Here is a 142,138-nt window from a genome sequence, read left to right on the forward strand (position 1 = left end):
TGATCACCTAATTATTTATTACAAAAATAGGTTTTTACAATTATTTCAAAACTGTACTAATGAATGATGCTCTTAAATATGGTAATAAAAACATGAAACAATGCTATACAAAACGAATAAAAACAAAAAGTGGCTGTGTATCAACAAAAGACCAAAGCTGGTTTAGGGATGGAACAAATATTTATTCTTAAGCTTTCTATATTCTGTTAGGGTTCTGCTTACTTAAAAGTTAAATTTTCTTCCAATTGATGTAGATTGGTGCAATATATATATAGACCATGGGATTTTAGCGTACATGAATTTTATTCTATTCTTGAAAACAAACTTGACATGTTGAATGAGCTGAACAAGAAATGCTGGATTTTGGATGATATTATTGTCGACTATTCGTCGACTACGCTTCTAAACGTTCACGACTTTTTCTCTGTAAATGATGACCCCAACATTTTATGTGATGAATTAATTAGAACCTTCCAAAGAAACCTTGTACAAGTTACACTAAAGAATCGTTCTCGGAAAAATAGTGCCCCCTGGTTCTTTGTTGACATACTAAAATTAGTACAAGAAAGATACTACCACTACAAACGGTCTAAGCTGTACCCCACTAGTAGCAATATACTTCAGCTTTATAAAACATTTATCTTTTAAAAATCATTTAAAAATAATCCAAAAAAATTGGGGTATACTAAATACCATAATACATAATAAGAAACTAACCAAAAAAAAACCAACAACTATTTTCAAACTTAATACAGACGGTTTAGTTATTAATGAACCTAACCGCATGTCTAACAAGCTCAATTTAAATACTTTGCTACAGTTAGTTCAGAACTTGCTCAGGCCATTCAACTCTCTGGATATGTTACACCAGGACCACCATTAACAAAAACATATTTTTTCGGAGCTTCACAACATAGGAGGAAATTGAAGATGTATGCCGATGATACCTGCACCGTATACTGCAGCAAAAACCACAACGAGGCAAAAAATGATGTTAAATTTGACTTACATATGGTAAAGGGCTGGGAAGCCCTTTACTTTAGGCTCCATACTAAAGGTTGGAATCCCGTGGGACTCTGCCGGTCTGAATTATGTTTGTAATAACCATTATGTAATAAAATGTGATAGCCAGGTTTTTGTGTATTTCCCGCAACTGATTATAAATTTGGGGTGGATGCCGTCGAAACCTGGAGCTTTGACCGGGGAAACGCCTTTAAGGGCGATATCTATTTCTTCAACTGTGAAAGAGTAAGAGTGTTTGGTCTTGATTAATTGCGATTTCAAGGCTTTTAAATGTTTCTATATGTCTCATGTTTGAGTTTTATCTCTGGCAGCACTTGATGTCGAAACAATATGAGATGCCACTAAGTTTGGGTTTATACCTTCTTTCCGTTGTTGAAAGCTTTTATCATCTCCAAGTTTTCTTATTAGAGCCCAGGCTTTCCGACTTGATTTTTAAAAGTTTAGGTTTTTTACTATCTCAGTCCATTTTTGCTAGCGTTTTGCATTCAGACTATGAATAAGTTCATCTGCAATCTCTTGGTCTCCAGTTTTAAGAAAGTTCTGTTATAATATATCACTATTTTAACACCTTTTTAGCTGTGCTTATCACAGCCACGACAAAACGACCATAGCTCTTACTGATAGGAGGTATCCAGCCCAGGCACTTATCAAGATCAGAAGCGAGCTTCCTCCAGTCTGGTCGTGAAAAGTTCCATCTTGGTTTTGGAATTGACTTAATTAGGGAAATTTGTATGCCCAGCTCTACAATGACTGGGCGATGCTGGCTGTGTAAAAAATCTGGAAGAATACTTCTTGTGGCTGCCAAAGAGGCGTTGTTACAGTCGCTTGATACGAAACATAAGTCGGGGTTGTACTCCCTGTTCCATGCGGCTAATTTAAATGTGCCTTTGCCTTTAGCATCAAAAGTGAGATATAAATGCTTACCTTCACTCCATTTTACTAAAGTATCCCTATTTATGTCATCGTTACTGTATTTCCACTGCTCGTGATGACTATTGAAATCTCCTACATACACCGCTGGATGGGAATAAATTTTTAGAACGTTCGTTGGCCATTGCTTGCTTGGAGGTTTATAGACATTGGTGATAGTAATGCTGCCGACTTTTGTAACAACGGTTTGTATGTGAAGAAGAAGAAGAACCAATTACCACATATGGTGCCGAATGTTGGACGATGACAAAGAATGAACGAGATAAAGTAGACGTTGTGGAAATGGATTATCTTAGAAGGTCATGTCGAGTATCGAGAATGGAAAGAATCAGGAATGAGGAAATACGAAACCGTACAGGAATTAGAGATACTCTTTCAGACAGAATACAAGGAAGGCAATTACAATGGTATGGTCACGTGATGAGAATGGAGGAGGAGCGGTGGCCAAAGAAAGCCTTAATGTATGTTCCGCCAGAAAGAAGGAAAAGGGGAAGACCACCAAATTCCTGGAGAAGAGAAATTACAAAAACAATGCAATCTAGAGGCTTAGAAGAGGAAGATTGGAGAGATAGGAAAAGATGGAGGCTGAAATGCGGGAAGCGGCAATCGCCGTAGGACCCCCGTTATATGATGATGATGGTTTGTATGTTGTCCTCAGAAGAGGTGGTAACAAGGGATGCGTTTTCTATATTTGTTTTTATGTATCTGGCTGTGCCGTGTGTTTGATGTTAGGTAGCACCCAGCAGTTCGTAGCCTGGTATTTTTCCCCTTTTCCAGAGATTATGTTCTGTTATACAATGGGTTTCCTGTATGGCACATACGTCGATATCGTTATCTTTAAGTATCCTTGAGAGATACTGGCTTTTGGCCTAGCTTATGTTTTCTATATTAATGTGACAAATTCGAACTAAAGACCCGATTTGTATAGTAGAATAGCTCTGAAAAGAGCTTGTTAGTAGGTTTTGAGTCATACTTCTGTGTGTTGTGATTAGGAGATACTAAGATTGTCTGACCGCCAGTATTTGCTAGTTCATTTAGTGTTACCCAGGGTGCACGTGTAGTATTGTACTACGGACGAGAACTAGCTCTACACCTCGATTAAGTGTGATGTGAGTTGTGTGCCAAAAAGATTCCAATGAAACTCAACGGAGGCTCTGTTTGCTTTCAGATGATTTTACCTCAGCAGAGGCCTCCACTTCAGTATACTGTTTGTTATCTGCCAGAAACTGCTACGGTCTGAAAGGATTTTAGGATATTTGAATATCATTTTTATTATCATCATGTCTAGTACCATTTGACCAATACACTACCAATTCACAGAAAGTTCAGCATTACCCTGCACCCACTTATATTTTTTCCACGGTCAAGATCGCCACTGTAAGTATTGTCATGTCAGCTTATGTCTTGTTACTCATATAGGAAGTAGGTTCTTTATAAATGATTTAGGGACATTTATAATACTTTTTATACTTGTTTATAAGATTTTATTTTAAAACAGTAAGTAAAGTAGGCAGTGGCAATAATAAAAAATTTAAAACTTTTTACAAAATACTATCACAATTTATTAATCTTACTATGGCAGCTATAAATTAGTAAGATAAATAACTATCTTCTAGGTATAAACTTGATATTAATCCCAGCTTCTGGTCTTAATACAAAATCTTGCTTGTGGATAAGAGTTTTCTGTGTTGTTACTGCTTCAAGTTTAAACCGCCTTAATATCCCACACAGAGCCGCTTTAATCTCCAGAATGGCAAATTTTTGACCTATGAATTAAATAATAAAATTTAGTCATTAACGTATATATGCGAAATCATTCAAATAAACAGGCCAACAAAAAAAGATTTATAAAACTTTTCTTACAAATATTATGTATCACCCATAGTTTTCCCACAATATACTACTGGTTTATTCTACATTATAATAGTTTGAAAAAGACAAAATATCGAAATACATTAAAATGATACATGACACATTATTAGAATAATACCCTTTATTTAATTCTTATATTGTAATAGTATAGGTCTGTACAATCATTTCAGTAGTCAATGCTTTTGTATTTTCTTTCTTTTTTTCTGTAAAACTTCTCAAGTAGCTTTTTCTCCCATGCGAGACACAATTGCGATTGTTGTGCTAAAAATTACAATTTTCTTTGAAATTCTATTTTTCACCTGAACTTGAAGTCTTGCTATAGAAAAAAATGTATTGCACACGACGATAAAATCGCATTATCTTCTCGAGCATAATTAGCGTCTCGACTGACGTCTCGAAGCTAAAAAACACTCTCGAAGATAAAGTACGATTTTATCGTCTTGTACAATAAATAACTATTATTTAAAAATCCTTCATAAAAAGTATATTATTAAAACTACCCTTTCGAGCTACATCAGAATGATTTCGAATTAAAAAGTCCATCATCAGTGTAATATAACCTGGAATAAGTATTACCACTTTAGTGAAAGCAAACATAAAGGTAAAACTTTGACTAATGTTGAAAAGGCAATGTGATTAAATACTAATCAGGTATACAGGTAACCAGGTATACATGAGTCAAGCCACTAAATATCTGGGTAAAAACCCTTAAAAAGTTACAGAATATGTTGTTGTGTGTTACATTATTGTTAAAAACAAATAACCTGCATGACAACGTGAGATTCCCAATAGGAGTTGCTGCTGACCCCCAGACCTTGTCTGAATGGGTTCTAGATGACAACTAACTAAAATGACCCTTTTTAAACGGATGCATGAACAAAGAAGTCAATGTAACTTGCAGTATGTGTCTTAATGTGACACCAGCCAACAATGTGTTAAATGAATATGTTAAGAGGTTTTCTTTAAATACTTAAAATCAAGAGAAACTAAAGTCTAAACAAATTGTACACTTGGCTGAAAGCACCACTATTGGTTAAATGATAATCTAGGTACTTACTAAGACTTCTAAGAGGAACTTAAATGACAAAATAAAAAGGATTTACTTAATTTTTTTTGATTGATACAATGAAGTATAAACGGATTCCATGTAACTTTAATTATTGAAATATATGTTGAGCGATGAGGCTATCTGAAAATATAAGAAAGACTAAAGTCTGGTTCTCCAGATGGGGACTTGAATGTTGGGCAAACTCCTCTTTATTTAAACAAAAAAATAAAATGTTAAAAAACCTAACTAAAGTCTTAAGAAAGAATTGATTAAAATACAAATAAAATGGCAAAGACATATTGCACTTAGAAGATACGAGGTCTATAAAAAAAATAATAAAGTTATGCATGAAATAAAAGAACCAAATATGAACATAGCTGTAATAATTAAAACAAAAAAAGGACAGGAATCTAAAAACCTAGGGATATAATGATCGTTTCTTTACTAGTATGCTTCTTGCTATGAAACTTTCTTTTCTTGCAAACATTCGAACATTCTTATAGAAATGACCGGCAAGTTATCGCAGGTCCCTCCTATAAAAACGGCTTGACAGATAGTGCGAATTACAGATTTTGTCAGGCTGAAACGAGACATTTGAACATTATTAAAACGAGTCATAAGTTTTCGTAGAAGTATCACCAAAGGCCATAATAGACCTTGTTAAAAAGTCTCGGCTAAAAGAACAACTTTAACCTTGAGATGAACCACAAGGTTAAAGTTGTCCTTTCACATTGAAGTGAAAGTTGACTTGTCCTTTCCTTATCCTTTCAAGTTGATTTTTTCGTCCAGGTCGAGTGAAAGGGTAATTAGACGCTTACTTATATTGAACCTAGTCTACCATAATCTAATGTTTTAATTGGCAGGTTTTAATTGCTACTATTCCCAAAGAGTATGCCACCTGCATACTAGATATGTAAAATTCGGAAAGATCAAAACCAACATGTGTGAACTGCAACAACTTACAGGAGGTGTCCAAAAGCTCAAAACAGAAGAACGTACGTCCAGGCCACTAAAAAAGAAGCGACAGTACAAGACAGTGTACCACGAGCGAAAATTGTCGCAGGAATTGTACAACAACTCTGCATTAGAGCACTAGTGAGATAAACAGAACAGTATCAGGAAAAGCACACTAAAATGAACCAGGTTTTAAAAAGCCGTATTCGACCCAACTAATTAAAATAAGAAATGTGAATGACGTAAGACACGGCTAGTGAGGTGAAGTAGAAGATAGAAGGCGTTGGGTTATGGAGAAAAAAATAGAAACACTCTTTATATTTTGTAGTACTAATAATTCGTGGTGATCACAAGCTTCAAATGATTTAAAAGAAGACAGCAAACTCACTAATTATCTAATGTTTTAGTTACTACAAATGAGTATTGAGGCCATGCAGCGCCAGACATAGGCTCGTTGCCGAGATCTTTTGGATAATAAGCAAGCGAGGAAAGCAAATACGTTTTGCTAAATCGACAGCTGACCGTTTAATAAAAGATATATAATAATATATTTGGCTAGAGAAGTTATAACAACAAACGCCTTCCGAAAAAAAGCCGAATTAAGTTTTGTAAATAACAAAATAATTACTTTGAATTTATAAGACTGTCTCTCATTATATAAAAATAAGATTGTCAAAATGATATGTTAAATGATATATGTATTTTTTACCTATACAGTTCCTGCTTCCAGCACTGAACGGAATATAGGCATAAGGATGCCTATCTTTACAATTCTCAGGAAGAAACCTATCTGGATTAAACTTGTCGGGATCTTCGTAAATTTCAGGTCTTCTGTGTAAATCGTGTATCATTATATGTATAAAACAGCCCTTTGGAATTATATAACCTGTTTTTGTGTGTATTTCTTCACCTGCAACTCTTCCTATTAACGTCACACTTGGATAGAGTCGCAAGCTTTCTTTAACACATCTGTCCAAGAATGGCATATCTTTTAGATCCTGAAATGTAGGTGGCTGTGATTCGCCTAGTACTGACACCATTTCTTCGTAGAGTTCTTCCTAAAACAAATTTCACAAACATTTCAAATTACAGGTTATATGGAAATAGTGAAACAGAATCAGAATAAAACGGTTATGTTGCAAAAAAATATTTGTAAGTTACGTTTATGTAAGATTGCTGTGTGACTTGTGATTGCTGTGTGAAAGTTTAAATGTGACTTTCTAACAATCAAAAATTTAGTTATTGTCGACAACTCAAAGAATTACCTCCTTTCAAATGTAGTTACATTGGGTTTTTCGATTAACCTTGGGTAAATACTACATACATACTATCATACATTTCCAACGTTAAAAAAACTGTTTTTTGCACATAGTAACAAAAAACACCATTGTGTTGTTACTAGCAGAGTTTTTTTTTATAATATTCTAACTCTACAATTCTAAGTTACGGTAAGATCAATAATGTTTTTAATAGATAATATATGGTAGCTAATTATAATTTATTCTCTTTCAGCCCTGAAGAAGCCAAATTAATTCTCTTTGGCGAAAACGTTCGGCGAAACATAGATTCTACAGTATTCACTGCTTTCCCTCGCTCAACGGTTTCCATCTCTTTCTGTTGTCCTATTCTCCATCGTTTAGGCCTCTCTTACTCATGGCGTCGTCTACTTCATTCCTCCAGGATTTTCGGGGTCGTCCTCTTTTCCTTTTCCTATGGGGCCCATTCGGTTATTCTCTTTATCCATCTGCTGCCGCTAGTTTTTCTTACATGTCCATACCACTTTAGTCTTTTTTGTTCTATATATGTTAGTATGTCTGTTTCTATTGATGTTCTTTGCTTTATTTCGTCATTACTTCTCCTATCTATTCTTGTTACTCTGCAGCATCTTCGCAGGCATTCCATCTCTGTTGCTACTATCTTACTGCTGTTTTTCTTGTTTATGATCCAATTTTCAGCCCCATATGTTATAATACTTCGCACTGATGTTTTATAAATCTGTGTTTTTGTCTTCATATTTAGGTGTCTATTCCACCATACTGAGTTAAGTTGCCGGATTGCTGTTCTTGTTTGTCCTAATCTTTGTGTAATTTCTTCTTCTGTTGTTGCCTTTTTCGTGATTATAAACCCCAAGTATTTGAATTTATCCTTTCCTTTGATTGTTACGTTGTCATCAATCTGTAGATCTTCTATGTCTTCTTCACTTATAGATAGGTACTTTGTTTTCGCGAGGTTAACATCTAGGCCAGCCTTGGTATATTCTTCTTGTAGGTTCTTCATCATGTAGCTGAGGTCATCTTGGTCTTGTGCAATCAATACTTGATCGTCTGCAAAGCTTAACGTATATAGGTATTCGTTCCGTACCGGTACTACCATGCCTTCTCATTTTCTTTTCCATGTAGTCAAGGCTTTCTCTAAGTATATTTTGAATAGGGTTGGAGATGTGAAACAACCCTGCAGGAGCCCTTTTGTTGTGGCGAAGTCTCCTATGATTCTTGTTCCCATTTTAATGAACACTTTATTTTCTTTATATAGAGCTTTTGTCGCTTCTATGAGTTCCGTCTGTATTTCTAATTTGTACATTGCCTCCCATAGTTCTGACCTTGCTACAGAGTCATACGCATTTCTCAGGTCCACAAATGCCAAATGTATATCTCTATTTTTTGTTTTTTTGTTTTCCAACAGTTGTTTCAGTGTGTATATGTGGTCTATGCATGATCTTTCTGCCGTGAAGCCCGCCAGATTAGAACAAAATGCCTTAATTATGTATTCGATTTATATGTATTTCTTGTCTACAGATAATATCACAAGAACAATAAGTGTTACTCAAAAATTTATCAAACTTAAATTAAAAAAATTGTACTAAATGTAAAATAATTATTCTTACCTGTATTGCAGATTCTTCAGCTAGTGCCATTAAAGTGTGAAATAAAGACACAGATGTCGTGTCGTGTCCCTAAAAATAAAGTAAATATTTAACTTTCTGTATCTACTAATTATTTATATAGATATATCAGCTATACATAAAAATTATTTAAACTTTGATCAAATAAAAGGCAGATATCGAGCACAGTTTAATAATTAAATCTTGCCCAAGTACTTTCGCTTCCTAGAGCATCTTCAAAGGCATTTCGTCAATTTTGGCCTATCCAGCAATCAAAGAATGTCATAAACATAAAATTGTACATTACACTACAATTACACTACTACTTGTTGGATAGGCCAAAATTGACGAAATGCCCCTGAAAATGCTCGAGGAAGCGAAAGTACTTGGACAAGATTTAATTATTAAACTGTGCTCTTTATCTGCCTTTTATTTGATCAAAGTTCATTTATTTCCATTGATATTTACCGCAAACATAAAGGTATCCAATTCTTCACTAATTCCAGCTGCATCAATATCGGCGCCATCATACTTTTGCTGCAAAAGAATGTCCAAGAAAGCCATTCTCTTTTGTTTAGAACCACTTGGAATAAAATCTGCCTCGCGCTTCTTCACTACACTAGAAGAAAATGTGTGTAAGATGTTTATGATTTTCTGGTTTCTTTTCCATACAAAACTAAGTTTATAAAGGAAAGGGACAAACAGCCAAGGTCGGCTTATTCTGAGTGCGAATGATTCTCCGTAATCCACAACGGCTTGTTTATATTCCATAAATTGAGGATTATCGCGAAGTCTAACACCGAGGGAGGTTTCTGAAAATAAATAAAAAATATAAGTAGAAAAACCTCATTCGTGTGTAAAGTTGTTAAATTTATATATTTAATATTACATTTGTTGTAGTGTAACGATATATTTTGCCTACCATAGGGGTATTACTATTAGGGGTAGAAGATGGGGGATAGAAATTCTTGGGGCGAAGATAGGGCAAGCAAAATAAACGCTACTTGTGCGAACGGCACTCAGGGTTTGGTAGGAGAGCTGGGGTCGTGGATAAGTAAAAGACAAGGGGGTTTGGATTGGGGCAACTACAGAAAAAAGAAATAAAGGGTCATAAATCTCTTGGGACAAACAGAATGAAAATAAACCGGAAACACCTCAAGAAATTTAATATAGGGCGCCACTTGAGGTGCCTAATTATACCTATTAAAACCAGCTAGTTGTAACTGGAGATATAATTATTAAACATAAAAAAACATATCTTTTCCAAATGGAAACTCAAAAAAAAGGGTTAGTTAAAAAAAATAAACAAATGTTAAGAAACAAAATTTAACATTTATTTTTGTGTCACCACAAACAGTTACAAAACATAGAGAACACAAGAATGCTCAAAATAAAAATACAAAATATTACCACAATAGTCGCAAAATACAAAAATACAAAAAAGACTTACATGTGTCATCTGTTTACAATTTCCAGGAGTTGGAGATACTACAAAAACTTACAAAATTTAAATGTAAGCTAACCTTTCTTTTAAAGAAAACAAAACAAATCAAAAATGCTAAAACGGGCTGTCATAAATTAACTTTCAATTTAAAACAAAACTGAATAAATACAATGACAGCTAAAAGCCAAACCATAAAATTTACTACTTTAAATATTACAATTACTTTTTTGTTATGAAAGCAATTATTATGTTTATTTAAAAAATGTCTGCTTTACTTTAAATTTACACAAAAAAATGTTACCTGGATTTCACAATAACACGAAAACAAGTTCCTGGGGTTGGAAACTGGAGTTGAATTCTGGACAGGAACACACGAACAAAAGGAACTGGATCTCACACTGCAAATTGGATCGACCATTTGAGGCCGAAGCCGGCACTGAGCACAAAACTTATGACTCTGCCTCTTTAACAACCGGAACAGGTAGAATTAGACGATTAACTGCTACTAAAATTGATTTCCATTACGTAAGACGAAGATTTCCCTGAAAAGGGACAAAAACAGAAAACTACAAATTCGACGTGAATTTGGACATGACGCTGGACCACTGGAGATCACCGCTCTTCACCGCGGCTCCAACGAAAGTGACGAAATTATCTTTAAAAATTGCTCGCATAAGTTAGAACAAACAAAGCACTTAGGGTATAAACTAAACACAACGGAAATTAAGTCGTAAATTAATTTGAAAACGCAATATCGGGCGGTTTGAACAAAGGAATATCAAAGAATTTGCGCCTGTGTCATAAATAAACAATAAAATGATTTATTATCAACGTCGGCGACCTAAAAGGAACGAAAGATTATAAATTGAAGGATACGAACTAAGAAACATTGAAAAAATTCTTCGTTATTATATTGCATATATAAGAGGATTTCAATTAACATATATACGAGGGGATTCCAATAAATTTCAAATGCTACAGTAGTTTCGCAACAACTATTAAACCAAATATTAAATGAAGATTATTTCTGCGACATTAGTCCAGCAGTCAGAGAATTGACCCCTAAAAATCATACGAACAAACTGAATTTTGCCAAGAATATTAATTTTAGGACCCAAAAAAATATGCAAAAAAGTTTATTACTTTTGCCCCCAGGCTTCCCCTTGAAACCTCCTCCAGAGAGGGGTAAATCGATTTACCAAGAATCTGTACGTCGCAAAAAAAAATGTTTTAAATAAAAATTGTAGCTAAAATAATGTTCAACAAAAATGTTAATTACCACTTTTTAAGTAGAATGAACCGTTCTCTCAGAAAAAACGCTTGAAGAGACCGATCATTCTACACAAAAAGTGCTAATGAACATTTTTGTTTAAAATTATCTCAGCTACATCTTTTATTTAAAACATTTTTTCTGTGGCGTACAGATTATTGGTAAATCGATTTTTTTTTCGTTTTTGCCCCTTACTGGGGGGGGGGGGTTAGGGGGTAGCCCGGCGGTAAAAGTGGTAACCTTTATTGCATCTATTTGGAGTCTCAAAATTAATATTCTCGGCAAAATTCAGCTTCTTTATATGGTTCTTAGAGGTTCAGTGGCATTTTCGGCTCTGACGACTGGAGTAGACACCGGCAACCCCATCTAAATGGGGGAGATACGGATCACAGGCGAAGGTATCACCACTCGTTTTGAGAATTCAGCAACATTGGCGCTAATAGTCGCTCCCATCTAAATTTCTGGTATGCAGTCACCCGCAGGTGAACTATCCACGATCTCAACTCTTTAGTGTTGTTCCTGAATCTCACCCAAGCAGAATGCAATCAGTTGTAAAAGTCGTTACATTATTATTCAACTATTCATTAATTTTTTTATTAACTTACAGTAAGTTGCAAGTATACAATTGTTTGTGCTGATGTATATTTCATATTGTGTCGCAAGTATTAACTTTATTGTATCTACGAAATTTCATTGATTCTATTTTTAATTTGCTTGTATAAATAATTATATTAATTATAACGAAATTTGCATTATAATAAGGTATTGCATTTTGTATGCCATAACTAACAAGGTTTATTGATTTTAGTATTAATTAATTGAGCTCTTATTGATAATTTACTTTATTATTATATGTATTCAAATTTTTCACCTATGTATTACATGTATTACATTAATTACATATTGATTGCATTATGATTTTTGCATATTAGCCCAGTCTGGTTAAAAAAAAGGCGGAAAAATGTTTCGCAGATATCTGAAGCTTTTAAGACATAGGTGGGGGATACTTGATGATGAATAGATGAAAAGATACTCCTAGTTTTACCTTGTGTTTTTTTAAGCAATAATTTATGGTCACAATTTGATTTTTTGTCTATAAATTTTTTCCCTTATATTTTAAATAAACAATATTTATGTCATTTTTTATGTCAAGAATATCTTTATTTTCCCGTTTTTTTAATTAAAATTGATAAATAATTTACAGAGATATTTGCAAAAAAGCAGTTTTTTTTCACTAATTTATAAATTTCATTAATTTTTTTATTAACAAAATAAAATGGTAATAATACATTTAAACATCAAGGAATTACCATATTTTAGATTTGTGTGAAATTTCCCCCCAATCAGTCAAATATTTTATAAGTTATTTAATTTGTTTATCCCTGAGGCTAATTATTTAAACTATTGAGCTTGCCCTATGCATGTTGCTAGACACATTCAGCAAATTTCATAGGATTCTTTAAGACTTAGACTAACTCAGAAGTTAAATGCATATTGAGTTTTCATCAAAATTATTTACAAAATAAACGTTTGAAAAAGGGGTATGTTTTTTACTTATAAACAATTTTAATAACTTCTATATTTTTTAAGCTACAGACTTGTACGTACAACCATTGGATAGCTGGAAAAAAGCTCACATTAAAAAGTTGGTGACTATTTTTTAAAAAATCATATCTCCATTGTTTATAAACATTAAGAAGTAAAATTTGCACAAATTTTAAATGAAAATCTAAACTTTATATTGAAACTTATAGCTATAAAATTTATCTAATTTTTCGAAACGACGGTACTTTCGACAGATCGACATAGGAAAGTGGAGAGGATATCTGTTTCAGCTCCATTTTTTTTTTCGGCATCGGAACTTCAAATTGCAACACGTAGGAAAAATTTACATTATCTCGGCTTCCTTTGCAGCTGCAAGCCTCTTTTTTTTAATTCTGGGGTAGCTCGTTGAAATATGAATAACTACATAGTTTTCACTCGCCGGAAAATATGGGAAAACTCGGAAAAATTGAGTCCATTTGAAATTCACCCTAAATACTTACTTTTTTTTAATTTGCTCGAAGAATAGTCTGTCGCAGTATTAATAATGATGACATAATTTTCACCCCCCCATAAATCTCGGAAAATCCCGGAAAATCAACATATGTTTTTTCATTTTATATTAATGATGTAATAATACTTATATATTTTATAAATTAAATTTCAGGTAATTTTTTACACACTATATTATTATAATACTTATATTAATTATAATTGTTTGTATTTTTATAATTAACAATATTGATTTTTATTCTATTTTTCTTACAAATATGATATAAAAATATTAATCTAATCTGCCTTACTGCTTTGATAAAATAAGTCGATTTTTCCATCACTTGCCTTATTAAATTTTGCAATGTTTATTAAACTTTACTTTTTTTATTTTTCTTTGCATACATTGGTTTAAAAGTTAAAATTTGGTTCATTTATTCGACTTCACTGTCACGTCTGAACCTTTTTGTTGCAGGTTGTTTCTCTTCACTTATTAAGTCAGTCTTTCCATACATTAACATAATAATGGGCGATCTTAATGCCAAGGTGGGTCAAGGTAAGGTAGGGGAACAAGTAGGAAAATATGGGCTTGGAAACAGAAATGACAGAGGAGATCGATTGATTCAATTTTGCCAAAGTGAAGACTTCGTAATAACAAATACCTTTTTCAAATTACCTCCTCGACGGTTATATACATGGACATCTCCACAACATACCAAAGAAAAAAAAGTGAGAAATCAAATAGACTATATTATGATAGCAAGGAGGTATCATAATGCTGTTAAATGTACTAAGACGTACCCAGGAGCTGATATAGGCTCAGATCATAACCCAGTAGTTACTGTGATAGAGGCGAGGAAAAAAAAGATTAGAAGACCACACAGAAAGGTACTAGATTTAAATAAACTTAGAAACAAAAATATACGACAAGAAACAGGAGAAGAAATCAATGAAAACCTCCGTTTAGTGCAGCAACAAATTAACGATACAAACAACGTTAACCAAAAATTAAAGTACATAAATACAGCTATACAAACAGCAGGAAAGAAACATTTTACAAAAACAACAACAAAGAATAAGGGGTGGATGACACAAGATATACTAGACTTGATGGAACAAAGAAGAAAGATGAAGAATTACCCAGACAAATACAAAAAAATAAATAAACACATAAAAAAGGGAATAAAAGAAGCCAAAGAGGAGTGGATTAAAGAACAATGTGAAGAAATGGAAACCTATGAGAAAGAGTACGATGCGTTCAATATACACAAAAAAGTAAAAGAGATAACAGGAAGCATAAAGAAATGCCAAATAGGTTAACTTAAAGACAAAGATGGAAATCTTATTGTAGATCAAGAGAGTAAAATAAAAATATGGACAGAATACCTGAATGAATTATTTGAAGACGATAGAAACAACTTAACTCAGATAATCAATGCAACTGGGCCAGACATATTGAAAGAAGAAGTAGAATACGCAATAACAAACGCTAAAAATGGAAAAGCAAATGGACCTGATGAAATTTCTACAGAACTGTTGAAGCTTTTAAATGATAAATCCGTAACCATAATATTAAATTTTGCAGCGAGGAGCTAAAACAGTTTCCCCTCTACTTTCCTATGTCGATCTTTCGAAAGTAACTTCATTTCGAAAGGTTTTAAGTTTCGAAAAATTGGATGAATTTTATAGCTATAAAATTTCTTAATGTTTATAAACAATGGAAATATAATTAACAAAAAAATTGTCTCTAACTTCGTTCCTATTGTTTATAGAAGGTTTATTTTTTTTTAAAATGTGAGTTTTTTTACCAGCTATCTAATGGTTGTACGTAAAAGTCTGTAGCTTGAAAAATATAGAAGGTATTACAATTGTTTATAAGTAAAAAACATACCCCTTTTTCAAACGTTTATTTTGTAAATAATTTCGATGAAAACTTAATATTCATTTAACTTCTGTGATAGTATAAGTCTTAAAGAATCCTATGAAATTTGTTAAATGTGTCTAGCATCATTCATAGGGCAAGTTCAATGGTTTAAATAATTAGTCCCAGGGATAAACAAATTGAATAACTTTTAAACTATTTGACCGATCGGAGTGAAATTTCGCACAAATTTAAAGGACGATAATTCCTCAATGTTGAAATGTACTAATAACATTTTGTTTTATTAATAAAAACATTATTTAAATTTATAAATTATTCCAAAAAGCTGCTTTTTTGCAAATATCTCCGTAAATTATTTATCAATTTTAATTGAAAAAACGGGAAAATAAAGATATTTTTGATATAAAAAAATGGTATAAATATTGTTTATTTAAATTATAAGAAAAAAAATTATAAATAAAAAATCAAATTCTGACCATAAATTATTTAAAAAAAAAACGCAAGGTAAAAATAGGAGTATCTTTTTATTTATTCTTCATCTAGTAACCCCCACCTATGTCTTAAAAGCTTCAGATATCTGCGAAACATTTTGCCGTGAAATCGATGATTTTTGTATAACCAGACTGGGCTATATACACTATGCCAGCTTTTCCCAAACTTATTTTTTAGTGGCCTGGTTATTTCTGTGCTTATCTTTTTTGCCACTAATTTTTTGCATACCCTGGTGTATGTGTGTGTGCAATAAAACATATTTAAATATTTAATATTGTTTTATATATTTTAATAAACAATCATTAGCTTAAACAAAAATGTAATAAAACAAAATGAAAATCGAATACTTTATTAATGAGAAGTATACAGTTGTTCCTGGTTAACTAAAAATTTCATGTTTAAAGGAAAATATGTTAATTTTATCCTCAGGTCCGATTCGACTTCCAAACGGTTCCTATATATTTATTTTTTAGGAAAACCGATGTTGAAAACCATGCCTCATACCTACAGTTCGTAACAAAAGGAATTAGAAACTTTATCGCTTTTTCTGCTAAAACTGGGTACTCCTTAAGTCAACACAATGTCCAGTCAAATCGTTGACTGAGCGAACGAGCACACACAAACACTTCCGATCAGAGAACCGCTAGTCACGGCTGGGGACTCTCTGATCGGAACACACGAATTTTTTAGGGACTTCAGTCCCCACGTCAAGTCAAGACAAACAAATAGAATCAGTAAAGTAAATAGGGAGAAAAGCCGACATTTAGGCTACCCCTACAGTCAGGTGGCATAACCACAACTACTAAAAACGGAAGGAACTTCATTACCCAAAGTACCTTAGTAAATTCTAAGATCATAAGCCTCGTCACGTTAGTCATACGCTGAGGAGGGGTGGAGGAAAATCCTGGGGGTCAGATAGGTACCATCTCGACTAGCGAGATGAAAACGGTTTAATCTTCGAGCATGTGGATCCCACTCTTATATTGGTATACACATGGTCCTAGGGGTAGGGTTGATCACCTCGTGTGTTAATGTGTGTGTGTGGGTACTCCTCGCGACAAGACAACCAAAAATCTATCATTAGTTTTTTGTCAAATATGTCTTTGAGTGCCCTATCACACAGTAGTTCAATTAGTTACTCAACATCTAAATCCGGAAGTCCTGTCTCGAATTCTACAACCATTGTAAATGGATCCGGTATCCATGCTGTGTTGCTGTGGATGGGGACAAAATATTCCTTAATGTCATATTTAAATTGTTCAAGAAGTCTAAAATATCACAAAGATAGACTACCTTGATTAACCAATTGACATCATGAAAACTGTCTTAAAATTAAAATATTGCATTCCTCGCCGTTGGTGAATGTTGTTCTAAGAATATTGAAATTTCTTCCTTCAATTCAATAAGTCTTTTTAAGAAATTCCCTTTTGATAGCCAACGCACTTTGCTGTTTATTTCTATTTATGTTCACCTCCCAGTTTTTTGAACAAAGCAGATAATTCTTGTTGAGTGGGTGAGATTTTATGAAGTTTATAAATTTTTCACACTCTTGCATATCTTCGGTTAGAAGCAGTGGCATTTTGTACAGCTAATGCTTCTCTATGGATGCTACAAAAACACATTCTGGTGCTACGGCTTTGATCCTCGAAAAAAGCCCAGTACGAGCGTCTGCCATTGCCCATGCTCCATCGCTACTTAGTTTTTACACATTTATTCCATTCAATTCCATTGTCATTAATGTAGCTATCAATCAGATTAAATAATTCTTCAGCTATTGTTGTTGTTTACAGAGATTTACAAACTAGAAATTCTTCTTGAATAGTATTTTCAAAATCGTTTCTTACAAAACACATTAGATTCGCATTATCTTTCTGTACTTTCATCAATTTTGCAAGCAAAAATCGTTACACTCCTTTAAGTAACCTATAATAGTTTCTTCAATACTATCTGTCATCTCCACAATCCTACGCTTCACTGTGTTACTTGGCATAGCCACCAAATTCACTTGCTTTTCCTGCTTTTTATAACTTATCTGAGATGCTACCATTTTCATTGCTGGAACTATTAATTTCTCGGCAATTGTGTGAATATAACCGATTTCAGCAATTAATTTTGATATTTTATAAGAAGCCAGTACAAGGTTTTCAGATTGAGCGTCCTGAGAAAAATTCAAAGATATAGACTTTTTGGTAGCTATTAATTCTCTTTTTATTTATATAAAAATCTAGTGGCTTAAAATACCACTGTATTCTCCTTGTGCTTCAATTCCAAGTGCTTTAATTTTGAAGGTTTCATAGACTCATTTGAAAGACTTCACAAAACCGAACTGTAGGTAATCTTCAGAATATTGCCTGGTCCATGACTCCCTCTTCTTTTTTGTGACAGTTGTAGATTGCGCATCGAGGGGCCGTTTGTAATTACCACTCGTACCTGCCTCTGGATGGACGTTACTCGACTGTCTATTATTATTGACGCTCTTAGAACTTGTACCCGGCCGCAGATCACTCGACGGTCTGTTTATGCAAGTCTTAGAACTTGTACTTTGTTTTATAACAAATTTATCCATCGTCAAATTCAACGTAATCAATCTGCACGAAAAATACACACTCTCTGGCTTGACACCAAGCTTAAACTGAATGGAATAAAAGAAGCAGATTAAATAAAAGCGGTGGCGTTAGTCAGAGCGCGGTCTTAAAAAGCAAGATGTAAAACGGAGAGTCGAGGCGACCGAGCATTTTGCTTTCGGGGCCCGGTACCAGGTCGCTACACACCATTTGGGAAACGCAGCGCTAAACGAAACAATAAACTAGCAATTGCATTCGTAAATTCTATTGTTAATAGTATGTTTTGTCACATGGCATATTTTAGTTTTGTAGAAATGGATCAGTTAGAATTAAATATGTATATGAGATTTGTTCCTTTATTTTTCTTGCTGTATATTTCACTATAGTCTACTTGCTTATTTCTTTTGTATTTCTTAATTACATATTTAAATCGAAGGAGTGAAACCAGCGTGTTGTATACTGAACGTATATACCTAGACTCACTTTCTGATGTCCTCATATTTTATATAAAGTCCATCATATGTGCAGAAAGTAACAACAGTTACTAAAATTGTATATAACTATAAAATAACGTGATTAAGATGAACTTCATCATGGAATCACATATTTATATGGCTTGTCGGTACTTCAGTCATCATTCTGAATGACGTGAACTACAGATTAAAATTGTCAATATAGTTTGTTTATAATCCTATAGATTTTTTTTACAGGTAATTTGTTTAAGGTTTTTTAAAATTAAATTAAAATATTGGTGTTTAACATAGAAAAACACATAAAACTTATTCACTCTTACTTCCGAAAAGGCGTGAAAGTGACTTGTTCAGCCCATGATTGCAATACTTTTTACAATGTTTTGATAAAATTCAGCAATTATTCAGAGGTACCGGTATTTTATAGTGGGTGGAGGGCAGACCTACATCAGAGATGCGACACTGTCATACGCAAGCCTTGATTCTCTCTTAAATACCCACCATATCCTACCAAGTTTTCCAAACCTACTCACCTACCCGTCTTATCCTGAGGAAGTCCAATTACCCATTTGTCATAAGAGATCCGAAAAAAATTATTTAGGTAAGAGTTGGAACACAAGTTTTGCAGTTATACGAGGCAATTTAAAAGATAATTAGGGAAAATTAGCCGAAATTGTACCGGCGCCAATATTGTACCAACGCTGTATTTATCTTTTATGAAGAAGCCAGAGCGCTCTTATGTCGTTTAGTGGAACTAGGTAGTTACTACGTAGAGTTGAGTGCTAAAGTTTTACAAGGTTCACATTTGTAAATTTTGTTTTATTGAATTTTTTGTATTTCATGGTGTTTCAGTATAGTTTTCTAGTTCCACATGTAAGGTTACAGCATCTGTAAAGTTATGTGCAAACCATTTTTATTCATAAATACAAGAAAAGTATGTATTTAGGTGTATAAAACTGAGTTGTTTTCTTTTGTCGGACAATTTTTAGGTTAGGAATCGTAGTTTATTCACATAAAGTGCAAGTTTCCCATATTGTACTACGCCGAGTTGCTTATATTGTACCTGTACAATTTTAGATAGCATTGGGTATTTAAGACCTACTTATTTTCAAAAATAAATAAATAACACACACCGTCCCTGTGTATTTTAGATTCCCAAAAGAAAATATGGGACTTGTGGAATACGTGGGCGGGGCTCTTCAAACATTACTTAATGGAGACATGGGATTAAATGAATGCTGCAGGTAGTATGGAGTCCATAAGCCTACCTTGCTTCGTCACCTTAAGGGGTCTAATGTCAAGGCACATGAAGAAACGAAGGCTTTTGGCCGAGGCAGTGTGTTACCAAAAAAAATGGAAACGTTGATGTCTGGTCTTAAGATCAATGATGTTCAACGGCTTGCATTTCAAATCTTTGAGAGAAATCAAATACCACATAATTTTAATAAAGAATCCCAAATGGCAGAAAAAAAGTGGTTTTATGCTTTCAAAGCTGGTCATAAGAACATAATCTCACTGAGAGAACCTCAAGCAACGTCCATGACGCGCGCAAAAGGATTTAATAAAAGGAATGTTTACGTCTTTTTCAACCTTCTAATAAATTTTATTTAGTTACATCTCTGATATTTGTCCATTTCTCATATATATTTGCAAAATCTATGTGCTATTATTTAACATAAATTAAAAAATATCTACTCAAACGGATTCTAAAAGAACGCATAACTAAGGCGATGGACAAAATATATTTTTCTCCTTATTATTCTCTCTAATGGCCTGTATGCCTATTCATTCATCGAATTATTCTTCAACTTTAGATTTCTCGGTTTCAGAGACAGTCGTTTTCTCAGTCTCCTCGTTGAAATCTCCTCATTTGGTATTTTAAATTGTGATATTAAAGTTTATATAAGCATACCGCTATAGTTATTGGCTAGATAATTATGGAAATAACTATTGTAAATTATTTTCGACATATTACAAAATATTAGTCTTATTACCTTCCAACTTACCTCCAATAGAATTTAACGCAAACTCCGTTAGAGGTTGTACGACATCAACGTATGCCTGATGACACAATTTATTTAAATTGTTAACGAGACTTTCCGTCTCGTTATTAAAAAGTTCCACAAATTCTTGTAGTATACTGAAATGGAACGCTGGTGTTATAATCTTTCTTCTTTTGAACCATTTCTCTCCTTAAACAAACATATAATAAATAACAAAGTATATAAAAATATAATGTCAACCTACCATCAGCAGTTAAGAGGCCTGTACCTAACCATTCGTGAATAAAATTGTATACAAAACTTTTAGTAGAGTGTTTTGGATTGCTAAGTACCAACTGAAATAAAACAATAAATTTAATATTTTTATTAAAATGTTAAAAAATTTAATTACTGCAGTTAAACAAAGATATAAAAAAGAGAAAAATCAATTCCGAAAAGGCTACAGAATTCAATGTCATAATTTGATATATCAAAATAACTCTACATCCTATAGGTGTAGAAATCCATTGTAATACCTTCCCATGCTCAAATACCAACGTGACTTTTACATGGTACCATCGAGTTAGAATTTATGGAGAGGACATCACGTGACTAAAAACAACCTCACTTCGGCCACTGTGTGGCATTGTTATGATCGTTGTGTCAGATCGTGTATGATTGTTTACGTTTGTTGTTTTTAGAATATTTTTTAGTTTTAATACCTTTATAGTAACTGTAATATTATATTGTGATAGTGCATAATAATAGTTTCTTGTTCTCAACGTAGCTGCAGTAGCAGTAGCAATGTTGATAAAAAATCTTCAGGAATAACGTTTCTTAGGTTAGTATACAAATATGTAAACAAAGTAATGGCTCGTACTTCAGAGAAAAAATTAATAGTATCAATAAAAAAGTCATTATTGAATATTTTGAAAAATTTACAAAATAGCAATTAAAACATCCACTTCCAATAAAATGGAACTATTGAATACACAGAATATAAAGATATTAATGAACAATTTCTATGCTTTTTATAATATTTTTGAGTTCATTAATCATATTTGTTATTTAAAATATAAATTTGTTATTAACGCTTAGTGATGCATATCATTGTATTTTTAGGTTTCATCTCAAATCAACCAAAAACCGGAAGTTTTATGATCGGAGATACCACCGACTCCAGTTTAGTGGTTTATCGTCTTATCATTCTAAATTTGTCACTTTGACGATGGACAATTGATAACATAAAAAGCCGAAGAATAATTCTTAATAATATTTACTTGTATAAGTATATACGAGTATGTATTTTTGTCTTATTTATTAGTAATTGTATATAATTAAACCTTAACAGAATCAAATTCCAAGATATTTTTTGCATGATATTCTTGAGAGTATTCAAATATCTTAAATCTAAATATCTTAAAGTTCAATATTAAATTCGGTAACATAATTTTGTTATTTCTACACAATATTACGATTGTGATATTCGGCAGATATTCATTATTGTTTGTTTAATAATAATTTTTCGAACTTTGTTAATTGAACTTTTTTTTGGCCAACTTTGTAACGAATTTTGAACAGCGTTCAGTTAATTTGAAGTTATCAAATACATAAGTTGTAAAACGAACGTATTTCTTTTATTTCATACCGTATATTTATTTTACCCTTTAAAATATTATTTATATTATTATCTCTTTCAGGTACAAATTGTTATTTGATTGTATTAATTATTCTTTATATATTATGTATATATGTCGTACTTTTAGTGTTTACAGCGGGATATATCTTTCCTACTCTTTTTGTTCCCGTCTGGGAATCATCTGTATCTTTCTCGTATTGTTTTTGTCTTATTTTCTTTCCGTTCCCGTCACTTTATATCTTTAACGTTATTGCTCTTATCCAATTTTCTATCCATTCTCGTATTTACAAGGTTTCTTTATTCCTTCAAAAATAGGGTGGTGCCCAAAACATTCTTCTCTTTCGTGTATTTATCTCACTCGCGAATCTCTTGTAGTCTAGCTCTGTCGAACACCAACCCAGATACCTCTACCAGACTGAAGCCCATAGCGTAGTACCCTTATTTGTGTAACCGTGCTGCCAATGGTCAGAGCATTTTCCATCTTCCATTAAGCACACTTCTCCACAGCCTAACAGTGTCATTTATTACGCTACACTTTTAATCAATTTGTTTCCTACATTTTTTATACTCGTGCAGTTAGTGAATATAGTTTATATCATGATTGTTACATGATTTTTTAATAGCTACCCAAAGGCAACCCTTTAATTTTGATTTAATAAGTCATAGTTTATTACTAATACTAATTGTATAGTAGTAATAATAACAACTAATAATAATTGTATAGTAGTTTTAATACTATTGAGTCCGGCCTTGATCCCACCGCCATATTGGTATGATCGCTAACCACACCTTCTGACGCCGTTTTAATATACACGTTAATATGCTCATAGCTTCTCCATAGATTCTAACTCGATGCATGGTACGTACCTATTTCCTGACCCCTAACGAGTCTACGATGATCGAGCAGTTATTGAAAAATTAGTCTCCCATTAATTTTTCAGTCAACAGTTTTAAGTGAAAATCCCCAAAATATCTCTTTTATAGACATCATCATGAGAGCAAAGTTGATTGGTTATGTTAGTATGAGGTCAAGATTTTGGATGAAAAGTTACATTGCATTTTATGCTGCCACTAGCGAAAACTATATCAAAATATTACCAATCGATTATTACAAATATCAACATGGAATGTTAACTTCTGCGCATAAGGGAAAATTATGGGCCATGAAATAAAGGATTTTCTTTTCTTCTGCTCTTATTGCGCTTTCTCCGTTCGAAGGTTGGCGATCCAAATGGAAATTGTAGCTTTGGAAACTGCTGCACGAAAGATTTGTGTGGATGAGCGGTAAAAGCATCTCCTCAGGTCTGTCAGCCACGAGTTCTAGCGTCTTCCAACTGATCTTTTGTCCGGCACTTTACCTTCCAATATGATTTGGAGTAATTCATATCTTTTACCTCTCAACACATGACCCAAATACTGTATTTTTCTGTCTTTGATTATTCTTAGTAATTCTTTTTGTTTACATGTGCGACGAAGTACCTCAACATTAGTAACTTTTTGTACCCATGGAATTCTCAACATTCGTCTGTATACAGTGATGAGTGTCTTACCACCCGGCTTTTTAACGTAAGAGATAGAAAACACAGTTACCTTGTGAAATAAAAAGAGGTGAAACTCGTAGAGGTGAGAAATAATCGGTAGAAACCTATAATTTACATTACATTACATTACCACTATCGATAGTCTCACACCTTTAGACGTTAGCTTCGAGCTAAATCACCTCGGTTATAATTCGTATGTGTGACGTATTTCCATTTTTAATTTGGCATAAAGTAAAAACTGATTGACCACAATAAAGCAAAAATGTGAATAAAATAATTTAATTAATAGTGATTATTTAATCTAAAGTTTTAAATTATTAACCAAGAATAATTTCTACTATGATTTGAGGAGTTTTATACACTCTTGTCACAGAATAATTATCAATCCTTCGTGGCTTAGTGGTAAAAATTTGATACTGCGACACAGACGTCGCAGACGTTTAGAGAATGATTTGAAATTATGCAGAGATCGTTTTGCTTTGAATCACTAAACATTTATGTCACTCGTTACTAGTATTAGAAGTGTTTAAAGTTAAACATAAATATCTTATTGAAAAAACAGTATCGTTGTACTTCGAAAATAAAGTAAAAATTCTTCAAAATTAAAAGAACGTTTAAAGAATGTTTAAATAAGTAAAAATTCTACAAAAATAAACTGTACAGAGGACAGAGAACTGTAAATCTACCTGTACAGAGGAATTGATATTAATGCTGAGATTCGCCGGATTATTTTGAATTAACAACTGAAGACTGTAAAACTGGAATTGAATTTGAATTATTTTGTATTTCTATTTTATAACATTGGAATAAGAATAAATTGTAAATAATGAGTTTTTCGAGAACTTGTTACCCAATATGTAACATATTTTCTATTATTTTTTGATTGAGTCAAACAAAAATTTTATCCTTGGTGTGAATTAAACCCCAATCTTCTTGTCAATAGACCACGTCTCTAACTATTACACCAAGTCCACATACAATAATTGTTTTCGGACAGAACATAATTACCTTTAATTTAGTCAAATATTTCAGTTGAGTTATTTTTATTATTAAATAAACTTAAAGATTTATAATTTAAAATCGCTACTAATTAATGTTTTTTACTATAATATATCTTAATTTATTCAATCATTTATTCTAACATCAAAAATTATTAAAATAAAATATTTTCGAGGTCATCCGTATAATTATGACTAAAGTAAAATAGCCACGTCTAAAAATTAGCTTTATCACGTACTATCTCACAACTTAATCTGTCTTCTATCCTTTCCGCTATTTTGCCGGGTGGTAAGACACTCATCACTGTATATATACATCTCAAAGGCATCTATTATTTTTTCTATTTCAGAGTCCATTGTCCAACTTTCACAGCCATACAGCAAAACAGAGAAAACGTAACATCTGATCATTTGAATTCTAAGCTGTAGACCAAGGTCTGATCTTGTAAAAACTATTTTCATGTTCATGAGTGTTTTCCTCGCTTGTTCGATTCTTGACAGGATTTCTTTTTTTGGGTGACAGGATTTTTTTTTTTGGTTTTGGGTTTAGAAACCATCTAATATACTACTCAGCTAATTAAGAATCTGAATATCAAAACAAAGTCGTCATAATGATGCAAAATTGTTTTCCGATGTACTTAATTTGAATTTTCTCTCTATATCCTATTTACTCCTATAGCGAAAACAGAATTTAAAATTATTCTATACATTATATTTGAAGAATATTTTTGGTTGAAACATCTCATTTTTTGTGGTAAAAAATATCTTAATTTATCTGGACTAAAGGTGGTAATTGTTTAAATTTGCCGACGGACCATAGATATATGGAGGCAACTTTACATTTTCACTATTCGGACAACCTTGAGTCAGTTATAATTTGCTGTAGACCGGTTTTTTTTTATTAACGGTTTAGTCAATTTTAGATATGGAGTATCTTTATATTATAAGTAGTAAATTGTTCTTCCCAAATTCAAAGATTTGTGAAAATAATACCTTAATGAATCATATCCTCAGTTTTATCAAAACTGATTAAATACGGAAATAGTAATAGCTAAATTATAAAATATATACCCACCACAATAAATGTTTTTACAGAGATTGTGTGTAAACAACTTTATTTTATTTTTATTTTATTTTGTAATAACAGATTTGAACAGATTGTAATTTTGTTAATAACTACCACAATAAATGGTAAATAAATTTTTAATAGCCTGTGTAAATAACAAGCAAGGCGAGTATATATATATAAATATATATATATATATATATATATATATATATATATATATATATATATATATATATATATATATATATAAATTCTCGCCATTCATCTCTGTTGTTTGTAAAACGTCATTGGCCCTGCAGTTGTTTTAATACCTTTTATATGTCTTTTGGCTTCATTTGGCCGCCAATTCCCGATTTCTTTATTCCATCGGCCATCCTTAAGACGTTCGTTATGTCCAGCCCTTTTCCATTTCAGTTTAGCTGCCTATTCGACAGCTTTTACTTTTGTTCTATTACGAATGTCTTCATTGGTTTTATGATCTTTGAGTGAGATACCCAGCATCTGTCGTTCTATAGCTCTCTGAGTTTTTCTGATCTTCGCCATGTTTATATTAGTGAATGTTCATGTTTGAGCTCCATATGTAAGTACAGGTAGGATACAGGAATTAAACACTTTGGTTCACAGTCTTTGAGGTATATTTTTATTTTTAAGTATATATGAGAGTCTTCCAAATGCTGTCCGTCCCATTTTTATACGTCTGCTTATTTCGGTAGTCTGATTTTCTATGCTTACTTTGACATTTTGACACAGATATGTATATTCATCTACGTGTTCTATCTCTGTCCCTTGTAAGTTTAGCATAGGTTTGTCATCTTTTTTTGACTTTTGACATTAAATTAGTTTTGCTAAATTTCATTTTCAGTCCCTTTTTTGGGGATTCTGTCTGTAGCTCCTCAATCATCGTATTCAGTGCATTCCACGTGTCAGCTATTAGTACTACATCCTTGTTCCATCCTATTAGTCCTTGTTCATTTTTAAAGGTTATTATCTTTTTCTTTTCTAGTTTCGGTTTGGTACATTTGAGACAGTTTTTCTCTATGACTTGTTCTATACGGTCTTCTTGATGTTTTTTAATAACTTAAATATATATATATATATATATATATACATATATATATATATATATATATATATATATATATATATATATATTCTAAAAGTTTTATTAGGACCAACTCTATTGAAGATGGCGTGACGAATCTTAACTGTTGATCGCGCAAAGACTTGCATTGTTCTATTCAAGCAGATTAATCTTAACTACTGTAATTTGTTACGCCTTCAATAAAGCAATTCCATAGGGTACAAGACGCTATTGCCAAAACACAGATACGGCCAGTGGCGTATTTCGTTGTATATTGAAGAAAATAAAAAAATAAAGAGTAAACTAAAAAAAATAGCTTATATTATAATAAATACTTAATGAAACATGCACATTACAAAACAAAATGTTTAGTTTTTTGTAAGAAAAACGGTTTTGAATTATAAATAAAATGTTACAACAGTTGAACAGAGTTGTAAAAAATTAAAGTCTAAGAGTTTTATTTCCCATTGCCTACGCATTTTCTTGACTTTTAACCTTTACTTCTTGCATAATGGAGGCAAAAATTCCTATAACGTTCTACAAATGGGTCGGTGGCGTTGCGAAAATGTTCAGAAATTTATTAATCTCCGCGCAGTGTACGCGAAACATCAATTTCTTTACTATCACCATCATTATCATCATCAACAACATGTAGGCGTCCATTGCTGGACATAGGTCTCTTTCAGCTCTTTTCATCCGTCTCTGTCTTGTGCGGTCTTAGGTATAGCTAATACGCTTCAGGTCAATCTGATGGTGAGCATCCTTTGCTCCGTAGTGCTTCTTGTCTTGGCCTTCACTCGACATTACGTTTTGTCTATCCGTTGGAGATGTGCACTGACCAATTCCATTGTAGCGACGCGATTTCTTCGATAATGCCTGTTGTTTTTATTTTGCGATATATATTTATTAATTTGGGATTCGTCTTTCAGAGAGATACTGATTTTCTGTTATACATATGGGTGGGTTCGATTTAAAGATATTGTTCAATTAACCAAAGGCTGTCCAGGCTAATCCTATGCGTCGTGGGATAGCTCACATGTCTGGTTATTTCTGCCCTACCGAATTTCATGTCCTAAGTACTTATACGATACAGTCTGCTCAATATCCCTTCCATCGCCAGCAACATTACGATTTAGAACTAGAGTAGTAATTTGGCCTACTATGGGTACAGCAAAAATGCATTCCGACAGTTTCTATAACTATAATTGGAACAATAAAGAGTAACTCTTTATTTAAATAAATTCTTGGTACTGAAAATTGTGTTAAGTTGTGCCAATGGGCTGTTCGGGTATCGTTACTCCCACATACATTTCATTTTTCTTTACATTTTTAATTAATTAACCAGCTAACTATATTTCCTACGTAAACAGTGCTACAGTACTACAGTAAACAGTCAATTATACTTAAAAATATAAATAAATGTAAAATAAACAAAAAGTTACAGTGACAACTACATTATGCCTATGCATAGACTTTATCCCAAAGATATTGTTCTGAAGCTATTTTCTTGTGTCATCTTAAAGCAATATTACTGGTAGAGAAGTAAAGAAACAGATGGTAAAAAAAGAAAAATCAAAGAAACGGCTCTAATTATGCTAAATGAGACCAATCGTGTCGCAAATTCTTCGGCAGAATGCAGTAGGATCTGGTTACATATAATAAAAGAGCAAGTTAATAAAAGGATAATATTTCTTTTAGTAAGTTAGCAACATATCGAGGATACATAATTTACGTTTTTTAAAAAATGCAAATAAAATCAGAGTTTGGTGTTTACTGAGAATAAACTAAATGTAACACCAAATAGTTACCATGTCGGAATAGTATTATGAGGTTTTTTTCCTGGGTTTCTCTTCATGATTTACTATGAAATCACTAACACGAGGATTTTACTGTTATCATGGCATGTGGTTGTCTTTTTAAAGACGAATCACATGCTACGATTTTTCTGACGGATATTTTCAAGTTAAAGTTAATTTCATGTAATCGAATGAACTGTCTTACAATAAAGTCGTCTCAGGAACGCAGCTCAGCAATATTGCCAATGTTTTTTAATGCCGTCTGCTTTAAAATGTATAATATATGTCTGAATGTCTGAATTGTCAACATGAGTTAGATAAAATTAAATTATTAGAAGAATTTTTCATCAAGTAACAAAAAACAAAATTGATTTACTTTATTAATGTTTGTATTTTGAGAACGATTTCCAAAGTGGAAATTGAAGCGTCAATAAACTTATTTTAAATTTCAATTGTGACTTATTTCCATTAAAATAGTAATTGCAATGTATGTGTGCATTTAAAACAATTTTCGATAACAAACATGAACCACATTTGGCATTAAATACCTTATGAGATAGTTTAGACCTTCACATTTTTTTATTGTTTACTCAAAAAAATATATAATCGTAAAGTTTTTCAAACATTAATTTGTATCTACTTTTTTTATTTTAATAAGGTGTTTTATAACTAATTATGTACCATAAATAAGCATTAATTATTAACATTTTATAATTTTTCTTGTATTTGTGTCGGACACTGTTTACTTTAATCATTAATTTAAATTATTTATTGTATCCTTATGGTTCTTGTAAATAAAAATATTTCATATTCTATTTTATTTCAAGGTCTACTTAAAAATTAAAAAGAAAATAATTCGAAACACGATCAGAGTATCCGAATTACATAAAAGAAATATGCTTAAATTCCACATATTACTACTATTGTTTAAAACAATGTTACAACTATACTCCAGAGAAATAGTCAAAATTTAAACGTGTTCAGGAAATCTCAATAGCCAAGTTTTTCCGTTAATATAAATAAATATATTAAGAAAATTTATACGTTTTCATCAGAAATTTTGGCGTTGTATTTTAATAATTAACAATTTAGTGCAGCTTTTTGTGTAATTTTCGCTTATTATTAAAAAGATATCTATTTATAGGGTAAAGTCTCAATGACTAGCATTAGAACGGTAACGCTAGACAATCGCATTTTAGAAGTGGCAACACGCCTTTTGGTTTGACTGGAATGCGTTGGTTATTTGTGAACACGCTTTTAGCAAGTGAAAGTTTTTGTTGTTGGTCACATCTTCGACGTGAAATCTGTTTGGCAGTTTTATTTAAATTTTAAAAATTGTGGTAACAGTTATAATCTTCCGAACATAAACATCCGTCTAGAATAAGTATTATTAAAACTTTTTTTTTTTAATTGTTATAAAAAATACTTGCAAAAGGGTATTTATAGATAGTTATAAAAAGCTAGCCGTTTTGATTGTGTGTTAATAATTGTCTAATTTATGGAGTCTCCTGATGCTAATGTCTTGACCGACGAGAATTCTGGTGATAAAGATGGTGGCGGATTTCTGGATAATTTAAGCGGTCGACAGTTGACCAGTAGCTGAATTAGTCCCTCTTCGTGCTACCAGAGCTTTTATCGACGTACCTGAATTGAGCCAGTTTCAAATATCGTCCACTCTGGGTCAGAAAAATATTCTGGATTGGAAATGACTTTGAAAATGTGAGCAGAGATTTTCTTAAAGGAGATTATAGTAAATATAGTGATTTGGAATATTTAGATATATTCGAGATGTTTGTTGATAGAGAAATAATTGAACTACTTGTGGAGGAAACAACGAAAATACGCACTTTTCTGCAATAAATTGGATCCAAAAATTTCTGACGAAGAAATAAAATGTGTAATTGCGATTATGATTGTTACAGGATATACTGAGTTACCTGGAAGGCAGTTTTACTGGGATTCCAAACAAGATATGGAAAATATTGTAGTCACTGAATCTATGAATAGAGATCGATTTCGCCAAATTTTAAAATATTTACACTGCGCCGACAACACACAGCCTGTACATGGTGATAAAATGTAGAAGCTACGACCACTGATGGGCCTTTTCCAACGCCCCTTTATGGACAACTGGATACCTGAACAGAAGTTGAATTATGATGTGGCTATTATCAATTACTTTGGCAAGAATTCATGTAAACAGTTTATTCGGAAAAAAACCACCAGATTTGGGTATAAAATGTGGTTTCTGAATTTTGCTTTTAGGTATTTGGTGAACTTTGATATATATCAAGGAAAAAACCCAAAGTCAAACACTACTTACGAAATCGATTTTAAAAAATGAATTCATGTAAATAGTTTATTCGGAACAAAACCACCAGATTTGGGTATAAAATGTGGTCTCTGAATTTTGCTTTTAGTTATTTGGTGAACTTTGATATATATCAAGGAAAAAACCCAAAGTCAAACACTACTTACGAAATCGATTTTAAAAAATGTGCTGTTCCTTTACCTTGAGTGTTTAATAAGTTTTAGGATAAAATAAATAAGCTCCCGTTCACATTTTACTCTACTATCTTTCAAACGGAAATTTAAGCTATAGAGATGTGCCTGAACAACTGCAGGGACATATCTATAAAAATTATATCAAGCGACTAGAGGGTATGAAAGGCAATCAGAAAAAGTAATAAAGTAAGTTTAGTCTGGGTGCCCGAACATACTGGTACTAAAAAAGATGAAACAAGGACAATTCAAGAGCTAATGAACTTGCCAGAAGAGCGTCAATTACAAAATACTCCGTTTCAGAGTTGACAAAGTCAAAAAGCGACCGGCAAAAAACCTGGATCCGAAGGCAACATGACTCTCTGTGGGAAAATATACCACATTAAACATATGGCAAAATGTATAGTAAAAGGACCCATGCTAATAGGGAAATACTGCGAACAAAAAGCAAAAAATAGCTCAGAGTCATAACTCGACATGCGCATATTAAGCGATATCTGCATACAATTAGAGTATTTCATAGAAACTTAAGCTGCATACTCTAGAAAAGAATAGTCAACTACAGCTTGCATGACAGCGAGTTTTTGGAGACTACCAAGTGACGCTAAAAACATATCGCACCCCCGGAAGAAACGTGACACAACTCCAAATTCTGAAAATTTCATTTTATGCCCGCATTATTTTCCAAATAGAGTAATCTTCAATCCCGAAAATTATTACAAGTTGATTTTTTATAATTCTCCCGAGATATCGCTAGTGTCGTTATGTGCTTTTCCGTTATTCACCTCATTTGAATCAAGAATAGTGACACGTTGCAGTTGCGTCCTGGTAGCCGACGAATAAGGTCGCTCTGCTTCTTAGGAAAACCGAATATTTCGAATTGTGACGTTTTTCCTGTTTTATGCTGTGAGAATTCAAAGTGACAAATAAACATATTTTGGTTTAGGATATTTTTCCTGTTTAATGTTCATTTATGGACATTCATTTATTTCTGTTTATTTGGCAATATGTGACTTTTCCTGTTAGGGTCTGATTTAATTTACAGCTGTGATAGGAGTCGTACATAAAAATATTACGTTTGATGTCGCAATGATAAAGCACTATAATATAGACATTCTCGCCCCCTATTTTGTGGCCGGGGATAGAACGTTTTTTTAAGAATGTGTTAAGTTTAGGTGTGTATTTTGTAATTAAAAGTTATTATATGGATAAAATATGAACAATATATTAACTTCTACCACATAACTTCCCGATAGTTCTTTTTTTAGGTCTAAAGCATTCAGAAATTAGCTACGGACAGGCTACTAAATGGCCGATGTTAATATTCCCTTTTATATTGCCTTAGAAGAGATAGGAAATGACAATATACTGTGCTTTTTGAAATACACAGTAACATAACCATAAGTGTGTCAAATGGACACACCTTTTCCAGATAAGAGTTTAAATTAAAATTGGTATCTAATTAAAAATGTTAAATTAATGATTTTGACTTGTGTCACTTTTCTTGCAGGAGTGCGATATGGTATCCATCCTCTTGGATACAGGCTGGTACAGAGTTCCAAAATCCTAGTTTGGGTATCATAAATAAATGAAAAATGTACAGTAAGCCGTACGATCTTTTTACAACTGACGGCTTCTGTGAACCGAGTAAGATCTAATGCTATAGATAAAGTCACGTTGAGATGGCAGTGTACGGATATAGGATAACAGCGTTGCCAATTCTACTGCTATTGTAAGTTTTGCTACTTTTGTAAAATAAGCAGGGCCAAACTCACGGTAAACTAAGATATGTTTAGGTAAGCTAAAGTTGTTAATAGAAAATTCGTGAATGAAATAAATGGTAATAATTCCTAAAATGCTTTTACACATAATACCGCAGTTAATAGGGAAAAAAATATGAAAAATATTCTACAGGTTTTTTAATGTTCTAAACGGTAGATAAGGGATAACTGATGATAATTCCTTGAAGAATTACAGCCAATTTTGCTTTGTTTATTTTTTAAAGAAAGATGAAGTTTGGAAAAAATCATTTTTTTGCCTATTTTGTTCCTCGTGCATTTTAGGGAAAAATGTTTCAAATAAATGTTGCAGATCTTAAACAGTTTTTTAATTTTTTAGTTTGTAAATTAAAATACATAAACAAATGACTGAGATAATTGCAAAAAACCCTTAATTGAGGCCCCTAGAACACAAGGGTGTAAGTGCAGTTGCTTATCACTTAGCAACTGATATCTAACAACAGGCACGTACTTTTGGCTTCAAACTTTCTACATTAACAACAATAACACCATTAAAAATTACATGTCATTGAAAACATGCTGAAAACTGAAAAAGTGCTACCTAGGTTTTTAAATTTATATCGAACTTTGAACAAAGATTTTTCAAAACTTTGTTTTTGGCCGTTACACCCCTTGTGTTCTAGGGGCCTCAATTGTGCACTAATTTATTAAATGTTCATAACTTTATTTTTTGCATAATGACGTCTAATATAACTACTTGAAATTATGTCGATTAATGAGTTATTTAAGTGTGCTACATTTCAACCAGATCAACTAAATATTTTATTACCTTTACTGAGAAAAGAATACCCCCGAAAAACAATTTTCAATCATCTTCATTTTCATAATCTAGTTCATCTTCAGAGTCATCGTTTAATGAAATTCTAATAGGTTCAATGTCATCTTGAATGTTGTCTACTGTCCAAAAATTATTCTCCAATTTTATAACATGGTTGACGTAATTTTTCCAATGTCCATTGTTCTGTACTTTATCATAACCTTCATAAATCAATGTTTTAACGTCGTTTTGTTTGAAACTTGAATTCTTAGAGGACACGTATCGTTTCAGTTCACTCCACACCATTTCTATTGGGTTCAGTTCACAGTGATAAGGCGGAAGTCTTAAGATATGTACATCTACGCGGCATTGTTCGTCACTGTGATTCCTGTATTTTTCACCAATACAATCAATTTTGTATTTGTCATAAATATTTTTAAATACATTAGCAGTTTCCAGAAGTTCATTTTTTAAGTAATCTTCTTCAAAATAAATGTCCTTTTCATAGAGCCACTCCTTAATTTGACGTTTCACCCAATATTGTTTGGGAAAATTTAATTTCCTAGAGTGATAAGATGCATTGTCCAAGATAATGACATTCTTTTTATTTTTTGGGAGATTCGGTATTAACATCTCTTCAAACCATTTTTCAAATAGATCTCCGTCCATCTCTTCATGGTAATCTTCAGCACCTTTTTTGGCAAGAAAAGTGATGTCAGCACCTTCAACAGATCCGTCTTTGTTTCCTGCATGGACTAAAACAAATCTTGGTCCTTTTCGGGTCGGAGTTTTTAAACCTGTGGTAAGTCCATTTACGAAAGCCTGTCGGCTATTTTTTATTGTTGTATCTTGCCATACTTGCCCATTGGTTATTCCAGTATTAACCCATGATTCGTCCATATAAATGATATTGGCTCCTTCGTTCCTCAGTTTCTTTATTTCCCGGAGATAGTGACGCCTCCAAGCGACTATTTCTTGTTTTTCTATTAATATTGAATTTCTACCTTGTTTGCCATATATAAAACCCATGTCGTGCAATAGTCTTCTCAACGTACTCTTGGAAAAATTCGGAAGATGCTCCATTTGCTTAATTTTTTCTAGTACTACGTCAAGGGTTGGAGGAATATTGTCCATAAAAAAACCGTGCACTACTTGTCTTATTCTAGACCGAGTTGCTTCATCATATCTATTCTCACGACTATTCAAATAACCGGTTCTTTTTTTTCTTATAGGAGTTACGAGTGGACCATTTTTACTTTCACTTCTATATCGGAATATCGTTCGCTCAGAGACTCCAGTCATAGCAGAAACTTCCCGCACTATTGTTGATACACTTTTATCATTATTACTGTTTGATAAATACTTAAAAACATTTAACACTATTTTTTTGCATTCACTATTTACCAAATTACCGTTTTTGAATTTTATTACACTCGCGGCCATTTTGACACTGACACGACACAAACGTCTGATATCAACTGAAAATTCTTTTAATGACTCTCAAGTATTTACCTGAATTTATAATTGCTGGCATTAGACAATAATTTTGAATTTATAAATAGGTATATTTTTTTAATTCTAAATTATTTTTTAATGTCTGTAACTGTAAATGCAGGTAGAGAAAGTGTGTCATTAAAAGGACATTAAGATCAAAAACGGATTATACAAATAATTATTTCATTTCCACGAATTGTAAACAATTTTGAACAGAAGATATAATTCCGAAAAGACCAGATTTCCGAAATATAACTTTCTATTTTTAAAATACCAACAGAAAAATTATATAATTAAAAAAATGTAGTATTTTTCCGTTTCACATTCATAAATATTTCCGAAATTATAATTCTTTTATAGGAGCCGGCCCATAACGTACGATTGTAGGTACGATTAAAAACTGACAACAATGTAGTTATTTCTGGCATATAGAAAGTACAGGCCTATCTCTGGAACGCTGCCATCTGAATGTGAATTTATCTATAGATACTTAAGCAGGACATATCTGTAAAGCGGATTGTATTGGTGTTTTCCAAAATCAAAATTTATGAAGAAATTTAATTATAGAAGTTGGCCATGCATACAGGTTGTAATGAATATTTGAAAGTGCTATTTCTACCTACAATTTTTATAATTTATTTTATATTTACCTCAATATCCTCTGGGTTCACCAAGCAAACAATTGACATATTAAAAGTCCATAGTCTGTAGATAGGAGCATAGTTATTGCTGTTTTCCCTTTCATTCTTAAAGAGCGATTCTGAAAATACAGTTTTTTATAATAATTAAATTTATTAAAATGGAAGGAGAAATATATTTTTATTATTATTTTTATAAAACATTTACTTTTAACTTTCGTTCTTTTTCCTTTATTTTTCGCTTTTTTATCGTTGGCAATTTTAAATTAAAAATTATTATGGCTCTCTCTCTTCTGCTTCATCTCCTACTCGCTAGATGTGACCTAGACATCTAGTTCTACATTGTTTTATTTTGGTCACGATATCTTCTTTCAATACTTTGTTAATCTCTGCATTTGTTCTGCTTATAGATTCATTTTGATTTGTTTTGTATGGTCCCATTGTGGTTCTAATGATCTTAATTTGCACTATTTGTAGGACAAACAGAACACATTCAAAAGACAAAACAGACATTTAACTTTTTAAATGTCTGTTTAAATTAAATGTCTGTTTTGTCTTTTGAATGTGTTCTGTTTGTCCTTAAATGATTTTGATCTTTAATTTTTTTTTAACTTTTAATTTTAATTTTTGAAATAAACATCAAAATAATTTCTTTTCTGTCCAAATATAGACCAAAAATGTTAGAGTAATTGCACACTCAAACTTACATCGAAAATAGAACATCCATTTTATTTTCACTTGTTACAGTGCTGTCTGTTCTAGATAAATAATTTTAATTGATAACACAGATTTCAAAATATACTTTTTCAATCACTATAAATAACTTTTAAATAATAATAACATCACATTTCATTTTCAACAAACAATTTATATAATACATATATTCCTAGCTTAGTTGTTAATATCTTTTCCCCTCAAGAACTATCCGTTTATTCGTTAAATAATTGCAGTAAAACCGATGATCACCTGTCACCAGTTTATCATGACAGGTTTTTTAACTATGTTTTCTTAAAGATATAATAATAATGCCTTGTATCGGCATCACTTAGTTTACCATGTACCGTTGACCTGAAGATCCATAGCAAATTATAGTATAGTAGCGGTCGTACAAGAAACATATCCACAAGAGTAGCCTATTTAATCGCAAAGCTAAACCGAAGGTATAAAATAAAGATTATTCAAGTATATGCTTCAATAACGGACCATCCGGATGAGCAGATTGAAGAATTCTACGATGATATCTCAACGGAACTGAAAGAAACACCAACACACTACACGAGTATATGCGGCGACTTTAATGCAAAGATCGGTTTGAAGCAACATGAACATGAAACAGCACTAGGTAAATTTGGAGCCAGAGGCAGTAACGAGCGTGGACAAACACTACTAGAATTTCTATTACAACAAAATCTATACCAGATGAAAAGTTTCTTCTCTAAAAAAGACCACAGATGATGAACGTGGCAAAGCCCAGATATCAAGATCATAAACGAGATAATCGGTGACAAAAAACATATATTCAACTATATCACATGTAATAGCTTTACCACAGGTAGCGATCATAGAATGGTAAGAGCCAAACTAAAATTAGACTTATTAACAGAAAGATCCAAAATGATTAGGAAGAAAGCCAACGCGATATGGAACGACCCAACAAATTTAAATGAATACCAAGACAATATCAATAAAAGCCTACAACAAAATTAATGCATAAATAATGTAAATACCCTAAACGAAAACATCGTAGAAGCTATTTGAGAGGCTCAAGTAAAATGCTACCCTAAAAGACGCCAAGACGAAACAATAACCATTGAAACAAAGCAACTAATGGAAACTAGAAGAGAAACCAAAGAAAACTAAAGCATTGCCGAAGAAAAAAAAAGTGACTTAAGAACAAAGAAGGAGTCCCCATATCAAATAGAGAAGAACTACTACACATAGTTGAAGACTTATATCAAGAACTATACACAAGTCAAAGAAAAGATCAAACCAGGGTTTAGAGCTCAAGCCAGAGATCATTAAGCCAAATTCAAGACACAATGAGAAGGATGAAAAACAACAAAGCACCAGGAGAAGCTGGAGTCGTTATAGAAGCTGTAATGATGGGCGGATGTGCCCTTCTCAACCAAATAAAAATTTTATTTAACCTTTGCCTAACAGATTGTTGCATACCGGAAACATGGAACAATGCAGTAACAATTTTAGTACACAAGAAAGGAGACAAGGCGCAACTAGAAAACTATAGACCAATCAGCTTATTGAACCACATCTATAAAATGTTTACCCGAATAATTACCACAAGACTAGGAAAAAGTTGGATTTCTACTAGCCCCGAGGACAGGATGGCTTCCGCTTAAAATTCGGAACAAATGATCACCTACAAACAGTAAAAACCTCAATAGAAAAATTTATAGAATATAACAGATCACTGGTACTTATCTTTGTAGACTTTCACAAAGCATTCGATACCGTAACCGTGGAATTAGACAGCATTATAATTGCTCTGAACAATAGTAGAATAGACTACCGGCTTACAAAGTTAGTACAAATATTGTACGAAAATGCCACAATGCGTGTAAAACTACATATTACCACCAGAGAAATTTATATAAAGTGAGGGGTGAGATAGTAAATTATTTATAACGGTCCTGGAATACGTCTTTAAAATGCTAAAGTGGAAAAATAGAGGAATACGGAGAAATGTTCAATCATCTGCGTTTTGTCGATGATATAGTACTTATTACCGAAGATCTACGTAAAGCACAACAAATGCTACAAGAATTAGAAAACGTATCTTCGTTATTACCGCTATACGTTATTAAAATGTATTAATATGTCTAAAAATGAACATCAATAAGACCAAATTTATGACAACTTTGATTCCCAGCGAACACTTAACCATCCAAAATTAAGTGGTAGAATATATATATATATATATATATATATATATATATATATATATATATATATATATATATATAGGTCATGAAATATGGATAATCAGATCTGTGAATTTCAACGACGAATAACACTTGTTTGGTCAGCGTATGGTTCACTAAGAGATATCTTTAAGAGCAACATCCCGATAGCTATGAAACGGAAGACATTTGACCAATGCATTCTTCCTATTAAGACATACGGAGCATGCCAATACCTAAGGAAAAGAACAGGTGTCACTGATGTCGTCGAACGTATGAGCCAAGCTGAAATGAAATTGGACAGGTCACATAGCGAGACTAAAAGACTCACGATGGACCGGAAAACTAATTGATTGGCGCCCAAGAGAAGACAAACGCAGCAGAGGACGACCACCAACACTCTGGATGGACGACATTAAACGAATCCCCAAGAAATGGCCACAAGACGCACAGAAAAGGGAAGAGTGGCAAAAAATGGGAGAGATATATGTCCAGCAGTGGACAGAAGAGTGTGCATGATGATGATGATGATGATCGGTGGTTGGTGGTAGAATATATTGATTGTGAGTAAGTCTTATTCTTATTTCATTTTACCTGTTTATTTATTTCTTTGTATAGATACTCCACTAAAGACATACATAGTTGTTATGAAATTGTTTATCGAAAATACACACCCAAATTAATGATAACCTTCCATATATATATATATATATATATATATATATATATATATATATATATATATATATATATATATATATATATATATATATCCATCCGGCAATGAACAAATATAATTATTTATAAAGGGGAAGAAGAAAAGGAAAAAGGACAATACACAATACACTTAATACACTTATTAAATTAGAAACTGAATCTTCTCCAAAAATATTGTAGTTTCTCATATAAATATTGTGCTAAAATTTGGTGTATGTTGATGTATTTATATTTTGCTATATTTATGTTAAAATTAGTGTTTTATTAGTGTTATCATTCATTATATGTTTACTAATTGTTTATATTTATACAATTATATACGGAAAAAATTTATTTATAAATAAATCTTGAAGATGTTTACCTAAACAAACTATAGAGATATTTAAAAACCACGTAAAGATATCGAGTAATCGGAAAGAATACTACACTGTAGAAGTTTCGAATCTTGACCTCGATATATAATAAATAATTTAGTTCATTTATACCGAAGACATGAGAACAAATAATATACAAATCTGCTGAAATACCAACAAAATGACTACTAATTGCTACCAAAAACCAAGAACCCCAAACACGGTGATGATCATAGATTGATCAGTTTAGTATCACAATTATTAAAAAACTTTTTCAAAGATGAAACATACAAGAATATTCAGAAAATATGAAGCGGATATAATTAATAGACAGTTTGGCTTTCGTACCGGCTTCGGAACAAGGGAGGTCTATCTATATGGTTTCACAGCTCTTATAAAAAGATCTTTACCTCGCTTTTATAGACTGTGAAAAAGCTTTTGACACGGTTAAGCATAACATTCTCATAGAATGTCAAAAGCGAAAAGGACTCGACAGAAACGATATAAACATAGTGAGATATCTCTATTGGAACCAACAGACTGTGGTAGCATTAAATTGAAATATAACGCATGGGTAACAGATTATCAGATATTATAAGATAAGGCTGTTACTATTTAATATATATTCCAAAGAATTATTCTCACAAGCATTTAAAAAATATACAGAAGGGATCAAGATATATGGTGAAACTTTAAATACCACTCGTTACGCCGACGATAAAGTCATTGTTGATGAAAATGAGACAGAGTGTAGACGATACTAAACACAACTTACGATACTGAGGAATAGTTTGGTTCAATAATAAACATAAAGAAAACAAAAGCCATGTTTATCAGTAAGGATTTAGATAAAGAATAAAGATATTGAACAAGTGGACTACAATAGCGTATCAGCAAACGAATAGGAAAGATACCTGACGGAACTGCTTAAAAGAAAGGAAAATAATAATCAACACAATAACGTACCTGAATTAAGACACAAAATAGAAATCACTTTTCATGAAGTAGAGATAGCCATAAATTCACTCAAAAATAGAAAGGTACCAGGACCAGACGGAATAACCAACGAGCTTCTAAAACACGGAGGAGAAAGTATAACTCTAGAGATGACAAAACTTATACAAAAACTAATATTGAAAGATACCAGAGGTATGGAGAAACAGCATAATGATACCAATGTTCAAGAAAGGAGATAAAGAAGACCTCAACAATTATAGAGGTATGAATCTACTGAAAACCTTACTTAAGATTACCACAAAAGTCCTAACCAACAAAATCAATAAACTAACAACTTTATCAGATGAACAACAAGGATTCAGATCCGGAAGATCTTGCGGAGACACCGTATTTGTACTAAGACAAATCACAGAAAAGGCCATCGAGTACAATAAACCAGCATATCTATGTTTTATGGACCTGACAAAGGCTTTCGATCACATCCAAATCAAAGACATCTTACACTTACTGTATAAAAGAAACATATCAATCAATATTATACAAACCACCGAAAACATCAACTTCCTTAATCGAATAAAGGCAAAGTTAAATGGAAAACTAATACAGTGTATACCAGTACAAAGCGGGGTAGGGTAACTCGTTAAGCCCACTTCTTTTTAATATAATAATGGACGAAATAATACAAGCAGTACGTAAAGGTCATGGATACAGAATGGGAACCAAAGAAATCTAAATATTATGTTACGCAGACGACGCCGCATTAATCGCCGAGACAGAAGAAGAGCTCCAAAGATTATCACACATCTTCAATACAACAGCCAAGAAATACAATATGATAATATCAGTAGAAAAAACCAAATGTATGACAATATCTAAATACCCACTACGAAGTAAAATTTAAAGTGATGGGAAAATAATAAACAGGAAGCAAGTTTTAGATATCTAGGAATAGATATAACTAGTTACGGAGGTGTTGAAGAAGAAGTACAAAAAGAAAGCTTAAAAGCAAGTAAAGCGGCGGCATCTCTTACTGACACAATCTGGAAGAACAAACAAGACAAGACAAAAAAATAAGAATTTATAAATTAGCAATTAGACCTATTTTAACATACACGGCGAAGACAAGACCTGACAAATCTAAAACACCTGACTACTAGAAACAACAAAGATGAAAACACTCCGACGGACATCAGAGACAAGTAGGTTGGATAGAAAAAGAAGCGAAAACATAAGAAGAGCATGCAATATAGACGACATACATGGATGGGTGACAAAACGAAAACAGGAGTAGAACGAACACATTAGTAGAATGGCAGAGGATAGACTAGTACGAATAGCACGAGATAAGTCACCAAATGGACGAAGAAGTATTGGCAGCACAAAAAAAAGATGGTGCGATAATTTAAACAATTTAAACGGCTAATATTGAAGAAGAAACGGACTTTAAAGCCTACATACAAAAAGGAAGAAGAAGAAGAAGAAGAAGAAGAAGAAAAAGTAGACAAAATAAAATCTCAAAGATCTACCAAGAAAAGAGCAATCAGAGGAGCAGCGTTTTTAAAGATGAATATATTTATGAGTAACCAAACATTCAGGCCCCAACAAATCAGATATCTGATGGTAAAATGTTATACCCACTTTATTCTTCTTTATGTCGCCAAAGCCTGGATTATTAATGTTGACTTAATGAGAAAGCTGGAAGCTTTTGGGATGTGGCTTTTTTGGAGACTTTTTAAAATATCATGGACAGATCATATTGCGAACGAAATGCAAAGAGACAAATATCTTTTGATCGCCATTAAAAGGAGAAAGACAGCATATTTGGGCACACACTTGTAAAATGATAAGTACGAGTTCGTGCAGCTGATTTTAAAGTGCAAAGTCGAAGAAAACTGGGTCCTAGTTGAAGACAAATATCCTCGCTGAAAAACATTCGCGACTAAAACGGTTCAATAAAGACTCACTTTTAAGAAAAGCCAAAGATAGAAATGAATTTGCGATGGCTATATCCAATCTTAATGGAGTCTGCACTAAAAAAAGATATGAAATACCGAAATCAGAAATACCGTTTAATAAATACTGCAGTAAAAAATATATCCATTTAAAGTTATACACAAATTATTTACTAATAAATAAAACGAATAACATGCTAAACTATTACTTTCTAAAAAATATACCAAATCTGTTAAATCACTTCAAAAAACGATGTTAGTCAAACAATCAATTACAATAATTTTCATTTGTATTGTGACATCGTTAAATAGAACAGTTTTTCAAAATTCAATGAACACTTGAATTAAATAAACTTTGAAATTTTATTCTTAAAACGTTTCTCTGATCAAATGCCAACTCACTCAAAAACAAATCAAGGCCGGACAATGACATTTAATTGTTACGTCTCAATCAAAGTAGGATTTTTTAGATTGCTTCGTTCATATCAACGTTGGGGTTTAAACAAACCAAGAAAAAGAAAACCTAGAAACTGAAAAGTGGATTGCAGCTAATTTTCACCCCAGTCTGCCTATTTCCCTTAATATTTTTGTTTTTAGCGTACTTGTGAGGTTGTTATCATAGCACATTGTTTTTATAAGCTTAAAAAGCAACAACCACAAATCTGTTAATTATTTCTAAAAATTAAGAACTTACTGTAAAAAAAGTAAGAGCATGTGGAGCGAAAATTCACCCCACTTGGTATTTGGTGTCGGTTGTCTGTAATATATTTATTGATCAGAACTTTTTTCATCAGATCAGAACGGAGGAGTTTTATTTGTGCCCGTGAAAAGAGTGCGTGGGAATTCAGAAAGTATTTAAAGTGCATTTTGATAATGGCGACATCTTTTTCTTCGAGATCAAGAAAAATTTTGCAGTTGGAAGAAGCTGCTTATATTTCTGGTTAGCAGAATGAACAAACTATTACTGAGTTAAACTGTGTAATTATTTAGACCTAATAAATGTTATCACTTATAAAAGAATATGAAAACCCCGTGGATGACTACTTAAATACAGAACCTATTTATGATACCTCAGAACATAAAACCCATCATAGAAGAAAGAGATGCGATTACCAGCGATGCCAATGACGATAAGAAGATGATGGAGATTAACGACCTGCAAGACGTATGGTTCGTTTTGGATAAAAAAACCTGTTCCAAGAAAAAGAATTCGGTCAAAAAATATAATCAGAACTGCCGTTTGTGTTTATCATAGTGTACCAACATCCATAAGTATGACTAAGTTGTTCAAATTATTTATTTCTGAATATATTGTACGAGATGTGGTGACTTTCACAAATCAACGAAGCCTGTTCGAGGTAGAAAGTCGCAATCGAGTTAGAAAGACATTAACGAAATTGAAATTTACGCATATATTGGGCTTTTATCTACGCTATTGCCCTAAAAAGTAATCGAGAGACTGTAGGAATCATATCGTATGTACCGTATGTACCGTATATCAGATGACTATGGTTTCAAGACGCCGCTATATTCTGCAAATCAATTTTCTGGATGTAACTTTACATAGAGAAAATAGTACTATAACTAGTTCATGGTACACCAAAAAAACTTGGTCGTCGAGATAACTGAATTTCAACTCTCATCATCCCTTGTCTCAAAAAAAATCTGTAGATATTGGCCTCACCGACAGAGCTATCAGATTAACCGATCATATCAATAGACCTCAGGCCATAAAAAAAGCCAAAACTGCACTAGCACTTTATTCATACCCACACTACCTTATCTAAAACACTTTCAAATCGCGACTGCATAATTTTACAATAACAAAAATAACAACAAAACTAACATGGCAAAGAAAAACTATATTTCTCTCCTATATAAAAGGTTTATCATAACAGCTTGCAAATCTTAACATTACAGTTGCTTATAAACAAGATAATCTATTGAAAAAGAATTTTACAAAACAAAAAACAAAAAATCCCCAATTAAAAAAATAGCATGTTGTATATGAAATTCTCTGCTCGAGTTGCGATGGGGTATATATTGGACAAATCAGTCAACTACTTAACACAAAAACACGTTCTCACAAATATGACAAATAAACTCAACCACCCTCACAAAACATGAAAACAAAAAAAAACATAAATTTGATTTTGACAATACTGATATCTAAAAAAGTGAAAACAACAGGAAAAAGAGTGAGCTTGTGGAGTCTAAAAAAAAATAATAATACAATAAATGGTGAAACAGAGTCAAAATTCAGTGCTCGAATTGCAATGGGGTATATATTGGACAAATCACTCAACTATTTAACTCAAGAATAGGTTTTCACAAATATGACAAAATAACTTAACCGTACTCCCAAAACATGAAAACAAAAAGAAAAAAAAATAAGATTTTGACAATACTAAGATCCTAAACAGTGAACATAACAGGAAAAATATGGAGCTTCTAGAGTCTATAGAAATAAAATATAATAATGCAATAAATGGTAAAAAAGATGTCAATCAGTGCTCGAATTGCAATGGGGTATATATTGGACAAATCATCATCATCAGCATTGGTGCTACAGGACAGTTGTTCTGCTGTGATCTTGCCAGATATCCTGCCCATCTTAGTCTTCATATTTTTATAAGGGATACTACGTCTTTACCACCAAATATATCTTTATATCTGTGATATATCTCGTAGTTGTACCTCCTTCTCCAAACACCATTTTCACAGATGCCACCGAATATTCTTCTCAGGATCCTTCGTTCAAATATGTGCAGGAGGTTTTCATCTGCCTTTGAAATGGTCCATGTCTCCGCATATGTCAACACTGGTTGTATAGGGGTTTTGTATATGGTTATTTTTGTTTTTTTTTTTTTTGGCTTAAGTGTCTGCTTCTCATATGTCTACTCAGTTCAAAATAGCATTTGTTTGCTAGGATTATTCTTCGCTTGATTTCTTCCGTCATAACGTTCTCCTTGGTTATCAACCGTGAATTGGTGTTAGATGTTTCTGGCTCTATTGTTGGGTGTTAATGCTATTATCTTAGTTTTCTTCTCATTTACTTTTAGCAGGCCCATATTTTTTGAGGCATTTGACAAGGTGGTATACATTTCTTCTAGCTTGCGTGTTGTGCGGGCAACTAGGTCAACATCATCTGCATCTGCTAAAATTTGGGATGATTTATTAAAAAATGTTTCCTCTGTTGTCCATTTGGGCATCCCCGACCGCCTTTTCTAGAGCTATGTTGAAACGGATACACGCCAGCGCATCTCCCTGTCGCAGCCCAACATGCGTTTCAAATTCCTGAGATTGTTCGCCCCGTATTTCGACTTTGCAAACAACTTTACGCATTGTAGCCTTAACCAATCTTACCAGTTTATCGGGGATGTGGAATTCATCCATGGCTTCATACAATTTATTTCTTAGGACACTATCATAGGCCGATTTAAAATCTACGAAAAGATGATATGTGTCGATATTGAATTCATTGGTTTTTTCCAGTATTTGCCTTAGCACAAAGATCTGGTCTGTTGTTGATCGACCAGGCCTAAAACCACTTTGATATTCGCCAAGAAGCTCCTCTGAATATTCACTCAGGCGACCATATAAAATACTCGAAAATATTTTGTATGCTGTATTAAGGAGGTTTATTCCACTATATTTTCTGGATTTCAATTGATCACCCTTTTTGTGTAGCAGGCAAACGATTCCAGTACATCACTCTTCCGTAATTTGTTCCTCATTCCAGGCTCTCAGTATGATTTTATATATATGATTAGTCAGAGTAGCACCTCCACATTTAAGAAATTCCGCCGATATACCATCACTTTCTGGAGATTTATTATTTTTTAGGCGTTTTATTGCACCCGTACTTTTTGAATTGATGGAGGCTCCAATGGTGTATTGTTGCTTGCTCCTGGGGGTGGTTGATTTGAATCTTCTACTTCGATAGTAAGTAGTTCTTTATAGTGTTCCACCCACCTTTTCAATACTTCTTCTTTTGTATTGAGTATATGCCCCTCCTTATCCTTACATAGTTCGATCCTTGGTTTAAATTCTTTTCTTGCTTTATTTAGATTTTTATAGAATTTTCTTGTTTGATTATTCTTTTTTAATGCCTCAAGTTCTTCCAATATTCTATTTTCATAAGTTCGCTTTTTTCTTCGATGGATGTACTTCTCTTCTCTTCTTAGATCTTTATAATTTTGTTCTTTTTCTCGGGTTCTTTTTTGCTGCATTAGTTTATATGCATTGTTCTTTCTTCTTGCAATGTCTTTGCACTCAGCATCGAACCACTCATTGCGTGGTGGTGGTCTTTGGACATCTATTGGACAAATCACTCAACTATTTAACTCAAGAATAGGTTTTCACAAATATGACAAAAAAAACTCAACCGCCCTCACAAAACATGAAAACAAAAAAAAAGATCCTAAAAAGTGAACATAACAGGAACAAGAGCCTTTTACAGTCTAATTTAAAATAGGTAATCTCAGAACTCCTACGATGTTAAAACAACTGATTGTTTAAATGATAAACCAACATCAACAAACACCATATTAAATTTTAAAATACATTTTACTTGTAGTGACTTAATGGGTCTGTCCTATGCTTTTATTATTTATTATTATTTTAATTGCCTTTTAATAAAATGTTTTTTAGTCAATATTATTTCTTGAAAAAGGCAATATCCATGCTGAAATGTCGAAAAAAGTCAATAAAAATGTCTTAGTAGCATGGACAATGTTTTTTTTATGAACTTAAGCCAAAAAAAATGTACTAATATATAGATATATAGATATATATATATATATATATATATATATATATATATATATATATATATAACTTTCTCCTTTGCTATTTCCACTGTGTGTTGTTATACGTATATCCAAATATTAAATGAATGAAACTCGTTTAAATTAATTCAATTGTTGAGTTACGTTTTGTTGCCTCTAAATCGTTGTGTTATTGATTAAATTAGATTGACAATAATTTTTGTAGAGCTTCGTCACACAGCCCAATATTATTACTTAATTACCTGGCGTATGAATTTTATAGTGCGTCCCAAGGATAGGCACTGCTTTTGGTCCAGGAATAGCTAAAACATGTTTCCAAAACTCCTCGTATCTACGTTTGCGTTTCACATAGTAAACAATGAAAAGCGGAACAAAAATCGCGAACAACAACAACGACACCATACTTTGCACAATATTTTTCAGCACTGGACGTACTCCTACCTTAAGATCTTATATATGGTCTGCTAATTGATGACAAACATTCAGGACCGAAGTAAGGTTGAACAATTGATAAAGTAGATTCGTAATATTTATCTTAACGTTTTGTTATTAGTAAATAAAGATTAAATAGTTTTTTGTTTATTTCAAATCTATAAAGTAACATTGTTTATGATGAAAGTGTAAACAATTGTACAAATATTATTTTTTAATTTATAAATTCACCTTCCGTGTTTGGATGTAGATCTATTTATGGAAATTACTATAAATTAAATTTGTGCAAAAACAATTGTAAATTACTTGTTATGAACGTAAAAGCACACACTTCTTGTTCTTCAGGTTTCGTCTCCTCGTCGCTAATTGGAAATCAATATTGTGATTTTAACTTTATTCACTGTTGTTGTGGATTCCACATTAAATGTGGAACCACATTCACACACACGCTTTTCCACATTCGACAACTCAGGGCGTAAATGTATTTCATTAACCCTCCGTCGGTCACAAATGTATCAAAATGATACAAGCTCGCCAATTTTCAATGATATTATTGAACCCTAAAGTAAGGAGAACCCACCTTCATAGTACCTTCCTAGACCGGTTTAGTCTACCGCTCAGTCGTATAAGTAACGTCCTAGTGATTGAGTGTGTTTACATACAAGCGAGCGTATTGTATCATATTGATACATTGCGACATAACGTGTAAGTGTTGTTTTATTTTGGTCGTATTTTAGGATATTTTCGATCTACTTATTATAGGTGAGTGTTATTTAATATTTTTATTTTTAGTATATTGGCTGCAAAGCAGATTTACAACCTAAATTATCCGAATAATGTAGAATATCTTCGAAAATTTATGTTAGAAGAGGACGAAAATGAAGACACAGATGCCGAAGATTAGCCAACGGAAAAGTTAGTAACTCTGATACTGAAGAGAGTTGGACAAAAGAAGAACCAGATTTACAACTTATTTTACATTGGAAAAGATAAAACCACTAGATGGATGAAAACACTACGCGCGAAGAAGCGACGCAGTGAGCCACATGACCTGGTTACACTTCTCCCAGGAGTAATACATGAAGCACGACTAGCTAAGTTACATATAGAATGTTTGAGTCAGATATTTTCTGATAAAATCCTATAAACAATAGTCAGGTTCAGTACATTCATCTTAAAGTATGATGACAGACATGACGGAACTTAAAGCTTTTATATGCCTTTTATATCTAAAAAAAAATGATGTTAGAGGATCTCTGGAGTACAGATGGACAAGGCGTGGTAATATTTCGATTGGTTATGAGTTTCAGAAGGTTTAACTTTCTTATGAGATGCCTGCGTTTCGATGACCACATCACAAGACCTTAATGGAAAGCTGTTGACAACATTGCGCAGATTCGTGAACTTTTCGACGATTTTGTTCATAATGGTAAATATAGCTATTCACTAGGACAGTGTGTGACTATTGACGAAAAACTGGAGGCTTTTAGAGAATGTTGCAGGTTCCAACAATATATCTCTTCAAAGTCATCCAAATACGGAGTAAAAATTTATGCTATGTGTGATGCAGTTACCTTTTATAGTTAAAGTCTGAAATATAGAACTGGGCACAATATAACGGCAGATAATTGGCTTGCAGATGTGCAACTTTTACTGAAATAAAAAGTAATAGATTGTGGTATCTTGGCGCAATAAAAAAAATTAAAGGGAACTTTTAGTAGATCTGCTAAATGTAAAAGGACGACCACCACAGTCAACTATGTTTAATTTTGGAGAACCGCCCACTATTGTTTCCTACGTACCAAAAACGAATCGAAATGTTCTTGTTATATCTTTTTAGCATTACGATGATTTCATAGATCAGACGTCAGGACAAGCTACGAAACCAGACATGATCACCTATTATAATAAAACCAAGTCAGGTGTCAGGTGTTCCTACGACGTTGCTAGAAATATACGTTGTTGGACCATGGCCGTTTTTTTTCATACTGAACATTGCAGGCATTATTGTCCCAGTGATTTCAATCGACAATGGACAGGGAATATACGGCGTCGCCTTTTTCATCGGAAACTAGGCCATGACTTAGCCTTACCACAATTCCAAAAAAGAAGTCTTATGACACAAGGTATACCACGTTCTCTTTCTGAAGCACTCAGCAGATTAAGACCAACGGAAGAGCCCGATGCAGAAGCTGGACTAGTAGCTGCAGAAGATGTAGTTCAAACACAACGTCGTCGCTGTGCTTTATGTTACACATCACGAAGGACCAGGTTGACCAAAATCATTTGCAAGAATTGTAAACGATATATTTGTGACGAGCATATAACCCCAGTGTGCACATCATGTCACTCAAGGTTACAAGAACAAGAAGACTCAAGTGATACATAAGTGATAGATCGCCACCGCAATGAACTGAAATAAAGATTTTCTTGGTTTGAAATGTTTGTAAGAAAATAATATATTTTAATGATCAACTTACCTCAGCAAGGTTTCATTCAGCAAACAATTAAAAAAATATATTAGGTATTTTGAATAAACTTTTGTGCACTTCACTTGTAATTTCACAGCATCCTTACTCATCTAAAAATATTAACTTTTAAAGAATGTTTATCATATTTATTTTATATATATTTATTTATCATAACAGTTGGAAAACTTTAACTATCCATAATAATAAAATTCAAAAGAGAACTAATAAATTAACTAAATAGAACTAACAAAGAATTAAACAAAAATAATAGAACAATAAAACTATAGTAACTAAAAAAAAAATCAACGCGAATAATACAAATGTTTACTACACAATATGTTAAATTGTTACAACTCAAATATTAAATTTTAAATATACAGGGAAAATTTTATGGGTTTAGTATACACTTCCATATTTATAGAATAATTCTTCTTTTTTCAATGGAAGAAGTCTGCAATAGTAAGTATATTTGAGCTCTTAATACTGAGAGATATAAATTTTTGTGTTGTAGGTTTTCGACTATGAATCTGTCAAAATATGACCGAGCTAAGCGAATGGACAATGAACCTTAACTGTTTTTTGTGTCTCCTGTAAAATTAGGATATTTTTACATTGGAGATATTTCATTCCTAACGACGATTTAATGCAGACTCTTAAAATAAAAATAGGTTCTGCTTATTGATATAATATTAAACAATAAATCATATCAACTTATCGTTAAGAGACCGCCTTATTCAGGTTATTTAAACGCGAATACGAGAATTTTGAAGATGGCAAAATAATGAAAGTTAGTATTTCAGCAGACGAAGAAAGTGTGACCCAATTTTTAAAAGAAAATGTACCTATGCAAAAATACATTAAACATTTATTTCTCATTTCAAGAATCACGAGAAATTTTTCAGAATGTATGGCGTAAATATTTTATAAAATTAAATTGATTGAGTGAGAAGACAAGACTTTTACTATTTTTAAAGGTATTTTTAAAAAAGCAGCAATATATGTTTCCATTTTGCCAAATTCTTTAATGAATGTCCTTTAGGAAGTGTGTTTAACGTTCTAAAAGTTGTATTTTTTGCATATTTCATAATTATTATTAGTAACTAAATTTTCGAAGCGGTTTTGTTTTGGTTTTAGGCACATTTAATAAATGAGATAATCCAAGGTCGTGTAAATTATTAATTTTCATGCAATATGTCCAATTACTCTGACAATCACTCATTATTACCAATATTAGTGCAACCTTGAAAAAAAATATGTTCATCAAAAATCATAAATTTTTTCTCTAGACGAATTATTAGCTTTAATAGGATGTAAATATTCAATGTTTCGCTTACTTCTCATTTCATATGAATTTCTATTTTATTCCTTGCATATTCCAAGCATTAAATAATGGATCATTCGATTAGAGGATTTATATTTTGTAGCTACTTTTGTAAAATACGACGATTTAATATTTTTGCTTTGTTCAGTGTAAAACAAATTCCATCATGTAATTTCAGCAGTTTATTTCACTTGCTAAGATACGCAAGACAATCCACATGTAAGTTCTAGAAGTTTATTCCACAGCTTTATTGCAGAATTCAAGCGAAGTTTGGTTTATTTCGAATTGGAAATCCGAAGATTTCTTAGTTTTTGAAAACAAAATTAGAAAAATTGAGACAAGCTTCTGTATAGTCGCGCTGAGGAGTCCTGATAGGACGAAAAACGTATAAGCAAATTGTGTAACCGATATACTGAAATCAAATGTTAACTCATCTCAATGATTTCAATCAATTAACTTTCTTGATCTTACCATTACCAGATTAAATGAGCACTTCGACTTCAGTATCTATAGGAAATTCTAGCTAATTCTAAAGACCTCATCAATTATATGAATAGTGGTGTTTAATGTTCAGGTTGTGATGCTACCTATATAGGAAGAACCTGTAGATCACTAACTTCACGTTCTCTAGAGCACACAAAAAGAGAAAACACTTCCACTTTCTTTTAAAATTTGAAAGAACATAACCACAGTCTGCCAATTACCGGTTCCAATTACCACTTCCACCTTAATGGAGGTAAATTGTTCTCTTTTATGAACACTAATGGGTGTTCCGCAACTTCAACGTTGGTAGTAGTCCATTTGGTACGTTTTTGTAGTTCGGATATGTATTCTTTGTTCCATCGTTCCACTGGCATATGACGCAAGATAAAGACAGACAATGGTATCATTACTCGTTCTTTTTCCAAGGCGTATCCGTTACCCATTTCGGCTTAAGTGCATTTTAAACATTCTAACAGTTAGCGTTAGCAGTCGAGTTTGTTGGCAGTGTTTGCTAAGGTGGGGAACATGTTCACGCCATTATATGTTTTAAGTTAACTTCATACATTTTTCTGATACGACAAAGTAGCAGTGTCCACGCAGATATGTCATATGAGAAGATTAAAACGAGTCCAATAAAGCTAGTCAAGAAACGAGTCGAAGAGCGAAAGCAAATCCACAATCAGAATTTGAAGACCACGCCGGCGAATAGCGAAGCACAGTTGTTAGTGGACGGACACCTACCCGTCAAATATGTATGTGTTAATTCAAATAAAGTCCTTTTTCACACAGGGTTTTTGATTTTTTTACCAGAGGCACATATCGAAGTGTAAATCAAGTAAAATTCAGACAGTCTTGACAGAAATGAAAAATGACTATGTAAGGGAGGCTGCACCATAATATGTAGAATGATGATGATGATGATAGTATACTATGAATATCTTTTCTACTTTCTCAAAATAAAACACTTATCGATTGTCTATTAATTTAAATAAAATAAACTAGGGTTAACATTTTTGGGTTTCTTGCTTGGACTTGGAAAACAATAAAATACGTATATAATTTAATTTCTTGGTATAAACTTAATTCTCATTGCACAAGCAGGTCTTAATACGATATCCCCTTTGTGCCGCATATCAGCTGGTTTGGTAATTGCTTCCATTCTGAAGCTTCTTAAAATTCCATGAAGTGCAGCCTTCATTTCCAATTTGTCATATTTCTGTCCTGTAAAATAAAAAATTGGTAGATGGTTTAAATAATAATAAATGATTAGAGGCATTTGAAATGTAGCGCTATCGATGTATGTTAAGTGTCTCATATATACACCATTAAATATTAGTAGGTTCGTTATCACAGTTCCCAAATATGTTATTTTTGGATATATGTTCATATGTCAACTTGGACTCCATTTAATTGAAGCTTTGCATCGCGATGTGGGTCACGACTAAACACTAAAAATTTGTTTGAGTTTATTTTTATGCTCATTTCCTCTCCTACCTCGTGAATACGATCAAGCAGAATTTGGAGACCTTCAATATTATCTGAAAGAATTACTGTACCGTCTGCATATCTAATCACATTAAGTAGTTCCCTGTTGATTTTTATTCCATATGGTTGTCTCTCAAGTGCCCTTTTAAATAACTGGTCCCAGTAAACATTGAACAATGTTGGCGATAAAATGCAACCTTGTCTGACTTCTCGTTGTATGGAGATTTCATCGCTGTAGTTATCTCTAATTTTTACCATAGCAGTTTAATTCCAGTCTTCTTCTTCTTCAGCCTTCAGTAATCCAACTTTGGACATAGGCCTTCCCCAAATAAATCCAGTGTCTTCTATTTTACGCCACTTGCTTCCAGGTGTGTCCTCCGATCTTCTTAATATCATCAGCCCATCTCATTTGTGGTCTGCCTCTGCTTCTCTTTCGTAACCATGGCCTCCATTGTTGTATTTCGTGGTTCCACCTCTTATCATGCAGTCGGGCATTGTGTCCTGCGAAGCTCCATTTTAATTTGGCAGCATGTTCTCCTGCGTCTTTTACTTTGGTTTTGCTTCTAATCCATTTGTTTGTTTTTTTATCTCACCCCGAGCATTGATCTTTCCATCGCTCTTTGTGCTTTTACTATTTTATCCATATTGGACTTGGTGAGTGTCCACGTCTGCATAGCAGATTATTTTAAGTTGGTTTTCTCCCATTTGGTATCCTCTTTTAGTCGTTACTTGTTTTATTATATTGTCCATAATAAGGTTGAACAATAGAGGACTCAGAGAATTTCACTGTCTTATCCCATTGTTAGCTTCAATAGGGTCAGTTAGTTCTTCTGGTACTCTTACTTTTTTTGTGTTGTTTTTTTAAATATTTTCGATCATTTTGATTATTACCAAAGATACAATAAGTGAATAACGTACAATTACTTGCGTACAAGTGGATAAGGTCCTTTAACTTGTCAAATTCATCCTTGAAGTATTGTTGTATTCTAAGGATTTCTCTAGCACTTGCCTCATTATAAATGTAGCGTCGTTGAATGATCTTCCCGACCTGGAAACCTTGTTATTCTTCTGCTAGTGTTATAGTTTCATTCAGTTTATTTATTATCTGTAGTTAATAGAGGTATTAGGATACTTGATCTTCATTCATAAGGAATTCTGTTTTGTTCTTTTTTTTGTATTAGTTTTAATAATTGTTTGGTTAGACCTGGTCACCGGTACTTTAGGTCATAAGGTATTCTGTCCTCTTCTAGTGATTTTCTCTTTTTAATTTTCCTAATACTTCCTTTTACCCCTCCCTCCTCAATGTTTTAAAACACTATACCAAAAAAAGAGCGTGGCCTTGGGGAGTGCCGACAAAACTGAATATTTCTTATAGTGTGTTATTACCAATATGTATGTTAATGAAATTTTCTGTCTACTTATTACTAAATTTTTTAATATTTTTACGATACCACCATAGATTTAAGTCCTTTAAAATTAAAATTTTTTTCTTTAAAAATTTTGGAAGAGATAGTCGGAAGGTAATTTAAGTAATTTTAAAAATTTGTTCATATAAATATAATACTGTTACACTTCTTTGAAATCACTTTATGAACAATAACTTGTTTACAATATTTAATACAATGTATTGTACAAATTTTTGTACAAAATTTCTAAATATTTATCTATAAACGACTATAAAATTTCTAAAATACCTTTCTGTTTATATTATTTAATTTTATTTATTTTATTTTATTTTACTTTCTTTAATTTTATATAACTTTATTCAATTTTATTTAATTTTATTTAATTTTAATTAATTTAATTTAATTTAATTTAATTTAATTTAATTTAATTTAATTTAATTTAATTTAATTTAATTTAATTTAATTTAATTTAATTAAATTTAATTTAATTTAATTTAATTTAATTTAATTTAATTTAATTTAATTTAATTTAATTTAATTTAATTTAATTTAATTTAATTTAATTTAATTTAATTTAATTTAATTTAATTTAATTTAATTTAATTTAATTTAATTTAATTTAATTTAATTTAATTTAATTTAATTTAATTTAATTTAATTTAATTTAATTTAATTTAATTTAATTTAATTTAATTTAATTTAATTTAATTTAATTTAATTTAATTTAATTTAATTTAATTTAATTTAATTTAATTTTATTTTATTTAGTTTTATTGAAAAAATAGGTAAAAACTGTCTAGATAGTCTGCTAATTAAAATAAATCGGTAAATAATGCGGATTATTTAAAATGCGGAAAATAAATAATAAATTCCTAATTAAAAGCTAATTTCTTGCAGAAATAAAAATGAAATATTTAACTGAGACCCACCGAATGGAGTTTAATGATGATCGGTTACGGGAAGAATTGTAGAAGTCAAGTTGAAGTAGAAAACTTATTTAATTAGAGGTATCCTCAGTTGCCTAATATTGCACAAGGTACTGTGTCTAAAATATATGCACAATTCAGAGAACTTGGACATTAAAACCATTAAAAAGAAAACCAAACTTCATTGAAGATGAGGTGAAAGTAAATATTTTGGTAAGTATCGCAGAGAATGCAAAGTCAAGTTCACGTCAAATTGCAAGTCAAAATAATGTGAGTTACAAAACTGTCCTAAGGTGTCTTCTTGAAGAAAAACTTCATACATATAAATTGACTTTTGTGCAGGAGCTAACAGAAAACGATCCAGATCGTAGAATGGATTTTTGCGAAATGTCCTATATTTGTAGATTTTAATTTGACAGTCGAAAAATATTTAAGCATGCTAAGAGACGATGTTCTTCCTCAGTTAGCTAACTTGTATCCCAATCCAATAGATCCGACCCTACCGCATGAAATTGTCTGGTTCTATCAAAACGGTGCAACACCCCATTATGCTTTAATGGTGAGAAATTACTTGAATGAAATATTCTTCAATAAATGGATTAGACGAAGGGGTACTAGTGAGTGACCAGCTAGGTTGCCGGATCCTATTTGGTTTTTTTTCTTGAGGTTATCTCAAGAACAAAGTATATGCAACACAACCAACTAGCATTGAAGACCTCAAAGAAAGGATAACTACAGAAATACGGAATATTTCACCTCAAACTTTAAACAAAGTTCGGGACGAGTTTTATAGGAGACTGTGTTATTGCCAACAACAAGGTGGAGAACATTTTGAGCATTTATTTTAATGTAATCCAATCAATTACCTCGGGTATTTTATGAATTAATTGTCTTGAAGAAAATTATACTTAATTTCAAAATTTCACCTTGTATTATTCATAATGATCCTACACGATATAGTTCGTTGAGATCAGGTTGTTAAGAAGCTTTTAAAAACAAAAATATACATGCGTGGATCACCCTGTGCATTCAAATTTATGTTTAAAAAGGGCACATTTAAATTTAAAAGTTCAGTGGAAAATTCTAAATTCTTGAATTCCTGCTTCCCTAATTATTTTACACCAAAAGGCAAGAAAAAATATTTGTAGAGGACTGAAATATGTATCGAAAATAAATGTTAAAATTGTTCTACGAATTAAACGTATTCCAACATTTTGCAAGATCCCCAGTCATATTAGGTAAAAAAAGGGGTCAACCTCGGAATGAAAGATAATAAGCTGCAAATTGGTATGAACCTTTGTTTTGTCATTCTAAATGTTGTCTCAAAAGTCACAATCGTTATCGTGTCCGCGTCTCAAGATATTCAAGGTCAAAGGTCACAAAAATCGGTTTTTCGCGAATATCTGGCTTCCTATCGGTTAAATGAGATTTGCATTTATTATAAAAGTTGTAGGCTATAAAATTCCCTACAACTTTTGTTTAAACTTTTTTTTCATACGACCAACCGTTTTGAAGGTAGAGCGCGAAGAGTGCACATCGTACAGTCATATACGGCCTAATGCAAGGTCAAGCGTGAGTTATGCTTATCAATACGTTATAAAGTCAATTATTTACTTGGAAATTATAAATATTAAACAATGCCTATTATTTATGTACTAACTATTAATTATTTATATTTAATTAAAGTAAGTAACTTGATTATTTATATATAATTATTCATATTTAACTATTTAAGTATAAAATATTATTAATTCTGGATTATATATTTTAGTTTTATTTTAAGTTAACACGACATTATATATCTTTTCTTTAAAACGCGTAAATTTCTCAATACTTATATACCTGGAAATACTTGTCCCTACCCTATGCCCTTTTCTATTCATTGCCGGGACAGATGTTCTATAGTATTCAAGGCCACTCTCTCCACTTTGTATGAGTCAAGATTATTCGTTAGTTTGAAATTGTACCGTTGCAACTACGGACGTACGGTTTTAAGAGCTATGGCTGATTTGTGTTTTATATGTGATAAGAAACTTTCAGAAGGTGTTTCTGTGAATGTCGTACGTGGTTTACAAACTTTAAAAACTGCAAGTATTGAAAGAAATGATGGACATATAGACTATTTAAATACTTTAAGTTCTGTAAATGTGCATTCCGAGTGTCGAAAAGTGTACACGAGTAAAAATGTTATTATTGCATCAAAACGACGCACAGATGAGAGTGAACCTTCAACGTCAAGTGCACCTCGTAAAAAACGAAATGAAGTCTTTGATTTTGGAAAGTTATGCTTATTTTGTGGCCAAGAAGCTGATGAAATAGCAGAAAAGAAAAAAAAATTAAAGTATAGACGGACAATAAGTAATGTAAGTACTCTTGCATTCAAAGACAACGTAATTAAGAGAGCAGAAGAACGAAACGATTCCTTAGGAGAATTAGTAAAGGAACGTATATATTACGAGTATGATTTGATCGCTGCTGAAGCAAAGTATCATACTATTTGCTATACCAACTTTTTAACCCGAGTACCATCTGCAGATAAAATGCCTCGCCAAGATGATCAAGTCACTCAAGCAATGAAGGAGATTTTTTGTTATATAGAAAATAATGAAGATTCTCAATTTACTTTGAAAGAACTTAAAGATGTCCCTACGGAATACATACCTGACGATAAGACAATTATTACAAAATTACAACAAAAGTATTTAACTGATATAATAATCACAAAAAAAATTGGATCATTTACAATTATATCTTTCCGTGATACACAGCTTAACGTATTATCAAGAGCTTGGTACGAAAATAAAAAAAGTACTCCTGTAGAAGAACGTCTACGGATTGTAGAAGCTGCTGCGGCTATTATTAGGGAAGACATCAGATCATCTGTAGTTGAAACAAAAACGTATCCACCTCCGAATAAAATGCTAGATTGTATTAATGAAGAAATACCAAAAACATTATCACATTTTTTGGAAGAAATAATATTAAAAAATAGAAAAGGACAAGTAGATCATTTAAAAACGAAATGCACATCTATTAGCCACGCAATAATGGCTTCGATACAAGAACGTTCATTTTCATCACAGCTACTGTTGGGCCTTTCCGTATTTCTTCACAGAAGATATGGGTCTAAAAAATTGTTGGATGTTTTATCATCTTTAGGATTTGCTGCATCATATAGTAATACCATACAGTATGAAGTTTCATCAGTTTACCATCCACAACCTCGTATTTTACCATCAGAGTCTGGTGCGTTGGTACAATATGTTGGAGACAATGCAGATATTAATGTCAGTACTCTTGACGGTAATAATACTCTTCACGTTATGGGAATGATAAAAATAATTACTCCGAAAGATGCTGTAATTTATGATGATCGCATAAAAAAATGTACAACTAAACCGAGTGCAAAAGAGTTAGCAGCAATATCACATGTATCTCTTTTAGCATATGAAAAGCCAGTTGTACCTGGGTACAGCAAGATTCAAGTCCAAAATCTACATGATGATCAAGTACTGATTGAAAAAAAATTTAATGCAGTTGATTTGTTGTGGTTATACGGAAAATGGAAGAATCTTTCACCGTTGCCAGGGTGGAATGGCTATCTTCAACAACTTACGAAAAATAATCAAAATTTTTCAACTTCTCAGGTTATATTTCTACCTTTCATTGATCATCCTGCCAGTAATTTAGACACAATTTATACAACTTTACATAGTGCTATAAATATTGCCAAGTCACATCAACAAAAAACGTGCATAATTACATTTGATCAGCCCCTGTACTCAAAAGCACGTGAAATGGTTGCTGCGTCAGATGCAAACTCAGACTTGTCTAAAACAGTTGTCAAACTTGGAGGATTTCATATGCTCATGTCTTTTCTTGGATGCATAGGACATGTAATGGACGGTAGTGGTCTCAAGGAAGCTTTAAGTAAAATATATGCTACAAATTCGGTCGACAAAATGTTGAATGGTCACGCTTATGCAAGAAGTATCAGAGGCCATATATTATTACGACTTGCATTATCAATAAAGATTTTTGAAGAGATGAAAATTGAAAATTGTGTGTTAGATGAGTTAATTGAACAGATAACTAGTCGCGATGTTTCCTACGAAGATGTTGAAGGATGTACGAGCAGCTCCAACTCGTTAATTGATCAATTTCAGGATAAACTAAAAGAATTAAAAGCTCGAGGTCCCACGGCACAGTTATGGGTGCAATATTTTGAAATGGTATCAATAGCCCTAGATTTCATTCGCGCTGAAAGGCTGGGACTTTTTCAAGAACATTTGGATGCAGTGCGAAAAATGCTGCCCTATTTTCATGCTGGTGGTCATTTCCTATATGCGAAATCAGCTCATTTGTATCTTCAAGATATGTTAAAACTTGAGGAGACAATGGATCAACAGGCTTTTGAGAACTTTAAAAACGGATTCTTTACTGTAAAACGAACAGAAAAATTCAATTCTGGTACATGGACAGACATGGTAATCGAGCAAAGTCTGATGAAATCTATGAAGACAGAAGGAGGAGTATCTCGAGGCCGAAGTACACAAGAAAGTGTTCTATGTAAGTGGGTATATGCTATGTATGCCACGAATACAATTTGTGAAGAAATTGAACGGTTTTGTAACATTTCTTTCGATTCTGTGGACCAACATGTTGATGCTAGAGATTCACGAATAAAAAGGGATGATACTGATGTAAATGAACTGGTTGGTTGGTTTACGCTTCATAATCCCTTTCCAAATACGAATCAGTTGGTATCCTTAGCTTCAGGAATCGTTGGAAATGACCAAATTAATTGTCACCGAGCCCATGAAATCGGATTGCAATCTATGGTAAAGATAACTGGTTTGAACTTCAACGAAATAAAGTTAAAACGCGTCGATAAGGTTTTACCGCTTTCAGCCATTAACAAATCTGTCAAAATTAATGATTGTAAAGTTTCTATAGATCCAATGTTACTTTTCCAGAGAATAACTGTAAGCAAAAAATTTGAAAGTAATTTACAAGAATATCTTCAGTATGAACTAAGCCCGTATCCGACATCTTTATTTGATAGTAATGGCATGAGAAAAACCACGAAAGCAACATTATATGACAATATGATGCCTGTCGTTATCGATCTTGATGAAAATAATGTAACATACATCATCGATGGTGGATTTCTTCTGCATCGCGTCGTATGGAGCAAAGACGATACTTTCTCTATTATTTTAAATAAGTACATTAAATATTTACAAACACATTATGGCTCAGCAATTGTTGTTGTATTTGACGGATATTCGGACTATAGTAAAAATATTAAAGCACTGGAACAACAAAGAAGAACTGCTGCACTTTCAAAATCATATGAAGTTTGTTTTGACGAAACAATGGTTGTGCCAATCAGTCAAGAAAAATTTTTATCAAATCGGTCTAATAAAAAAAAATTTATCGACATGCTTGTTGAAAAATTTAAAACTGTTAATATCACAACAAAACAAGCCAGAGATGATGCTGATGTTCTCATCATTGACACAGCTATTGCCTTATCAGAACATCAAAAGACTGCTGTCATCATAGGAGAAGATATCGATTTGCTCGTTATTTTAATTGGACGTACTCAGTCACATCATCAGGAAATTTTTTTGAAAAAAGTTGGCAAAGGCAATGTCAAAACACAAATATATTCTACTAAAAGTTTTGACCAATATCCTCGTACTAAAAAGCACATTTTATTTTTACACGCATTCAGTGGCTGTGACACGACTTCTGCGCTATTTAAAAAAGGAAAAAAAACTGTTACTAGAGCATTGGAAAAAATTCCTGATTTAGATAAACTGGTGGAAGTATTTCAACAAGAAAACTGCCCAAAACAAACATTATTAGAAAATGGAGTGCGCATCTTGTTGGCATTATATAATGCTCCAAAATCTGAGGACAACATTGATCATTTCCGCTACACGCAATTCATCAAATTTACAAAACTAAATAAACCTGTACACCTGTCAACACTTCCACCAACAAGTGTAGCAGCTCATCAACACATAAAACGTGTCTACTACCAGATTCAAACGTGGTTAGGGAAGGACTTAGAACCTCAAGAATGGGGCTGGATGCTTGAAAATGAAATCCTGGAGCCCATACGAACGTTATTACCTCCAGCACCAGCCGAACTACTAAACGTAATATTTTGCAATTGCAAAAATGGTTGTGGTTCCCGCTGTGGATGCAGAAAATCAGGGCTACAATGTTCTTTAGCTTGCGGCCAGTGCAACGGACAAGCTTGCCTCAACGCTTCACTGTATCCAAGTAATCCCGATGAAGAAAATACATATGATCCCGATATTCTGGAAGGTTTGGAGATGAACATGACAGATAATGAGGATGATGACAATGAATCGAACATTTTTGAGCGACAAGAAGAAGAAGACGACGAACAAGAAGAAGATAATTAGCTTCCATTTCCAATTTCATTACAATTGAAATCAAAAAAGATACTTTTGATATTTGAACTCACATTTTGATAAATGTATATTATGCCGTATTTAATAATAAATAAAAATATGTGTAAAATATATACTCTTACTATTATATCATTTTAACTTAAAATAAAACTAAAATATATAATCCAGAATTAATAATATTTTATACTTAAATAGTTAAATATGAATAATTATATATAAATAATCAAGTTACTTACTTTAATTAAATATAAATAATTAATAGTTAGTACATAAATAATAGGCATTGTTTAATATTTATAATTTCCAAGTAAATAATTGACTTTATAACGTACTGATAAGCATAACTCACGCTTGACCTTGCATTAGGCCGTATATGACTGTACGATGTGCACTCTTCGCGCTCTACCTTCGAAACGGTTGGTCGTATGAAAAAAAAGTTTAAACAAAAGTTGTAGGGAATTTTATAGCCTACAACTTTTATAATAAATGCAAATCTCATTTAACCGATAGGAAGCCAGATATTCGTGAAAAACGGATTTTTGTGACCTTTGACCTTGAATATCTTGAGACGCGGACACGATAACGATTGTGACTTTTGAGACAACATTTAGAATGACAAAACAAAGGTTCATACCAATTTGCAGCTTATTATCTTTCATTCCGAGGTGAAAGCCCTAATATGACTGGGCTATGATTTATTCAGGCAATAGTGCGCGAATTGTCAGTTCGTCATTTAGCGTAAGATATCGCAATAAACCAATTCCAAGTCATTCAACAATTCAAAAGATTTTACAAAATTTTGAAAATACTGGAACCGTGATTTCTAATTGTACCTGTACAAACAATATTGCTGGGGTACCAAGAAATTTAGAAAATCAAAATTAAATAAATAATGTATTAACAGCAGTTGTAGAAAATCCTAAAATGAGTTCTCGGACCATTGCAGACCAGTTTAATATTCATAATTCCACGGTCTTAAAAATTTTGAAAATGAATAATTTCCGTTCGTATAAATTTCAATGTCATCAAGAACTAACAGAAGTAGATGTTGAGTGACGAGCGGAGTTTTTGTTATGAAATTTTAGAGAGGGCTAATGCAGACAGACAATTTTAAAAAAACATTTTGTTTAGTGATGAATGTACATTTTCATTAAATAATAAACCAAATGTTCAAAATTAAAGGATTTGGTCGACAGGAAAGCCCGAGGATATTATTGAAAGCCATATCCAATATCGTCTAAAAATAAATGTCTGGTAAAGGTATTGTGTCGACGTCGAAGGTGATGTCGAAGGTATTTCAAGACTTGAGTTTGGTTCAGATTCTTGGGTTGTATTATATGAAGCAGAAGTTATATTAACAGAAGATTAAGATACAGATGCATTTTCTTTCATGATTGGTAGAATCTAGTAGTTACACTAAAAATATGTTTATTAAAAGAGTAGAAAGCTATAGATTTGAAACCGTTTATAATATTTTTAGGTGTCATTGATTTTAAGTGGGCAGTACCGGCACGTTCTACTCTTTGGTACAGTGTCATCGGAACGCTGGGGTGGTTACGCAGCCATGAATTAATCGCAGTATTGTAATAGAACAGTGAATGCAGCGGAAGAAACCTACGTTGAGTTGAAACAAAATGCAGAAGCAGTAGGGCTAGCAATAAATACAAATAAAACAAAACTACTCATACAAACCAGATCAAATAGACCGGTGATCAAATAAACAACACTTTATTGACGATATAGAACATGTAAATAGATTCACATACCTAGGAATGGATCTGGTCGCAAGCAATGAAGAAGAACCGGAAATAAATAGAAGGCTTGTGCTGGCAAATAAAGCCTATTTCGCGATGGGCCACATATTCAAATCGCGAGACGTGCACCGGAAAACAAAACTCCGGGTCTATAAAACAATAATCAGGCCCACAGTAAGTTATGGTTGTGAAAGATGGGTGGTGACACAGAAATCTGCCAATGCATTAGATGTGTTTGAAAGAAAAAAAATACGTAGGATCCTGGGCCCAATAAGTGAAAACAACAACTGGCGAATTAGGTATAATAGAGAAATATACGAGCAATATAGCGAACCAACTCTAGCACAACATACTAAACTGCAGAGATTACGGTGGGCAGGGCACGTGGTCCGCATGCATGAGAATAGAATCCCCAGAAAACTATTAAATGCAAAAATGCATGGAAAAAAACCTGTTGGAAGACCTAAAAAGAGATGGGAAGACGAAATCGATGAGGATGCCAGGAACTGACTGAGAACGCGTTCATGGAAAAGAACAGCGGTAAATCGAGATGATTGGAGAAGCCTGTTGAAGGAGGCCAAGGCCCGATTTGGGCTGTAGCGTCATTGGATGGATGGATTGTAATAGTTTTTAAAGGAAAAAAAAACTGATGTGTCCAAAGGCTGTTTTATTGTTTTTATGTGGGGATAGGGTTAAAATTGTTATGCCATTAGCTTTTGCTTTTTCTGCTTATTTCCAGAGATATGTGGAATTCGCGATTGTCATATATTGATAAACACGGGTTTTCTTTTCTAGCACCAGTATGTTTAATAAAATGATCTAATACTTTCGTGAATAGTTCAACGGACATCCATCCACTTGGATTAGTTACTCCTAATATTCCTGGCGGAGCACCATTTAGCATAATCGTATTAAACTTGTTATGAAGAAAAACAATGACCGAAGCTAAAAATGTTCAATTTGATCGAATTATTGCACAAGTAGTAGCGAGTAATCCTCTTTCGGCACTTGTGCACTGATTCAGCTGTTTAACACCTTTTTGTGTCACAACTTTATGTGGTCGTTGGACAGTCTTAGCGGAGAACTACGAACACGGTTCTACACCATTCTACACTACACTGTTTAGACGTTGATACTTTCGTTGTTTAAAGTTTTGTTTACTCAAATATTATGTGGTAAGTTGTCCCTCTGCTTTTTTAATTAATTGCAATATTACGAGATCCTTTTTTTCGTATATTTATAGAGTGCAACTGGCAACTCACTTTAATGCCGCTACGCACTCCCAGGCCATTTTTTCACTATCTGATTTCTACCGAGAGGGCAATACACTTCCTACTAATATCTGATTATTTGCCGAAGAGGCGTGAAGAAATTGTGGGGAGAACAACCCTTGGCCCTTTATGAACGTATTCGAATACCCACATATTTTGGATGTTAACATATTATTATTCTTTAAGCCCATGACCCCGTATAAGAATGTCATCGGTGAAGGGGAGGGGGGCTCGAAAACCCCCGAATAATGACTGTCGACTGATTTAGAATTAAATTAACATGACACTTCACAGATCACAACAGGGGAAGAGGTCACCCTGGAGACTAGATACCTTGGAGACTATCGCCGTCGTAGTATTCATATTCAGCGATCTCAAAAATCAACGACTAATGACTTTTGACTAATTTCGAATGAAAATAACATAAAACTCCAGGAAACAAGTTCCACCCTTCCCCAGGTATCTCGAGAACCATCGCCGTCATTTTTATTCAGCAACCTCAAAAATCTTTAAGTAATGACTATCGACTGATTTAGAATTAAATTAATATACTCCAGGTAACAGCACCAGGTAGCCTGAAGACCATTATAAGACCATTGAATTTGTTACTGTCAATATTTTCTGAGTTATAAATTTTTCATTTTCTATGTACTTTGGAAATGCATTTTCCTTATGCACGAAATGCAATTTTCATTTTACCACCATGAATTTTGTTCATAAACTTGCCGTCCCTTTCCCGAATCGAATGCAAGATGTTGTTTATATTCTTATTCCAAGGGAGTATATATTTCTTTTATAGAAAATTTTTTTTTATTATAACTAATAAATTAACAATCAGAATAAAACAATGTATTCTATAAGTTAATGTGATGAGTTTAGGTCCTGTCCCTTGGTTCTGGCGTGATGTGGTCCCCTCCAGTGAGAGAATCACGGGCCCATGTTACTGGTCTGTTGTCCAACGTCGCTTTAGTCTTCTGATAACTCGATGTTGAGGTATTGCGGAAATTAATGGATTGGAGTGTGTGTTCACTTTTTGAATGTATTGTAATTTCTTTTGCTGGTATACTTCTTTCACTGTTGAGATATTGAGATCCTCATAGATTCTTTGGTTGGTTACGTACCAGGGTGCATCAACAATTGCTCTTAAGATTTTTGATTGGCATCTTTCCATAATAGCAATATTAGATTTACTACTACAGCCCCATAGCTCTATGCCATATGTCCATATTGGTTTGATAACTGTTTTATAAATTAGAATTTTATTATTTATTGACAGCTTGGAGTTTTTTCCAATTAACCAATTGATTTCTTTTTGTCTTAGTTGTATTTGTTTTCTTTTTTTGGTGATGTGTTCTTTCCCACACAGGGTTTGGTCCAGGTGTAGCCCTAGGTATTTGGTTGTTTTAGTCCTGGGTATTTCCTCATTGTTGATATATATTGGTGGTGGTGTTTCTCGTCGTAAAGTAAAAGTTACGTGGGTTGACTTGTTTTCATTTATTTTTATTTTCCATTGTTTTAGCCAGTTTTCAAGCTCATACAAATAGTCTTGGAGTTGTTGTGTAGCTATGTTAATGTGTTTGTGACTTGTAAGTGCTACTGTGTCATCTGCAAATGTGCCAATTGTTACGTTATGTAATGTTGGTAGATCAGACGTATATAATATATATAATAAAGGTCCCAGGACGCTTCCCTGTGGAATTCCCGCCTTAATGGGATGCGTTTTGGATATTTCTCCATTTACTTTTGTTCTAAACTGTCGGTTTTCCAAGTATGATGTAAGTATTCGAAAGAATGGTGGTAATATTTATTTAATTTTATAAAGAAGTCCTTTATGCCAAACCTTATCAAAAGCTTGACGTACATCTAGTGATACCATCGGGCAATATTCCTTTTCTTCTAATGCGGAATTGATTTTATGGGTTATTCGGTGACATTGCTGGATAGTTGAGTGTTCTCGTCGAAATCCAAACTAATAATTTGGTATCCAATCTGCGCCTGTAAAGTCTGGATCTATTCTTTTTATTAAAAGTTTTTCTAGTAATTTGGAGATTGTTGATAACAGACTGATAGGTCGATAGGATGAGACTTCACTTGGATCTTTTCCTGGTTTTGGGAATAATAGTATTTCTGCAATTTTTAGATTGTTAGGCCAATAATTACATCTTAATATTGCGTTAAATATATATGTAAGGATTACTATACCCTTTTTTGGTAATTCTTTTAGCATTTTTGGTGTTATTAGGTCAATTCCTGGTGACTTTTTGATATTTAGTCTTAAGATTTCTTCTTTAAGTTCTTTGGGTGTTGTTAATTTTATTGGATTTACTGATGGTTCTTCTGAGTTTAAATAATTAATAATTTCTTGATCTTCTTCATTGTTGTGTGGTTGGAATACTGTTGCTAAATGTCCAGCAAATAATTCTGATTTTTCTTTATCGCTTCTTGCCCATTGGTTCTGTGTGTCTGTGGGTTTTCTTACTGGTGGGAATATTGCTTGAGGTTTTAAGGATGATTTGATTGGTTTCCATATTGAATGGTCGTATCTATTAAGTTGTGTTACATATTTTTTGACTGACTCTTCTCTTTCAATTTTTAGTTGTGTTTTTAATTTATTGGTTAAGCGATTGTAAAACGTTTTATCCGCTGGGTTCCGACTTTGTTACCATTTGGCTCTTGCTCTTCTTTTTTTAGCAATGAGCTTTTTAATTTCTAATGGAATATTTATTCTTTGCTCGATTTTATTTTTATCTGCATCGTTCGGTGTCGCTTCGTTTGCAGCGTTTTGCAATAAAGTTATAAGGTTGTTTGTAGCTGCTTCTATTTCTGAAGGGCTTTTTAGTCTTACATTTAGTTTAATGTTTTCATCCAGTATATTTCGGTAAAGATTCGAATCTGTTCTAGGTCCATGTAGTTTTGGAGTAGGTTGTTTGTTAATAACGCATGTGCTAATTGTTGCAATAATTGGTGAATGATCTGAAGATAGATCATAACTTGGAACTATGTCCATAAAGGTGTTAGATATTCCTTTTATGATGCAAAAATCTAAGAGGTCTGGTCTTTTTTTGGGGTCCGTTGGCCAGTACGTTGGTGTTCCTGTTGATAAATATGAGTATTTATTTTCTTGCATTAAGCTATAGAGCTCTCTCCCCTTTGTTGTTATTAATCTTGATCTTCAGTAAGTGTGTTTACTATTAAAGTCACCAGCTGCGATAAATTTTGGACCTAGAGTATTGAAGAAGGATCCGAAATCGTTTTTTTAATATTGTGCTTTGGAGGGCAATATACTGCTGCTATTGTTATTTCGTAAGGTAATGAGCACACTTTAATTACTGTAGCTTGGATACAGCCTGTTATATAACTTTCCATCATGAAATGTTTAATTGATTGTTTGATCAAGATTGCTGTACCTCCATGGGCTGTCTTGTCTGGGTGGTAAGTATGGTACGTTAGATAATGAGGTATTTTAAAATACGATTTGTCTGTAAAATGTGTCTCACTTATTAATAATATATCTATAAAATTTTGTTGTAGAAATATTATCACCTCGTCCTTATGATTCAGCAGGCCATTGGCGTTCCATTCAGCTATTCGTAAAAAGAATTTTATTTGCATACGAGTTTACTTAGCATGTTTATTACCATGCTGTTTTGTTGCAAGATTTGATTAAACATGGCTTTGAATTCTTCTAAAAACTTCATAAGAATAGTGTTTGAATCTTGGTTATCTGAAGGAGCAGCAGGAGGTTGTCTATTACTCGCTGCATTAGCATAGCTTACATTTGGTCTTACTGTATTAGGTATAAAGTTTCTGTGCTTGCGACATATTTTGGTGATGATTATATGTAGTTTGTGCTATATTTTTATTTCTATTTAAATTACGATAATATTCGCATCCTTTATAGTTAGCTGGGTGATCTCCTCCACATAAAGCACACGTAGCTGGTGTGTTCTTGTTCTTTTTACAGCTGTTTGTACTGTGCTGTCCTCCACATTTCACACAGACATAAGGTCTATTGCAATATGTTTTTGAATGGCCATATAATTAACATCTCATACATTGGATGATATTTTTGTTTTTTATGGGTGGTTCAATTTTTATATTGCAGTGTTGTAATTTCTGAATTTTATAAATATCTTGGTTATTGTCTGATGGTTCAAGGTCAACAAAGAACATATTTACCGGCTCTTTTGTAATCCTATGTTTAGCATTAATGATGTTTCTTACCTTGTGACCCAGTTTTGTCAGTTCTTCTTTGATGTCTTCTGTTGCATGTGAATAGTGAAGGTATTTAATTACGACTCTATAGGCCCTTTCTTCCTTTGGTTGATATGTGTAATGAAAAATGTTGTTCTCTCTCATATATCTTGATAATGTTCTGTATATTTCTGGATCGCTACAAATTATTTTGACTGTATTATTTGCCATAGTCCTGGTTTCGTATTGTTCAGCTTCAGCTATTTCTGTAAATTTTTTCCTCATTTCTGGGAAGTCACTTACACCGTAAACAAATATTGGTGGTGGTTTAGGTTTTCTTGGCGCTGTTTCATTTTGATTGGTTTCATTTTCTTGGGTATCCGTTAGTGTATTATTTTTGTTCGATAGTGTAATGGTATCATCTTCTTTGTCTGTTTCTACATTTGATCTGATTTTTCTGCGTTTTGTAGTTTTAACTACTTGCCATGAGTTTTTTGTTGACACATTTGCACTTTCTGGTTCGTCATCGCTTGTTGATGACATTCTGTAGTATTGCTGGCTATTTCTGTTATTTATATTGCTGTTGTGTGGCGCGTTTTGTTGATTTAAATATTGTTCTTGATTGGGCGGAAATATCATATTCGTCGAAGAATTGGTGGTTGGTTGATTTATTTGCATATTGTACATACCTGGTGTTTGTGATGAGATTTGTGGATAACCCTGTATATTGTTGATTTGTGATTGACCCTGTGTGTTGTTTGGAATCTGCATTTGTGGGTAACAATTCATTTGGTCTGATGGATACTGGATTGGTAATGGCTGGCTGTTTACATTTTGCATTTGTTGGCTAACTATGTAGTTGTCGAATCCTGGTCCATTCCCCGTTGGAAACATTATAAATAAATTACTGAATTGTTTTTAAATTTAATTTGATGAGTTTATTATTTTTAAGTCTATTACTAATTGATTGCTTTTTAATCACTTAACATTTACTTATCTGTTCAATTCGATAAAACCGGTCGCACGTTGATAACGGAGAACCACCTAACGTCCGCTCGGTTTGGAGTATCGATGTGAACTTTTTATAGAAATAAAACCATAAACTTTAAAAATAATCTATAATACAAAACAAATTAAGAAAACTACCAATTTTAACAAAGTTATTTTCTAGGTACAAACTTCACTCGTATTTCATTTTCTGTTCTAAGCACTAAATCTGTTATAAAAACAATATCTTCAGGTTTGGTTATGGGTTCCAATTTGAAATTGCGCAGTATTCCGCATAAGACACTCTTCATTTCCAGCATAGCAAATTTTTGCCCTAAAAATATTTTAATATAATATAATAGTTGTTATGGTTTAAATTTATTAAAATCTAATAAAAAGTTAAATTCACCGACCGATAAAGTCACCCTATAAATAAGAATATTGGATTTGTAAGATGCAAATATTTGAATGAGTAATGGTTTTTCTAATTTAGTAGAAAATAGGTAGATAGGAGAATAGATAGTTTTACGTTAATATAGTAGAGGAATTCTCATAAACGATTATTGTTAATAGCCCGAAGATAGCAATTTTAGAATTGTCTTTAGTTTACAAAGAAGTTGGACAAAGAATTTTTGTGGTCAGGGATAAGTATACAATAACCGAAGTAGTATTAGCTGTATTGTCTCTAGAAACTTGGAAACCAAGAAAAGATCTTATTTATGTAAAATTTGGAGATACCAAGGTTATGTGATATCATAATAGCATTTAGCTTGTGTTTGACAAGTCACATAGCTTAATTGGTCGAAGGGGATAGCGTGTGTGTGTCTGATTGGTGAAAAGGAGAGATTGGAGTGAAGGAAGTCTGGTTAAAGTGAAGGTTTTGCCCGGAAAAAGGAAGATTACTGTGATTTAAACGTCGGAAGAAACAAGATGTTTTTGTTCCATATCCTGCAGCGAAAGTTAGCAGAGTTCTTGTCAAATAAGGATTGTGAAAGCTGTTTGTGTCTGTGGAACGAGCCCCAAAGATTGGTATCACTGAACAACGAAAGTACAAGTAACAACTAACAATAACCACAGAGGAAACTACAGCTACCTGGGGAAAGGAATGCCAAACGTTGAAACGTTTAAAACAAATGGAAAAGGATAATGCGAGTCAATAATAATGTAAAATGTAGTGGCATGTCTCGCAAAACAGAAAACCAAAAAAGGTATAGTAATATGCTAAATTCACAACTATGTGAGTAAGGTGATGTCGCTAAAAGAGAAGGAAGGAAGCATTTCATGTAGAATTCGAAAATAAAATAAAAAGTTTTAGGTTCTATCTCAACACAAAAATAACAAAGTTGACGTCTATGTCCGGTATAACCGGAAATGGCACATTCAGGACAACATAATATGTCAACTCAGCGTCACAACCTACAGCTTCGTAATTTCAGATTTTTTATCCTTAAATATTTTTGCTTTGTTATTAAATCACATACCTATGCAATTTCGGTGCCCGGCACTAAAAGGTATATACGCAAATGGATGTCTGTTGGTGCAATTTTCCGGCAGAAACCTATCAGGATCAAATTTCAAGGGATCTTCCCAAAATTCCGGTCGTCTGTGTAAATCGAAGATTAAAATATGCACATTACAATCTTTTGGAATTGTATATCCTGTTTTAGTCTGTAAATTCTCTCCGGCTACTCTACCTATAAGGCCAACGCTTGGATATAAACGCAAACTTTCCTTAATACTCCTCTCCATTAGTTTTAATTCTCCTAATTCTTGAAGTGTGGGAGTTACTGAGTCACCTATGATTGATAATACTTCGTCGTAAATTTCTTCCTAAAATATAAAAACGAAACTACATGAATACTTTTTAAATTAATTTTTAATTTAAAATTACAGTTGGATCAAATATAACTCTCATAACTCACAGAAATAATTTCAATCAATGACACGGTATGCGTAGTATGTGGACGAAAGATATTGAAAAGAAGAAAGATTGCATAGTTTATGCGAAAAGTAAAGATACGTCTAAGAACACCATTGTTATGTGTAAATTTTCACATATAATGTATATGTGAAAATGTATAATATATTTTATGTACCAGTAACAATATTTTCTACTTCAATATTTGTCCAACCACATTATCCAAGTCTTTTTAGGTCCTTATTTTTATTCAACATCGTGAAGGGCCATAAGCTTCAGTACTTGGGACATATAATGAGAAATCAGGACGTATATGAGCTACTCTAATGCATTTTGCAAGGTAAAACTGAAGGAAAAAGGGTCTTCAGGACGAAAATGAATATCCTGGCTTGCTAACCTGAGAGCATGGTATAGAAAGACCACAACACAGCTATTCCGTATAGCAACCAACAAAGTCATTATAGCCAGAATGATCGCTAACGTTCGGAACAGACAGGGACCCTTAGAAGATTTTTATTCCTTCTTATTTTTTTGTCTATCTTAGTTGCCATATTTGCATAACAAGTATTTTGTTATTCACTATGTGCAAGTGTTCTATTTAACCAAGTTGTATCCTTTCTAGCTTCTTCTTTTTCATGTGCTATCTCCAGCACTGGAGGTTAAGCAGGAGCAATGTGCAAGTGCTCTAACCAACCAAGTTGTATTCTTTTTATCTTCTTTTTCATCTTCTTGATGTACAGTCTCCACCACTGGAGGTTAGCGGTTATGGTGGCAAATTATTTCTCCATCTTCAGCTATACGCATAAGATCTTCAAAGCCTAGTCCTGTTTAGTTTCTAATATTACACCGCCAGGACAATTCTTTTCTTTCTATACCGACTGTCCCTCTATTTTACCCTCATGATCAACTGAAGCATTTAGTACTTTTCTTTACGTAGCAAATAACCCAAATTACTACTTTTTTCTAAATTTTGTCTATTAGAACTTCTTCATTTGTTTTTTGTGCAGTCCAGGGAATTTTTAAATAGTGGAAGAACAAAAAGTATACGTCGAATAAATGTAGATGGCTACATTTTAGATGCTGTGGAGAATAATCTTGATGTAAGGACACGAACGGTAGATAAAATGATTGGAACGTCGAAAAACGTTGTTCGTAGAACATTTCGAGAACAACTTCTACATCCATACCACTATCAGAGAGTACAAGATTTCCAGCAAGGTCATACTCCTCGAAGAATAATATTTTATAGCTGATTTCAAGATACAGTTGTCAGAGAACCTGAATTTCAATATAAAGTGTTATGTGCGGATGACGCATGTTTTATTGAAAACGGTGTGTATAATTTTCGTGATGCCCACATATAAGTTGACGAGAACCCTTATTTAATACAAATGACAAATTTTTAACAAAAATTTAGCATTAATTTATGGGTTGGGGTAATTAACAATCGTTTGATAGCACTATATGAGTTACCCAGAACAATAAATGGAGAGGCCTGATATAATTTCTTGCAAAATATTTTGCCGGTACTTCTTAAAGACTTGTCTTCGCAAGCACACCCTGAAGTGTAATTTGTTCACGACGGAACCCCAGCGCATTTTCCCAGAGCTATTAAAAATTTCATAGCTCTGGCTATCAAAATCTTTTAAATAGCATAGCATTTCAAAGCAGTTCTTTCAGCGATAATAATGCAATTTAATAAAGATTTGTATAAAAAATCTATTTTATTACAAAAAGACAGAAAAATAAGAAAAATATAAGACACGATAATAATAAAAAAGACGTAACAATGGAACAACACAAGGAAAATAGTAACGAGAAAAAATAAAGGATATAAATAGGGAAATGGTGAATTAATAATATAGATAGGAAAAATAGTTTAAAAACATCAAAGGACAATAAATAAAAAAAAATCTATTAAAATAGACACAGTAACCTTTCAGGAGATGCAGCTTGTCTTGGAGACCGGTGGGAGTCAATAACGATCAATTCTAAAGCCAATCGGAAGCTTTAGAGTTTCTCCGGCTCTGTACCTTCTTTTGATAGGTAAATTTATCGACTGTGTAAGTTTGTAATTTGTAAAACCGGTGCAGTGAACCGTGTGCGTCTAGAAAAGTAGCATTTTTAAATACTTTGGTATATATTGAAATCCCCTCGTATATGTTAAAACACCGAAATATTCTTTTAATCCTTTTTTGCGTCGACGAGTTGATAATAAACACATTTTTATAAAAGTTTGTTTATATATCACAGATGCATATTTCCTCGGTATTCTTTGATCGTTAAGCCGCCTAATATTGCGCGTTAAATAAATATTCCCGTTTATATGTTTTGTTTATACCAAGTTGGGCTATTGAATTTTAAAGATAATTACATCACTCTCGCTGAGGACGCTATCAGGGGCAGTTGGTTTCAGGTTAGTCCAAATTTTTCGTCAAATTTGTAATGTTGTTTCGTCCCTTTTCATGGAAATATGTAGTGTTGTGGCAGTTGACTGTGTAATTGGGTAGTTACAGTGAGGTTTGGGAGAATTTTTGAAAAGAGAACACGCTGTGAGTGTCGACGTCCAGAAGCCGGCAAATTTGTTGAAAATATTGAATTATACTCAATGAAATGTGTCAGTTTTAAAAGAGTAATCACTGTTTCTATGTTTCTAAGTATCTAAGAGACTTGTGTCGTCTACAACAACTTTAAAGGATAACCACATGTAGCCATTGTGACCAGTTGTACCTGTTCCAGTTTTTTAAGAAGCTGAGCCTAAAATTAGCATCCCAGTGAACAGTTTCCATCCTCATTTTGTCTGTCTAAACAGACGGCTGATGAATCTGGCTGAATCAGTCTAAAAAGTTATTCTGGCTGATTCGCAATGTGAGATGCAGTTTTTTTTTCGTGGCAGTAAATCTCCAGTGAAATCCAGTTCCAACTTCAGAAATTTAAAGTAAAAATAATATATAGTGAAACCTAGGTAACTTTTTTTGTTTGAACTTTTAAAGTAAAAATAGACATTTTTTCATTAATAATTGCTTTCATACAGGTTAAGAAATTATAATAATTAAAATTGTAGATCTTAGGGTGTGGCTTAGCTGTCTATTAATTTTAAAATTTAGTGTTGACATCTGACAACTAGCTTTATTTTTTTTTTGACATTTGGTAAATTACTAATCACATTACATATGTAAGATAATGAGTAAGAGGGAGACATAAGATATATTTTCTCTCTCTTCCTCTCTCGAGAATAAAAATGTTCCTTTTGTATATTTATTTAATATTATATATATATATATATATATATATATATATATATATATATATATATTATATATAATATTATATACTTATATAATATAATATATATTAATATTATTATTTATGTGATATGTTTTGTATTATTTATTAAATGTTCATAATTATTTCAATTTATGTGTCAAAGTTCAGTTTATGTGTCAAAGGACACGATTTCAAAGAAAATGAGGAACTGGAAGATGCCACCAACTTTATAGCAAATCAATTGAATTTGAATGTGAAAATAAAAGATGTGCAGAAAATAAGAACCTCTCAAGGGAAACCACCAGTGGCGATAGTAAAAGTAGATACAATGAAGGATAAAGAACTTATTATGAAGAATAAGAGTAAATTAAGAGGAACGCGGTATTTCATTGAAAACGATCTAACCCAAGCCGAAGCCAAACTACAGAAAGAGCTAAGAGATATGGCGAAAGAAGAAAAAGGAAAAGGTAATGAAACAAAAGTCGGCTATCAGAAAATATGTATAAACGATGAATGGTGGAAATGGAACCATAGTACCGAAAAACTAGAGAAAATGAAAAAAAACTGAGTCTACACAGGCACAGTGGTCAGGAAAATATGGAAACGAATAAAGCGCGGAATAGGATGATGATAGGACAATGGAATGTTAGAGGGACTTTTGAAGTAGGAGCACTAAAGAACTTATCAGATACGTTAGAGAAATATGAGATAGATATTGCAGCTATACAAGAAACTAAACAAAAAGGAAATTTTACCATGGATGTGGGAAACTACGTGTTTTTCAACAGTGGAGACAATGAACGTGTATTTGGGGTGGGATTTTTTATAAAGAAAACATTTGCCAATCTGGTGATAGATTTTGAGGCAGTCACAAGCAGATTATGTAAAATAAGAATAAGAGGAAAATATAGAAAAGTAACCCTTATAAATGTGCATGCACCAACAGAAAATACAGATGAAGACGTTAAAGATAGCTTTTATGAACAATTAGAACATATGTTTTACAAAATACCATCATATGACATAAAAATAATTGTAGGAGATTTGAATGCCAAGATTGGCAGGGAGGATATATACAAACAAATAACAGGGGGAAAAAGTAATCATAGAGACAGTAATCTGAATGGAAAAAGAGTAATAGAATTTGCTTTCGAACATAATATGCGAATTATGAGCACTTATTTTGATCACAAAGAAATTCATAAAGGTACCTGGGTATCACCAGATGGACAAACAGTAAACCAAATAGATCATTTACTAATAGAAGCCAAACATATGAGAGCCATAAAAGATAGCCGAAGTTACAGAGGTGCTGATGCAAATTCGGACCACTTTTTGGTCAAAGTTAAAATGGAGCAAATAATACCCACAATTAATAACACTAGCTGTAAAAAAATAAAAAGATATAACGGTGCACTACTTCAGGAGGGAGAAGTTAAGAAAAAATTCAGGCAGCAAATTGAAGAGAAACTGAAAAGCCAGACAACAGTAAATGATATAGAAAGCAGATGGGTACAACTAGAAGAAAAAATTCAAGAAGCAGCCGACTCAGTATTAACAGGAAACAGACAATGTAAACAAACGGATTGGTATGATGAGGACTGTAAGAAAGCCATTAATGACCGAAATAAAGCTAGAATAAATAGTATAATAAGAAATAATGAAGAGAATAAAAAAGCTTATGCCGCAAAAAGACGGGAAGCAAAGAAGATTTGTAGAAGGAAGAAGCGGTCAAGTTTAGAGCAGAAACTAGTTCGTATTGAAGAAGATTTTTTACATAAACAAGTCAGGAATTTCTACCAAGAAATAAAACGAGACCGAACCCAATACAAAACCACATCAAGATATTATAAAGATGAAGAGGGGAATCTGTTAGGTGGAACAGATGAAAAATTAAGAAGGTGGGCCAATTATTTCGAGAACATATTATGTACGGACGACCAAGATGAAAGAGAACAAACGCAACTACAACATGAAGACGTAAGGGACCCAGATGTAAATGAAGAAGTACCTACCAAGGAAGAAATTATAGAGATCATAAAAAACTTAAAAAACAACAAAGCACCTGGTGAAAATGGTATCATTGCTGAGTTTCTAAAAGAAGGTGGCGAAATGGTGCAAAAAGAAATCGCTGAGTTAATACGCGAAGTGTGGATCAGAGAAAAAATACCCAATCAGTGGAAAGAAGCAATCTTATGTCCAGTGCATAAAAAAGGAGACGTTACAGAATGTAAAAATTACAGGGGAATAGCTCTACAAGATACAGTGTATAAGATTCTGGCCATATCAATTAGAAATAAAATTAAAACAAAAGTTGAAAATTGTCTAGGTGAATATCAAGCAGGTTTCAGAGCAAACAGATCGGTAATAGACCAAATTTTTACAATGAAACAAATTTTAGCTAGCTCATATGAATTCAACCTAACATTACACATGCTGTTTATTGATTTTAGACAGGCATATGATACTATAAAAAGAAATAGAGTATTCGAAGCACTGGAATATTTTAAATTTCCACCAAAAATAGTAAGACTGACTAAATGCATACTCAATGATACTAAAAGTAAAGTCATGTTAGAAGGACGGGTTTCGGATAGCTTTATCACTAATAGAGGTCTGCGACAAGGTGACCCGTTATCAACAGATTTTTTCAATTTGATCTTAGAGAAGATTTTACGAGAGTGTAACATCTACACTAGAGGCACAATATATCATCACAGGCATCAATGCGTAGCATATGCAGATGATGTTACCTTAATAACAAGGAGACCTGCAGAATTAAGAGAAATCTTTACTAGAATAGAGAGAATGGCCAGGGAATATGGTTTAGAAATAAACGAAGAAAAAACAAAATATATGGTGATGAGGGGAAACGAAAATCATCAAGGACAGTTCTTTAAGATACAAAGCCCAAGTAAAGAATATAACTTTGAAGTTGTTAGCCAATTCGATTACTTGGGAGTGACACTAACAAATAGGAACGAAGAGAACCAAGAAATCATAAAAAGAATGGCCAAAGGTAGTAAGAGTGCTGGGAGCCTGACTAAGATACTGAGGTCGAATATAATATCCAGAACAGCAAAAAAACGAATATATACAACAGTTATCCGACCTACAGTACTCTATGCTAGCGAGACCTGGACACTAAATAAAGATATGGAAGTAAAATTAGATAGATGGGAACGAAAAATTCTTAGAAGGATATACGGAGGTGTAAAAGAAGGGAACATCTGGCGAAGAAGAACGAATGAAGAAATAATGCAAATATATGGGCAACCAAAAATAACAAGACTTGCTAAAATTCAAAGATTAAGATGGCTCGGACATATAGCAAGAATGAAGGAAGGAAGAGTTCCCAATGAATTAATAAACACGGAGGCTGGTACAAAAAGAAAAAGAGGCCGCCCCTGAAGAAAATGGCTGGAGTCGGCAAAAGAAGATCTGAAGTCGCTGCGGGTACAAGATTGGAAAAACTTAGCACAAGATAGAAAGAACTGGAAGAAAACCGTTGAAGCCTTGGGCCTTTGAGGCCTGTTGAGCTGAACTATATATATTCTTTGATCGTTAAGCCGCCTAATATTGCGCGTTAAATAAATATTCCCGTTTATATGTTTTGTTTATACCAAGTTGGGCTATTGAATTTTAAAGATAATTACATCACTCTCGCTGAGGACGCTATCAGGGGCAGTTGGTTTCAGGTTAGTCCAAATTTTTCGTCAAATTTGTAATGTTGTTTCGTCCCTTTTCATGGAAATATGTAGTGTTGTGGCAGTTGACTGTGTAATTGGGTAGTTACAGTGAGGTTTGGGAGAATTTTTGAAAAGAGAACACGCTGTGAGTGTCGACGTCCAGAAGCCGGCAAATTTGTTGAAAATATTGAATTATACTCAATGAAATGTGTCAGTTTTAAAAGAGTAATCACTGTTTCTATGTTTCTAAGTATCTAAGAGACTTGTGTCGTCTACAACAACTTTAAAGGATAACCACATGTAGCCATTGTGACCAGTTGTACCTGTTCCAGTTTTTTAAGAAGCTGAGCCTAAAATTAGCATCCCAGTGAACAGTTTCCATCCTCATTTTGTCTGTCTAAACAGACGGCTGATGAATCTGGCTGAATCAGTCTAAAAAGTTATTCTGGCTGATTCGCAATGTGAGATGCAGTTTTTTTTTCGTGGCAGTAAATCTCCAGTGAAATCCAGTTCCAACTTCAGAAATTTAAAGTAAAAATAATATATAGTGAAACCTAGGTAACTTTTTTTGTTTGAACTTTTAAAGTAAAAATAGACATTTTTTCATTAATAATTGCTTTCATACAGGTTAAGACATTATAATAATTAAAATTGTAGATCTTAGGGTGTGGCTTAGCTGTCTATTAATTTTAAAATTTAGTGTTGACATCTGACAACTAGCTTTATTTTTTTTTTGACATTTGGTAAATTACTAATCACATTACATATGTAAGATAATGAGTAAGAGGGAGACATAAGATATATTTTCTCTCTCTTCCTCTCTCGAGAATAAAAATGTTCCTTTTGTATATTTATTTAATATTATATATATATATATATATATATATATTATATATAATATTATATACTTATATAATATAATATATATTAATATTATTATTTATGTGATATGTTTTGTATTATTTATTAAATGTTCATAATTATTTTAGGCTTTTGTATTTCAAAATATTCACTGACAGACAACTGTCAATTTTGAAATCCGTTAGTATCATGTCTAATCGGCAAATCTTTTACGTGTTTGGTTCATATGCTGGTGTACGTGAGTTCGAATCCCAATACGAATTTCCCTTTTTATTTTTGAAATATTTAAAAACTTCACGTTAATGTTATTAAATATATGTAATATACGCAAAAATGCTAAATTTTAAAATAAAATGAAAATTTTCAACACAATCCGAGTTGTTGGTTTTTTATTTTTATCTTCGTAAAGTAAGTTATGTATATTGGCAGTTTTAAATACTTATGAATATTGCATTTTAATTTGTATTGTATTATTATATTAAATTATGTTGCAGTGTATTGTATTGCAATTTTTATATTAATAACAAAATAAACAATGAATTTTACTGCAGAGTATGTGTAAAAATTTTTTTTTGCATTCAACTCCTTTTATACATATATATGAAAATAAAAATATATAGTTTCATTAAAATATTGATACAATCCTTCATTTACTATACTCCTATTACAGGTCAAATGTTTATATACAGCAAACGATGCACCATATACCTATATACCTAATTATTTTTCTCTTTCTGCTCTCTCTTGCCTATAGCATTAAATATGTAATGATTGTGCAGATTGACTCCCATATAAATTTGTAACGGCGAACGCGTGTATAAAAGTATAACTTCTACCGGCAGTCCCACTGGACTGCCACACCCGTTTTTTTTAATTAACCTCTATGCATAGTTTCACTTAAAAAGATAATTTTTTATTTGTAAAAATTTATTTCTGCTACAAATTATCGCCCAGTAACAATTATTGTAAGTTCTTGTAGCATCTCCAACTTTTAGAGTGTGTAAAAGGATAGGACATAGTAAGTCTGTTTTTAATATTTTGTATTTTATTGTTATTATCTATATTTGTAACGGTTTTTGGTGAGACAACAATAAATGTGTAATTTTTTCTCTAAACCATTTTGTTTATTTATTTTAAAAAAGTTTCTAACCTCTTTTGTGTTTTTAGGAAGGAAGAACCTTTTCTTTCATCCAGTCTACAAAGCGGCGCCTATTTTAAATAGCTTTGAGAACCTTATTGTGTTTTTGTTTGTCCAGGAGACTCATGTACAGTCCATCTAATTTAGATAACGATTTACGTCATTATCTACGTCAGAGATTGAAGTTGACATAGTTGCCAAAGAATAAAAAAATCCTGAATCCATTTTAAATCAAATAGGTCACATAATTATTGCAAAAGTGTTCAACAACAGTATACAACAAAATAAATTAATATTTAATGTAAATAAATAGAAACAAAACAAGAGTTAAAAAATAATTTTGTTAAAAACAATTTGAGCCGCTTGTTTAAAAAACAACATCGTTTAAGTAATAGTAAATAATAAAAACAAAACTAAAGTGTCAACACCGCAACTGTCAAATAAGTGTTACCAATTTATGCCAAAATTTTACCTTCGTTCGATTACAGTTACAGTGTGTTCCGAACAAATGTTCTTGATAAAAACGCTTTATAATGCATTTATACAAATTAAATAAAACATATTATTGTGTATTTCTTTAAGTTAACATCAATAGAAATTTTTAAATATTATTTCTACGCGTATATAATAAAATATGTCTAGTGGCTGTAATGCCAGTGTACTCGGTAAAGTGATTCTAAAAAAGAACACACCTACACCCTAAATATTTCGTGTTGGTATCATGTGACCTCACAGGCTATGACGCCGATGACGTAAATCGTTATATAAATTAGATGAAGTGTAAGTACCCCTTTGTTTCATTTTTGGTAGTTACTCCATTTCAGTCCCTTGTCATTCACTTATCCATGACCCAGTTCTCCAAATAAACCCTGAGTGGCCGTTCACAACATTTTGGTTTGTTTTGCTTACCCTATCTCCACCTCAATAATTTCTGTCCCCAACTTTCCACCCCCTATAGTAATACCCTATGTGGTAGGCAAAATAATCGCTACAAAGTAATAGAATTTTATGACTTGTAAGTAATTGTTTGATAATAAAACTTTATTTTTCAGATATAATGGATTATGAAAGAGAGCAAGAAAGATTGTTAGCACTTTTTGAAGAAGTTTCGACGGGTGATGAGTATGATAATGAAGAGGAATTGGGAGAAGAAGATTCATCATCATCAACTAGCCTCTAACGTCCACTGCTGAACATAGGCCTCCTGCATGCTTTTCCACTTAGTCCGATTTTGCGCCATCTGAATCCAATTTGTAGTCACTCTTTTTATGTCATCTGTCCATCTCGTTTGGGGTGGACAGCTATTTCTGTTAGCTTGTATTCGGGGTCTCCATTCCAAAATTCTTTCTGTCCACCGGTCATCAACTGATCTTACTACATGACCTGCCCAGTTCCACTTTAGTGTTGTTATCCTTTCAATAACGTCTGCTACTCCTGATCTTTTGGTTATAGTAGCATTGGGTATTCTATCACGTAGAGAAATCCCTAACATTATTCTCTCCATTGCCCTTTCCGCAACTTGTAGTTTACTCACTGTTGTTCTTGTGAGTGTTAGGGTTTCTGCGCCGTAGGTTATCACTGTCAAAATACACTGATTAAATACTTTTCTTTTTGGGCACATTGGAATGTTAGACCTAAAAATATCATTCATCTTTCCAAATGCAGCCCAGAAGAAGATTATGTAGAAGAAAACTTGGAGGAAAGCGATACAGAATAGGAAAATGAGGAATTAGATAATGTGATAGATTTTGCCATTGGTCCATATTTTTTAGATAATAGAATGATAATAAAACAAAATGGGCTAAGCATATTGCCCCTAAGAACGTCAGAACTCGAAGTGACAATATTGTTCTGCAGCTTTCGGGTTCAAAACAATATGTCAGACAAAAAACCGATATTTGAGATATACAAAAATAATTTTCACACTAGCGTTGATGTTGGTATAAGTCTAAAGGGAAATGGTTTAACTCTCTTGGGAACAATAAAAATAAATAGAAGAGAAATTCCTGCATATTTCTCTAACAATCAAGGACAACCTATTGGCTCTAGTACATTTGGGTTTGGTTCAATAGGAACACTTCTTCTTCTCCATATGCCTTGTCCGTTCCGAACGTTGGCAATCAACATGGCTATTCTGACTTTGTTTACGGCAGATCTGAATAGTTCAGCAGATGACAATCCGTACCATTGCCGCTAGTTTTGGAGCCACGAGTGTCCTCTCCTCCCTGGACCCCTTCTGCTGTCTATTTTCCCTTGAACGATCAGCTGTAGTACTCTATATTTATTATGTCCCATAACGTGACCCAAGTATTCCAACTTTCTTTTCTTTATACTTATTTCTACCTCTCTCTCTTTACCTATCCGGCGTAGTACCTCTTCGTTGGTCACGTGCTCAGTCCAGGATATACGTAATATACGTCGGTAAGCCCACATTTCGAAGGCCTCTACTTCTTTCATCAATGTTGCGGTCATTGTCCACGCCTCCATTCCATATAACAAAACCGGGAATACATAACATTTCAGAAGTCGAATTTTGAGAGGTAGGGTGAGGCTTTTAGAGGTGAACATTTGCTTCATGCTAGTGAACGATGCTCTTGCCTTTTCTACTCTTATACGTATTTCATTCGCTTGTTCCCAATTTGAGTTAACTGTTGTTCCCAAGTAGATGTACGAATCCACGTGTTCAATTCTTTCATTGTCTAATATCAGTTGCTGTGGTGGTTGTTGGGTTTTGCTTACTAACATCCATTTGGTTTTTGGGATATTTAGTCTGAGTCCGTATTGTGCACTTGTTTTTTGTATCTTACTCATTAGGCAACTCAGTTCCTCCATGCTACTTGCTAGAATCACAGTGTCATCAGCATACCTTATATTATTAATTATTTCTCCATTTATCTTTATGCCTTCTGTGCTTTCCTCCAGCGCTGTCTTAAATACTTCTTCTGAGTATATATTAAAGAGAATAGGAGACAAGATAGAGCCCTGTCGTACCCTTTTCTTGATCTCAATTTTATTGGTCAATGTAGATCCTACTTTTACTTTAGCTGTTTGACCCCAATAGAGACTCGCTATTGTTCGAATGTTTCTGTAGTCGACTCCGATCTTATGGAGAACTTCAATTATCTTTTCGTGCTTTACGTTATTGAATGCTTTTGCGTAGTCTATAAAGCATATGTACACGTCTTTGTTCATATCTCTGCAGCGCTGGATGAGTACCTGTAGACTAAAAAGAGCTTCTCTTGTCCCAAGAGAATTCCGAAACCCAAACTTCGAATCTCCAATGTTATCCTCGCATTTTTTGCTTATTCTGTTGTAAATAACCTCGGTGTATGCCTTCGAAATGTGGTTAATTAGACTTATCATCCGATGTTGATCACAAGACTTTGCTTTTGGTTTTTTCGGTATGGCAACAAAAGTTGACTCTAGCCAGTCTTCAGAAAACTCCTCGCTGTTATAAATATTGTTAAAGAGTCTGACGAGTGAGTCTAGAAATTGACTGTTTGTTTCGCAGAGCATTTTCAATACTTCTCCGTATACGTTATCGTTGCCTGGTCTTTTGTTATTTTTAACACCCTTTATAGCATTATCCACTTCTGATTTTAGAATAGAAGGGCCAGTATCATCATTGCTCAGTGTATACCCACTAGGACGGTCATCATTAAACAGTTGTTCCACATTAGTTTCCCAGATTCTAACTATTTTGTCAGGGTCTAGTTGTAGATTTCCATTATCTTTCCAAGAGGAACACTAGTGTCATATAATCCAAAAAAAACAAAAACGTTCTGTTATATTCCACTATGCACCATACAGCCTGTTAAATGTTACAGCAATAAATTCCTTTTTTATTTACAATTGTCACATTCCAAATTCCACAAAGACCCGACGAGAAGTTGTGACAAATTAAGCATTTAGCCTTATGTACAACCACCTGAAGAATCAAAGCCAAAATGTCTATATACCCAAGACAATAAGGATTCGACTTAAGGAAATCTGTCATTTGGATGAAGATGTCGTGCCAGTTTAAAGAACTCCAGGAGCGATTGGAGGATGTGGTGACTGCGGATGGAAAAAATATTTAAAAAATGAACTATTATTTCGATTTGTAAGAAGGGTCTTTATTTGAAACATGTAAAACCAAGTTGAAATGACTGTAACAATATTCCGGCTTAATTTTATTATGTTTTTTGCCATCTCTTATTACTATTCTGCGATTACAGAAATTGTGGACTATTTTTTATGCTACGTAAAAAAATATTTTAAATAAACAAAATATGTCAATAATGTTAAAAACAATACAAATAATAGATTATTTTATTGAAATTTAATCGGCATATAAAAATCGGCAAAAAAATGCATCCAAAGGACTCTTTTTATCACCAGTGTAGTAGACCGTGTGCGACTACTCATTCATACACAAAATTAAACTGCGTCTACTCAAAGCTTAAGTACAAAAACATTTGATTACGTACCTGTATTTTAGGTTCATTAGCTAATGCCATCAATGTATACATAATTGAAACGGAAGTAGTGTCATGACCCTAAAAATAATATATTTTCCATTAAATTATCTTCTATAATATATATATATATATATATATATATATATATATATATATATATATATATATATATTTGATTACAAAAAGGAGTTCGCTAGGGGATTTGATCCACTCATCGATACTACACCACGCCTACGATAAAGAAATTATTTTACTTACCTCAAATATAAAAGTATCTAATTCTTCCCTGATCTCCTCCACAGTAATCGGGTTTCCATTTTGTTGTGAACTTAACAACACATCCAGTAATGCTCGATATTTTTTCTTCGAATAAGTCGGCCCATCTTCCAATTTGAAGGTTTTCTTTCTTTCAGTAATAACATTTTTAGAAAAACTATGCATCACTTCAATTGATTTAGTATTTTTCTCGCATAGTGAACTATACTGATAGATAGTGGGAGAGTACAGCCAGGGACGGATTAACCAATGCGCAAAATCAGCACCGTAGTCATAAAGGGCCTTTTTGTATGTGGCACAACTTGTATCTTCTCGTAAAGAAATGCCAAGCGATGTTTCTGCGAAAAGTAATAATTTGTTAAAACAAGTAGATTGAACTGTTTACAACTATTTTTGTTTTCCACAAGATTTGTATAAACAGCAATTTAACCCTTTCATAGGCGATGGGAAAATAAATTCCCACCATCATATTATTCGTTTTATGGGCGATAGAAATTAGAATTTCCAGACAGTATCAGTGCTGCCATCTAACCAAATATTGTTAAAGTTCTTGTATTATACTACATGGTTAGAGATAGAATCTGTACAAATAATAATTAGCATTTGTGTCGTTTTATGAGATCTAAATTCGTCTATTAAGAATTAGGTATGTAATAAGGTTTATTTTCTAGACACTACATTTAATATAAAGGTTATTTATCACTGTGATTGTTGCTGTTGTCAACTAATCGGCAAATATCTTGCAGCTATGTGGAATTCTGCTATAAACTACTTATACAACCTATCCGACAATGAAATCGTTTCCGATTAAGACTGTGATGATGAAGCCGAACAAGAAATGGAATTTTTGGATTGCACTGCAAACTCTGAAAATAATAGAAGCTGTTGCGCAAGTGGTAGAGATATGGCAAATGAAATTGTATTGTCTAATTTACCCCCAAAAGATGTTGTTTAATTTTAAAAGTAGACTCACAATACACAACATAATTGAAGTCAGGAAACTGATTACATTTTTAGTCAACAGATTGTTTTTCGTTAAACTCCGCAAAGCTGTTTTTAGTTTTAAAAATACGACAGAGAAATGACTTTAAAGATTGTTGGTGAAGAAACTCTACAAATGATTGTAGACCATGCAAAAAACCTCAATTGAAGAAGTAATTAAAATCAAGAACCAAGATCATCCAGTGCTTAAATAAAGTAGAAGAAATGCAAGCTCTCATTGACGTCTGGATTTTGATGAAAATTCATCAGCTTCCTCAATTCGGGTATAGCACAACAGTACATACACAGAAAAATCAGTAAAAAATATAGTTAAATTTCAGACACTATAACTCTTACACATGTGTATGATAACCTTCATAAAGTTATTTATATATTATATATTTATTTATATATTATACATTTAAGAATTTTTTCCTGTAGAATTTTCCGGATTTCCCAATTCTTTTGCAAAGAACTCTTTTTGACTGCTCATTAATTGTCTTATCCCATTATTAGTGATCTAAGTAACGTCTTCGTCCATAAAAAGACTAGATCTTATCTCATGTAAAAGAAGTAAGTCTTATTGTAATTATTACAAAGATGTCGATATATTCTCTTCTTGTGGATCCTCAACGATTTTTAGTTTGATTTTAACTTTTGCGAGTATTTCATTATTGGAGTATTTAAGATCTCGTTGCACAGAAGGCATCTATTCCGTTAAGCTATTGGGATGTGTATCTTGCGAATTCTTTAAAAAAATTTCAAATAGTTCTTCTAAGTTCACCGCAATAATTTTTTTCTTGTTTTTCTATTCCCTAGTATCATTTACTAATGCTTATATTTTATCAGTTGTCTATTCACATTTTTTTGTTATTCTCTAGTCCTATATGACACTGACTTCGTTTTTAAACGTCAAATTCGGGTGCTGATCCTCTATTTCAATGTTTTCGCTTTCTTCTATGGTTTGTTACTAGTTTTGTGATGTACGAATATATTGTGAAAAAGACAAAAGACCAAGAGAAAAATCAGTGGTTATCAAACCCGCTTAAATGTTTTTGTCTTTTATATTTTTATAATTGGCATTTTGATTCTCTTACGCGACCTTAGATTAGATCAGTAACGGTAATAATACGTATCATCAGTAGAGTCCAACCTATTATTTTCATAAAACGACCATAATTATTAGATGATAATTTTAGTAGATCGAAAAATGTGTTAACTGACAAGTATTTCTAAATAATAAAGTAAAAAGTAACAAGAATTAACTGTTTTTATATACACTTTCTGAAAAGCACTAGTACTAATGTCAAGTTTGAACTAAAAGGAAATGTTTACCCTACAAAAGCATTTACCTGCAACTGAAAATAATGTAAAATCTGTTATATGCTCCGCAAGATTTAGATAAGGTGCATCACATACTTTCTTTAATCTTTCAACTAAAAATGTAGTTTCTTTGTTGAATACTTCCACAAACTGATGAAGAATATCCATGTGGAATGCTGGAGTAAGTATCTTCCTCCTCTTGTGCCATGCAGATCCTAGAATATTAAAGGTTAAGATTAAAAATGATTAGTTGAAAAGTTTTTGTTGATTGCTTGAAACCAAAGTTTCCTGAAGAGATATTGAGTAAAAATTTTAAAATAAAAGATGGTCCAGTAGACTAACACGAAGCTTCATACTGCTCAAGAGAAAGCTAAAAAAATTGACAGTTTTTACCTGGTAGAAGAAATTCTTAATGTGACAATGAGTGCTTCTAAAAACCCGTAGAAATTTCGACTATATCTTCTGAGACACGATGCTTTGCTCGAGTTCATTAAGTGGTGGCCACTTTATTATAAAAACGTGTCTTCGTAAATCATCACTTGGAATAAAAGTACCCAAGGAAAGAAAAATAAGATTTCAAATTTCAACATACCATCACATGAAATATGATAGAAAGAAACCTGGCGTTAATGCTGCGAGTTCATTAACCCATTAATGCCCAAAATTAAATTTTTATTTTAAAACGAAATCAAAACTTCTGAATGAAATAAAGAGAGGTTGTTTTTAATAGAAATGTGCAATGTTTTTTCTTTGTAACTGTCTTTTTTTTTGACGTATGATTTATCATACGCTGTATAATGAAGGACACAGTATTTCATAAAACATTATTTATTTTCAAATTTTTACAACGCGTGATATATGACAAAACATTGCTCTGGATGAAGTCTTACATTACATTTAATGCATCGATATTGTGTACACATTGCTACATTTGCCACACCTTCGTTGTTTTTTAATTTTGTTCACCAAATGACCCCCATTATCCAAACGAATTTCGTCAGCAACATGTTTTGAAGATTTTGGACGTACTCCACGTGGCGTTGGAATATCTGGAGTTGTCAGCAGGGCCTCCATAATTCGCCTGTAAAATTCTAATAAAGAAATTGCCTCAATGTTGTGGTAAAGAAGCCACATGTTGACTATTGTCCCATTCAAGCAAAATCTAAATATCGCCCAATACCATTTTTTAGATCGAATTCTATATAAACCTCTTAGCTTATCGAATAAGTCTATACGACCCATTCCCTTGTTATACATTTGCAAAACGTTTGGTTGAGGGACCGCTATAATTTTCTTTTCTTGACCATCTGATACAGTTTCCTGTAGTAAATATTTCTGGAGCTGAAATATTAGTTGTCATAGTAACTTCATTATTGTCATTCCAGCGAACAAGAGTGAGCTGATGTTCTTCTCTATGTAAAGCGTGGGAAGTTCCACGAATGTTTTTTTATTTCTTTGAGTGGATTTCTCTTTCAATCCTGTCTTTTCTAATTCTGCAGATACAGTGTATCATTTTGATCTCTCAACCTTGTCAGTAAAGGTAAAAATGTAAAAAAATTATCAGTATAGATAACAGATTTTTGTGGTAAAAACCCAGCTTTTCGGTTACGGAACTCCTAACGAGTTACATTGTAATGTATCTCCACTTCCAGTATAGGGATGAAATTTTGCAAGGTAACCTTTATTGGTCGCAACGCACCAGAATTTATATCCGTAACGGATGGGTTTTTCTCAAATAAACTGCCTCATTGAATGATGTCCATTATACGGCTCCATGGCTTTGTCCACTGAGAATCTTCCGTTCACTGGCTGGAGGTAATGATGAAAACGTTTATTTAGATGGTCAATTAGGGGTTGAACTGTGAACGCTTTATTGATTTGTTGGTACAACGAATTATCATTAAAGTGTAAAAATCTATGAATCTGTTCAAATCTGTGTCGACTCCTAGCATTACTAACGAGATGTGAGTGAGAGTCCCCTTAACATTACCAATACACTCTCCTAAAAGGCAATGGGTGGTATCCAGGGAGAATAAGGATGCCAAAGTATTTATATAAATTATCAACGGACAAACATAAAGGACAGAATTTTTGTGAAGCGTGCTTTACCGTTTTTTTACAAAGATATTCCAAGAATTTTTCATCAAAAAATAATTTAAACACATCGATTGGCTTCAAATTTTGTTTTTTCCATTAATTTAGTGTATGGGGTTCCATATTGTTTTTGAAAAAATATCATTTATGACTCCCTTTTCCAGTTTTTTTTTTCTTCCCACTTACGATCGATTCTTTTCATAGATTTTTTTCTGTTTTCAGAATCTTGTGAAATTTCTGCAACCTCCCTTTTTTTTTGTTACCTGATTCGTGAGTTTCAGCCACAGTTATATTTGACAGCACTGTTTTCTCAATTGATATATTTTTTCGAGAAACAGCTGAAATATCCATGCTTTGAGATAGTGTACCTCGGTAAATACATTGAAAAGTGTAATTGAACTGGTTTTCCTCATCACTTCCGGTATCATCTCTGTCAGGATTATTTCCGTTATTTGGATAATGCAACGTGAGTTGAACTTCGTTACACTAGTCAATTTCCTGAGCCAAAGTATCGTCATCTTCTAAATTTCATATATTTTTAACAATTCCTCTGCATCTTTGGGATTATTAGGATAATATTTTTCGTCATTTTTTCTAAAACAGAAACAATATTGATTAGTTACCACGATTTCCCAGCGTATGATATATCATACGCAACAATTAAAGACCGTCAAAATACTCACCAGTATAAAGTTCAATACTATGTATGTCACTATATGATATTTAGAAGCCTTACTAGTTGAACACTACAAAAGATTTTTCAAAATAATTCGAAAAAGTCTTAAAAACTCTCCTAAAATGCAACCGGTGAACTATAATATAATCTAAGAAAACTTAAGCACAAAACTAATCACCCTTATAGATAAACAGTTACCTTCTAACATCTACTCTGTAATCTATATTGGGCAAACAACTAATGTTTACTTTTTTTCTGTCTAGTAGATGGCGACATATGTAACTCGTGTCTCGCGTATTACATAAAATACGGTGGGTATTAATGGGTTAATGGTGTCATATGTATTGAGAAGTTTAGCCTTTGAAAAATAACCGAAGAAGTGATAGTTTTGCATTTAACGAGAGTTTACTCTTTGGAAGTCCACTTCGGAAATAACAGGAAAACTGTCATTCCTAGATTTTTACTTTAAGATTCACAGAACTGGTACTTTATGTTTATAATGGCAAATAAAGATGTTTTCTGGCAATTGGTGTTTATCTTATTGAAAGATTGTTGATTTTTTTTTGTTTTTACTTGATTACAGTTAACTGCAAAAATGAGATTTCTGCAAAACATTAAAATGTAAATATTATACAATTATAATTTAAATTATTTATCACTAATTTACAGCATCGTATATAAAGCTATAATCAAATATGTATACTAAATTTCACGATTCTAATTGGTTACACAATTATTTAGTTTTTTTGCAGTCAGCAGTTCATACAAAACAAAATCATTAATCGTATTTAATCTTAAACCCATATGTAGCCCACATGACCACATCCAGATGCAGAGCTTTAATTAAATGGACTCCTGGTTGAAAAAGTTCACAAAACTACATAATATTTAAGAACCATCATAACGGACCAACTAGATCCAGACACAGAAATAAAAGGCATAATAGCAATGACTAAAAATACTTTTCTGAAAATGAAGATATTTCTTTGAAAAACCATCTCAGTTTAGAACTAAGACAAATAATGAATAAGTGCGATCTTTGGTATATACTCTTGTATAAAGCAGAAGTGTGGGCCCTAAAAGTATCAAGCATGAACCGAATTTTTTTTTATTTATTTATTTAATGTCGTCCGAACCACTGAGGTTATAGACGACAACAATGGGAAATACATAATAAAACAAAGAAAGGTTAGTATATTAATTACATACTAACATGAAAGAAGATTGATATATGCAATTTGTGATACAAACTAGATTTTAATTTAAATATCTTTTATGCCTATAGTCGTTAAAAACTTTATATTGTTGTTTAGATGATTATTGTCTCTAAGAAGCTCGCTTATATCGCTGGGAAGGTTGAGTTCTCATTTCCTGGAAAATTTGACATTCGGTTAAAATGTTTTACTGTACTGTTGGTTTGACACTTATTGCAGTATGGGGGGGTTGTCTCTTGTGATTCGGTAAAGATGTGTATGGCGGGTGTGACCAAGTCGAAGTCGAGTAAAGATGACTAGTTTTTCGGAACACTGCAACCATTTGTTTTGCCACGCAGAACTAACTATGCTTTTTAAACACAATTTTAAATCACTTTGTTAATGAATTTTAGAGCTTTAAGGATTGCGTATAGTCCTGCATTAGAGACATTCCAGTTGTTATGCAACTTAAATTTAGCATTATGCGTATTAGAGAAAATGGCTACCACCACTCCTTCCGTTGTTTTTGATTCATCTGTGTAGATCTGTCGGTAGTCGCTAAATCTATCCAGAATATCTTTGAAGCAGTTTATTAATATGGCTGGTGGAGATTCATGTTTAGTAAATTTTGATAGATCAATAGTCACTGGTGGTTTATTTACAGTCCATGGAGTAGTAGGGTTTTCGGAAGGATGGTATATTATCGGGAATATTATGCTGTATTTATGAAGTAATCGGTTAATTCATTTATAAAAAGGAGGATGGCATTGAGGGTGAGATGAGAAGTAATATCTGAAACGCTTGTCATGAACGTTATGGTAGACTGGGTTATCTGGAGAGGATAGAACTTTACAAGCAAACGACAAACTTAAAAAATCTCTTAAAAAAAGGTACCCAAAGCGACTCGCAGTCCCGTATTTTAAATTACATCTAGTTCTGTAAGAACAGATTTCTTGGCTGAGCTATATACCACTTAGCCGTAGTCAATTTTGGATCGAACTAAGGATGAAAAGATTCGTAGAAGAGTTGCCGTATCGTTGCCCCAGGTGATGATCGACAGTGTCTTCAAAATATTAATGCTTTGCTGTCAAGTACCTTTTAGATTTTTAATGTGACTTTTCCAAATCAATGTTTTGTCAAATGTAAGACCGAGGAATTTTATTTCTTTTATAAAGATCAGATTCTTACCATTCAATGTTAAAATTGCATTATCCTCTTTTCGCTTTTTTGAGAAGAGCAAGCATCTTGTTTTTTCATTAGAGAAGCGAGTTTCATTAGTGAATTCTAGATTTGTGCCTCTTGGTAGGAGAACCAAATCGTCTGCGCGCAGTCTTCCTTTAACTGGTTATTGACATTATTCCAAGATATCGTTAATTGCAACAAGAAATAAAGTTACACTTAACATCGATCATTGAGGAACTCCGTTTTCCTGGATTTGAGTTGATGATAGTGTTCCATTTGCAGATACCTTAAAAGTTCTGAGTTAAAGAAAATTTTGAATAAATTTTAGGAATTTTCCATTAATACCCCAGGAGTGAAGCTATTTTATTATACCATATCTACATGTGCAATCGTAGGCTTTGGATATATTGCAGAAAACAGCTAGACAGTATTGTTTGTTAGTGAGTGCTTCGTGAGCTTCGGATTTAAGATCAACTGGGTTATCCGTCGTTGATCTATTTTGACGAGCAGTTTTGCTCCGGTATAAGTAGTTTTTTTAACTTCCTGTTTTCGGTTTTTGAGGTTTAGGGATTCGGGTAATATCTGACCAAGATTTTGGAAAGTGGTACATTTGGTCATGAACCGAATTAAAACATTAGAAATGTGGATTTATAGACGGATGTTGGAAAAGATACCTTGGACGGCAAAGAAAACTAACGAGAAAGTAATGAGGGTCAACAAAGCTACAATTTACTAAAAACTCTTACACGCGACTGTTAGAATGTCTTATATTTGATATATATTTTGGGAAAATCGATATAGAATACTACAACTGATCCTTAAAAGCAAAATAGTAGGCCGTAGAGGTGTAGAAAAAGAGACAGGTGTCTTGGCTTAAAAACATTCGTGAATGGACTTAAATACCAAACGTAGAACAATCAATCCATGTGGCTATTATGAAAAGAAAGTTTACGCAAATTAGTGCGACATAATGTCTAATGTCACTTGCATAACAACTAGTATAAAAAATACTTACAGTCTGTCCCAAACTCTTCTTTCAGTGCGTCACTAATTTTGACGTCATATAGGATTTTAAGAATGTCGAGAATTATTGCATGACATTTTAGTTAAATTTGACAGTTGCAGGATCGTAATCTCTCTTTTTCTAATTGAAAATAATTTAATAATTTTAATATTAGTCTTTGTTCGTTCTCGATTTATTGCGGCATATAAAATATTTTTATGACAATAAATACAAAATTAAATTTTCACTGTAAAATTTCTGATAATACTAACCTGGAATGACAATTATCATTTTATCAGTTGACATTGTGCTGACATTGTGAAAATACTGTAACGATCGAGACAATCTGCGTCAAATTATATTTATGCGCATCATTGATTGGATATCTATTTAGCGTATTCTAAACTCCAACCAATTATACATCCGTAAGTAGAATTAGCTTAGGATAAATAATTTTCTAAGTTTTATGTATAATAATCACAGACTCACGTTTTTTCTGGTCACTTCTAGCTTAATGTGTTAGAGAGAATTCGATCAACTATGACGCACTGAAAGAAGGGTTTGGGACGAACTATATATGATATACATGATTTCAATAATACTTTACCTGTACTTGTTAGAATACCATTGCCCAGCCATGGATGCAGAAAATGGTAAATAAAACTTTTAGTTATACTTTTTGCATTGGTGGTCACCAACTAAAATGTAATTTATTCATGTAATTATATTATATTAATAATTAATTAATTATATTAATTAAATTTACTTATATATAGTACAACATGAAAATAAGGAGGGTGACGCAAACATATAACCGAATCTACTAATGGTAATACCAATAATTTTAATATAAAGTGTCGAAGGACAGATCTTAGTCGATATTCAGCGTTCAAAAGATAATGTGGTTAGAATAATTTTAGCTACCAATTTTTAAGACGTAAATGGCATGCCGGTCATATACCTCATACAAGAGTATTTAAGACGGAATTATTTCGAATACCTTTTCTTTTTAAGAACAAATAATTTTGGTCGCATTATTTCACAAATCGATTTTTACAGTGGTCTAACGAAGTTGTGATGGAATTTTTATCAATATATAAATTGATATATCCAACTAGTCGAGGATATCACAACAAAAGGCGTTAAATCCAATAAAGCTTCACAGGTCACACTACTGGAGATAAACATCACTAGGCGGCGCTGATGTTGTTCGATATTAGGAATGTATTCAATACGCTGCAGTGGAACGAGGTAATGATGGCAATGGAGGAGAGAGAATATCCTGGTTACCTGATGAATATGATGGCGGAGTATGTGTCCGAGAGAAGGATTATGGTGGAGGAGGGCACGATCGTCGACGTGATGGCCGGGGTTCCCCAGGGATCTGTCTTGGGCCCGACGCTATGGAATCTGGCATATGACGGGATTATGAACTGTGAAATCGGAGAGCGTATAGCGTCCTTCATTCCAGCACGGAATGAAGCTTGCGACAGAGAAAACTGAAGTCATCATTCTGAAGAAGAAAAGAAATAGGCAAAGTGTGGAATTACAATGTGCAAGGGCATATCTAACACCCAAGAAACACGTAAAGTACCTAGGAGTGATATTACATAAAAATGAAAAATGAGGAGAGCACGTGCGGGACGTGGCCCGGAAGGCTGCGAATAGTGCGGCTGCGTTGGGAAGAATAATGAACATTAGGGGACCTAAATCCGAAAAGAGGAGGGCCTTACATGGCTTGTGTTTCGTCCTCTACGCGGCACCAGTCTAAGGCGGGGGGGTAGAGATAACAGTCTATAGGAGGCTCATGACACGAGTGGATGCAACCGGTCTGTTGCGAGTGGCATGCGCCTACAGGACTCTGTCTGCGGCAGCCTTGTGGACCATCACTGGATGTGTTCAGTTGGATGATTCGGCGGTGAAAAGAAAACAGCTCTATGGGAGAAGAAACCTAAACCTTACTATGGCCGAGAGAAGACAGGAAAGGAAAAGGTCAATTGAAATATGGCAAGAAGAGGGGAACAATACAGAGAATGTGGCAGAGTGGACAAAGATGCTGATCCCGAACATAAGAGATTGGGTCTACTGTGGCCACAGGCGACTGGATTATTTCCTAACGCAGGTGCTCACGGGCAACGGATGTTTTGGGGCCTACCTCTATACTGTTGACAATCAGACACTGTGACACATATGATGCTAGAGTGCAACAGATAGATAGTAGAAAGAAACAGAATGGAAAGAAAAATTCGTGTGAATTTTGTTACAATGAGAGAAATGATTGAGGGAATGATTTAAAATAAATCAAGTTGGACTAGTATACACAACTATATCCATGCAGTTATCAAGAAAAAGGAAGAGGAAGAAAGACAGCTGGACCAACGGCAAGGGTAAGAGTGAAAGATGCTGGAAGTTGAAGCTAGAGAAGTGGGTCATACTGTATGAGTTAGATAGGCGTGAGTCAGACTGTGGGGAATGAGGAAATGGCCGTCTGGGAATGATGCCGTACTAGGAGCGATGAGGGTCTTTCACGCGCTACCTGGAACGAGACAGTGAGCGTCCTTGCTGACAGTCTGTGGATGAATGAATGTAGTGCTTCGGAAGTGATGCCGGCCTTTCAGCGGCCATTCCGCTTCCTGATCGCTGGATGACAGAGGAGGGTCTAGTTTAGCAGGAAGGTCAGGCGGCGTCCTGGACTGAGATGTTTTTTGAAGACTACAGACACCGCCTCTATAAAGCCGGAAAAAAAGGGCACACTACTAAACAAAAAGACCAATAACGTACAATATTGCCTATTAACCATTTATCCCCTAAGTAGTTCTCAAAAAATAATAAATAACAACGGATTATTTTTCAAGTTTGAACAATCAACGAAAATTTAATTACTAAGACAAGTAAAAATTCGGTAGTAATATTATAAGTTTTACGGACGTTGTCGCATCTCATACTGCCTTTTTGACAGTAGAAAAAAGCTGGTTGTTGTGTTTATGCGATGATAAAGACATAAAATGACTCATTCTTATCGGATATGTGTGAATTTAAAAATAAATTTATGTAAATTCATCATTATTCGTATAAAGGCACGTACATATATTGCTGTAATAGTCAGGAAAGACTTAGAGATTCACAAAATGACCTAAATAGCTACAAAGATATCACGATGGAATTAACTTTTCATAAAATAATTCAATCTTAAAAAATATTAAAATAACGACACCGCTGGAAGTGTGGAATTTTTCAGCAGTTGATCGTCCAAAGGTGCGATCAGACAGAACGTGGGGTGAAATAGAAAATACGTAATAGAAAAGGGCAAAATATAAAGACGGGAACCAATACAACGTGGAATACCGTATTTCTTCTCAATATTTGTGGTTTACGATCCCTAGGTTAAGGCAAAACTATCTATTTATGTCCGGTGCGTGCTTGCCGGTAAATCGACGTGGTTCAAAAGACAATCCGAAGATTATGCACCGTATGTTTAATCTTTCGAACGCGGCTAGGTGAGATCCGGTCAGTGTCGTGGTAAATTTACTAAGATTTTTACCCAGAACACTGATGAACGAGCTGTGAGATGCCGCCCTCAGACTGCACCTTCAGACAGCTCGTGGAAAGGTGCTCTTTGTTGGTTGACGTCGGCAAAGAGGGACAGAAAATATATACATTGAAAAGAAGAGAGATCACGGTTGGCACCTCATTTTAGTAAGAAATTGACAAATATTTACTTTTTAAAAACGACCCCAATGAAGCGTGTTCCATCGAGAACAGGGTTTAGATTAGTTTTGTCCACCAATGTTTCCGCTAAAAATTTTAGAAAGTTGGTATGCAATGATAAAAATTGCAGCACAACTTCCAGTAGTCCAGTAGTTAGACCTCTCCATCCATAGTAAAATTGCCACGACACTGACCGTACATGTCCCTTACCATATTGAAATGTCTAATGGGGTAAGTACGTGCTATACATCAGCTTGCAAATTCCTTTGAACCGTGTTATTTTACCGACAAACAACCGGAGTGGAAGCAATCGCAATAAATAGACAGTTTTGCCCTATCCCAGGGATTGTAAACTACAAATATTGTGGGTAAAAAGGATATTTCACGTTGGGTTGGTTTACGTTTTTAAATTTTATCTTCTTCTATTATGTATTTTCTATTTCTCTTCGCCTATGAAGAACGCTACTCCACGTTCTGTCAGATCGCATCTTAACATTTGAATCTTGCCAATGAGTCCTTTTTTCAATTAATTATTGAACTATAATTATTGTTTATGTCGTTACATAATACAATACAACCTACGAAAACTTAAAATTATGCAACACAAATTTACACAAAACACTCGCCCAGTTATTTTGGATAAAAATATATTTTATTACCTCGATATCGTCAGGATGTATAACGTTAACAACAGCGACTCCTAAGGACCACTCTTTGTAAATGGGAAAAAATTCCTTTGCTCTGATTCGATCTCTCATAAATAATGAAGCTGAAAATAAACATTATTTTAATAAATGTTGCAGTCCAATTATATAACGTTTCTACGAATTTGGTAAACGTTATGAATAGATAATATTAACAACAGAAATAAGAGGAAAATAAATAAAGTGAAAAACATACTCCAATAACTGAATGTTTTTGTATAACACCTGTACGGTGTTTGTATACTGCTATCTGATCAGAAATGACCAATTATCAGTTATTTTTTGACCTAACTTAATAGACAGCAAATACTTAAATCTAAGGGCTTACCCTGTAGCTTATCTTATTTTATCTATCAACTAATGCACTACAACTAACATGCAATAACTTCACAGCACTATACTGTGCTTTTTACACTAAACTGTTACACACTTACACTAATTCCAATGGTTTTGTTTTTATGAGTCTTCTATTTAGTTTAGTGTCAAGAAGCTGTATTGCCATGACATTCAAATGACTATACAGCCTCTGCTTGTGACTTGCTGTTGTTCTCTTGATTACTTCGGTCACAGTTTCCATCCATACCCAGGTCCTGGTGGAGGTTGTTGTTAGGGATATACCAAAGAGCATCAAGAATGTTCCCCAGTATTTTGTTTTGAAATCTCTGGATAATATGTATATTACTAGCTTTGGTACAGCCCCAGAGTTGGCCTCCAGTGTCCGTTTTATAATTTAAAGTGATTTTATTTTTATTAATGTAATACATTTCAAGAAATAATCTACTTTTGTAGTTATCAGTCTGTGCCAAAATGTGAGCTTTGTTATAGTCTAGCATATGACCAGTGTTTTCATAGTGTTCAACCACTGCGCAAGTATTTTTTCTCAAGCGGCAATCACTTTTATGTTGTGTGATGCGTTGTTTTAGCCATTGTGATGTTTGACCAATATAGCTATTTTGACATCCTAAACACGGTATTTCATAAACGACATTACTTTTATATAAGGTTGGTACTGGGTCTTTGATTTTTGAAAATTATAGTATAGCTAAATATAATACCATGAACAGCAAACAACTATTTTCAAAAATCAAAGACCCAGTACCAACCTTATATAAAAGTAATGTCGTTTATGAAATACCGTGTTTAGGATGTCAAAATAGCTATGTTGGTCAAACATCACAATGGCTAAAACAACGCATCACACAACATAAAAGTGATTGCCGCTTGAGAAAAAATACTTGCGCGGTGGTTGAACACTATGAAAACACTGGTCATATGCTAGACTATAACAAAGCTCACATTTTGGCACAGACTGATAACTACAAAAGTAGATTATTTCTTGAAATGTATTACATTAATAAAAATAAAAACACTTTAAATTATAAAACGGACACTGGACAGTTAAGTAACATATATTGTAACATATTGAACAAAATTTATAAATATTAAAAATAGCCAACATTCATCTTAATAACAACTAACCTTAATAATTCATCAAATAAATATTATTCTTCTAACTTTTCTTTTATTGTTATTTTTATTTTTATATTTGAAATAATTTTAATTTTTTATCGTATAGCTGTAACGAACGTGCTTAAGACAATTTAATCTTGACATTCAATATTTCAAATACTTCAATGTCAGTTTTTATTTGCGAAATCTTTTAAATTCTGTAAGTGTTTTAAAATGTATTTGTACGCCATTTTTTGTAATGTTCAAATTGTTTTTAGTTTACTCCTGAGGAAGCTTTTAAATAAATAGCGAAATATTGAGTAATTTAGAAAAAAGAAAGATTTTTATTATAGACCACTACACCCGATAATTTGAACGTATTTATAAATTATTTTTTGGTCGAAATAATTACTTCTAATATATATATATATATATATATATATATATATATATATATATATATATGTATATATATATATATATATATATATATATATATATATATTGTTACAGTCTGTCTTAGTATCTTAGGAATAATAATTAGAATGGTAATTTGATTTATGATATATGACGCAAATGTCTAAAGATCCATCATTATCCAAATTTTAATAGGCAACTTTTTATATAAAAATTGTTTTTAGTTGCAACTTTAATTTGACTGCTACATAATAAAACTATAAGTTTTACAGAAACGTAACAAACGTTTATTTAATGATATTTTAAATAGGTTTCGGAAATTGAAAAAGATTATTTTATGCATATTATAATTAACCCACATCAGTATTAATTGTTAATTACGTATTAACTGTCCGGAACTGTTGTATTATATATATATATATATATATATATATATATATATATATATATATATATATATATATATACAAGAATAAGAAAAAAGAAGTACTTGTGACTCGTTTGGAACAAATATATAACTGTTTTGGATGGGTTGGAGTCAATAAAAGGGCTATTGGTTATTTTTTTATTCTCGAGCTTTCAATTGTGTTTACAATTATTATCAAGAGCTAAAAAAGACAAAATACTTACAAGGTTGCACTAAAAAGAAAAAACAATTTTTGTTAACTTACCACATAAAAATTAGTTTAGTAAGTAAAAATTACTTCTTACATCTTCAAAATATTTAATACAAAAATGCTTTAATCCAATAAATGTTTCTATGAAAATTTTTATAATTTTGACAACATTTTTTTAATACAAAAATAATTGAATTTATAAATAAGTTCAAATAGCAACCAATTACAAATAGCCTCAATGTCATAAATACCACCATAAAATTTTTATTTTTGACAATTATATTGCCAAAAGTAAAATTTCGTTTAAACATTCTTTTTTGTTTAGTAACAAAAAGAAGAAGATTTATTCACCGTTGACAGATGTCTGAAAGAATGTAACAGATATATGGAGAATTAAATATGACATTTTACAAGTTTTATATATAAATTATAAAGAAAGAATATAATTATAAATTTTGCTTAAATTTTGAATCTCTGATCTTTTGTTTAAACTATTATCACTTTTGCTAATACAAACCATTTCCAAAAAAGTCCTTTTAAATTTATTACTTTCACTACATAAAATTTTAATGTTATCAAAATCCATAATATGGTCTTTATCGATTACATGTTCTGCCAAAGCACAAGATGGTTTTTGAATTCTGCAATCACTTTTGTGAGAAATAATGCGATTTGAAAGATTTCTTCCGGTCTCACCAACATATTCAGCCTCACACTGAGTACAACTAATGCTGTATACTAAATTCGTGTTTTCAAATTTGTCTATAGGATATTTAGTTTTAGAATATAAAGATGAAATAGTTTTGATGTTCTTTGTTGCTATTTTTATATTGTCAATAACCTTTAGTGTTTGTATTAATTTAGGTGTTAATGATGTTAATGACCTTTTATACCTAAAAGACTAAGAAGGTGGCTACTTCATCTATTTATTGAAGACGTTTCATTATCAGTTCATCATAAACAATATGAGAAACCAAACATCTATAGAAAAGTTATTATAAGTGGGTTACCTCAAAAAGACATGTAGCAGTCAATAATATTAAATATGTAAAGAGGCTTACTACAATTTACATTATAAGATTATGTTGTATCATTGTTGTATACACAATTAATTGAAACTAAATACAGTTTACAAATTAACTCAAACTTAGCATAGCAAAAGACCATGTGGTAATTGTTCATGTATATAAAAATTATGTAAAAAAGCTTAAGTAAAGAACATTAATTTGCAGAGAACTAACAAGATCATAAGATGCACTTCCAACAGTATATTATTAGTTAAATTTAATTTTAACTTTAGGTAACATTATTAAATTGATTAAGATTAAAATATAGTAATATTTAAAAATATAATGAGGTTACCACTCTTAGTTTCTTAGCTGCTGCCGGTTAAATGGAAGCAACAAGTAGAACCCACGCCAAACAACGAGAAAAGACAGTGGCCTTGAGGTCAAAATATGACAGATCAGCAGGGCGAATTACCAACCTCTAGTGCAACAGAGCGGTAAATTTAAAGAATATGATAAATTTGGGCGACAAACCTGTCAGTAAAAACCAAAGAATGAAAGAAAAATGTGGTTATTGTTCTGAAGCTATTTTCTTGTGGCATTTTAAATTAATTACTATTTAACTGGGAATAAGCCACAATTAAAGGTTAAAATACGTTTATTGACGTTTCAATTTCCACTTCGGAAATCGTTCTCAAAATACAAACATTAGTAAATTAAACAAATTTTGTTTTTGTTACTTAGTGAAAAATTCTTCTATTAATTTAATTTTATCTGACTCATCTATATTGACAATTCAGACATACATTATACATTTTAAAGTAGACGACTTTAAAATGATATTGCCAATATTGTTGAGTTGCGTTCCTGGGACGACTTTACTTATAAGATAGTTCATTCGATTACATGAAATCAACTTTAACTTGAGAATATCCGTCAGAAAAGATCATAACATGTAATTCGTCTTTAAAAAGACAAATACATGCCATGATGACAGTAAAATTCTCCTGTTAGTGATTCCATAGTAAATTATGAGGGAAAAACCAGGAAAAAAACCTCATAATACTATCCCGACATGGTAAGTATCTGATCTTGCATTTATTTTACCTTCAATAAATACCAAATTCCGATTTTATATGTTTGTTATTTAAAAAATATAAATGATGTATTCTCTATATGTTACTGACTTACCAATACTGGTATTTTCTTTTTAATAACTTCCTCTTTCAATATGGGTAACCAGATCCTACTACATTCTGCCGAGGAATTCGCGACACAATTGGTCTCATTTAGCATAATTAGAGCCGCTTCTTTGATTTTTCTCTTTTTACCATCCGTTTCTTTTAGGACTATATTTGAATCATTCCATTGAACCCTATTTTGTTTAGAAATAATATTTGTTTCAAAATCTTTCATAAATATTTTAAAACCAATTGCAAATAAAAATGACACATTTATAAAAAATACACAACATTTTTTAAATAAATTATCAAATATTGAATTTAATTCAAATAATACTTTAGTAAGTTTTGACATAAATAGTTTATTTACGAATGTGCCATTAGATAAGACTTTAAATATAGTCAAGACAAAATTAGAGAGTGATGATACATTGGCAACTAGAACAAGACTAAATATATCAGCTATAATGGAGTTAATAACAGTATGTACTGATAATACATATTTTCAACTAAATAATGAATTCTATAAACAAAGTTTTGGACTAGCAATGGGCTCTAGTTTATCTCCATTATTAGCCGATATATTTATGGAAGATTTTGAAACAAATATTATTTCTAAACAAAATTTAAAACCCTCAGTATGGTGGAGATATGTAGATGATGTATTCTCAATATGGCCTCATGGATCAGAGTTGTTAGACACATTCCTAAATGATATAAACGATAAAGAAGAGACAATAACATTTACCATGGAAAAGGAATATAATAACACATTACCTTTTCTGGATGTTTTAATCTCTAAGAACGATACTGGATACGAAACTCAGGTGTATAGAAAACCAACACACACCAACAGATATTTAAATTTCAAATCAAATCACAATATTAATATTAAAAAGGGAATTATTAAATCCTTATACGATAGAGCCAAAATTACTTGTTCTAACCAAAATTCGTTCTTGGAGGAGAAACATTTGTTAACATCTGTTTTATTAAAAAATGATTATCCTTTATCGTTTATAAATAAGGAATTTTCAACAATAGATCGAATAGAACAAAACAACTTAGAACGAGATCCTACAACATATACAAGGGATAATACGAGGAAAATAACAATACCATATATAAAAGGATTATCGGAAAAGCTTAAAAGGATAGGAAATAAATTCAACATTTCAACAACATTCAAAACAACAAACACATTGAGATCTATTTTGTCCAAAACCAAACCTAACAATGAACAAGAAAGGACAAAGAATTGCATTTATAAAATACCTTGTGAATGCAATCAGTTTTATTTAGGTGAAACATCAAGGCCATTAAATGTTAGAATAAGTGAACATCAATCCTATATTAAAAATAGAGAATTTGATAGATCTCAAATATGTAAACATGCATGGGATAATGAACATAGGGTTCAATGGAATGATTCAAATATAGTCCTAAAAGAAACGGATGGTAAAAAGAGAAAAATCAAAGAAGCGGCTCTAATTATGCTAAATGAGACCAATTGTGTCGCGAATTCCTCGGCAGAATGTAGTAGGATCTGGTTACCCATATTGAAAGAGGAAGTTATTAAAAAGAAAATACCAGTATTGGTAAGTCAGTAACATATAGAGAATACATCATTTATATTTTTTAAATAACAAACATATAAAATCGGAATTTGGTATTTATTGAAGGTAAAATAAATGCAAGATCAGATACTTACCATGTCGGGATAGTATTATGAGGTTTTTTTCCTGGTTTTTCCCTCATAATTTACTATGGAATCACTAACAGGAGAATTTTACTGTCATCATGGCATGTATTTGTCTTTTTAAAGACGAATTACATGTTATGATCTTTTCTGACGGATATTCTCAAGTTAAAGTTGATTTCATGTAATCGAATGAACTATCTTATAAGTAAAGTCGTCCCAGGAACGCAACTCAACAATATTGGCAATATCATTTTAAAGTCGTCTACTTTAAAATGTATAATGTATGTCTGAATTGTCAATATAGATGAGTCAGATAAAATTAAATTAATAGAAGAATTTTTCACTAAGTAACAAAAACAAAATTTGTTTAATTTACTAATGTTTGTATTTTGAGAACGATTTCCGAAGTGGAAATTGAAACGTCAATAAACGTATTTTAACTTTTAATTGTGGCTTATTCCCAGTTAAATAGTAATTAAAAATGTGGTTAAGATCACCATTTTTCCCCCAGTGATTGGTTAAGAGAGACAATGAACAAACAAGTGAGGTCAATCCAAAATATCATATATTAAAATGACCAGCCACAGGTGAAGATTGATTCAACTTCCAACAGTCCAAGGTTCATAACATTTGGAGACTAATAAAGATTCTATGAATCAATTTTAATTATAAAATTTTATTAAACTATTTGATCAAAAACAATTATTTCACATATGTAAATGTAACATTGACAAAATAATCAATAAAATGTAAGTTGAATGAATCTTAAGTTAAATAAAGTAAGAAAATATTATTTTATTTTATTTTTATTTGAAATTATTAACACTAATTAAAAAGTGGACTTACTTGAAGTTAAGATTCTTGGCAATGAAAGCAATCTCGTTAAAAGACAGTTTTTGGAAATGTGTTCAATACTTAAACACCCTAACGCTCTTAATAAGAGAAGGGATATTAGTAACTTGAGCCAAATTTATCATGCATTAATATTGCAGAATTAGGCTTAATATGTTGTTTACTTTAAAATTGTCCCCCAAGGTGTATAATATGATATTTTGGATTGACCTCACTTGTTTGTTCATTGTCTCTCTTAACCAATCACTGGAAAAATGGTGATCTTAACCACCTTTTTCTTTCATTCTTTGGTTTTAACTGACAGTTTTGTCATATTCTTTATCATATTATTTATCATATTCTTTAAATTTACCGCTCTATTGAACTAGAGGTTGGTAATTCGCCTTGCTGTTCTGTCATATTTTGACCTCAAGGCCACTGTCTTTTCTCTTTGTTTGGCGTGGGTTCTACTTGTTGCTTCCATTTAACCGGCAGCAGCTAAGAAACTAAAAGTGGTAACCTCATTATATTTTTAAATATTACTATATTTCAATCTTAATCAATTTAATAATATTACCTAAAGTTAAAATTAAATTTAACTAATAATATACTGTTGGAAGTGCATCTTATGATCTTGTTAGTTCTCTGCAAATTAATGTTCTTTACTTAAGCTTTTTTACATAATTTTTATATACATGTACAATTACTACATGGTCTTTTGTTGTACTAAGTTTGAGTTAATTTGTAGTAAACTGTATTTAGTTTCAATTAATTGTGTATACAACATAATCTTATAATGTCCATTGTCGTAAGCTTCTTTACATATTTAATATTATTGACTGCTACATGTCTTTTTGAGGTAACACACTTATAATAAATGTTCTATGGATATTTGGTTTTTCATATTGTTCTTTTTAGATGAACTGATGATGTTTTCTGATTAGAAAGCGAAACGTCTTCAATAAATAGATAAAGTAGCCACCTTCTTTGTCTTTTTTCTCTCCACCTTTTGGCCGAAAAACCCACCACTCTTTGAGTGATCCTTAATTTATAAATATATATATATATATATATATATATATATATATATATATATATATATATATATATATATATAATATGTACCGAAAGGTTTTCGCGTTTACTATATAACACTCTTAATAGATATTAAACTCAACAGTCTTCCGACTTAAACCGCGTCGATAATCGACATCCTTTTCGACGTCTTCTTCAGGGCTTCCGAGGTCTCAGTCTCCCGAGCCCCCAGACTCATTCCATTGACTTAACATAATGATAATATTAAACGTGTAGAAATACCCACGGTGCAATTATTTAAATTAAACGCTTATTAATTGGAGCTTTAACTAGAGAATAATTAAATATATCTTTAAATCTATTTATATACAATTTATCAATTTGTATACAAAAATAACATACTGTATATGCAATAAATACCAACGAATACAGGTCTGAAACAATTTTTTCTACCTTCAACAATTTTTAAAGTTTATTTTTGATTAAGTTTTTTTAAAATGGTCCAGTTGTCAGAGACGAAAATGCCACTGAACCTCTAAAAATCTTACGAACAAGCTTAATTTTACTGAAAATATCAATTTTGGGACCCCAAAAATGATTCAAAAAAGGTTGCTACTCCTACCCCAAGCTTTCCGCTCAAGCCCCCTCGTTAGTAAAAATATCTACAAGAGCTTGGTGGGCAAAATATATTACTAATATAAACAGCTCTACTTCGATGACACAAGTTTTGAAAAAAGACATATTTCTGGTGGAAATACTTTACCCTCAGTTACAAGTCTAGAAGTTAATGATAACCTTACAACTTCTCCACAAGAAATTAAATTATTATTATATTGACCAGTTGTGTTGTTTGGTTCAGATATCTAAGGACCTACTCATTTGTAACTCAGTCGACCCAGCGTATTCTTAATAGTCGTCTATATGCCCACATCTCAAAAGCTTTCAAGCATTTAAGCATAGCCTCACTTAAAGTCCATACTTCCACGCCAGGAAACACAGTAGCACTTGAAAGATATAGCAATATGTCATTCGACCACGAAGGTCAATACTAAGATCGTGACTGCTAAGTACGTTTCACATTTTTTACAAAAGCAGCTCGGGCTTGTTCTATTCGGCTTTGTAACAAACCGTACCTTCTATGACGGTAACGCCTATGGGGGTATGAGAGATGAAATATCCATTTGCATCTAGCAGATGTCAAGTGGTCTAATGTGTTTATGTGATCCAATAAGTGTTTGTTATCTGATATGCAAAACTTAGATACAATACAGACAGTATTTGTTAGTCAGTTTTAAGATGAAAGTTGAGTGTTAACCTTCAATAAAGAAACACACATGTTTATCCATGTTTATCATTTTCTTGTAACAAAAACCATAAAAATTATTGAGAAAAAGTAAATTTATGCAATATATTTGGCGACCAACTCGTGGCATTGATATATTTGTCATCCAACTTGTTGCAAGAAGTTATATATGAATAAACCAAAGTTTTAATGTGTTTTAAGGGTTAATTAACGACATAATTTGCTGGTTAAAATGTATTAGTAAAAAGTGCTTCGCTGTTTGGGACTTCGGACTCGATTTTTTAAAATAACTTTCTGCTTCGTGATTACAGTATGAGATTTCATGTATGGACGATTTATTACACGCCGCTAAGCGAACTTTTTATATGCCTACCATAGACTTAAGATCGGAATATCATCAAGTTAATGTCGCAGAAGCTGTCTAAAAGCCATTATAAAAGTGCGTTTGTGTCTTTTGGTCTCAAAGGAGCCCCAATTTTCCCCATGGTCTTATTAACGTTATGATTTTATGTCACCTAAACGATCTTATCGTACTATCCAGCTTATTTGATGAACATTTAAATGATCTTAAACTAATGTTCGATAGACTAGATCAGTTTAATCGTCAGGCAAATCGGAAAAGGGCGTGTTTGCTCGCGAAAAAGTAAAATATTTAAAACTGCTGCTATATAGGAACGGTTATCTCCGAGAAACATTAAGGAAGCAATCTTTCCTTCAGACAGCTAGTTAATTTCGTCGATTTATAAATATTTTCGCAGATATATCTAGATCCTTAAGCGATTTAACTAAGAAAATTAAGCCATGAAAATGGATGGAAGTGGAATAGAACTCCTTCGAAACTCTTATGAAGTTATTGACCGCCGTACCAATTTTATGGCAAGCAGATGAAAATCAGTTGTATATCATTTGTACTGACGTCAGTGAATAACTACTGTAGACTAAAAACAGTGGACTAACAATCCCTGAGAAAAAGTAGATTCATTCAGTAGCTTTTAATATCTACGGTTGGATCCCAGCTCTCGTTGATACTTGATTACTTCCGAGAGAGAGTTTTTTTTTGTGGCATAGACTTTCGTCATTCAGCCAGTCTCGAAGAAGGTATATAGACATAAGTACAGATTATTTCTCGCAGACAAATGCACAGCGATATCCCTAAAACGAAATAGACGAATAATTAATAGAAGAACACGTCGAAGGAAAATACAAGGACACTCGCTTCTCGTCTAGGGGTCCGTCAAGACATTTATTTTAACAGACAAACAATACTTTACCACGGATAAGGTATTGTTACATATAGGATAAACAAAAGGTACAAGTCTAACCCTATACACGCTCATGAAAATTTTCATGAACGAGTACCAGATTTATAAAGCTATGCATGTGTCTGACAAAAATTCTATAATTAAATTATATATTGTTACAGAACCTATGGCTAACAAGGACTGTATATTATATGGAGCGTATGTATTGCATTTAGTTAATTTTATATACAGGGAGTTTAAATGCTGAATAAATTTAGGACATTCAAAGAAGATGTGATCGAGGTCACCTAGGTTACCGCAATGTTTGCAACTATCATCATCGATGACTTTAATTTTAAATAAATGGCATGGGTAGCATGCATGTCCAAAGCGTATTTGATTTATAGCAGTAATATATTTACGAGGAGCTTTGAAATTCTGAAACCAGGTTGTTTGAGATATAGTTGGTTGTAAAGAGGTATACCTTTTATGGTTTGTAGAACAGTAATATTTCCATTGCTCTTTCCATCTAAGTTCATTGTATTGTAATTGTTTTGCTTTGAGAACGTCCATTAGCTCTTTGTGGCGGACTTGAAAGCCTTGTTGTAATCTATGAAACAGACGTACGTATCTTGGTGGTGAGCGCCATGTATGTAACCGTCTCATAGGTAATTTAAAGAAAGTGTTTGTGATTATTAGACTTTGTTCTTGGCAGAATTGTATTAGATGATCTCCTCTATCGTTACGTTCCCCTAGTCCTTGATCTCCCATTATTGGTCCAGCTCTTTCGTTGCCGACTTTTGCATTGAAATCGCCCATAACTACCGTGGTTTCCCTGTTCTTTATCATTTTCAGTGCATCTTTAATTTGTTGGTAGAATGTTTCTACTTCATTTTCTGTTGCATCCATCTTTGGCGCATATACTTGGATCAAATTTAGTTTCGTGTGCTGTTCTTATTTGTAATAGCATCACTCTTTCTGAGATTGGGACAAAACCATCTATTGACTTGTTAACCTGTGTATCGACAATAATTGCTATTCCACGTCTATGCTGGTTGTCAATGTTTCCCGAGTAATATAAGGTACCGGTTTCCGTCGAAAGGTGTCCTGAGTTAGGCCACCATGTTTCGCTTACACATAATTAATTTATATCCATTCTTCTTATTTCTTGAAGGATGTTATGCATTTTACCAGCTTGATACATGCTTTTGACGTTCCAAGTACATATTTTTGCTTTTGATAATTTTGCTTTGTCTTGTTTCGATGTTTGGCAAGGGTTTCGCCGGTTAACGACCTGGGAGTCCTTGTCTGTTCCTCCCCTGCCGGATCTTGGACTCCGATTCCGATGATCTAGGTTCAGAGTTCTTTACGTATTTATCAATACTTACTGTTATGTTACCGTTTATTATACAGAGCGGCTTATTATACAGAGCAGCATATATTTATACAGAGCAGCTTCAGTGTGATCTGAGGTGAGAACCTTTCCCAGTCTACTGACTCGATTTTTCATTTGGGTTTATACGTATTAATTGTTAGAAGGAGGAGCAAGTAAAGATTATTTATTTTAATGGAATAGTGGTCGCTACCACAACTGTACGGTAGAACCTGCCAAGAAAAATGAGTGGTTAGTTTGGGGTCGCATAGAGTGAGCTCTATTAATTGTTGATGTTAATGCTAATTAGCAATGTTAATTGCAAAAATACAATTATTCTTGTCTGGTGTTTAATATTCAGATTAAATACAGGAAAGAATTAAAAAATTATCCAAAAATTTTTAAATGTTTATTTTTGTTAAGTCTTTATATAATAACACTTTCAATAGCTGTCTAAACAGTATTTAATTCATTAAAATAATAAAGTAACTGTACTTTAAAAGTACAATTAAATATGCTAGATAAGAAAAATCGAAAATAACTTAATTAGATAATAAAAGATAAATAAATTGACAAAATGTAACAATTTCAAAAACTGTCAGTATTATATTTATCCTTTATAAAATAGAAAAAAAATGTTATTAAAGATATATTTAAAAAAAAAACTATAAATTATCATTATTATTAACATAACAAAAAATGTTATTAAATAAAAATTATCACACAAACTGGTTTCATATTATGAAGGCCGACACAGAACTGGATTTTCGCAAAAACTTAATCTCAAAAATATATTAGTGGCAGACAAAAACTTATACCTGCAAAATGGATTTTTGAATTCGTAGTCTCGGTAATACCGAGACTACGATCAAACATAAACTAGGGTTCAAATTTAGCACAACCAAAAATGTTAAACAGGGGAGAAATTTTAGTGTATTTGTTATAGTTTAAAATGATACAAGAAAAGACAAAAATCAAATAAAGAACAGTAGGTTTAATATGGAACAAAAAAATACGAGGCTAATAACAAAAAATGTCAATTTATACGCTGACTATCAACTCACATCATCGCTTCTTTAAATCTTTCCATGTCCACTGCTTGACAAAGTAAACAGAAAAAAAATTATCCAAGACTTACAAGGGATTAATAAGGAGTACATGTAAACTCATCACCAATTAGCATAAATACCCTCGTACATGTACAAACTCATCACCGCCATAAAAGAAGGGATTTTAAAATAGACTCCAAGAGATTCGTAAACTCATCACTGCAGGTATAGACCATAAACCCCTTGCAAACTGCTAAGATTTGGTAATTTGACAGAATAAATTTAAAATAGATGTGACAGAATAGATTTAAAATAGAAAAAGAAGCTGTAGAGAAATGTAAAGAAATAGAAAGACTACAAGCCAAGCATGACAATTTTAATGTACACAAAAAGGTAAAAGAAATAACGGGTACTTTTAAAAAGAGAACACAAATGAAACTCATAGACACCAATGGAAAATTAATCATTGATACCCAAGAGATGAAGGACAAATGGAAAATATATTTGGAGACACTTTTTCAAGATCAAAGAACGGATTATAGGCATCCATTTTCAGAGAGGCTGACGGGCCCGGACATACTTAAATCCGAGGTAGAAGAAGCAATAAAACGGATGAAAAGCAGAAAAGCTGTAGGGCCTGATAATATCGAAGCTGAATTTTTAAAACTCTTGGAGGATGAAGGAATAAATTGGATCACGGCTGTCTTCAATAAAATATACAATACAGGAATCATCCCTGATAAATGGCTAGAATCAGAATTCATAGCGATACCTAAAAAACAGGGGGCTAAAAAGTGCGAAGAATATCGAACAATCAGCCTAATGAGCCACATGTTGAAACTGTTTCTTAGAGTTATCCATGGAAGAATTTATAAGAAGTGCGAGGAACAAATATCAGACAGACAGTTCGGCTTCATTAACTCAGTGGGTACCAGAGAGGCACTTTTCGGAGTACAGGTACTGATTCAAAGATGCAGGGACGTTAACTGCGACGTATACGCGTGCTTGATCGACTATGAAAAGGCATTTGACAGAGTTCAACATCAAAAGATGATAAACATTTTAAAAGAAGCAGACCTGGATGACAAAGACCTCAGAATAATTTCAGAACTATACTGGAATCAGACCGCATACATGAAAATTAACGGAGAAGAAACAGATCACATAAAAATACTACGCGGAGTTAGACAGGGATGTATTCTATCGCCGTTGATATTTAATATGTACTCAGAAAAAAAATTTAACGAGGCTCTTAACGGAATAGACGAAGGCATCCTTCTAAATGGTGAAAGAGTAAACAATGTTAGATATGCCGACGACACCATGGTGATAGCAGATAGTTTAGAGGGTCTTCAGAGGCTAATGGACAGAATAAACGAGTACAGTCAACAGTACGGACTAAACATTAATACCCACAAAACCAAACAAATGATTGTCAGCAAGGAGAATATAAATGGGGCTCATCTATACATTAATGGGACGCAGATAGAGCGAGTAAAACAGTATTGCTACCTGGGAACTATTATAAACGAACAGTGGAGCAATGTACAGGAAATAAAGTGCCGCATAGGAAAGGCAAGAACGGTCTTTAACAAAATGAGCGCCATCTTCAAAAGTCACAACATATCCCTGGATACAAAAATGAGACATTTGAGATGCTATGTTTTCTCTGTGTTGTTGTACGGGGCGGAGGCATGGACGCTTACAGACACCACAAAAAACTTGAAGCATTTGAGATGTGGCTTTATAGAAGAATGCTGAGAATATCATGGACAGCAAGGATCACGAACAAGGAAGTTCTAGAAAAAATGAAGAAGGAACCAGAGATTGTGTTTACGATCAAACGCATAAAATTGCAATATCTGGGACACGTTATGAGAAATCAGCACCGTTACTCCCTGCTGCAGTCTATATTGCAAGGTAAAGTCAAAGGTAAGCGAGGACCCGGTAGAAGGAGAATATCATGGCTGCGGAATTCAGGAACATGGTTTAAGAAAACCTCAACGGAGCTGTTTCGAGCCGCAGCGAGCAAGGTCATGATTGCCAATATGATTTCCAACATCCGAAACGGATAGGAACCAGAAGAAGAAGAAGTATTAAATGCAAATGCAATTCATTGGCTTTTATTTGGGAATTCCACAAAATTTAATTGATAGCTACCTAAAACTATGCGAAAAGAATAATTTCTCTTTATTTGTTCTTGTTCCTTTAACATGGATAGTCAACTGTTCGTTGATTACGTTTTGAGCCAACGCGGACGAAAAATAATATATTTATATCATTTCAAATTTCAATTGTTAAATCAAATTGCCTTTTGTGGACTTGCTCGATGAAAGGATGTAAGGCTAAATGGCATACATTTAAACCATTATATTGACGAAACGACAAATGTAATATATTGTTGTAGTATTCAAAATTGAAGGGTAAAAATATTAAATGTACGATGAAATCAATATTTCAGAGATTATAGAAAATAAAAAAAAAACACTCCGAGCTGCCTGGAACTAACCAAAGGTAATCTTAGTCATAAATAATCTTTTGTATAAATATAACAAGTGAAATAGTGCGGGTACAATGAATAGAAGTTAACGATGGTTTTTCCCCATAAGCCATAAAGTGTTCCGTAAGCCGGATTTGCGCCGTGAAAAGGACAATAAAAATAGTTAATAAATAAATGATTGTTCGGAATATGTAAATACACAGTAGAAATTAAGTGTCCTTGTAGAAATAATATGAATTAGGAAAGTTTGTAGGTATTTCTGATTTTATGTGGGAGTGGTATGCAAATTTCTGATTGGCCGAGAATTTGGAAAGTGGTGATGGGTGTGTATAATGAAGGGTTGGATGAATGGATAGAGGAGATGAGAGAGTCAGTTAGTTCCAGTTTCTTAAAGTGAATGGTTGGTTTTCGAGGTGGTATCCAAGGGTAGTAAGTGATAAAGAATAAGTTGTGAGTTAGTGAAGTAATTGTGTCAGACGGTAGCTGCTCTGGTACAAATTTGTAAGTAAACTTTTCCTACTTGTATTCTACGTATCGCTGTTTATTTCTGAACGAGAGATTAAGTTTGGCGAGAGGAAAAGAGGCTGGCATCATTGAAGACACTAAATTGCAATATCTTGTTTAATATTGCCAATTCCATAGGAGGCTGCTGAGAACTGATAGTTCATCAGAGGAAGCCTTTCAACGGGAGAAACATTCATAATATATTAAATTTGAGAATTTTGGGTTAAAAAAATATTATATCATATTAGTAACGTGTGAATAAGTTGTCGATAGTCGAAGGAGATTAAATTTGTTCTAAAAGGGGACACGGAGCTGTGGAGAGAATTGGATAATTCATACAAATTTTTCTTGGTACAATCGTTATATCAAAATTGCATTAGGAAGGACACTAAATATTATTTGATTTGTTTATGTAGAATAATAAGCTGGATTTTAGATTGTAATTGTATTATATTATCCATGCATTATTGTAGGTTCACGTACGTAGAACGAATTTTGTTTGATAAACATTGTATGCTAATAATTTTTGGAGGTATTTTAATCAGTTTATTTTATTACATTATTTTCATATCATATTATGTTGTTTTATTACGTTACTCTTTGGACCTAATCCATCAGCTGTAAAGTATAGATATTGAAGCACGAGTAAAACCTGAGATAACAAAATTGAAAGGTGTGATATAAATCATCAATCAAAAATTTTAATAATGTTTTATATATATTTTTTGTAAAGTTTTAAAATTAAAAGTCTAGATATCACATTAATATATCTATATATATATATATATATATATATATATATATATATATATATATATTAATGTGATATCTAGAATTTTAATTTTATTTTATTTTAATTTTAATGTTACATATATGGACACAGCTCAACCTCATAATTTTCCGTCTATTTCGATTTTGTGCCTCTTGCATCCTGTTGGGGAACAACCTCTACTTTATTAATTAAAAAAAAATGTAGTTTTTGAAACAATAAACTTTTTGCAGTTAAAATGTTGTTCCACCACAGATTTGCAGAATCATTTTTTACTTGATACAAGAAAACAACTTTTGGCAAAAGTAATGTCTTTTTTAAGATTAAGTGTTTTGAAAAAAAAAATAACCTTTTTTACCTTGTGTGTGTAATTCATAAGTGGTTCCAAGAATTGGATAACTTTTAGGTCCAGGGATAGCATCAACATACTGCCAAATATCTTGGTATCTCTGTCTCTTTTTTATATAAACGTATATTATCAGAGGTATTAAAACTGCTATTAACAAAATCATGATTTTCGCGAACTGATGCGGTGATGAACTGCGATATAAAAATTTAACACAATGATTTGTAGTTGAAATTTTAAAACTGACAAACGCATGGACCGGCTGGACCTATTTGCGAATAAAAAATTAACTACAATATTTTTTCTCTAATAATCTTTGTCGAATTTTAGTTTTTCAGACGTTAATTTTAAAATAAGTCGATTATTTTAAAATAAATTATAATATTTCCTTAACTATAGTATTTTTACGTTAAAAGCAGAATTAACTAGGAAATATTCACTTAAATAACACATAAGAAATAAGAAACTTAGCTAAAATCGTATTTACTATAAATTAGAAAATAGAAATGTACGACATAAAAGAGAACACCACAGAAAGAATTGGTGAAAGACAGGGAAAAAGTGTAATGCAAGAGTAATAAAACAAAATATTTATTGTCCTAATAACAATATTCAGTTAAAGGCTATAAAGTGTAAACACATACCAAAAAAGATCACTTGAGAAAGGCACTCTGCCGAAACAGCTGTAGTGATAAGATTTTATAATAAATTTTCTGATAGTTTCGAAGTAACGGTCGAGTCCATCACTTATTTAAAAGAGTTATTATCTTTCAGTAATGAAGATTAAGAATTGGAATGCGCATTAATCTCTAACTGAAGAAAAATTGGGAACGATACAAATCGACCCACATTTTTCTCTGATAATGAAGTCTTGCTGAAAGCAATGAATTTGAGCCTAGTGATCACGATAGAAGCTGATGTATCACTTGACGAAAGAGAAGGAAATTTAAGAGACTCTGGTGCGAAAAACGAATTACATAAAAATAAAAATAATTTTTCCTACGGCAAAAACCGCAATTATAAATAGTATGAACAGGGGCACCCTTACGCGTAAGCGTAATTTAGTAGTTCGTCTACCGGGACCAAAAGGACTAGCAAGAAATATGGATCATAGTAACTTTTTGGAAGCATGAATTCTGTTCGTGACCAAAGAAATGCTGCAAATCATTCTCACATAGAATATTGTAAAAATTGAAGCAGTTCGATCAAGGTTTAAAAAACCGTTGCTACCATCGTTAACTTCTATTCATTGTACCCGCACTATTTCACTTGTTATATTTATACAAAAGATTATTTATGACTAAGATTACCTTTGGTTAGTTCCAGGCAGCTCGGAGTGTTTTTTTTTTATTTTCTATAATCTCTGAAATATTGATTTCATCGTACATTTAATATTTTTACCCTTCAATTTTGAATACTACAACAATATATTACATTTGTCGTTTCGTCAATATAATGGTTTAAATGTATGCCATTTAGCCTTACATCCTTTCATCGAGCAAGTCCACAAAAGGCAATTTGATTTAACAATTGAAATTTGAAATGATATAAATATATTATTTTTCGTCCGCGTTGGCTCAAAACGTAATCAACGAACAGTTGACTATCCATGTTAAAGGAACAAGAACAAATAAAGAGAAATTATTCTTTTCGCATAGTTTTAGGTAGCTATCAATTAAATTTTGTGGAATTCCCAAATAAAAGCCAATGAATTGCATTTGCATTTAATACTTCTTCTTCTTCTGGTTCCTATCCGTTTCGGATGTTGGAAATCATATTGGCAATCATGACCTTGCTCGCTGCGGCTCGAAACAGCTCCGTTGAGGTTTTCTTAAACCATGTTCCTGAATTCCGCAGCCATGATATTCTCCTTCTACCGGGTCCTCGCTTACCTTTGACTTTACCTTGCAATATAGACTGCAGCAGGGAGTAACGGTGCTGATTTCTCATAACGTGTCCCAGATATTGCAATTTTATGCGTTTGATCGTAAACACAATCTCTGGTTCCTTCTTCATTTTTTCTAGAACTTCCTTGTTCGTGATCCTTGCTGTCCATGATATTCTCAGCATTCTTCTATAAAGCCACATCTCAAATGCTTCAAGTTTTTTGTGGTGAGTAGTAGATATTGCGGCACTTGGCGCTGGGAAAATTTTACCGACCGTGGGAAAAAGCGGCATCCTTTGATGTTTGCACCTGCTCAGGTGTTCGGGTCACATCACGCTTACTGACAAGTCGAATCATTTTTCTTTTCCTTTCTTTCCTCTTCTTCTTTTTCTTTCGCTAATCTGTTTTTCATCTCATGTTACCTTCTTCTATTCACTAATTGAACGTTTACTGCTTGACAGGGGAACTCAATATTTTATACACTGTTACATATAAGCTTTCGTTCTTTCGTCTAGTGCTCGACACATATTTTTTCGCCCAGTACTCTACATAGGTCTACGATTCTTTCCTCCAGTGCTATACATAGGTTTACGATTGTTTCCTCCAATGCTTTATATAGGTCTTCTTTTTTTTGTCCACGGCTAGACACAGATCTTGTCGCAAATCATCAAAGTGGTGTCCCACTGCCCAAATTAGATAACCAATATTTTCTTCTTTTCGTCCGTTGTCTACTTTTATATTTAGATGCTGATATATACAAGGTAAGGTGAGAAAACACAATTCATGTTACAGTGATAGTGGGGATATGATCACAGACGGTTCTTCGATAACCATCAGACAACAATTCCCCGATGCATATTAAAACATACAGAGAACACTTTACGTACTCAACTCAATAAGTGACAGCCCGGTTTGTAAGCGAGTCTGACAGACACCCTAAGTTTACAGTACTACTCCCACAATGTGGTACCTAGCGTGTTTCTGTGCGGCAAAAGTGGACCATCCGTTTATACTATAAAGGGGCCACCAAATATTCAACGTTGAAATGTGATATAATGTATCAATATGATCAATTATTAAAGAATAGTGACCAAAACTCGTGCGAGTTGCATACTATATTTTATCTACGATCATAAGTTAATTATTTTAAAAAATCCAGAGTATATAATATACAGAAGAAATTTAAAAGGACAGTTTGAACAAAAATTCAGTCTTATCAGCAGTCAGTACGGAGAAGGTGCTACTGACAGAAAATGATATTAAAATGGTAGGTAAGCGAAGGAATGAAATTGAGTGAATATATTATGAAAAAAAAAAACATATATTGAAGGCAAACGTAACCAATTCGGTTCGAACAAATTTTGTTCTTAACAGCATCCACCGCTAGTCGGTACGGTTACACGACCGCCGGAAGAGGTTTTGTTAGTATGGGACAAACAGTCAGTATGAAAGCGAAATGATTGTCTTTTTTCCATCACACACTTAAATAAACATTTTCATTGATTTTATTAGAAGATACTTAAACTGAAAACTAAACTCCTGTTGGGTAACTGGCCATTAAAAACATACTTAAAAATTAACTCAGGAAAGCAGACCATTAAGATTTGTCGATCGATTTTCTTATTATTATTTTAGGTGACAACACGAACACTAGATCCTAATTTAATAAGATCGGTTCATAATTCGCCAATGGTCCATATCACATATCTTTGTGAATATTAAGTTTCAGTAGATGTTTTTTACGATCTAATGCTAGACAACTTTGTTACATTTTATTAAAAAGATGGCAACACGAACACTAAATCCTAATTGAATAAGATCGGTTCCTAATTTGCCAGTGGTCCACATCAGATATCTTTGTGAATAATATGTTTTAGTAGACGTCTTTTTACAATCTGAGGCTAGACAACTTTTTTTTACAATTTAGTAAAAAAGTGGCAGCACGAACACTAGATCCTAATTTAATAAGATCGGTTCATAATTCGCCAGTGGTCCATATCAGATATCTTTTGTGAATAATATGTTTTAGTAGACGTCTTTTTACAATCTGAGGCTAGACAACTTTTTTTTTACAATTCAGTAAAAAAGTGGCAGCACGAACACTAGATCCTAATTTAATAAGATCGGTTCATAATTCGCCAGTGGTCCATATCAGATATCTTTGTGAATAATATGTTTTAGTAGACGTCTTTTTACAATTTGAGGCTAGACAACTTTTTTCTTACATTTTATTAAAAAAAGTGACAACACGAGCACTAGATCCTAATTTAATAAGATCGGTTCATAATTCACCAGTAATCCATATCAGATATCTTTTGTGAATAATATGTTTCAGTAGACGTCTTTTACGATCTGATGCTAGACAACTTTTTTTTTACATTTTTATCAGATAAAAACGTAACAACTCGAACACTAGATCCTAATTTAATAAGATCGGTTGATAATTCGCCAATGGTCCATATCAGATATGTTTGTGAATAATATGTTTCAGTAGACATCTTTTACGATCTAATGCTAGACAACTCTTTGTTACGTTTTTATCAGAAAAATATGGCAACACGAACACTAGATCCTAATTTAATAAGATCGGTTCATAATTCGCCAATGGTCCATATCAGATATCTTTGTGAATAATATGTTTCAGTAGACGTCTTTACGATCTGATGCTAGACATATTTTTGTTACATTTTTATTAGAAAAAGGTGGCAACAGGAACACTTGATCTTAATTTATTAAGATCAGTTCATAATTCACCAGTAGTCGCTAACGGATATCTTTTGGTAGTCTTAACATCTTCTAAAACTTAATGAACAAATTTTATGATATTTAACCCTAATATGCTATACATCGTTTTAAGATCTTTAAATTAATCAGTAACTCATAACAGATTCCTGGTAACGTTGTTTTACTATAAAAATTTTAAAAGCCAACTACAATATGTGATAGAAAAACAGACAACCAAATAGACGCTGGATAATAGAGAACGGAAAACTAATTTATGAAAAATTCTTAAAAGACACATTTAATACTAATATAAAATATGTACATATAACTAAATAATAAAAAGCCGTGTATTAAAACTACAATAATCAATAATATTAACACTATAAATAAATTTATACATATTTTTAAATTTTCATTTTCTTATAACCAAAAGGAACGGAACTAAAATCTTCTAAAAATTTTCTTTTTGTAGAATGTGGTCGATAATTTTTATGGATTTCCTGTGTTATGACTTGATGTTCTGTTGTTCGTCTAACTTGTTTACTTATGATTTTAATACCTTCCGACTTTACAAGTACCATCTTTTTAATAGTATCAAAATTAATTAATTGCGAGTTTAAATAATTAAGGGAAATTCCCTTAACTTTGCAACAAAATTTTTCGTCACCATTAGGAAGTATGTATTTATAAGCATAATTTTTGGGGCCTCCAGAAACGAACTCCGAAATATGACCACCACTTAGCTCATCAGTTAAATCACCAATACAGTCACCGGTAGGAAGATCAGGCAGACCGTCTCTGGAAATGTACACAATTGAATCGGTATCATAATATAAAGTACGCTCGCCCACCATGTCTAAATAGGAATACAGTTTGAGGCGGGCTAGAGCCGTAACGTATGAGGCCAGAACGACGTTTACAGTGGAAGACATTGAAAATGCTTCTTCCACATACTCCCACGTAACAACCAGTGTTTCCTCGTTTACAGGAACCACAGTATTTACATAGATCGAGGGATTAATCATCATAGCAAAGAATTCTTTAGAATTGTTTACAATAGAAGTTTTGGGAAGATTTTCTCGCTGTGCAAATTTACCCCAGAACGAATTAAGCATTAATTTAGCTAACGATCTAAGGCCAGGATTCGCCGTTATTTCGGTAAACTCTAACCGAACGTCTTCTATCTGGAGAAACTGTTCGATGTATCGGTTTTTTTCTTCGGCTGTTACACAACCACGGGGCCATCCTGAAGCTTGCTGCTTGATTTTGATGAATTTATTCATCATGTCGGAAAAGAGACCATTTTGATGTTTTGACAATTCACGGGTTTCGTACGACCAGATTTCGTAGGTCTCAACTATTTTGTAACCCTTTTCCAAAGCTTTTACAACTTCTTCAATTACCCATGTTCCTGTAAGTGACTTCTGTTCGTCGGAATGCTGACATTCTCCTTGCATAAAGTCCTCGCTGCATTTACGACAAAGAACAAACATGCATTTATTGTTTATTTTTGCGGGTAGAACAGGATGATAAAGGTTTGAGGAAGGAAGTACTTTACACTTTATTAAACCAGATACTCGTGATAAATCTATATGCCGGCATTCATCTCCTACAAAAATTTTAGGATGACCTAGAGGAAATTTTCCACGCTTACATACCCAAGGGTATAGGGAACAAACATCGACATATTTAATCTTTTCATTTTCTTGAGCCTTATAATACTCCACGGTGTTACCAGTACGACCACCATACAAAGCATCCCTAGCATTTATAGGTTGAGTTCTCATTAAGGGGTGATTCTCAGTAAATGATTTTATCTCAGCCGTCATAGTTTTTCTGAAGGCACACTCCCAGATTTCAACGACTTCATATCCCAGAGATTTTAGATATTGATTTTTGGCAGCAGTTCTGTCATAACGATTTTCCATGCAGTGTGAAGGATCGTCATGAAGAGGAGCCAATCTGTTTTCGGGATAACATTGGGGACAACCATGATAGTAACAACCCTGAAATTCAAACACGATATTTTCGTAAAGACCATCCACTTTACAAGTATTAATAACAGCCTCAAATCCTCGTGCAGCATGCTGTATTTTAATATTACGCTGTTTCTCTTCCCAAAGTAGCCACTGCAGAGCTATTTTTGACTGATTATCTTTAAAACGATAACCACCTTTAGGAATAAGACCTATTGTGTCAGATTGTAGAAAATTTCGCCTAAATACTTTACTACAAGTCGAGGCTACGGTAGTAGCTTCCATAAAAGGACAGACATTTGACGTATTCAATAATTGTTTCCTAAATGTAAGACAAGCCTGTGTTAATATCATGACATCGGAAATACAATAGTCAACGATCTCTTTCTGAAAATCAAAAACATAACCGTTAGCAACTTTAGCAGTATGCCAATTTATTAACTTATCACGTGCATCCTTCTTCAAATTATCGATATCATAGAATTTTAGAGAAGGTATAGGTCCGAGATAAGATTGATTTTCCCCTTTATTAAACAAATGTGGGAAATAGCCCTTTTTTAACTCTGTTAAACCAAAAGCTTTTGGTAAAGCTGACAAGGCCATAGGAAAATAATTAAGACTGTCGAGAAAACGGACATTCCCAACACTCATCGAAACTAACTTCGTACCCCGCATGATAAGATCAGGGGTTAAATCGGTCTTTGTGAGGATGTAATTCAACACGAACTGATTATCGAAACCCCCTCCGTTATGTGCCAAAACGACAACATTCTTAAATTTTTTCCTAATTTGAAAAACATATTCAATAAAAATAGAAATAACATTTTCGTTTAAAACATTTAGACGAAAACCGCATGTTTGACAAAACTGTAATTTTTCTTCCTGAAGACAATTGTAACATCGCTGACTAAATACACAGAGATTTGGTTCTTGAAGAAGTGAACCATCTAGCAATATTTTTTCCTGACGAGTCTCAAGATCATAAAAAATGAACAAAAAATCTTTTGAGGGAGGTTTACCAGAATCAGGCTGCATGTAACAAAGATGATCTGATGGGTAATTTTTACCACAAGTTTTACAGAAGATCTTCCCACAGATATGACTTTTAGTGTAGATTTTGTAACATTGCTTACACCTTTTAATTTTGTCACATATGTCGTTAATGTGAACGTTGAAACATACCTCACCATAAAAGTCCCGGCCGCATTTATCGCAGGGAACTTTAACAGCTTCTTTGGAACAAGCTGGTGAACGACGACATGCAAAGCACGTATCAACGCAGCTGTGTCCGTCTTTATGGTCGTAGGGTTGATAACATTTATCACAGAAATACGTACTGATAAACGCACTGGTCAGTGACCGAATTACATTAAAATGACCTTTATGAAAGAGAAGGTTTAATTTTGGTCCGTAAGTGTGCCCCTCATAAATGACATCACGTCCCTTAGTTCCATATCTATAGACCACAATCTTATAGTCTGTTAGATATGCCTGAAACTGTTGCAACTCAGGAATTCCAGCTCCCTCACTAGGAATAACAACACCAGACCTATCTATTAACTGCAATGCTCTTTCCCGTTGTATTTTCCCTCTATCGCGACATATTTTTGTAAGTTCAGGGTCTTTGTCAACGTAAGCTTTGGCTACAACCAAAGCGTATGCAAGGCATAGGTTATCGTTGTTTTTAATAACAACAATTCCTCGCCGTTTAGAACACTCCTCTTTAAATGAATTGTACTTACGACCTCTACCCTTTCCAGTAGGCATTTTTACGGTAGTAATACCAAGACAAAACGTTTCGGTGTTTAAACCGGTGCTGTTGCTCTGATATATGGAACTTATGTGGTTCCATATATCGTCAACTGTCACCTCTGAGGCTGGTTTTAACCTCATCCATCCCTGACCTCTAACGAAATCCTTGGAGCAAAAAGTGAAACCGACCTGATCATGTGGCAAAATATTTTCAGTACCCTTTCGAACAATATCCTCGATGGCCTTTTTAATCCAACTTACGGGTTCCTCACCTGGCGGTACATCCTTAATTTTAAATTCCAGAGTTCGTCCCTGGACACCAAATTTACGGATTTTCGTGGTTTGATCTCTGACAATTAAAAACTTTTCCATTTTACGTATAATAAACTTATAAATTATTGTAAAATCAAAAAAATCAAAAAGTCAAATTTTTCAAAAAAAAAAATTATTATACTCACCAAAGTACGTCTGAACACTAGAAATATCTGGAACAGACTAAATAAAATACTTTAACGTAGGGTATAAGGTAGACTTCTAGCTGGACGGAAAACTGAACGATAAGTCCAAAGGCCCCAAAAAGGTTTAGATTTATGTAAAAATGTGTAAGAATCAATCTAAAAGAGTAGATCTGTTTAAATTTATAAATTTGGTTACACCTTAAAAGTGGGTAACAGTGCTACACAAAACCAAACATGAAAGTAGTGGAAGAAGCGTTGTATTAATAAAAAAAAAACTATACCTCACTTGATCGTTTATTGTCGCGGCCACAATGCCTAAACCGTGCGATTGAAGAACTGCGTGAGATTGTCAGGATGTACTGCAGAAGTTAAAAACATGTGTGAAGTATGCAATATACCTAAGGCATATGAAGTAAAAAGCACATCAAAAAAAAAAAATTGTAAAGATATTAAATACTATGGACCTAATATAAATGTCATATGCTATAAATATCACAAAAAAAAATTATGAGCCGAGAAAGAAGCCATTTATAACATGTTGCTAAAAGCTTTGAAAAAGGTTCAAAGTTCAAACTTTCCCGAATTATGTAATTTTAAATAATTCGTTAACAATTTATAATAAAAATACTAAAAAGTAACCTTTTGTAAAATATATGTAAGCATCAACACAGAACCCGGCACTAATAACATTAGGTCAAAATCGGGGTAAATGGATACCGTTTACCACTAAATTCTGGTCTATTAGTTATAAGGCATTTAAGAAATAGCAGTATCAATACGACAAAACTTGGTCCAGTATGAAATTTATGGTAAAATTACGGGGCGGTTTGTATTTATAAACAATTTAAAAAATTTAAGAGAAGGTGCATGTAAGAAGGAAAAGAGCTTTCCCAAAAAGTTTATTTATAGTGATTGTTAGAATTAATTAGGAAGTTTTAATTTGGTATCTTTTCTACTTAGAATTTATTTATTGGGAACAATTATTTACACAAGTAACACATCTCGAGAAAATTTATAAACGGACACTTTCGATAACCCTTTAAAATATATATTTACACAAGAATTTTCGCATTTAATATTTTGCGGTTAGTAGTGTATATTTCAATAGATATAAAGGACAAAAACGTTTATTAACATGTATAACAAAGTTGTAAAAGCACAGTAAAAAAATTGTCAAACTTTTCCGAAATAAAAGAAAAATTAATAAAAGTATAGTATTTCTTGAAGATATATTTAAAAGATTCGTAGCTTACTTGAAAAATGTTAAGATTTTTCACTAATATTTTCTCTTTTTTAAATTTGTTTATCTATACATACCAATTAAAAACTGCATATATTTTAAAAACTATAACGATTTACCTTATGAACTCCCTAATAACTGTTAAGTAACCACATATACAATAAAATATATTTTTTAAACCTACAAAACAAGCAAATTTTCATGTGTGATATCATACAGCAAAATTAAAATACATTTACCGATTTACAAGAAATTAATCAACAGTTTGAATTTTTAAATTAAATCTTATTTGTGTAACCTGCCTTCATCAATTTGACACATTTGTAAAGAAATCACTATAAGATAAAAAGTAAATGGCCTATAAATCAAATATATACACTTTGTAATACCTGTGACAAGATTTTCTCATCTCTGAGGTAAAACAGTTAAGTAGCATAAACGCCTAATTTAATTACGAATATTTATAAAAATCACGTTTTAATACAGTTAAACTAAATATATTTAACTGTCTCTGAATAACTTATTATTTTGTGACATGCATGGCCCTAACAACCCTAGTATGCAATTTCGAAAGGGTTAAGACAGCTTTTTTTCTTTGATCGTATTTATTAATTTTCTCGATTGAACGGTAACGTAGAAAAACTATAAAAATATATCCCTTTCTTTCTAACTCCTTTGTATACGTACAACTACTTTAAAGATTTTTCAAATATAAAAACCATCTTAGTCAAAAAAATTAAAAGCAATATTTTTTAATTATGTTTTAACAGAACGAAAGATTTTTAATATTAAAAAAAAAATTTCGTTCATTTTAATTAATTCGGTAGTACTAATATAGAATACCAAATAACGAGTAAACTATAATAGGTATCTAAATATAAAACCCAAGACCAATTCCAAGAAATTCCTATATAATTTTAAAATGTTCATTTCCAAGATCCATTTATAGCATGGTTAGAACTAATTAAAAATGTATAATTTAATATTATCTTGAATTTAATGGTTAGTTAGGTATTAGGAATAGAAATAGGTACCTATGGGCGATAATTGAGAGATTTATTAATAAATCTAAACTTTTGGGAACTCCACTACGTATGACCTTTTTAGAAGATTTGGTTACAAAAGAATTTACACTATTTTTATAGTCATTAATTTATATATATATATATATATATATATATATATATATATATATATATATATATATATATATATATATAAAAGTATCTTAACTTATTTGAAGAAATTGATGGATGTATTAGTACTTTTCAAAAGTTGTAACTGCAAAGTTAAAATTTGGCCAAATTACCGAAATAAAAGAAAAATGTTGAAAGTATATAATTTTATGAAGATATACTGAAAAGATTCAAATCTTACTTAAAAGTGTAAGATAATATTTTCTTTGTTTTATAGTTTATTAAAATTTATTAACCTTTACATACCAATAAAACAAACGGCATATTCAAAAAAACTATAACAAAGATTTACCTTAACGCACTCACTAACAATTATTACCAAGCAGCCACAAATAAAATAAAGATATTTTAAGTAAACAAAAAAAAATAAGAACAGTTATCACCGTCAACGCGTTAATTATTTCTACAAAACCAATTATTATTCGAAGTAAATTCTTAAAATCCTTAAAATGCGAGATGCAAAAGTAGTGTGTATGGGCAAAATGAGGAGGAGGTCAATGGCATGGATACTAATACTTTTGCATCCCGCATTTTGAGGAGCACATGCGTTTGAATACATTCACCCCACTTTTCTTGTCATAACAAGTTGTATTCTTAACCTATATATAAAACAATAGTCGATATTTGGTATGAGTTCTAATTAGTATTTTGTGGTAAAGTAACAAACCTAGTGATTTAGTGAATTTTTTATTAAAGGTAAGCTAAATGATATTTTACTTCGAATAATAATTGGTTTTGTAGAAATAATTAACGCGTTGACGGTGATAACTGTTCTTATTTTTTTTTGTTTACTTAAAATATCTTTATTTTATTTGTGGCTGCTTGGTAATAATTGTTAGTGAGTGCGTTAAGGTAAATCTTTGTTATAGTTTTTTTGAATATGCCGTTTGTTTTATTGGTATGTAAAGGTTAATAAATTTTAATAAACTATAAAACAAAGAAAATATTATCTTACACTTTTAAGTAAGATTTGAATCTTTTCAGTATATCTTCATAAAATTATATACTTTCAATATTTTTCTTTTATTTCGGTAATTTGGCCAAATTTTAACTTTGCAGTTACAACTTTTGAAAAGTACTAATACATCCATCAATTTCTTCAAATAAGTTAAGATACTTTTATATATATATATATATATATATAAATTAATGACTATAAAAATAGTGTAAATTCTTTTGTAACCAAATCTTCTAAAAAGGTCATACGTAGTGGAGTTCCCAAAAGTTTAGATTTATTAATAAATCTCTCAATTATCGCCCATAGGTACCTATTTCTATTCCTAATACCTAACTAACCATTAAATTCAAGATAATATTAAATTATACATTTTTAATTAGTTCTAACCATGCTATAAATGGATCTTGGAAATGAACATTTTAAAATTATATAGGAATTTCTTGGAATTGGTCTTGGGTTTTATATTTAGATACCTATTATAGTTTACTCGTTATTTGGTATTCTATATTAGTACTACCGAATTAATTAAAATGAACGAAATTTTTTTTTTTTAATATTAAAAATCTTTCGTTCTGTTAAAACATAATTAAAAAATATTGCTTTTAATTTTTTTGACTAAGATGGTTTTTATATTTGAAAAATCTTTAAAGTAGTTGTACGTATACAAAGGAGTTAGAAAGAAAGGGATATATTTTTATAGTTTTTCTACGTTACCGTTCAATCGAGAAAATTAATAAATACGATCAAAGAAAAAAAGCTGTCTTAACCCTTTCGAAATTGCATACTAGGGTTGTTAGGGCCATGCATGTCACAAAATAATAAGTTATTCAGAGACAGTTAAATATATTTAGTTTAACTGTATTAAAACGTGATTTTTATAAATATTCGTAATTAAATTAGGCGTTTATGCTACTTAACTGTTTTACCTCAGAGATGAGAAAATCTTGTCACAGGTATTACAAAGTGTATATATTTGATTTATAGGCCATTTACTTTTTACCTTATAGTGATTTCTTTACAAATGTGTCAAATTGATGAAGGCAGGTTACACAAATAAGATTTAATTTAAAAATTCAAACTGTTGATTAATTTCTTGTAAATCGGTAAATGTATTTTAATTTTGCTGTATGATATCACACATGAAAATTTGCTTGTTTTGTAGGTTTAAAAAATATATTTTATTGTATATGTGGTTACTTAACAGTTATTAGGGAGTTCATAAGGTAAATCGTTATAGTTTTTAAAATATATGCAGTTTTTAATTGGTATGTATAGATAAACAAATTTAAAAAAAGAGAAAATATTAGTGAAAAATCTTAACATTTTTCAAGTAAGCTACGAATCTTTTAAATATATCTTCAAGAAATACTATACTTTTATTAATTTTTCTTTTATTTCGGAAAAGTTTGACAATTTTTTTACTGTGCTTTTACAACTTTGTTATACATGTTAATAAACGTTTTTGTCCTTTATATCTATTGAAATATACACTACTAACCGCAAAATATTAAATGCGAAAATTCTTGTGTAAATATATATTTTAAAGGGTTATCGAAAGTGTCCGTTTATAAATTTTCTCGAGATGTGTTACTTGTGTAAATAATTGTTCCCAATAAATAAATTCTAAGTAGAAAAGATACCAAATTAAAACTTCCTAATTAATTCTAACAATCACTATAAATAAACTTTTTGGGAAAGCTCTTTTCCTTCTTACATGCACCTTCTCTTAAATTTTTTAAATTGTTTATAAATACAAACCGCCCCGTAATTTTACCATAAATTTCATACTGGACCAAGTTTTGTCGTATTGATACTGCTATTTCTTAAATGCCTTATAACTAATAGACCAGAATTTAGTGGTAAACGGTATCCATTTACCCCGATTTTGACCTAATGTTATTAGTGCCGGGTTCTGTGTTGATGCTTACATATATTTTACAAAAGGTTACTTTTTAGTATTTTTATTATAAATTGTTAACGAATTATTTAAAATTACATAATTCGGGAAAGTTTGAACTTTGAACCTTTTTCAAAGCTTTTAGCAACATGTTATTAATGGCTTCTTTCTCGGCTCATAATTTTTTTTTGTGATATTTATAGCATATGACATTTATATTAGGTCCATAGTATTTAATATCTTTACAATTTTTTTTTTTGATGTGCTTTTTACTTCATATGCCTTAGGTATATTGCATACTTCACACATGTTTTTAACTTCTGCAGTACATCCTGACAATCTCACGCAGTTCTTCAATCGCACGGTTTAGGCATTGTGGCCGCTACAATAAACGATCAAGTGAGGTATAGTTTTTTTTTTATTAATACAACGCTTCTTCCACTACTTTCATGTTTGGTTTTGTGTAGCACTGTTACCCACTTTTAAGGTGTAACCAAATTTATAAATTTAAACAGATCTACTCTTTTAGATTGATTCTTACACATTTTTACATAAATCTAAACCTTTTTGGGGCCTTTGGACTTATCGTTCAGTTTTCCGTCCAGCTAGAAGTCTACCTTATACCCTACGTTAAAGTATTTTATTTAGTCTGTTCCAGATATTTCTAGTGTTCAGACGTACTTTGGTGAGTATAATAATTTTTTTTTTGAAAAATTTGACTTTTTGATTTTTTTGATTTTACAATAATTTATAAGTTTATTATACGTAAAATGGAAAAGTTTTTAATTGTCAGAGATCAAACCACGAAAATCCGTAAATTTGGTGTCCAGGGACGAACTCTGGAATTTAAAATTAAGGATGTACCGCCAGGTGAGGAATCCGTAAGTTGGATTAAAAAGGCCATCGAGGATATTGTTCGAAAGGGTACTGAAAATATTTTGCCACATGATCAGGTCGGTTTCACTTTTTGCTCCAAGGATTTCGTTAGAGGTCAGGGATGGATGAGGTTAAAACCAGCCTCAGAGGTGACAGTTGACGATATATGGAACCACATAAGTTCCATATATCAGAGCAACAGCACCGGTTTAAACACCGAAACGTTTTGTCTTGGTATTACTACCGTAAAAATGCCTACTGGAAAGGGTAGAGGTCGTAAGTACAATTCATTTAAAGAGGAGTGTTCTAAACGGCGAGGAATTGTTGTTATTAAAAACAACGATAACCTATGCCTTGCATACGCTTTGGTTGTAGCCAAAGCTTACGTTGACAAAGACCCTGAACTTACAAAAATATGTCGCGATAGAGGGAAAATACAACGGGAAAGAGCATTGCAGTTAATAGATAGGTCTGGTGTTGTTATTCCTAGTGAGGGAGCTGGAATTCCTGAGTTGCAACAGTTTCAGGCATATCTAACAGACTATAAGATTGTGGTCTATAGATATGGAACTAAGGGACGTGATGTCATTTATGAGGGGCACACTTACGGACCAAAATTAAACCTTCTCTTTCATAAAGGTCATTTTAATGTAATTCGGTCACTGACCAGTGCGTTTATCAGTACGTATTTCTGTGATAAATGTTATCAACCCTACGACCATAAAGACGGACACAGCTGCGTTGATACGTGCTTTGCATGTCGTCGTTCACCAGCTTGTTCCAAAGAAGCTGTTAAAGTTCCCTGCGATAAATGCGGCCGGGACTTTTATGGTGAGGTATGTTTCAACGTTCACATTAACGACATATGTGACAAAATTAAAAGGTGTAAGCAATGTTACAAAATCTACACTAAAAGTCATATCTGTGGGGAGATCTTCTGTAAAACTTGTGGTAAAAATTACCCATCAGATCATCTTTGTTACATGCAGCCTGATTCTGGTAAACCTCCCTCAAAAGATTTTTTGTTCATTTTTTATGATCTTGAGACTCGTCAGGAAAAAATATTGCTAGATGGTTCACTTCTTCAAGAACCAAATCTCTGTGTATTTAGTCAGCGATGTTACAATTGTCTTCAGGAAGAAAAATTACAGTTTTGTCAAACATGCGGTTTTCGTCTAAATGTTTTAAACGAAAATGTTATTTCTATTTTTATTGAATATGTTTTTCAAATTAGGAAAAAATTTAAGAATGTTGTCGTTTTGGCACATAACGGAGGGGGTTTCGATAATCAGTTCGTGTTGAATTACATCCTCACAAAGACCGATTTAACCCCTGATCTTATCATGCGGGGTACGAAGTTAGTTTCGATGAGTGTTGGGAATGTCCGTTTTCTCGACAGTCTTAATTATTTTCCTATGGCCTTGTCAGCTTTACCAAAAGCTTTTGGTTTAACAGAGTTAAAAAAGGGCTATTTCCCACATTTGTTTAATAAAGGGGAAAATCAATCTTATCTCGGACCTATACCTTCTCTAAAATTCTATGATATCGATAATTTGAAGAAGGATGCACGTGATAAGTTAATAAATTGGCATACTGCTAAAGTTGCTAACGGTTATGTTTTTGATTTTCAGAAAGAGATCGTTGACTATTGTATTTCCGATGTCATGATATTAACACAGGCTTGTCTTACATTTAGGAAACAATTATTGAATACGTCAAATGTCTGTCCTTTTATGGAAGCTACTACCGTAGCCTCGACTTGTAGTAAAGTATTTAGGCGAAATTTTCTACAATCTGACACAATAGGTCTTATTCCTAAAGGTGGTTATCGTTTTAAAGATAATCAGTCAAAAATAGCTCTGCAGTGGCTACTTTGGGAAGAGAAACAGCGTAATATTAAAATACAGCATGCTGCACGAGGATTTGAGGCTGTTATTAATACTTGTAAAGTGGATGGTCTTTACGAAAATATCGTGTTTGAATTTCAGGGTTGTTACTATCATGGTTGTCCCCAATGTTATCCCGAAAACAGATTGGCTCCTCTTCATGACGATCCTTCACACTGCATGGAAAATCGTTATGACAGAACTGCTGCCAAAAATCAATATCTAAAATCTCTGGGATATGAAGTCGTTGAAATCTGGGAGTGTGCCTTCAGAAAAACTATGACGGCTGAGATAAAATCATTTACTGAGAATCACCCCTTAATGAGAACTCAACCTATAAATGCTAGGGATGCTTTGTATGGTGGTCGTACTGGTAACACCGTGGAGTATTATAAGGCTCAAGAAAATGAAAAGATTAAATATGTCGATGTTTGTTCCCTATACCCTTGGGTATGTAAGCGTGGAAAATTTCCTCTAGGTCATCCTAAAATTTTTGTAGGAGATGAATGCCGGCATATAGATTTATCACGAGTATCTGGTTTAATAAAGTGTAAAGTACTTCCTTCCTCAAACCTTTATCATCCTGTTCTACCCGCAAAAATAAACAATAAATGCATGTTTGTTCTTTGTCGTAAATGCAGCGAGGACTTTATGCAAGGAGAATGTCAGCATTCCGACGAACAGAAGTCACTTACAGGAACATGGGTAATTGAAGAAGTTGTAAAAGCTTTGGAAAAGGGTTACAAAATAGTTGAGACCTACGAAATCTGGTCGTACGAAACCCGTGAATTGTCAAAACATCAAAATGGTCTCTTTTCCGACATGATGAATAAATTCATCAAAATCAAGCAGCAAGCTTCAGGATGGCCCCGTGGTTGTGTAACAGCCGAAGAAAAAAACCGATACATCGAACAGTTTCTCCAGATAGAAGACGTTCGGTTAGAGTTTACCGAAATAACGGCGAATCCTGGCCTTAGATCGTTAGCTAAATTAATGCTTAATTCGTTCTGGGGTAAATTTGCACAGCGAGAAAATCTTCCCAAAACTTCTATTGTAAACAATCCTAAAGAATTCTTTGCTATGATGATTAATCCCTCGATCTATGTAAATACTGTGGTTCCTGTAAACGAGGAAACACTGGTTGTTACGTGGGAGTATGTGGAAGAAGCATTTTCAATGTCTTCCACTGTAAACGTCGTTCTGGCCTCATACGTTACGGCTCTAGCCCGCCTCAAACTGTATTCCTATTTAGACATGGTGGGCGAGCGTACTTTATATTATGATACCGATTCAATTGTGTACATTTCCAGAGACGGTCTGCCTGATCTTCCTACCGGTGACTGTATTGGTGATTTAACTGATGAGCTAAGTGGTGGTCATATTTCGGAGTTCGTTTCTGGAGGCCCCAAAAATTATGCTTATAAATACATACTTCCTAATGGTGACGAAAAATTTTGTTGCAAAGTTAAGGGAATTTCCCTTAATTATTTAAACTCGCAATTAATTAATTTTGATACTATTAAAAAGATGGTACTTGTAAAGTCGGAAGGTATTAAAATCATAAGTAAACAAGTTAGACGAACAACAGAACATCAAGTCATAACACAGGAAATCCATAAAAATTATCGACCACATTCTACAAAAAGAAAATTTTTAGAAGATTTTAGTTCCGTTCCTTTTGGTTATAAGAAAATGAAAATTTAAAAATATGTATAAATTTATTTATAGTGTTAATATTATTGATTATTGTAGTTTTAATACACGGCTTTTTATTATTTAGTTATATGTACATATTTTATATTAGTATTAAATGTGTCTTTTAAGAATTTTTCATAAATTAGTTTTCCGTTCTCTATTATCCAGCGTCTATTTGGTTGTCTGTTTTTCTATCACATATTGTAGTTGGCTTTTAAAATTTTTATAGTAAAACAACGTTACCAGGTATCTGTTATGAGTTACTGATTAATTTAAAGATCTTAAAACGATGTATAGCATATTAGGGTTAAATATCATAAAATTTGTTCATTAAGTTTTAGAAGATGTTAAGACTACCAAAAGATATCCGTTAGCGACTACTGGTGAATTATGAACTGATCTTAATAAATTAAGATCAAGTGTTCCTGTTGCCACCTTTTTCTAATAAAAATGTAACAAAAATATGTCTAGCATCAGATCGTAAAGACGTCTACTGAAACATATTATTCACAAAGATATCTGATATGGACCATTGGCGAATTATGAACCGATCTTATTAAATTAGGATCTAGTGTTCGTGTTGCCATATTTTTCTGATAAAAACGTAACAAAGAGTTGTCTAGCATTAGATCGTAAAAGATGTCTACTGAAACATATTATTCACAAACATATCTGATATGGACCATTGGCGAATTATCAACCGATCATATTAAATTAGGATCTAGTGTTCGAGTTGTTACGTTTTTATCTGATAAAAATGTAAAAAAAAAGTTGTCTAGCATCAGATCGTAAAAGACGTCTACTGAAACATATTATTCACAAAAGATATCTGATATGGATTACTGGTGAATTATGAACCGATCTTATTAAATTAGGATCTAGTGCTCGTGTTGTCACTTTTTTTAATAAAATGTAACAAAAAAGTTGTCTAGCCTCAAATTGTAAAAAGACGTCTACTAAAACATATTATTCACAAAGATATCTGATATGGACCACTGGCGAATTATGAACCGATCTTATTAAATTAGGATCTAGTGTTCGTGCTGCCACTTTTTTACTGAATTGTAAAAAAAAAGTTGTCTAGCCTCAGATTGTAAAAAGACGTCTACTAAAACATATTATTCACAAAAGATATCTGATATGGACCACTGGCGAATTATGAACCGATCTTATTAAATTAGGATCTAGTGTTCGTGCTGCCACTTTTTTACTAAATTGTAAAAAAAAGTTGTCTAGCCTCAGATTGTAAAAAGACGTCTACTAAAACATATTATTCACAAAGATATCTGATGTGGACCACTGGCAAATTAGGAACCGATCTTATTCAATTAGGATTTAGTGTTCGTGTTGCCATCTTTTTAATAAAATGTAACAAAGTTGTCTAGCATTAGATCGTAAAAAACATCTACTGAAACTTAATATTCACAAAGATATGTGATATGGACCATTGGCGAATTATGAACCGATCTTATTAAATTAGGATCTAGTGTTCGTGTTGTCACCTAAAATAATAATAAGAAAATCGATCGACAAATCTTAATGGTCTGCTTTCCTGAGTTAATTTTTAAGTATGTTTTTAATGGCCAGTTACCCAACAGGAGTTTAGTTTTCAGTTTAAGTATCTTCTAATAAAATCAATAAAAATGTTTATTTAAGTGTGTGATGGAAAAAAGACAATCATTTCGCTTTCATACTGACTGTTTGTCCCATACTAACAAAACCTCTTCCGGCGGTCGTGTAACCGTACCGACTAGCGGTGGATGCTGTTAAGAACAAAATTTGTTCGAACCGAATTGGTTACGTTTGCCTTCAATATATGTTTTTTTTTTTTTCATAATATATTCACTCAATTTCATTCCTTCGCTTACCTACCATTTTAATATCATTTTCTGTCAGTAGCACCTTCTCCGTACTGACTGCTGATAAGACTGAATTTTTGTTCAAACTGTCCTTTTAAATTTCTTCTGTATATTATATACTCTGGATTTTTTAAAATAATTAACTTATGATCGTAGATAAAATATAGTATGCAACTCGCACGAGTTTTGGTCACTATTCTTTAATAATTGATCATATTGATACATTATATCACATTTCAACGTTGAATATTTAGTGGCCCCTTTATAGTATAAACGGATGGTCCACTTTTGCCGCACAGAAACACGCTAGGTACCACATTGTGGGAGTAGTACTGTAAACTTAGGGTGTCTGTCAGACTCGCTTACAAACCGGGCTGTCACTTATTGAGTTGAGTACGTAAAGTGTTCTCTGTATGTTTTAATATGCATCGGGGAATTGTTGTCTGATGGTTATCGAAGAACCGTCTGTGATCATATCCCCACTATCACTGTAACATGAATTGTGTTTTCTCACCTTACCTTGTATATATCAGCATCTAAATATAAAAGTAGACAACGGACGAAAAGAAGAAAATATTGGTTATCTAATTTGGGCAGTGGGACACCACTTTGATGATTTGCGACAAGATCTGTGTCTAGCCGTGGACAAAAAAAAGAAGACCTATATAAAGCATTGGAGGAAACAATCGTAAACCTATGTATAGCACTGGAGGAAAGAATCGTAGACCTATGTAGAGTACTGGGCGAAAAAATATGTGTCGAGCACTAGACGAAAGAACGAAAGCTTATATGTAACAGTGTATAAAATATTGAGTTCCCCTGTCAAGCAGTGAACGTTCAATTAGTGAATAGAAGAAGGTAACATGAGATGAAAAACAGATTAGCGAAAGAAAAAGAAGAAGAGGAAAGAAAGGAAAAGAAAAATGATTCGACTTGTCAGTAAGCGTGATGTGACCCGAACACCTGAGCAGGTGCAAACATCAAAGGATGCCGCTTTTTCCCACGGTCGGTAAAATTTTCCCAGCGCCAAGTGCCGCAATATCTACTACTCACCACAAAAAACTTGAAGCATTTGAGATGTGGCTTTATAGAAGAATGCTGAGAATATCATGGACAGCAAGGATCACGAACAAGGAAGTTCTAGAAAAAATGAAGAAGGAACCAGAGATTGTGTTTACGATCAAACGCATAAAATTGCAATATCTGGGACACGTTATGAGAAATCAGCACCGTTACTCCCTGCTGCAGTCTATATTGCAAGGTAAAGTCAAAGGTAAGCGAGGACCCGGTAGAAGGAGAATATCATGGCTGCGGAATTCAGGAACATGGTTTAAGAAAACCTCAACGGAGCTGTTTCGAGCCGCAGCGAGCAAGGTCATGATTGCCAATATGATTTCCAACATCCGAAACGGATAGGAACCAGAAGAAGAAGAAGTATTAAATGCAAATGCAATTCATTGGCTTTTATTTGGGAATTCCACAAAATTTAATTGATAGCTACCTAAAACTATGCGAAAAGAATAATTTCTCTTTATTTGTTCTTGTTCCTTTAACATGGATAGTCAACTGTTCGTTGATTACGTTTTGAGCCAACGCGGACGAAAAATAATATATTTATATCATTTCAAATTTCAATTGTTAAATCAAATTGCCTTTTGTGGACTTGCTCGATGAAAGGATGTAAGGCTAAATGGCATACATTTAAACCATTATATTGACGAAACGACAAATGTAATATATTGTTGTAGTATTCAAAATTGAAGGGTAAAAATATTAAATGTACGATGAAATCAATATTTCAGAGATTATAGAAAATAAAAAAAAAACACTCCGAGCTGCCTGGAACTAACCAAAGGTAATCTTAGTCATAAATAATCTTTTGTATAAATATAACAAGTGAAATAGTGCGGGTACAATGAATAGAAGTTAACGATGGTTTTTCCCCATAAGCCATAAAGTGTTCCGTAAGCCGGATTTGCGCCGTGAAAAGGACAATAAAAATAGTTAATAAATAAATGATTGTTCGGAATATGTAAATACACAGTAGAAATTAAGTGTCCTTGTAGAAATAATATGAATTAGGAAAGTTTGTAGGTATTTCTGATTTTATGTGGGAGTGGTATGCAAATTTCTGATTGGCCGAGAATTTGGAAAGTGGTGATGGGTGTGTATAATGAAGGGTTGGATGAATGGATAGAGGAGATGAGAGAGTCAGTTAGTTCCAGTTTCTTAAAGTGAATGGTTGGTTTTCGAGGTGGTATCCAAGGGTAGTAAGTGATAAAGAATAAGTTGTGAGTTAGTGAAGTAATTGTGTCAGACGGTAGCTGCTCTGGTACAAATTTGTAAGTAAACTTTTCCTACTTGTATTCTACGTATCGCTGTTTATTTCTGAACGAGAGATTAAGTTTGGCGAGAGGAAAAGAGGCTGGCATCATTGAAGACACTAAATTGCAATATCTTGTTTAATATTGCCAATTCCATAGGAGGCTGCTGAGAACTGATAGTTCATCAGAGGAAGCCTTTCAACGGGAGAAACATTCATAATATATTAAATTTGAGAATTTTGGGTTAAAAAAATATTATATCATATTAGTAACGTGTGAATAAGTTGTCGATAGTCGAAGGAGATTAAATTTGTTCTAAAAGGGGACACGGAGCTGTGGAGAGAATTGGATAATTCATACAAATTTTTCTTGGTACAATCGTTATATCAAAATTGCATTAGGAAGGACACTAAATATTATTTGATTTGTTTATGTAGAATAATAAGCTGGATTTTAGATTGTAATTGTATTATATTATCCATGCATTATTGTAGGTTCACGTACGTAGAACGAATTTTGTTTGATAAACATTGTATGCTAATAATTTTTGGAGGTATTTTAATCAGTTTATTTTATTACATTATTTTCATATCATATTATGTTGTTTTATTACGTTACTCTTTGGACCTAATCCATCAGCTGTAAAGTATAGATATTGAAGCACGAGTAAAACCTGAGATAACAAAATTGAAAGGTGTGATATAAATCATCAATCAAAAATTTTAATAATGTTTTATATATATTTTTTGTAAAGTTTTAAAATTAAAAGTCTAGATATCACATTAATATATCTATATATATATATATATATATATATATATATATATATATATATATATATATATATATATATATATTAATGTGATATCTAGAATTTTAATTTTATTTTATTTTAATTTTAATGTTACATATATGGACACAGCTCAACCTCATAATTTTCCGTCTATTTCGATTTTGTGCCTCTTGCATCCTGTTGGGGAACAACCTCTACTTTATTAATTAAAAAAAAATGTAGTTTTTGAAACAATAAACTTTTTTTATAACGATGCTAATATGCTATACATCGTTTTAAGATCTTTAAATTAATCAGTAACTCATAACAGATACCTGGTAACGTTGTTTTACTATAAAAATTTTAAAAGCCAACTACAATATGTGATAGAAAAACAGACAACCAAATAGACGCTGGATAATAGAGAACGGAAAACTAATTTATGAAAAATTCTTAAAAGACACATTTAATACTAATATAAAATATGTACATATAACTAAATAATAAAAAGCCGTGTATTAAAACTACAATAATCAATAATATTAACACTATAAATAAATTTATACATATTTTTAAATTTTCATTTTCTTATAACCAAAAGGAACGGAACTAAAATCTTCTAAAAATTTTCTTTTTGTAGAATGTGGTCGATAATTTTTATGGATTTCCTGTGTTATGACTTGATGTTCTGTTGTTCGTCTAACTTGTTTACTTATGATTTTAATACCTTCCGACTTTACAAGTACCATCTTTTTAATAGTATCAAAATTAATTAATTGCGAGTTTAAATAATTAAGGGAAATTCCCTTAACTTTGCAACAAAATTTTTCGTCACCATTAGGAAGTATGTATTTATAAGCATAATTTTTGGGGCCTCCAGAAACGAACTCCGAAATATGACCACCACTTAGCTCATCAGTTAAATCACCAATACAGTCACCGGTAGGAAGATCAGGCAGACCGTCTCTGGAAATGTACACAATTGAATCGGTATCATAATATAAAGTACGCTCGCCCACCATGTCTAAATAGGAATACAGTTTGAGGCGGGCTAGAGCCGTAACGTATGAGGCCAGAACGACGTTTACAGTGGAAGACATTGAAAATGCTTCTTCCACATACTCCCACGTAACAACCAGTGTTTCCTCGTTTACAGGAACCACAGTATTTACATAGATCGAGGGATTAATCATCATAGCAAAGAATTCTTTAGGATTGTTTACAATAGAAGTTTTGGGAAGATTTTCTCGCTGTGCAAATTTACCCCAGAACGAATTAAGCATTAATTTAGCTAACGATCTAAGGCCAGGATTCGCCGTTATTTCGGTAAACTCTAACCGAACGTCTTCTATCTGGAGAAACTGTTCGATGTATCGGTTTTTTTCTTCGGCTGTTACACAACCACGGGGCCATCCTGAAGCTTGCTGCTTGATTTTGATGAATTTATTCATCATGTCGGAAAAGAGACCATTTTGATGTTTTGACAATTCACGGGTTTCGTACGACCAGATTTCGTAGGTCTCAACTATTTTGTAACCCTTTTCCAAAGCTTTTACAACTTCTTCAATTACCCATGTTCCTGTAAGTGACTTCTGTTCGTCGGAATGCTGACATTCTCCTTGCATAAAGTCCTCGCTGCATTTACGACAAAGAACAAACATGCATTTATTGTTTATTTTTGCGGGTAGAACAGGATGATAAAGGTTTGAGGAAGGAAGTACTTTACACTTTATTAAACCAGATACTCGTGATAAATCTATATGCCGGCATTCATCTCCTACAAAAATTTTAGGATGACCTAGAGGAAATTTTCCA

General features: G+C 32.6%; 4 protein-coding genes and 1 long non-coding RNA gene across 5 annotated transcripts in view; 2 read left to right on the top strand and 3 right to left on the bottom strand.

Annotated features, from left to right (window-relative positions):
* Positions 1-3,428: 3,428 nt before the first annotated feature.
* Positions 3,429-117,034, bottom strand: LOC140435687 (uncharacterized). The gene is made up of 18 exons (XM_072524408.1): positions 116,838-117,034; positions 99,458-99,567; positions 95,698-95,788; positions 88,972-89,157; positions 86,621-86,976; positions 86,372-86,440; positions 72,511-72,859; positions 71,210-71,363; positions 62,516-62,706; positions 53,650-53,775; positions 48,090-48,296; positions 36,173-36,282; positions 21,112-21,202; positions 20,859-21,056; positions 9,177-9,520; positions 8,712-8,780; positions 6,537-6,885; positions 3,429-3,719 (listed from the first exon to the last, which is right to left on the bottom strand). Exons 1-18 carry the CDS (start codon positions 116,989-116,991, stop codon positions 3,559-3,561), a joined length of 3,315 nt encoding a protein of 1,104 aa, XP_072380509.1. The 5' UTR covers positions 116,992-117,034; the 3' UTR covers positions 3,429-3,558.
* Positions 117,035-121,838: 4,804 nt separating this feature from the next.
* Positions 121,839-125,534, bottom strand: LOC140435688 (uncharacterized). Its single transcript, XM_072524409.1, has one exon. The coding sequence runs from the start codon at positions 125,532-125,534 to the stop codon at positions 121,839-121,841; it is 3,696 nt and encodes a 1,231-aa protein (XP_072380510.1).
* A 3,020-nt stretch (positions 125,535-128,554) lies between these two features.
* Positions 128,555-131,590, top strand: LOC140436509 (uncharacterized). The gene is made up of 3 exons (XR_011950288.1): positions 128,555-128,752; positions 131,238-131,315; positions 131,441-131,590. It is a non-coding gene; the product is annotated as an uncharacterized lncRNA (long non-coding RNA).
* A 91-nt stretch (positions 131,591-131,681) lies between these two features.
* On the top strand, positions 131,682-135,377 carry LOC140435689 (uncharacterized). Its single transcript, XM_072524410.1, has one exon. It carries the CDS (start codon positions 131,682-131,684, stop codon positions 135,375-135,377), a length of 3,696 nt encoding a protein of 1,231 aa, XP_072380511.1.
* A 5,518-nt stretch (positions 135,378-140,895) lies between these two features.
* LOC140435691 (uncharacterized) overlaps positions 140,896-142,138 on the bottom strand; it is a 3,696-nt gene continuing 2,453 nt past the window's right edge. Inside the window, exon 1 of the mRNA XM_072524411.1 lies at positions 140,896-142,138. This exon is cut by the window's right edge and continues 2,453 nt beyond it. Within this exon, the coding sequence (XP_072380512.1) occupies positions 140,896-142,138 (1,243 nt within the window).

Source organism: Diabrotica undecimpunctata, chromosome 3, assembly GCF_040954645.1.
Source record: "Diabrotica undecimpunctata isolate CICGRU chromosome 3, icDiaUnde3, whole genome shotgun sequence".
NCBI classification, from domain to species: Eukaryota; Metazoa; Arthropoda; class Insecta; order Coleoptera; family Chrysomelidae; genus Diabrotica; species Diabrotica undecimpunctata.

What these genes read in the sequence shown, in the direction of transcription:
- LOC140435687 (XM_072524408.1), bottom strand. Translation starts at nt 116,991, where the DNA reads ATGATTTTGTTAATAGCAGTTTTAATACCTCTGATAATATACGTTTAT. An exon ending in TACATTATTTTCAGTTGCAG is followed by an intron (nt 86,977 to 88,971) that starts GTAAATGCTTTT and finishes TACTTTTCGCAG; the next exon opens with AAACATCGCTTGGCATTTCT. An exon ending in TGGATACCTTTATGTTTGCG is followed by an intron (nt 8,781 to 9,176) that starts GTAAATATCAAT and finishes CTTTATTTTTAG; the next exon opens with GGACACGACACGACATCTGT.
- LOC140435689 (XM_072524410.1), top strand. Translation starts at nt 131,682, where the DNA reads ATGGAAAAGTTTTTAATTGTCAGAGATCAAACCACGAAAATCCGTAAA.
- LOC140435688 (XM_072524409.1), bottom strand. Translation starts at nt 125,534, where the DNA reads ATGGAAAAGTTTTTAATTGTCAGAGATCAAACCACGAAAATCCGTAAA.